The sequence below is a fragment of the Mixophyes fleayi genome, chromosome 1 (genome assembly GCF_038048845.1).
Source record: "Mixophyes fleayi isolate aMixFle1 chromosome 1, aMixFle1.hap1, whole genome shotgun sequence".
In the NCBI taxonomy this organism is placed as follows: Eukaryota; Metazoa; Chordata; class Amphibia; order Anura; family Limnodynastidae; genus Mixophyes; species Mixophyes fleayi.
In genome coordinates this window covers 358,105,434-358,231,271 of record NC_134402.1, presented here as the reverse complement: position 1 = coordinate 358,231,271, position 125,838 = coordinate 358,105,434, and the positions used below count along the sequence as shown (strand labels likewise).

Below are 125,838 nucleotides of genomic sequence, written 5' to 3'. Positions count from 1 at the left end.
AGGCGACAGAATTGTCCAGGAAATCGGGACACATGAACATCCTGACGCAAAAAGTTTTCCCACCTGAACTTGTCTTACTGATTGTTTATTGATGGTTGGTTCTTCAAATTGTGGCTTTGTGCTTTTCTCTTCTTTAGGTCTTCGATGATGCTGAGTTCAAGTCCAGCAATGTACTGTAAGAATGTCTTAAGTGGTCATGTATTACGATATTCCATCTTCTCTTTTGAGTGGGTTTTCCCTACCTATCTTTAGCCTTTTCATTTTGTGGCAATTCTATTCAGTTAAATTTGCAGCTTTCTCTCTCCCACTCCCCTCGTTTTTTGCAGCTTTCGCTCCCCTCTCCCCACTCGTTTTTTGCAACCTTCTCTCTCTCTGCACACCCTCGTTTTTTGTAATTTCTCTCCCCCCTTGTTTTCTGTAGCTTTCTCCCCACCCCCTTGTTTTTTGCAACTTTCTCTCCCCCAGTTTTTTGTAGCTTCCACCCTTGTTTTTTGTAGCTTTCTATCCCCCACTTGTTTTTTTCTGATTTCTCTCTCATCCCTCCTCTGTTTTTTGCAAACTCCCCTCCCCCCTCCAGTATGGGGGGGGGAGAGGAGTTTTCAACTCTCCTCCCCCCCATACTGAACTTCCCTTCTCTTCTTCTTTTCTTGCTTCTCTGCTTCCTGCTTCTTATAGCTGCTTTCACTTCTCTCGACTCCTCTCAGTGACGTCACAACGCTGCCAGTGAGAGGTGCCTGGATCCAACTCGATTCAGCAGCCTATCAGGAACATTTTCAAGAAAAAATAAATGTAGGTGGTCCAGTAACCCAGCTCAAGGTAGCCCAATATGGGACCGGCCTGCCCCTGTTTCATGTGCATCTCTTTCACCTCTGAGAATCTTCCTCTCCTAAGTTAACTGCAGATGAAACCCCCCTCCCCCTCCCTACCCCTTCTACTACTCTCCTAATAATACTGATATTGCTTGATACAGGTCAATTGTTTTTTTTGTATCACTATATATTCTTTGCATAGCAATTCTAACATGTATTCTGATGATATTTGTTTCTTCTTTACCTGTTAAATCCTACATGATTGCTGTTACCCATTTGGATTTAATAAAATTTTTTACTTAAAAGCAGTGATCTCGGTACATTGGCGGTCTCCTTCTCCCCCAACATAAAAGAATGGTTTGCAAGTTTGGAACTTTTCAGGAGTATGGACAGCGTCGGACTGGCCTGCCGGGAAACCGGGTGATCCTCCGGTAGGCCCCGACGCTGGTTAGCCACGCCCCCGCCCGGGTCCGTTCTTCGGTTGACAGGCAGGTCAGGTGACACTGACAGCACTGCACTGTCTTTTCAGTGCATAGAGCACAGACGCGACTGTGGCTCTCTGCACATGCGCCATGCAGACAGTCATTGGTAGATGAGTCACATGACTCATCTTGGAAGAAGACCCGCCCATGTTGGAGACGTCCTGCCGCCCAGAGGAACTACACGAAGAATGCAGGAGCCATTGATGATAAGGTTAGTAAAGCGCGCAGCGTTGCAGCAGCGAGCAGCCTGTCATTTTGGGGGAGAGGGACATGAGAGATGAGGGGCTGTAAGGGCATGAGAGAGGGGCAATAAGGGCATGTAAGATGAGGGTCAATAAGTGCATGTAAGATGAGGGGCAATAAGGGCATGTAAGAATAGGGTCAATAAGGGCATGAGAGAGGTGCAATAAGGGCATGTAAGATGAGGGGCAATAAGGGCATGTAAGATGAGGGTCAATAAGGGCATGAGAGAGAGGTGCAATAAGGCCATGAGAGATGAGGCATAAGAGCATGTGAACTACCATGGCAGAGTGCCAAAGCAGCATGCACAGTGTGAAGAGGGGCAAAAGCAACATGGCAGAGTGTGAAGGGGGGCCAGGTCAGCATGGCACAGGGTGATGAAAGGGGGCCAGGAGATGGGGGGGAGCAAAAGCAGCATGGTGGGCACAGTGTGATCATAAGGAGGCACTGCATGGTGATTAAGGGGAACTAGTGTGTGTCTGATGGCACAGCGGGCTTGTGGCAAAGTAATGTTTGTGTGGTAGGTGGTGGAAAAGTATTAATTGTGGGTCCTATTGATTTAACGCCATTATTTTTTCCAAATAGGGCCGCCAACATTCCTGGATCCAGACAAGCCGCAAATAAAGAAACCAGCAGCCACAGGTGGTAGAAGTGACAAGAACAGGTAGGACAGTCTGTCTAGTGCAGTCTTGGCTAACCTGTGGCACTCCAGGTGTTGTGAAACTACAAGTCCCAGCATACTCTTCCAGCAATAGGCTGCTATATATTGGCATAGCATGCTGGGACTTGTAGTTTCACAACACCTGGAGTGCCACAGGTTAGCCAAGCCTGGTCTAGTGGGACAATCCCGATTTTTGGTGACTGTTCTGCCCAATCTAAGGGGCAGGTCAAGACTGTGTATTTTTTATATACACACTACATTCTTTATATACAACACTATGGGGCTAGCTATCCTTCGTGAGCTGACCACTCCCCCTCTAGTGTCTGGTCTCGCTTCTATGATGGCTGGCCACACCCCCTCTGGTGGGCCCCTAGCGTTGCAGTCCCCCGGTGGGCCCTTCATGCCCCAGTCCGACACTGAGTATGGATGATATTATTTCATCTTCTGCCGATAAGTTTGGAACCTACTGCGCCACTTGGGACAGCTGGTTAGAATTTGGCATATACTTCCATACAATCCTCCACACCTTGATGATAGTTGAAAATAGTCACTACCCCCGACTCTTTACACTATGTTCCTTTGTGGACTTCGAGAGACATTGGAACCTTTCTTCGTCAAAAGGATAATACAACGAGGCTCATGCTAACGTACCTTTGTTTGCTTTATGAGTGGTGAGTGTTGTTTATATTTAGAGATGAGTGCACTCGGATTTTGTGAATCCGAGCCCACCCGAACCTTTCCGATCCGAGTCGGATCCGAGACTGATCCGGGTATTGGCGCCAAATGAAAACTTGAAACCGAGGCTCTGAGTCATAATCCCGCTGTCGGATCTCGCGATACTCGGATCCTATAAATTCCCCGCTAGTCGCCGCCATCTTCACTCGGGCATTGATCAGGGTAGAGGGAGGGTGTGTTAGGTGGTCCTCTGTCCTGGTAGATCTCGTGCTGTGCTGTTTAGTTCTGTGCTGTGCTGTGTTCTGCAGTATCAGTCCAGTGGTGCTGTGCTCTGTCAATTTTGAGTTCAGTGGTGCTGCTGGGTCCTGTGCTGTGTCCTGTTCAGTCCAGTGGTGCTGTGTCCTGTGCTCTGTGCTTCTAAGGGCATAGTTATTTCCCCATTATTCCCAAGAGTTTTAAAAAATAAAAAAAAGTTATAAAAAAAAAATACAAAAAAATAATTTAAAAAAAAATTAATTACAACAAAATTTGCAAAACCAATCCTGCAGTATAAGCCCATTGGTACTGCAATATTACCAAGTTCACACATTCTGCAGTATAAGTCCATTGGTACTGCAATATTACAAAGTTCACTCATTCTGCAGTATAAGTCCAGTGGTACTGCAATATTACAAAGTTCACTCATTCTGCAGTATAAGTCCATTGGTACTGCAATATTACAAAGTTCACTCATTCTGCAGTATAAGACCATTGGTACTGCAATATTACAAAATTCACTCATTCTGCAGTATATCAGTCCAGTCCAGTGGTGCTGTGTCCTGTGCTCTGTCCTTCTGAGTTAAGTGGTGCTGCTGGGTCCTGTGCTGTGTCCTGTTCAGTCCAGTGGTGCTGTGTCCTGTGTCCTGTGCTTCTAAGGGCATAGTTATTTCCCCATTATTCCCAAGTGTTTTAAAAAAAAAAAGTTATAAAAAAAAAATACAAAAAAATAATTAAAAAAAAAATTAATTACAACAAAATTTGCAAAACCAATCCTGCAGTATAAGCCCATTGGTACTGCAATATTACCAAGTTCACACATTCAACAGTAAAAGTCCAGTGGTGCTGTGCTCTGTCAATTTTGAGTTCAGTGGTGCTGCTGGGTCCTGTGCTGTGTCCTGTTCAGTCCAGTGGTCCAGTGGTCCTGTGTCCTGTGCTCTGTGCTTCTAAGGGCATAGTTATTTCCCCATTATTCCCAAGTGTTTAAAAAATAAAAAAAAAGTTATAAAAAAAAAAAAAAAATTAATTACAACAAAATTTGCAAAACCAATCCTGCAGTATAAGCCCATTGGTACTGCAATATTACCAAGTTCACACATTCAGCAGTAAAAGTCCAGTGGTACTGCAATATTACAAAGTTCACTCATTCTGCAGTATAAGTCCATTGGTACTGCAATATTACAAAGTTCACTCATTCTGCAGTATAAGACCATTGGTACTGCAATATTACCAAGTTCACACATTCTGCAGTATATCAGTCCAGTCCAGTGGTGCTGTGTCGTGTGCTCTGTCCTGCTGAGTTCAGTGGTGCTGCTGGGTCCTGTGCTGTGTCCTGTTCAGTCCAGTGGTGCTGTGTCGTGTGCTCTATGCTTCTAAGGGCATAGTTATTTACCCATTATTCCCAAGTTTTTAAAAAATAAAAAAAAAGTTATAAAAACACACTAAAAAAAATAATAAAAAAAAATAAATAATTATAACTAAATTTGCAAAACCAATCCAGTAGTATAAGTCCATTGGTACTGTCTGCAATATTACCAAGTTCACACATTCTGCAGTATCTTGTGCTACATATAATGGAGACCAAAAATTTGGAGGATAAAGTAGGGAAAGATCCAGACCCACTTCCTCCTAATGCTGAAGCTGCTGCCACTAGTCATGACATAAACGATGAAATGCCATCAACGTCGTCTTCCAAGCCCGATGCCCAATCTCCTAGTACAGGGCATGTAAAATCCAAAAAGCCCAAGTTAAGTGAAAGTAGCAAAAAGAGAAACTTAAAATCATCAGCGGAGAAACGTAAAGTTGCCAATATGCCATTTACGACACGGAGTGGCAAGGAGCGGCTTAGGCCCTGGCCCGTGTTCATGACTAGTGGTCCAGCTTCACCCAAGGATCTAAGCCCTCCTCCTCCCCCCCCTACAAAAAATTTAAGAGAGTTATGCTGTCACCAAAGTAACGTGGTCCATTTAATTTCACTTTCTAGCTCCACAGTCTGTGCAGCCTGCTTTTTTTATCTTCAAAGTATTTACAGGCCTTGCAATCTAAATTAACTAGAGGTAGTGACGTGGTAGAACTCCAAAAGGCAGTTTGGAAGCCCCTGTACAAACTGGCTCTATTTTACCTGAGTTGTCCCCCCTCCAGTGTGTACTCGGAAAGAGTTTTTAGTGCAGCGGGGAACCTGGTCAGTGAGCGGAGAAGGAGGTTGCTTCCTCACAACGTTGAAAAAATGATGTTTATAAAAATGAATAATCAATTCCTCAATGAAGTACAGCACTGCCCTCCAGATAGTACAGAGGAACCTGTGGTTGTGGAGTCCAGCGGGGATGAATTGATAATGTGTGAGGAGGAGGAAGTACACACTGTAGGGGGAGAGGAAATAGAGGTTGAGGATGAGGACGACATCTTTGCTCAGTAGAGCCTGTTTAGTTTGTACAGGGAGAGATGAATTGTTTTTTTGGTGTGGGGGCCCAAAAAAACCAATCATTTCAGCCACAGTTGTTTGGTAGGCCCTGTCGCTGAAATGATTGGTTTGTTAAAGTGTGCATGTCCTATTTCAACAACATAAGGGTAGGTGGGAGGGCAGTCGTTTGCCATGTTCAAAAAGTAAAAGAAAATGCCAACAAATTCAATAAATTAAATCAAAAGTTAAATGCCCTGTCATTATTTAAAACAAGAGGTTTTGACGTGCTAGAATTAGTGTAGTGTTAAGATGTTATAAACACTACACTTGGAACTTTGAGGAGGTATTGTGGCCCCGGTATCAAATTGGGTACCGGGGCTACCCCACTACGCAGTCCAGATACTTGTTTGGTGGAATTCTGACCAGTTAAGGGTGTATTTATTTTATTGTGGCCCCGGTATCGAATTGGGTACCGGGGCCACCCCACTACGCAGTCCAGATACTTGTTTGGTGGAATTCTGACCAGTTAAGGGTGTATTTATTTTATTGTGGCCCCGGTATCAAATTGGGTACCGGGGCCACCCCACTACGCAGTCCAGATACTTGTTTGGTGGAATTCTGACCAGTTGAGGGTTTTATTATTATATTGTGGGGACCACTCTATACCACACTACCACTCTATACCACTCTATTTAATACTTTAATTCTATTTAATACTTTAATTCTATTACTAATTCCCATAAAGAGGAACTGCCGCTTCTATTTAATACTTTAATTCTATTAGTAGTTACCATAAAGAGGAACAAATTAAACCAATTTTACCAAAAGTATAATATGACTTACAAACACTACACTTGAAAGATGGTGCCTTTAAATTAAAAAGTCAGTCTTCATTGCACGACTATGTGCAACAGGGACAGTTTTTTGGTTTACAAAGTCAACCAATAACACTTCGACCCTGTCTGTCTTTAACATACTTGATGGGATCTCAATGATGAATGCTCTGTACCATGGTTGGAGTAGGTATTGTGGCCCCGGTACCAAATTGGGTACCGGGGCCACTCCACTATGCAGTCCAGATAGAGGTGTATCAACGTTGACTGTTGCTGCAAAATTTTTAAATAATATTGTGGGGAACACTACACTACGCAGTCCATAAACTTTTTGGGTGGAATTCAGACTCGTGGAGGGTTTTTTAATAATATTGTGGCACCGGTAAAAAATTGTGTACCGGGGCGATCCCACTACGCAGTCCAGAACCTTTTTTTGGGGAATTCAGACCCGTGGAGGGTTTTTTAATTATATTGTAGGGACCACTCCTCTACGCAGTCCAGATAAATTTATTGGTGCGATTCATACAAGTTCAGGGTTTTTAATTTATATTGTGGTGACCACTCCTCTACGCAGTCCAGGTACATTTTTTGGTGCGATTCAGACCAGTTGATGGTTTTCTTATTATATATATTGTGGTGACCACTCCTCTACGCAGTCCAGGTACATTATTCGGTGCAATTCATACCAGTTGATGGTTTTCTTATTATATATATTGTGGTGACCACTCCTCTACGCAGTCCAGGTACATTATTCGGTGCGATTCATACCAGTTGATGGTTTTCTTATTATATATATTGTTGTGACCACTCCTCTACGCAGTCCAGATACATTTATTGGTGCGAATCATACAAGTTCAGGGTTTTTAAATTATATTGTGGTGACCACTCCTCTACGCAGTCCAGATACATTTATTGGTACGAATCATACAAGTTCAGGGTTTTTAAATTATATTGTGGTGACCCACTCCTCTACGCAGTCCAGGTACATTTTTTGGTGCGATTCAGACCAGTTGATGGTTTTCTTATTATATTGTGGGGACCACTCCACTACGCAGTCCAGAAAGATACCTCGTTGCAACATTTTTGACTAATAACTATATTGTGAGGTGTTCAGAATACACTGTAAATTAGTGGAAATGCTTGTTATTGAATGTTATTTTGGTTAATAATAGCGTAGGAGTGAAAATAAGCCCAAAAACTTGATTTTTGAACTTTTTATGCTTTTTTAAAAAAAAAGCCGAATCCAAAACCTTAAATCCGAACCAAAACCTTTCGTCAGGTGTTTTGCGAAACAAATCCGAACCCAAAACATCACGGAAATCCGAATCCAAAACACAAAACACGAGACACCAAAAGTCGCCGGTTCACATCCCTATTTATATTGCCTGGAGCACAAGGTTTATCTGTATTAATGATTTAGTACTCCATTATGACTCCATGTTTTACTTTATTAGGCTATGAGTATTTGGAGTATTATCAGAGTGTATTGCATTTATTAATTTACCTCCTATTGTTCTATGTTGCTTTTTGTAAATGTACGGTATTGGTTTATCTTTCTTTCAATAAAAAGATATTATAAAAAAAAAGATTGCAGATGTCGCCAGCACTCAATGAAAACAAAAATCTGCTTACAGTAGGACCCCACATATTTCTCATACTTTCAATATATTCCATATACCTTCAGCATCATTAGAATGTCTGAGAGAGTTCTCTGCAGAATCCTTCATCCTCATCTTCACTAGCTGTTGCCAAGCTTTTGAATGACTTATCAGATGGTTCTTGCTGCTTTGATGAAATGGCTCCAAAAAACAGGGTATGAAACTAAAAATAAATTGTAAACATTTAAGTTATCGATGCTTTACCATTGTGTCTGTGTATGATATAAATGTGTTGTAACCCCTTTATTGTGGTTATCTTCAAAGAGACCCTTTAACGAGGCACTCAAAAAACTCCATCCATATCTGGATGAAAATGAACACCATATAGATTTGTACCTGGTAACTGCTCCATTTGGGTGTGGGTGTGAGGGACCTGCTATCAACATACAAGTAGACCAGTCTAACCTAAATATTACGCACAATGTGAGTGCAACACCATCATGAGCTTGAAAAATTAGTAATACATTATAAAAACAACACATTTTTTCTTTTAGTCTTTCATTAACTAAATGGTAAAATATTTAAAGACTAATAAACTCCTTAATTTCAAACCTACATACTACCTATCTGACTTTATGATTCTGGCTAGGTTACTGGTGGAAGATGTTATGATTTTTCAGTAATCTCCAGCAGCCTATTTAGACTTTTTAAGACTGTTATGCTGGAAGTGTTTTAGGAGCTTATGTGTAATAATTTATTTTTCCCCCTCATTTAGTTTTAAGTGGATTTTGATGAGAACAAATGGGATAAAAAAAAAAAAAAAAAAGAAACATACCATCCACTTTATATTTACTGAATCAGTTTGGGTTCCCAGGCTAACAGTCCCACGCGACACTTCCCACTACCCTTCCCACAGGGTGTATCTGAAACAAGCCGAGCAAGCCTTGTTACCTCTCCCCTGTTAGCATCTCAATCAAATACATGGAAATTTTGTGTAAGAGGGTTATTGGTGTATTCAGTTTCTTTCAAGCAAGCCATATTGGAAGAGGAGAGTGAAGTGTAGTCTGGGACCATTAAAAGGAGTGGGAACCCCAGTGGATGCGCAACAGGAGAGTGAAAGTTAAAGAACCCAAAAGTAAAATCTTCAGATATGAACAGTTAAGGTAAAGTACATTGTCCAGTGTTAACATGACATTCCACTGCACCTGGTAAAACATGAAGTTACAGCTGAACCCACTACCACATCTTTATCAATGTGTCCTAAATCGACTTCAGGCAAATGAGTTTCTGTGAATAAATCAACCAATCCACACAGTGCATTGCTGCAAACTAAGTTTGCCAAAATGTTAGTCAGTGCCTACTCTGTTAGAGAAACATCTCCCTCCTAACATGCCAACCTGCTAGGGAGGAATGAATAGACCATTGTTGGCATATTCATGTTATTTCATGTGTCTTCTTCAGGTCAGTAATACACAGCTGTATACGTAATAGTGGAGACATAATATCACCAATCACCTAATGAAGTGTAGAGACCTGAAACATCAACCTCTGGCCAGAAGTGATGTCGGATCCAGCAAAATGATTGCCTACCAAATACTGTGCGTTGATCTTACTGAAATCCGGCCAAGCCCCTACATCTTAGTAGTTCTAGTGATAAGATTACCTTATTTGTCTCAATGTAAGAATTGTTTATAATGATATACACTTTTAAATTTAAATAGAATATTTCTTTCATATATCTCCAAGTCATAGTGCTTTTGTGCTTCCATTATCCTCCACTTTTGGATATACAGTATATCTATACATCTTTGGAGCACCAAGTGATCTCGGCTTAAAGCAGTCTTCAGGTAAGCTATATATCTTCCTCCTGTGCACTATTGTGTTACATTACAAACATTGGGGTATAGAATGCAGCCAGGGGTATTTGAAATATTTGAAATGGAAACTGTAGCTCCTCCCCTTCCATAACCTGTGCTTGTTTGTTTTTTTTTAAAAAAGATTGATCAAACATCAATGTTTGAGAGGCATATCTGGTATCAGTAGTTGATGGACAGTGCTGTTTCTCTTTTGCTATTTGAAAGTTCCTGAAGTACCTCTTGCAGTGGCGGAACTACTGGAGGTGTGGGCGGTGCAAGGCATCGGGGCCCATGAAGGTGTGGGCCAGCTGCCGCCGTCCAAACCGCCAGCGTTGAACAGGTTTTTTCCGGACTAAGGTGAGGCTCCCTCCAGCGCTGGTTGGATCACCTGTTAGTTGGTCAGGTAATCCGGCCACAGCCATTCCTCAGCACCACCGCCTGCCGGACTAAGAAAAGGCTCCCCCCGCTGGTCAGATCACCTGTTAGTTGGTCAGGTGATCCGGCCACAGCCTTTCCTCAGCACCGTGCTTCCAGATAGGAGATATGGAGCTGCTGTACATGCGCAGCTGCAGCAGCTCCTCCCATGGGCCATTGCGGATCTCAGCGTGCAGACTACAGAGATGAGTCGCACGCCACTTTGCTTTTATAAGGTTTTAGAATTGTGCAGCTAGTAGGTAATACACTCCACTGGACATGTCCATGGTATATATAATATAACACTACATAGCTACATTAGATTTAGAAAATGGTCAGAGAGTTATTTGAAGCCTGTGCAGTAACAGCTACTATGATAAAACCAAATGTGTCTAAATTGCCAAGTTAAAGAGGAAAATGTTAATTTATAGTTAACCTTTTTATAAAGCACCAGATTATTTTGGGGGTCAGACTGCAACTGAAAAATGTAGCAAACCATCTAGCCTTCAGTCCAGTGGAGTAACTAAACATTTTAGTGCCCTGGGCGAGACAGACACCGGCACCCCCATCTAAGTGAGAGTGACAATCATTGAGTGGGCGTGGTCAACCTACGGTGGGGGCGTGGCTAGTGCTTTACAAGTTCTAGACCGCACTGAAACCCCTCCCTCCCCATTCTTCACGTTTTGAAAGATCTTTATGTAATAAGCTTCAATAGAATCAAAGTACTTTAAATTAAGCTATCACATGATAGCTGTATAAAAATGAATTGGTTATTGAAATAAAACTCACTGAAACAAATTGAAACATAATTGTAATGGTACCATCTGTATCACACTGCTAGTTCATCACACTGTGACCGCCATCACAGTTAACCCTTTATCACACTGTGCCATGGAGCCAGCTTTATCACACTGTGCCCCCTTATCACCATCACACTAAATATATATATATATATATATATATACACACAAACACACGTACACACACGCACACACACATATGCACACAGACACACAATATAAAGAGCATCCTAGTGTCCGCCATATCATACAGAGAGCTTTCCTCTGACCGCCATACTATACAGAAAGCATTCCTATGATCGCCATACAATACAGAGAGCATTCTTGTGACCGCAATACAGATACCATCCTAGTGACCCCATATAATACAAAGAGCATTTTTGTGACTGCCTCATAATACTACCCCCTACTCATGAATGGTCCCCTCTTCAAAATTGTTAGCTCCAGGATCATCATAAAACCTCTAACAACATTAACTCCCCTCACCCAGTTTAATCATTAATCCCCCTCATTATCTTTTTCAGTCTCATCAAAAGACTGTATATTTGTGTGCCCAGAGTGTCTGTCCCCTGTATGTGTGTGTCCAGTGTATGTACCAGTGCATGTATGCCCAGTATCTGTATCTGTGTGTGCGTGATCAGTGTGTGTAACTGTAGTTTCTGACAAATTACCTACCATAAGATGTTTAGGGACAGCACAGTATAGCTTCAATTCATAGGAAGTATCTGGATCCTGGAATGTTGGGGGCCCTATTTTTTTTTAAAAAAAAAAAATTGGTGCATGAAATTTAGAAAACTAATAATTAGCCCCAACATTAAAATAATAGTAATAGTATTCCTATTTAATAAATAAACCTATTTTTCTCCCTCCAAACAGCCCCAGCAATAAATTAGCATTTACGTTTAATAAATATAACCATTTCCCACAACCATCCTTGGAATTAAATAATTCATATTTACATGTAATAAATAGCCCTCCTCACCAAATTCAGCCCCACAGTTAATTAATAGCTCCAAACCACCCCAGCGTTAAATTAAAGGTCCCGTCACTTCACCTTAAATTAATAGACCCCACTATTAAATTAAAAAGCTCCATCAATAAATTAAATTGACCCATCAGTACCCCACAAATAAAATAGTACCCATTAAATCAATAGCCTATCTCCCACCCATGTACTAAGACACCCAACCTCACTACACTCATATCACACATTATGTTAATACACCCCCTTCCCTCACACATTATGGCAGCATACCCCCCTTCCCTCATAAAGCATAGCAGCATGGAGCACACATCCCCCCTCCACAATAGCAGCATGCAGCACACATCTACCCCCTCCATAACAGCAGTATGCAGCACACACCCCTCCATAATAGCAGCACACATCCCCCCTCCAGAATAGTAGCACACACACCCCCCTCCAGAATAGCAGCACACATCCTCCCTTCATAATAGCAGCACACATCCCCCTCCCCTCCATAATAACAGCATACATCCCCCCTCCCCTCCATAATAGCAGCATACATCCCCCCTCCCCTCCATAATAGCAGCATACATCCCCCCCTCCACTCCATAATAGCAGCATACATAATACAATAATAATTGTTTTAATGCATGGTATCAATGTTTTTTTTAATGTGTGGTATCAATATTTGTTTTAATTTGTGGTGTGCCTCTATTTAGAGTGAAACAGTTGACTACAGGTAAAAAGTGCCTGGTGCAGGCTTATTGTGGAACGTTTTTTTTTTTTTTGTTACTTTGTTCGGAAATCAATTTGTAAATCATGATTGGCTTTGATTATGAGGATGAACTTGTTAAAGATCTTAATGGAGTTAATTACAATAAAGAGGTTCTCCTTACGAGACTGAGTAAGGAAATGAGAGGGATAATGAATATGATTGCAATGTATTGTGATGTTGTATTTAATTAATAATGGGGATGTGGAAATTAATGTTTATAAAGGGGGTGATGCTGTTGAAAGGATTGTTGATGGGTTTTTAAAAACAAAAAACAAAACAAGGCGTTTCAACATGTTGCCTATACACCAACTTTTACGGGTGAATGGGACAGATTTAGGTCCCAGGTGAATTTTATTTATCTGCAGCTATGGCTAACAGTATTCATCTTTTTAGGCTCGTTAAAATGTGAAATACTGTATATATTGTCACTATTTTCTGATTTGTATTAATGTATATGTATATTTTTTGGTGTGTTATATTCCTTGTATTATTGATCAATGAAAAAATATATTTACAATTTTATTGCTTCTCTAGGTCAATTTGATTTGCATGAAGAACTAACATAGTTTAGGGTGCTTCTTGTTTCCCACTTCGACATTTGATTTGCACCTTTCTTTGGATTTGCATCTCTTAAAATGTACATTAATATATTTTCAATTATTTCTAGGAGATATAGGCACAAGACGTTAATGGATAAAGTTTTGTTATGGGGAAAGGGGTTTGTTCACAGTTTTTATGTTATATATTTATATTTGTTATACTCGAAATTTGAAGTAAACCAAACAATAAGATAGTAAGTGTTGTTTTATTTTTGTGCGTGTATGTGAGGGAGGGGGGGATTTTTAGCACCTGGGCCCACAACTTGCTCGTTCCGCCACTGACCTCTTGGTAAGTTAGTTCTCAATTTAAAAGCACATAAATGTATGACCCAATATAGGCACTTTCATTGTTTAGAGTTAGGACTACCCTATTAGCAGAAGTGCCTTGACGGGGCGAGTGGCTTATTCAGTGTCGGACTAGGGCATGAAGAGCCCACAGAGGGAATACAATGGTAGAGGCCCACCAGAGAGGGTGTGGCCAGTCACTAGAGAGGCGTAACCAAACCACTAGAGGGGGTGTGGTAAGCCTTCGAAGGACAGCTAGCACCATAGTGTAGTATAGAAAGAATGCAGTGCGTATATAAAGAGTACACAGTCTTGGCCTGCCACTTAGATTGGGCAGAACAGTCACCAAAAATCCGCCCACTAGAATCAGAACACTTGACAGACTGTCCTGCTCTCTCCTACCTGTTCTTGTCACTTTCACCACACTGTGGCTGCTGGTTTCTTTAGTTGCGAAATGTCTGGATCCTGGAATGTTGGGGGCCCTATTTAGGAAAGTAAAATGGGTACATTTAGAAAATTCCAACCAGCCCCAGCTTTAAATCAATAGCACTCACAATTAATAATTAGGCCTTCTTCCAGCCCCAGCATTAAAATAATAGTATTCCCATTTAATAAATAAACCTATTTCCCTCCCTCCACAGAGCCCCAACAATAAATTAATAGTATTTACATTTAATAAATATACCTATTTCCCGCAACCGTCACTGCCATTAAATAATTCATATTCACATTTAATAAGTAGACCTCATGCTCCCCAAACTCACCCCCACATTGAATTAATAACCCTCAAACCACCCCATCTTAAAGTAATAGTCCCCACTGTCAGGGATAAGCCCCCTCTAGCTACTCCCTGATTAGATATCTTTTCATATATTCCAGCAGTCATACAGTATATCACCTCTATATTGTCAGGAAACTGCTCCTGAACCCCTTTATCGGTAACAAACCGCCCTCTGTGCACTTGTGACTTGGAAGCTTACTGTAAGTGAATACACAGGATTCCAGCCCAAATCTCACACTTACCTCTTCCTCTATGGCTACAGATTTCGCTGGTCCCTTTCCAACACAGACGCACGCTTCACACCTCTCAGCAACTGCCATCAGCTACGAATAAGGCCCGTAGCAAGCCTATGAAAGCCTATGACTTAATAACCCAATTGCGCACACTCTGTGCTCTAGTAGCTAAACCGTTAACCCTTCACACACTGGTTTCTAAAGAGTTAATCCAGCCAAGTAATCTGTCTCTTCTAAACAGGCAATGAATTCGTTTTAGTGCAATAAGGACATAACTATTAAATTGTTAGATTTAATATACAAAAAGTGCAATGCTTACAGAGAATAAAAAAAACAGTTAGATAAAGATTTGACATACAAGTAAAAAATTGCAAACAGTTATAAAAACAAATGGGATGAAAGTACAGAGCATAATTTATCATAATCTGTATGCCTGGGGGTAGGTAGAAAAGATGGACAGTACTTCAATCAGATTGATCCCAAAGAAACTGACCACTTGCCCCTTCCCAACACAGGTTTTTTAAGCAAAATGAAATGGGACGTTCTTCACAGGGGCGTGTTAATGCTAATAGGGGGGCAGGGATGTCCCTTGGGTGTCACTATAGTTTTCTCACAAATATTCCCAAAGTTTTGACCTTTAGGTAATTCTTCACAGATATATCCCACTGACATAACTCCCCCTTCAATAAACCGGTCATAATCTCCCGCACATTTAAATACCAAACATGACGGAATTATGACACTATGACATACCTTTTCCAAAGATGTGTGATTATAGCTGTTCCCAGATACCACCAGTACCTGTCATTCACAACCCTGGTGTGATTTCTGCTCCTCAGTATGGAGTGGCACCCAGATTTCCCAAAATATGAACTATGAAGACATTTTCCTTTGAAGACCATATTTCTATATACCTGTATAGGCATTTAAATGTGGCCTTTGTCTCCAAGATTCTCACCTAGGCATATGGCTCTCTGCATATCTTAAGCAGGTCTCCTCACAAAAGGGTTTGTTCAACCTAATTACCTCCTACTAATTGTTTCCTTTTTTAAAAACATTTGGTCAAACATTTATCTGAGTTGAAAATAAGGTTCATTTATGTATCAATGAGACATTTTATTTCGGCCCTGACATTCAATATTCTATTTCATCATATCAGATTTATGCTCTCATCCTGACACCCACTATTAAATTAAATTGCCCCACCATCACCCCACAAACACAATAGCACCCATTAATTAGCCACCACCTTCCTCACACACACATTACATTGACACAAGCCCCCTGCCAGTGCCGTAACTCGACATTTTAGTGCCCTGGGCGAGACAGTGCACCGGCGCCCCCCATCTAAGTGGGAGTGTCAATAGTCGAGTGGGCATGGTCAACCTACTGTGGGGGTGTGGCTAGCGCTTTACAAGTTCTAAACCGCACTGAAACCCCTCCCTCCCCATTCTTCACGGTCTGGCTTTGTAAGGATCTTTATGTAATAAGCCTCCATAGAATCAAAGTACTTTAAATGCAGCTGTCACATGCTAGCTGTATAAAAAAATGAATTGTTTTTTTAAATAAAACTCACTGAAACAAATTAAAACATAATTGTAACGGTACCATCTGTCCTCCATCACAGTTTCTCCTTTATCACACCGTGCCATGGAGCCATCTTTATCACATTGTGCCCCCTTATCACCATCACACGAAATTATTATATATATATATATATATATATATATATATATATATATATATATATATATATATATATATATATATACATATACACACACACACACACACACACACACACACATACACATACAATATAAAGAGCCTCCTAGTGTCCGCCATACAATACAGAGAGCATTCCTGTGACCTCCATACTATACAGAGAGCATTCCTGTAACCGCCATACTATACAGAGAGCATTCCTATGACCACCATACTATACAGAGAGCATTCCTGTGACCTCCATACTATACAGAGAGCATTCCTATGACCACCATACTATACAGAGAGCATTCCTGTGACCTCCATACCATACAGAGAGCATTCCTGTGACCTCCATACCATACAGAGAGCATTCCTGTGACCGCCATACTATACAGAGAGCATTCCTGTGATGGAGAGGGTGCAGAGGTTACAGCTGTATTTCGGGGGTCCAGGAGTCAGAATTGACAGGTGTCAGGGATCAGAAAGAAGGGAAACATATCTGGATAGAAACAGAGGGAACTGATATGCAGGGCAAGGAAAGGTCAATGATGGGGGCTCTGTACTGTACCGAGAGTTGGAAGGGGCACTGGAGTCATAGTTATCAGGAGCAGAGGTGAGAGTGTTGGTGGAACGCAGGGCTGTCAGGAGGAGCTGGGGATGCTGGGAGGAGCAGTCCTGGAAACAGAGAGCTGCTAACACACAGCATGTGATATAACAGACCAGTGCTTAGGGAGAGAACAACTAATGGAGCTGACAGATCCCCCTCCCCCTCACTTACTTAAGGTCTGTTCTCAGCTCCCCGCAGTGTTGGCTCTTCTGCACTGACAGCATGGTGACATCATCAGTGATGCTGCAGTGACAGGGAGCCTGCGTTTTTTTTCATAGTCCTTTCATGGACCAGCCACCACACTAGACCTCCCCCCTCTCGCGTCGGGGGGGGGGGGGGGGGTGCCGCGAGTTGGGGGGTGGGGCCACACATTTTTTTTAGGTTTTTTTTGTTTTTTTTTACTATGTAACACAGAGGGGAAGTTAGCGGGCGGCTGCTGCGCCCCGCGGGCTTGCGGGGTGACGGCACCGCCCGCACCACCCTAGTTACGGCTCTGCCCCCTGCCCTCACACACACTACATTGCCACAAGCTCCCTGTTCCATCACACACACATTACCACAAGCCCCCTGTGCCATCACACACACACTACAATGCCACAAGGCCCCTGTCCCATCACACACACACTACATTGCCACAAGGCCCCTGCCCATCAGACACACACACACACACACACACACACACTACATTGCCACAAGGCCCCTGTGCCATTACACACACACTACATTGTAACAAGGCCCCGTGCCATCACACACACACTGCATTGCCCCAAGGCCCCTGTGTCATCACACACACACACACAAACACTACATTGCCACAACCCTCCTGTGCCATCACACACACACACACACACACACACACACTGCATTGCCACAACTCTCCAGTGCCATCACACACTCATTGTGCCCCATCATGATCACCATGCTGTGCCTCCTTTATGATCACTGTGCCCTTATGATCATTCTGCGCCATTCATGCTGCTTTTCCCCCCTTCACCACATTGTGCCATGCTGCCCTCCCTTCATCACACTGTGCCATGCTGCCCCCCTACATCACACTGTGCCATGCTGCTTCTCCCCCTTCATCACACTGCGCCATGCTACTTCTCCCCCCTTCATCACACTGCGCCATGCTGCTTATCCCCCGTTCATCACACTGTGCCATGCTGCTTCTCCACCCTTCATCACAATGTGCCATGCTGCTTCTCCCCCTTAGGCTTATCATTCATTTGCAAATGTGTGTAACTGAGGGTTCTGCATTTTGTGGACAAATAGAATAGCAGTTATTTTTCTGGTTCACAGACCCCACCCTTTCAAGCACCTACTATTAACCTATAAATTGTTTGAGCAACTTCCATTTCTGTAGTGACCAGTTCCTTTCAGAAATTCCTGCTGCACCTATAATGTTACCATATGCCTCTTGGTAGGCCTGCTGGATTTTCTCCTTGTCCTGTAATGGACTTTAGTTGGACATACTGATTTTGGCAATGTCCCTCTTGTGCCACATTTTCTCCACTTATTGATTCATAGTCTTCTGTAATGTATGCCACCATATATTTAATAAACCTAGACCTAAAGGTCCAGTCTTCACCTATAGCAGCATCTATATCCCATAGCATTATATATGTTCATCGGTACTCCGTTACCCCCAGGTCTTAGTGTAATAGTATAAGTTTATATTTCTACACTGCATACAAACGATATTCATTAGACTAATTAGACCTGAATCAGCACAGAGCAAATACCAGATAACAAATGGTAACTGAATACAATGGGGAAAATTCAAGAGGTATCGAGAGGTATCTCTAGAAGGTCAGCGAGACACCGCACGGTGGAGATTTGACAGAAATCTCCGCTCATTTGGAAAATGAGCTACTGTAATTGCCGGCAATGTCTGAGCGCCACATTGCCAGTAATTAAACCTCCTCCCAATATGTAGAATAGTCAGGTTAAATCCAAAATAATAGCATGCTGTGAACAGAATAGCTGGGATCAATAAGCAGTGTCAAAAGTCCAACAGAAAACAAAACGGATATAGAGCACATATATTATTATTACTAACCTTTATTTACAGGGCGCCACATGAGGTCCGCAACGCCGTACAGAGGGCATACAACAAGACAGTACACGGTATAACAGAACAATACAATAAACAAATAACACTGCAACTCTCAACACAGCTACTGGGCTGCAAGGGGTATATGCAGTGCAGCCCGAAACCTGTACCCATTAGTGTGGGCGCAGCTAACAGAGAATGAGCCCCATAGAGGTTTTAAAAGGCACCTTGTGGACCATGACTATACCAGTAGGGTGCAACTAAGAAAACTGCAAACATTTTTTTTTTACAGGAACAGCTGATCTTTAGGGTTCATCACAATCACTTTCAGTGCTAGCAGGTGTATCTTTAAACATGATTTAGTTAACGCTAAACACAGCTAGAGCCCCATTATGAAATAGCTGTGCACATTTATGCAACCAAGGTTTTGTAGGTTTTTTATTTTAACTTATTTTACCTAAAAAAATGACAATTTTTTTACACTTGAATTGTTTGGTTGCAAGGTCACATTAAAGGTGGAAAAATGTATGGTATGATTAATCTTCATTTCAGGCTTTACATCACAAACACCTGCAATTTAAATAAGGGTGTGTAGACTTTTTATATCCACTGTACATGCTTGTATCTAACTCGGTAGTCCCCTCTCCGTGTATCTGTGTCAGATCTCTACTGCTTGCAACATTTATAGATAGAATATAGCCTGCATCTAGCAGTGTCTGACTTGTCAGCTACTGATATACATTACATTGACAATAGGGGGAGACCTGAGACTAAAATGGCATATACTGTGGGAAGAATCACATCATTTTGTTTTTTGCTTCTCCCCCCAAATGCAATGCAATTAAAACAAGTTACTTTTCACATTGATACAAAAAATATGACGTTTGCCAAGGTATGCAAGGCAATCCAAAACAATATTTTCAGTTTAACCAACACCTAGCGCAGAGGTTGGCAACCCCCAGCATGCAAGCAAGACATGACACGCAGACTACTTCTGTCTGACACGCTGGCGCTCCACAGCTGCTTTACTAAAGCAGTCAATGATGGCCGAAACAGAGCTTCATTTTCGGCCGTCAGTGACTGCTTTAGTGAAGCAGGTTCCAGGTTTCTGGAACGGAAGAAGTGTCTCTAAAGGTAAGTATGAGGAACACTATGAATTGAGGGGCACAACTATGTGGCATATTATGAATTATGGGACACATTTATGTGGCATATTATGAATTGGGGGCACAGCTAATTGGCATAACATGAATTGGGGGCACAGCTATGATGAAAAGTATGAATTGGGGGCAAAACTATGAGGCATCATATGAATTTGGGGCTCAACTATGTGGCATGATACAAAGTGGGGGCACTACTGTGTCATTATATGAATTGGGGGCACTACTATGTGGCATAATTTTAACTGGGGCACTACTGCACTACCATGTGGCATATCATGAGCGTTTATTTCTTGGTCCCACTGCTATTAATATTATGATGTTAACATCATAAAATAAGATATATATATATATATATATATATATATATATATATATAAAATATGCTCGCACACACCCAACTGGCACACCTGGGCTCGACTAGATTTTGTCCAGTGCACTTATAGAAAAAGATTGTCAACCCCTGACCTAGCATAGCTGAAATGTGGTCTGGTCAAGAAGTGTTTCATACTTTACAGAATACCTTGTTATAAGATGCAGGATGAGGTAGTTCCGTTTCTATTATTGTATGCAAGTTTGGGTATTCAGGAGCAGTCTTCGTCAATAACTTGGGACTATAAGTAGGAAGCAGAAGCTGACTCCTGACATTTTCTTTAGAGCTTTTATCCAAAATATTGGATCCTCTACCTTTTTTCACTGAAGGGATAGACCTAAATTGGAAATTTATCGATTGTATGAATAGTTTCATTGTTAAATTAGTTATTGTTATTGGTAAAGCAGAAAGCGACAGAAAAACAACAGACTCCAGATATACGTATAAGTTGTGGAATTCTAAATTGTATAAAACTGAAGTATAATAGTACCTTGACCATGGAACATATGTAAATTGAATTCACTAATTGGATCATGCAGATCTGGACAACAAAAGTCAGTTGGTCATTTTCCCTAAAAATATACTTACCAAGCTTACAGATACTTTTATGGTTTCTATGCATCTAAAAAAATTCAAGCAGACTTCTTCATTTGTCCTCCTGCGTTGGGTGCAGTACACATTATAGCTACAATATCTGTTATGGTCTTCTGAAGGTTTATTAATTTAATTAATTAATGGCATCATTAAGACTTGTACTGTTATTAATTACTTTTCAGTGCAGTGGTTTTGCAATGGACAAATGGACAAAAATCCATAATCCGTAACCCACATTATTTATGGCAAGTCAACCAACTATTTCAGGCTTAACATGGGCAACTGTGCATCACATGTCTACCAGAAAATTTAATGTCAGAATTTAAAAACAGAATTTCAGCAAAATCAGAGAAATTGAGGTTTACTAATTTAAAATGGTATTAACACCTACACTGTCCCAACAATGAGTCAAGAATTGCATATGATTAAGATGTATGAAATGTATTGTTAAAATCAGCAAATAAAATACACAAATAAATAAAAACACAGTAAATATTAGATTGAGATTGATTTGTTATAAGTCCTGAATTTCTTGGACAAGGGTCAGGGATACCTACTTTTTTCTGCAACATTTTTCACAGTTACATATTTTCACAGATTTTGTGGTGACATGGTGTATTGAGCGCTGATTGTGTTGTTTTGTTTATACATTTTGTCTGCAGCTCTATAATAATGCCTTTGTGATCTGTGATCTCCTCAGTAACGGTAAAGAGTCCTATACCAGCACTAAATGAGGACAAATTTTCTTCCAATATTTTAAGATTAGAATCAATTAGATCAAACTTTGGTGAGATGAAGCCACTTAATAAAGGAGAAACAAATTCAGGGAAGCCATAGAGAGGCCAAGAATAAGAAAAGTCCTTACCAACAGTTTGCAAAATGTAGAGTTCAAAAAAGAAAGGGAGCGAAATTTTAGACACACAGGGCCTGATTCATTAAGGCACACATACTGAGCACAATGTGTTTTAAAATGCGCGTAAGTTGGGTATACGTACACTCAAATTCATCAAGGAGCGGATGTGAAGATATGTGAGGTGATGAATATGGGTGTAGGTCTGCTTTGCTAGACAAGACACTATAGTATATTTCCAATACATATGTGGAATATAAAATCACAAAAGAATGCACAGAAAAAAAACTATTCTATTATCGTTACTTGTTAATAATATAGGTATTAATGATAATTGGCATGGCCTTACTGTACATTGACTATGGGCAAACACCCCTTCCCCACCCATTGTAATATATACCATCTTGTACTTCTGAGGTGTCCATTCCTACCACAGAGGCGTGTGTAACAGTTCTTGATAAAACTTTAAGAGCAATAAACACCATTCTGCTTTCAAGATCCGTAAATCGTAGGCTGTAGTAAGTATCCTTTACGCTCAAACTCATGAACTGAACAAGGCTGCCTTCTGTGGTGTATGAGTCTGTTCTGGGCATTCGCAAAGTGACTTTGCGGACTGTACGCACAAAATTGCAATTTACATTCCTTGATATATCAGGCCCATACTCTTTAGAATTAATAACATGATTGGTCTTGAACAGACAACATAAAATAGAAAGGGAAATAGAAATATTACAAGCTGAATTGGAAGATTCTATTAACTTTGTCACGGCTCCGAGTGGTTTTGTAGATCCCTTGCCTCTGTCTATAGGACTTGCCCAGGAGTGCGGAGTCTAACGGATAGGAGGTATTCACCAGCGATCCCCGCAAGGGGATATGGACTCCGCTGCTCCTATTCCGCAGGTCGCGGTCTCCCAGGCAAGGACTGACAGAGGATAATGGAGGCAACACACAATGACACGGTGGATGAGATGACACAGAGTAAAGCGTTCAGGATTCACAGGCTTCAGCAATAGTAGTATAAAACACTGGAGATGGTAGCAATGCTGTAAAATAGTATATTGATAGATGGTACAATAAAATGGAAGAATATATATATATATATATATATATATATATATATATATATATATATATATATATATATAACGGCAGATATTGAATACACGGCAATTAGGACACAGGCAGGATGCAGATCACATTATGCTATTTCATAATTGGTAACTCTTGACAACTACATGGGATGAGTAAACAATAGTTCAAACATAGGGTGACAAATGGAGAATGCGTGGATCCGATAATGTAACACACGGCAGATAGATGTGAATCACTGGTCATCAACAGTTCCGAGAGAATGAGAATGTAAAACTGTTGATCCGAGGATAAAGATGAATCTACGTAGCAGGTGGGTTACAGGTATCACGATAGAACAGCAATAATCGTTGAACTAATGTTCTACTAATAACAGTCCCAAAGATATAGTTGAACAGAAGAAACTTCAAACAGTTCATTAACTAGAAGTAGCAAGAATGAGGAGTATCCTAGCCGAGTATAGGACTGCAGATGACTGATGTCTTCCAATAAACATATGAATGAAGAAAGCAGCACTGTTAGGTCAGCAGGGTAAAAGCAGAAACATGAACCATAGAACTAGCTGCAGACCGTAGTACTTTAGCAGGTAGATTAATCACAATGAAAGTCTCAATAAAACCCAGCATTGGAAATACAACAGCAGGTGTGCAGGTTTAACCACAGGTGCAGCAATCAACTCACAATGAATGTTCAACATGAAGCTTGATAGCAACCGAGGAGTTCAGCAGACCAGCATGGAACTACAGGTACCAGGTACAGTGATGGTAGATTGCAAAAGTCCAGCGAGCAGGTAACAGCAGCGAGAGGTTCAGCGGGACAGTGTGGAACTACAGGTACCAGGCATAATGGTTGTAGATGCAGAAGTCCAGCAAGCAGGTAACAGCAATGAGAAGTTCAGCGGGACAGCGTGGAACTACAAGTACCAGGTAGAATGGTTGTAGATGCAGAAGTCCAGCAGACAGGTAACAGCAATGAGAAGTTCAGCGGGACAGCGTGGAACTACAAGTACCAGGTACAATGGTTGTAGATGCAGAAGTCCAGCAGACAGGTAACAGCAACGAGAGGTTCAGTAGTAGCAGCCAGGACTAAGGCAGACAAAGTAACACAAAGAACAGGCAATGAGCCAAGGTCCATTGGTAGTTTACGTAATACTCTAGAACCAATGAGAATCGAAGGGCGGCCCGAAGAAGTAGTCAGGAACACCTGTGCAAAGGTAGTATCTTAGAAACAGGAATAAGCTCAATCACAGTTCCCAGAGGCAAGTCACAGTGCCGGCACCTATCTCTGGGACCGGCGTGTGACAAACTTACAGTAAATTACCAAAGCTAAGTTAGATAAAATTGAAAATGATGAAATGTCAAGAAATATTTAGAAGAATTTAGCCCAGTCGGCAACTGCAGTACAGCAACAGCCAGCTAGACTTACAATGGCACCTGCTGGATTCAAATAAATTGAGGAGATACAGTGCCCAGTCAGCAAAGGACCACACAAGAGCCCTGAAGGCTCCAGTAGCGACAGCCAAGAGACGGTGGCGTCAGGATCTGGCTACCCACCCTTTGGAGCTGAGTTTAGCTTGAGCAAGTCTCTGGGAAATATTTTGGTTGGGAAATTGAAAAATTAAACCTTCCAGCCCAGACTTTGTGACGCCAAGGGTGGATAGGAAGGTCAGTCCCCTTCACCCTGGCAGTGCATGGATGGGGGAGGAATACACCTCCTTGCTACTCAAAAAAATGTTGCAACATGTGAAATCTGTCAGGCTGATATGCGTGCTAGCTGTGTAAATCAGTCTGGATTGGTTAAAGAGCAGAGTGCTGGATTACCCCTGGTAACATTTGTGTAAAATCTTAAAAAGAGGCAGTAAAGCCCATTGTAATATATACCATCTTGTACTTCTGAGGTGTTGATTCCTACCACAGGTGTGTGTAACAGTCCTTGATAAAACTTTAAAACAGCATTCTATTTTCAAGATCTTTTATGGCGCCTATTACCTGCTGCATTCTTGTGACCTACAGAAAAGAGCTAAACTGTAAGCCGTTCCCCATCTGTCTTGTATTCAACTCAGTGTCCTGAGTCAACTCTCTTCCAGCTACCCAGCAGTCCTGATGCAAAGTAAGTGATCAGGAGGAACCAGCTAGTCACTAGAAAAGAGGTGCTGCAGCAGTTATAAACACCCTAAAGTAAGTGAGAACTAAGTGGTTAGATGTGCCTGTGAAGGATCTTGGTGATGGCAGTGACTACTCTCTTACAACTAGTGCACAGTTGGCACTCAGTCTGTGAGTGTCAGTGTCCAAGAACACTAGTAGCAGTGGTCAATAATGACAGGTTACTGATGGTAACCTGTCAAATAAACTGATGAGAGATAATAGAAAGGTTTACAACGTAAGCCCTTCCTGTCAGAACTAGAACTGGAGTAGAAATGGCTTTCGATAGAGGGGATTCCAGATTTGTTCTATGCCAAAATATTCCTACTGTAAAAATACTACATATAGGAGCCTATTTATCAGCAAATATTAATATCTGAGCTATTTAGCATTACCCTAACTCAGAAAATATCAGAGGACTACCACAGAATACCACAGTACCCATTATTCTCAATGGGGATTGTGGTCTGTACCTATTTACCAAGCTCCGAAAAGCTTAACTTCACTGAGCTTGTTCCTGTAAGTATGTATAGCTCTTGGGAGAGCATCGCCAGGAGGAAACTTCTGATCCCTCCCTGGCACGTTAGATACTCCTATCCCTCCCTCATCTGACTCTGCCTACATATGGTCACACATGTTACATAAAGGCTCAGAACCTGGAGTATTGAGTAGTACAGTGATTGCAGAGACAGCCTCTTATTGGATGGGCTGTCTTGGCGTGACTTTTTCATAAATAGGTCTGAAACTTCATACCTTATTGCTGCGAAAAGTGGCAATAAGGGATGATAATGGGGAAATATTGCAGTGGGATATATATACATACACTTTCCTGCTTAAAAACCATACAATTCACACTACCTGCAAAAGTAGTGTCAGTGCTTGTGCAGGAATATAAATGGCAGTGTTAATTTATGTTTGAATCCTTAATCTGTATACACCCTTTAGTTATTTACCTGTCCTGAATCATGATTCATAGATGTTTGGAGATATGTGTAAGAGATGAGTGGGTGGGGATGCTTAGATATGTGATTCTTACTACATAGCTACTTGATTATTTGGGGAACTGCATATAGGTTTCTACACCCCATAAAAGATGAATATCTCTGTGGTGTGGATGAGGGTAATTGGGCATGCACAGTGTCCCCAGGATGTAGGTCTAAGCAAATATTAATTTATAAAAGAGAAGGGTGTTCATTTGTAGATTGTAAATATCCCAGCACTGGCCTGATCGTAAAATTGACGTTTTATAGTATAAGATGCTCAGGGTACTTGGTAAAATTTTAATTTTAGGCTGATTAAAAGAAAATTAGTAACCCCAGATAAATCCAAATTACAGGGTGTCCCAGATGCAGAGGGAGATTTTAATGTATTATAATTTTATTTAACAATGCAACATGTCTACTGTTATAACAAGACATGGCCAGTGCTTCCTATAAACTGGTGTGATAATCTTAATATTTAAAGAAGAATATCACTGGGCACACCTTGTTGAAAATGTTATTGCCAGTTAATTTGTATTCATCCCAACTATATCTTAGCATTCAGTCTAAGGGGAAACGTATTTGGGGTTTCCTACATTAAGTGGATTTTCTCACAGAGTGTTTTGAAATGCACAGTTGAACAAACAGGGAACATCATCTGAAGAAATCCAGAAATAACCTACATCTGCTGTAGCTTAACTCTGCACTACTCCTCTAACTGCACTGGACGTTGCAGCTAGATAGTTCTTTAAATTCCCTCAAATGTGTTGCCTTTTATTCTTAAATCGCAATTTTTAGCAAATTGCTTTTTGTACTCTTCTTTCATAGCATTATCTTTAGGACTATATCATCCTTCACCATTCCTGCAACACAAACATCTGTCCATATAGCCCATTCATGTGAGTGAGCACACTCTCTTGGCTGAGAAGCAATCCCACACATGAATGGTCTCAGGATGCTTTACTGTTGGCAAGACACAGGACTGATGGTAGCGCTCACCTTTCCTTCTCCGGACAAGCGTTTTTCCAGATGCTCCAAACAATCTGAAAGGGGAATCATCAGAGAAAATTATTTTACCCAAGCAGTCCAATCCCTGTAGCTTTTTCAGAATATCAGTCTGTCCCTGATGTTTTTCCTGGAGAGAAGTGGCTTCTTTGCTGGCCTTCTTAACACCAGGCCATCCTCCAAAATTCTTCACCTCACTGTGCGTGCAGATGCACTGACACCTGCCTGCTGCCATTCCTGAGCAAGCTCTGCACTGGTAGTGCCCCAATCCCACAGCTGAATATACTTTAGGTGACGGTCCTGGCGCTTGCTGGACATTCTTTTACGCCCTGAAGCCTTCTTCACAACTCCTCTCTCCTTGAAAGTTTTGATGATCCGATAAATGGTTGATTTAGGGGCAATCTTACTAGCAGCAATATTTTTACCTGTGAAGCCCTTTTTGTGCAAAGCAATGATGACTGCACGTGTTTCCTTGCAGGTAGCCATGGTTAACAGAGGAAGAACAATGATTTCAAGCACCACCCTCCTTTTAAAGCTTCCAGTCTGTTAATCTAACACAATCAGCATGACAGAGTGATCTCCAGTTTTGTCCTCGTCAATACTCTCACCTGTGTTTACCAGAGAATCACTGACCTAATGTCAGCTGGTCCTTTTGTGACAGGGCTAAAATGCAGTGGAATTGTTGTTTTTGGGATAAAGGTCATTGTCATGGCAAAGAGAGACTTTGAAATTAATTGCAATTCATCTGATCACTCTTCATAACATTCTGGAGTAAATGTAAATTGCCACCATAAAAACTGAGGCAGCAAACTTTGTGACGAATAATATTTATGTCATTTTCAAAACTTTTGGCCATGACTGTACATCAGGCCCATATTAGTCATGTTAATATATCTCTTACATTTTACCTGTGTGCGCACCTGGGTGTAAAAATATCTCAGGAAAGTGTAAAATTAGGCAATGTACAATAAAGTTTAACTGCAAAATTATATTTATAAAATATATAGATTATTTGTACTTGACTTACTCTAAGACTGTACCATGTGAGTTTTGAGATGATGTACTATACTCTGTCTCTGCTAATGTTGCCAAAATAAAGTTTGCTTCAAAGACCATATCATCCATGCTGAAAACAATTGGTCTAAAAGCAGATTAAAATGGAGCAGTTAGTGGTGTTTAAGTAATAACCATATAACTTGACTTGATTAAACAAAAAATACAATAAAAACAAGAGTCATAAACATTTAAATATCTTAAAAGAAGTTTTACACATAATACCTACTGTCCTGACTTGCTGAAATTAATTGTAATAAGAGCACTGGTTGTCTCTGCAAATGACAAGAGCCCCTAGAAATAAGCAACATAACACATTTTTACATGATGATTTTTTTTTATATTTTATTATATAGCATAAACTAATTTTACTCTGTGACAAGAATATTGCAATTTCCAATTTAATATATCAGATTCTACATGCTGTGAGCACTGCCTGTGGAAGGTTAACTCCACCCAGAAGAAAAGCTTTTGATAATATGCAACACAAGGCAGAAAGAGGATTTTTTTTCCTTCCCTGCTTCCACCCTGATAGGATACACAGACACAGCTCCTAGCTGAGCATGCTGGAAACTGTAAGTTGAATGCAATGGAGGTTTGTGTATATGTGATGTGGCCTGGAAGGCAATTTATATTAGAGGCTGGCTAGTGTGAAAAATGGATTATAATGGAAAATATGTAACTTCATGTCTAGTAATAGTGTTGCAATGCTGTGAATAGTTATTAAGACAATGTGATGTTGTAGATTTGATAATGGAGTTTGTGTGATTAATATGTGTATATATCATACTTGCCAACTCTCCCTGACTGTCAGGGAGACTCCCTGAAATAGGGGTGATCTCCCTCACTCCCTGAAGAGACTGGCATTCTCCCTGATGCTGAGCCAGTACAAGACGTGGTTGGCTTCGCCATCTGTGGCATGATGACACTGTTCAGAAATTGTGTCCTATGTCCATGTATTGATGCCTATGGAGGTGGCCATTTTTACGGAGACCAAGATTTAATCAGAGACTGACAGGTAAGACAACATGACTTCAGTAATGGAGACAGAAATGTAAAAGACACTTCAGTCTCTAGAGATTCATTAGCTGCTTTTCTTTAACGCATAGTTGCCTACTCTCCTGGAATGTCCGGGAGACTCCTGCATTTCTGTGAGACCTCCCAGGAGAGCAGGGCAACCTTCCGGTTCTCGCCCCTGCAATAGATAATTTGGAGGCGGGGCTTAATGATGCAAATATCGTGTCATCCGTGCCCCTGCTGTAATTGGCCAAAATTGTGACAATCGTTTAGGGGACGGAGCCAAAAGGATGTGATTCGTCAAGACCAGCCCCTGCACACCCACCTCCCCCGGTATCTCCCTGAAGCCAACGAGGAAAAGTTGGCAAGTATGGTATATATTCGAGATAGTGGAATAATTGAGCAGTATGGCTGGATATACTGTTAAGATGGCTGACAATGTGCCTTGTTGCTGTTAACTCCTTCAATGCTGTAATACAATTGTGGGACTATATATATATATATATATATATATACATTAATTTATGAGACACAGTGAAATAGGATTATGGTGTTTGAATGGAATATATAGAGTTTGTAATCTTTGTCTTTGGTTTAAAGTGTCCTGTATTTCCTAAGATATTTAGAATGGATTGTGAAAAGATGGAAGGTAGTTTGTAATGGGAAATTTTGAAATAATGCGATTCTTTGCTGGAGAAATTGAGTTTATGGAATGATAGCTACTATGGAAGCAAGGTGATATACAAGGCTGAGTTTCAGACAAAAGAGAAAATGGAGGTTGATCTAATCCCTACATACCTCAATATGGCTGCCATTGTAAGATAATAGGATCATCATGACCTGGCAAAATGGCTCCTATGTGAGGTAAACAATTTATTTGCTGTTATGCTTGAAGTTTATATGTGAGATAAATGGTAGAAGTTTATATGTGAATAAATGGTAGAAGTTTATAGTGTGAGATGTTGTGAAATGAATGGAGGAGTGAAATGTGTTTTGAATGCTTTAAATGGAGTCTCTTCGCCCACAGCTTCCCCCTTCCCCCCCCACACACAATACAGTCACACACCTTTTAAACAATAGGTGAAGCTGACTCACACACCATCACACCATACAATAGCTGATAAATAGACACACACAATGACTTGTATATTTATAAAACAGGCAATTAGTGTAATGTATTGTATGAACATCTATGCTATACCACCCATGTTAATAGAGCATACGAGACATTTTGAGTTTGTATAATTTACTCTGTATACTGTTTCATAATATATTTGAGTTTTACAACTAGAATGTTAATTAAGAATACACAACATTTTAAATGAAGCTACATCTTGTGTGCAGTTTTTTTGTGGAGATATAAGAGTAAGTTATTATATAAATATTGGTCCTGTGGATTTAGGGAAAATAAGAATTATATTCTTTGGTTACATCAGAACTATCTTTGCAAGGAGTTAGTTGATGGTTATAGTCATAAATAATGTTATTAAATGGGTTTCAACACATCTGTCAGACTATTAGGAACATAGACAGACACACATTTACACCCTGCAACAATGAAGTTATAAAAAAATAATTGTAAATGGTAAATTACTGTCAAAAAACCTAATCCTGGCCAGTAAATAGGAAAATAGCAATTTTAACAGAGAGCATGTTAGGGATTCTTACAGGCCACAAATGGTATTACTAACTAACATACTTCTGGCATACACAAAAACAAGAACCCACATATTTTTGTACTTTACTCCAGAAAAGATCAGAGGTGTTTTGTACCTCATACCCCTGCTGGACTTCCAAAATGGTCAGTGACACATTGATAACTTTGGAAATCTCCAAGAATTAAATAATTTTAAACTTAAAGAAACAAGCCCTTTGTCACTCACCGGACTGTGAGTGCCATTTCTCCTGTGTTCAGGAACCGTGGCCGTCCGCCATCCTGAGGGTCTGCGCATGTGCAGCCCTTATCAAACCTTCAGTACCTGTTGCTTTTAATTGATTGGATGATCAGGCAACCCTCCCTATTTAAACCACCTGTGATCATTACCTGGTTGCCTGATCTTGGAGTCTCATTCCCCATGAGCCTCTGAAGGTGTTCCTGTGTTTCCTCGTGTATATCACCTCCAGCTGATTCCTGTTGACTGCTATTGTGGTTTCCAGACCACTTCAACTGTCCTATGTTCATCGTGCCTGCACTCAGCTGATTCCTATCTGCTATTACTACCGGACTCCTGTTTGTTTCAACTCTCCTGTGTTCATCGTGCCTGCACTCAGCTGATTCCTATCCGCTGCCTCCGTTACTACTACAGAGTTCCTGATCGTCTCAACGCTCCTGTGTTTATCGTGTCAGCTCTCCGCTGCCTCCGTTACTACTACAGAGTTCCTGATCGTCTCAACGCTCCTGTGTTTATCGTGTCAGCTCTCCGCTGCCTCCGTTACTACTACAGGGTTCCAGACCGCCTCTACTCTCCCGTGTTCAGCGTGCCTTCTCTCCGCTGCCTCCACCACTACTACTGGATACCAGACAGCCTCAACTCTCCCGTGTTCTTCATGTTTCCAGTTCCACTTACTACTGCTTCCTGAGTATTGCTTAGTTGATTCTGGATTACCTGCCGTGCGCTGCACCAACCTGATTACCGCTTCCACCCTCCAGTGGTCTCTCCTCCTGCCGGCCTTCAGCCGTTCAGGTATCCCTGCACGTCTCTCTGACAGCCTGCTCTCCTGAACCGCGGTATGCATACTTTCCATTGACTTTGCTTTTGTATTGCATATCCATCTGGACTGAGTTGTGTTCTCCTCTGGAGCCTCCTATCCACTGAAGCTATTGTTACCATTGACTTTGTTTCCTATTGCCTGGATAGCTATTGTGACTTTGTATACTTCAAGCAGTGCTTGTCAGTTATCGTTGTATTGTGGATATCATCGTGGGATTCAGTTCTGTGTGCCCCGTGTATACTCTGCTTTACATTCATCTCCTCGTGCCCCTCCTCACATATATATAGCAGTGGTACAACTTGCTGACGCAGACCACTGACTCCTGTTCCCTGTGACACCAGTTTCAAGTATCCTCTCACATAAGCAGTGGTACAACTTGCTATACGCAGACCACTGACTTCCCCGTTACCTACTTTCACCTGGAATCCATTCCTTCACTATAGACAGCAGTACAACTTGCTATACGCAGACCGCTGACTCTCACTACCTCCTCGTTACTCCTGGACATTCCTTCTCACTATAGCAGTGGTACAACTTGCTATACGCAGACAACTGACTCTCCTCACGTTTACTTGTCCATCTGGTTCCTCGTGTACATTTATCTACTCATTACCAGTTGCTGCTAGTCATAGACTTTCCTTGAGCATTCTTTCACCATCTGCTGTTTCTCCTGTTCCGTTTTCACCCTGCTACCAGAGAACCATAGTACCAGCTACATTACTCTGGTAAGTCCATCATCTGGTGATATCCTGGGCAAAGACTCCTAGTGCCCGTGACACCCTTTAAACTCAATGATGACAACTGTTGCGGTTAGGTCCCAATGTAGCAATTATATTTATAAATTAATATTCTTAGCATAAAACTACACTACATATAGATTCCAAGGGTTAGCGAGTCAACTGCATTAAATGCATTATTTATACCAGACATTGCCTATTTGGTTCCACATAGCGCATTTAAATTTCTTCCACAGTATACAATACTATTTATATAGACATTTAAACACCCCTGGATAAAGCTTCTTTTTTGCAGAGGCATATACAGGGAGGGAGCTTGGGCATCCCGCACCTTAAGAGATTACTGCTTAGCAGCGCAGCTTGCCCATTATGTGCAATGGAGTGTCTCCCCCTCGCTCAGAGTGTGGACAACCATGGTCCATTTGGATTAATTTAATCTCGTCTTTTCTTTGGCTCCCAAGACTCTGATGTCTCCTTTTGTCTCACCTAGTGGTTTAATTTTTCTTATCCTAATAAGATTACCCCTCAAAGTATTATCTTTTAGCCTACTATTCAAGTTGAGCTCTCTTAGTGACTGAAGCTCATTTTTTTCACTTTTATTGAAGCCCAAGGTGCGGTTCTCCAAATTATCCTGTGCCGTGAAAAAACAGTGCTGGGGGCTTGGGCCGTTGGACCCATCCAACGGAGTCAAAAGGCCACTTAGGGAGATAAGGCTCTTCGGACTCCCGTTTGCCGATGCTAGCGGAGGCCCCTTTACATCCCCGATCTACGGAGCAAAAAGGCCCCGTAGTGGGCAAGCGTCTTCAGGACTACCTCCATCAAAAGGCTCAGGCAGTCCTTTTTACCCCAAGGTTGGCCGAAGCTTTCCTCAGGATTTTGGTTCTTCAGTTCCCCCCCATAAAGAGGGAGCCTATGACAACTTAGGGAGAGGGTTGCCCATAAGGATTGCACCCAAACTCAAACCGTGCAACTAGAATCAAACCAACTGAAATTTGTGCAAATAAGTGCTTAGTGCCATAAGTGCTAGTGTTTGAATAAGTAAAAAATAAAAAGTGCCAGCCTCATGGCCAGAGGGTGTGAAAAAGTTTCTGGTTCAGCTAAAAGACCAGTAACAAAAACTAAAAAGTGATGCAGGGTACTCAAAGGCATTGTGCTTGTGCCTTACTCTGTGTCCAAAGTGATAGTGACTGCCCCTACCATCAATGCATTTTCAGGATACTTCTGGGCCCTGTTCACCCGAGTCACAGGCTCCTCAAGCTCCTAACACCACCGGGCTTCTAACATCAATCCAAGGTTTCCTGCAGCCCTTTCAGGGGGGATTATCACTTCCCCCCCTTACTCAAGCAGGTACATTACTTGATTTTAGCCAAAAGGCAGAGAAGCAAATGAAGCTCATTCCAAACATGCGCCAACAATACATGATTATGGCAATCTGGAAACCAGGTCAGTCCAGCATTTTTATATATGAGACCAGGGGAGGGCTGGCAGACTTTAGCCCGGGGGGCAAGTACACAGCACTGGCCCATAAGTAGCGGCCCATCCTTAAAGGGTGGTTTTTGGTACAATATATATTTATCTATATAAAAAGAGGCTATTTTAGTATTGCTTAATCCATATATATATATATTTTCATACCCAGGCCCAGAGCTGGAATAAGGCTCTGCGGGGCCTGGGCACTTTAGACAGGGTAACCCCCTATGATGTAACATGGTTATCATTTTAGACATAGACACAGGCAATACTGTGTGCACTACTGTTAGGTGCACACAGTTCTGCCTTCACAAGCAGTACACAGTGAAGCGGGACATACCTCCCAACTGTCCTAAGCGAGATAGTCACCCAAATACGGGGCTGCCCCACCAGATTCAGGACAGTTGGCAGACTGTCCTGCTCTCTCCTACCTGTTCTTGTCACTGTCACCACTTGTGGTTGCTAGTTTATTTAGCTCATTTGCCGCTTGTCTGGATCCTGGAATATTGGAGGCCCTATTTAGAGAAAAAAATGGGTACATGAAATTTAGAAAACTCCAACCAATAATAGTATTCACATTTGATAAATAGACCTATTTCCCTCCAACTAACCCTGACATTAAATTAATAGTATTCCCATTTAATAAATAAACCTATTTCCCTCCCTCCAAAAAAGCCCCAGCAATAAATTAAATACCATTTACATTTAATAAATATAACCATTCCCCACAACCATCCCAGGCATGAAGTAATTCAGATCACTTTTAATAAATAGACCTCATTTCCCCAAACAGCACCACATTGAATTAATAGATTGCAAAGCACCCCAGCATTAAATTAAAGGTCCAATCACCCCATCTTAACTTCATAGGCCCCACTATTAAATTAAATTGCCCCATCATCACAACACAAATAAAATAGCAATGCACACACAATACACTTGCCCCTCACACACACACACACACACACACACACACACAATACACTGATCCCTCACTCACACACACACACATAGTATACTGGCCCCTCACTCACATGCAGTATACTGCCCCCTCACTCACACACAGTATACTGCCCCTTCACTCACACACAGTATACTGCTCCCCAACTCACACACAGTATACTGAGAACTTTATGGTGAGGCAGAAGGAAGGCTAAGCCCCCCTGCCATTTAAACTAATGAGGAACAATCAGAAAACTCCATTAGAAGCAAGCCTCTCTAAAGCCTATTTCTGCAATTGTAGTCATGTGACCAACGCTCTCCAGAAGTAGCATCTTGGCTGCCTAGCAACCAGCTGGTAAGGAAGAATCAGTGCAAGCGGTCTTGAGTAACACAGGGCTTATAATACACACCCAAAGACAGGAGAATCTTCAGAAAGTAAGAGGACTAGATAGAATCGATTTTGACGGTAACTGATTGCAAGTGTTCCAGCACCTTTCCTGGCAAACTCTTCAGCAACGTAGACAATTGACACTGTGCACAGAAACACAACAGAAAAAGAAAAAAATACAGATGAGGCTCCCGCTCAGTCTGTCTGTGTTTTACGAGGGTAAATAGGCTATGCTGAAATACCCAAGGGATCTAGCATGCTTCTGCTCCTTGATTCTTGATTTAAACCAGTCCATCTACCAGAATGGTCCTCTTCACATGAAGATTTACTACCACCAGTTTGTCCTGCACACGAAACCGGTAAACATACATTTAAGGAGCTCAATGAATGGTGAAAGATAGAAAGGATATACAAAGACTCCGCTAAGACAAGAGATTCATCTTCTCAACCCAACTTACAACAATATTTACAACTACTCTCCTCTCAATCTTTCACCATGGACCCTGGGGACTCTGTGATCATTTTGATACTTGATCCACATATCCTTTAGGATTTCTTTATATTCAATTTTGGTTAGGTTGGGTCCATTGTTCTACTGGGCATTCTTCTTACTGAATTTGCACTTACTGGCCTTTTCCTGGCCATTTTTTTTATATAAGTGTGCTCCTGGGTATTTACAAATGATTATATAGATCATACTAGTTTAAGATGCATATAATTTAAGAATTAAAATTGCATGCTAATTATAGTTGCAAATGCATGAGGTCTAGTTGGACCCCTCATCATCTTACTTGATAGTTACAAAGAAATGTTTTCTTTCTCCTATATATATCTTAACAGAAAGCTGTTGCCTCATTGAATCCCCTGTGTCCTAAACTCCTCCCAGGGTTACTTTTTTAACCATACAGTCTCTGGAGTAGCTACATTTATATTTTTAATTCTCAAGCTCTTCACTTTGTATTGTAGAAATTACCAAATAAGAGACTCCATACTACAGGGTTCTTAAGCAGTTGCTGTTTTATTTCAACATGAAACAGCATAACACACACACATTATAAATTCCATGGCTTACTGACACAATAACTTCACCCACAATCCCTAGCTATTGTCCAGCTGCTTGTCATTGTTGGAAGCCCCACCCACCAGATCCCACAATCCTTTTATTCACAAGCACACACCACAGCAATCGCACCCATGTCATGCACCTATGTGTAAACTCCTTTCTCAAGGTAATAGCAGGATCATTAATCTTGTCTGTATTTTTTCCTGCTGGACAGGTTATTCTGGTTTTTGGTTACCTTTTCCCAGTATGTTTTGCTGTTTTTGACTTGTTTCTCTAGCCCCCTTTCCTCTTCATTGCTGCCTACCCACATCTTGTCTCGCCCATCTCTAATTTCAATACTTATGGGCCTCCCCTTGGGGATTTCTCACTTATTTTATACCAAAAGGGCCCTGGTTACTATTCCACTTTATCCATATAAATTAGTCTGTTATGACAGACGGCCAAAAAATTCCCGATGCCAAGGGTCTAGAAATCCCAGAAAAGATGTTATGTGCTCTACAGTCCCTACACTGTGAAAGAATTGATTTGGCCTTTACACAAGAGACCCACTTTAAAAAGGATTTTGCTCCCTAAATAATGCGCACTACCCATATTCCTTTGTAGCAACAATTTTATTTTCAGGTGCTAGACTCTTCAAACGGTTCCCCTAGGTACTCCAAAATGGTTTTACCGTAAGGTAAGATGAATTTTACATTGCTACCAGTTGGATGATTCCTCGAGGCTACTCCATCCATATGACTGTGTTTATTCATGTCATTATACACTAGACTAGACTATCTATTTTTAAGTCAAAGTTATCCCCACCTAATCATGTCGCTGGCATTGGTCCAGTCACCTAGTCTGATAATGCACTGATCTCCATGATGATCTTGAACTTTAGGAAAAATTATACTAAATTAGTTGCTCTAAATCTCTCCAGTCTCCTTAACACTTGCTGGCCTTAACCAAGCATTTACGTTTAACATGCACCTAACCCAGCTAAATTATTTGGGAGTTATATTACTCAAAAACTTTTCCAAAATGTTTACAAATTGTTCCATGTTACCATCCAAAATTAAGGGTGAAATGAGTACTTGAAGAACCAAGAGGTTTTCCTGGTAAGTTGCAATCAACATTATGAAAATGAGAAAGTACTGTATGTCAGTCCTGGTAGAAGACTGGAATAGAGGAGAACACTAACCGGTATTAGCACTACTGAACTAGTAGGTGCGGAGTCTAACATACCCCTGATATTCGCCAGGGACCCCCGCAAGGAGGTTTTGGACTTCGCTGCACAGGGCATGCAGGTCGCGGTCCTACTAACCAGTTGCCGGTGTAGTGATAGAAGAGTCCGACGGTCCGGGTCAAGCCAATCTGGGATGCAAGTTACAAAAGGAAAATTCAGAAGGGTAGTCAAACAGGCCAAGGTCGCAGGAACAAAGTGGGGCACGCAGATAGGAGGATGGTCGACAAGCCGGGGCACAACAGGAGAGCGGATACATAGAAGGGTGGTCAGGGAAGCCGGGTCACAACAGGAAACACTCACTATATTAGCTGGAGACATAAACCTGATACTCTGTGTGCCGATAATATCTAGGCAACGGGACGGAAACTGGGCGCATGCCCCCGACGGAAGGCAGCTGGGGGCGCAGCATACCTGTTGCTAGGCTACAGGGCGCCACGAATGAGGCTCCATAGGCGTCCGTCCCCACAAAGCGGAAGAGCGGGGACGGCGCCTGACACTGTACCTGCTACAACCCTCCCAATAGATAACCCACCCAAATTCTTCAAGGTCTTACAATCAATGGTTAGATATTTTATATGGGGAGGAAATAAGCCTAGATACTTTCGAGACATACTGGAAGATGCAGAGTACGCCCCTCAATCTGCCGCAGCCGTACTGTCGTGGACCAGGCCCCACCCCAGACATGGTGTACTGGATCCGGCACCTTACTTAAGGGTGAAAGTAGGTCTGTGTTACGTTTAACCCAAAGGGACAGATCTGCCACTGACAAAGACTCGTTACGGACTATTGTAATCCTAACCTGCTCTTGTCAAGTAACTGCGTAGGCCCTATATCTTTGCCAGGGACTCTGCCCTTTAACAGAACCCCATATATTTCAGAATGCCTGAAGACCCCCATAGGTGGAAAAACTGAATGAATCTGGGACTAGGCCTGGACCAGGCCCGGTAGGCAGGGAACTCTCCTGGAATGCTGCCCCAGGAGGCTCCATCAAGGCTGGGTTAGGCAAAAAACTCTACCCTGCAGGTTTCTTGAAGTCAGAGCTGAAACAAACACCTCCTCTTTTCACAGCTGCTGGAACCAGTCATGATGATAGTAATGCCTCTACGTCATCCGCTAAAGCCTATGTTAAAGTTCATAGTGTTTTTAAGTCAGGGAAACAAAAATGTAAAAAAGCACCTCTTACCTTGGTAAAGGAAAAAAAAGCTGTAATCCAGGCAAAGGTAAGTTCTGAAAAAAAATTAAATTGCCAACATGACATTCTGCACACGCAGTGGCAAGGAAAGAATCAGGCCTTCGCCTTTCTCTATGACTGCTAGTTCTGCAACTGTCACTGAGCCATCTTCTTGTGAGGTCAGTCATGATGATACAAGACCTTGTCATTCTGACTCAAAAAGTGGTGCCCAAAAGTATGTTCAGATTCAGAAATGACACACATCCCTGAGGAGAGTCTATCCACGAGTGCTAGGTGTAAGCCTGACTTTTCTGATCCTATACTCATAAAGAAGCCTCCTTTCAGTATTTCTGCAGATGTGTGGATGAGCAGCCCAAGTGTAACCGATGATCCACAAATTTAGGATGCCACTTTGGAATTGCAACAGGATGAGGAGGATATTTGTGTAGCTGACGATGGTGCTTATGAGGATGTTGATAAGGATGATGTTGTTTGTGTAAGTCTTGCACCAGTGGAAACAGTTCTTGCACGTGATAAGAAGGCCATTTTCATGCCTGGGCATAAGACCAAAAAATTCACCTCTTATGTGTGGAATTATTTTTACCCAAATCCTAACAACAGTTGTCTAGCCATTTGTAGTATTTGTAAAGCCACAGTCAGTAGAGGTAGGGACCTTAACCCTCTAGGAACCTCATCCATGTTACGCCATTTGAAGCGAGTTCATGGCAAGCTGTTGGGAAAATCTCAAACTTATGCTAAAAAATAGCAACAAGCAGTACAGCATCAGCTAGCTCCCTTCTCTCACCTAGATCCCGACACCTGCAATCTACACCCACAACACCGTCCTCATCAATATCCTCTGTAGCGATCAGAGTTAGTCCTGCTTCCAAGTTGCTAAGGCTAGATGACTTCTCCACTATCCATGATTCCTCTGAAGAATTATTAAATCTTTAACCCACAAGCAGACCAGGAACAAGATTACTTACAACAATTGACTGTTAAACAATCCTTTGCAAGAGGAAGCAAGTATAAAAGCTGTCACCCAGTCGCAAAGCAGATCACAGACGCCATGGCAACTATGGTAGTATTAGACCTGCGTCCAATATCCACTATTTAATGCAGCTGGTTTTAGACAGTCAATTGAGGTCTTGTGCCCCCGTTACCAAATGTACCAAATTCCATCACAACACCATTTTACAAGAAAAGCTATTCCTGTACAAGACGGTTCATAAAAATGTAAAATTGGGCTGCAAAATGCCATTCTACCCACTGTACACTTAACCACAGATATGTGGACAAGCGGAACTGGGCAAACTAAAGATTATATGACTGTGACAGCTCACTGGGTTGGTGATTCACCTTCACCAGCGGAAACAGCAGCAGCATGTACCCAACTACATCACATTTTTTAGAGGCATTTAAAGAATTGACTAAAAACAGTGACACCTCTGCCGTAACTCCACCTGATCCTGCTATCAACATCCAAAGGATGGTGGAGGATTGTTTTAACAACAGCATAGAAATAGACACATCAGACATTCCCTTTACATACTGGGAGGAAAAAAAGGAAATTTGGAGCTCCATGTACCAATTCGCTTTGCAAAATCTAAGCTGCCCACCCTTCAATGTGTACTCGGAAAGAGTTTTCACCACAGCCGGGAACTTTGTCAGCGATCGGAGTAGGAGGCTACTTCCTAAATATGTGGAAAAGAAGATGTTCAACAAAATAAACTATAATTTCCACAAGGAAGGCCTTTACCGCCAATTACATCAAAGTACAGAGACTTCTGTAATGGTGGATTCCACTGGGGGTGAATTAATATTGTGTGAGGATGATGTACACACTGATGAGAGTGAAGATGAGGCTGAGGATGATGATAACAACATCTTGCCACTGCAGAGTTCATTAACAGCAGTTAGTTTAGGTGCTTTAAGCCCATTGTTAGCTTGTTTTGTGGGGGCCCAAACAAACCAAGCACTTCAGCCACAAAAGTGGTACTGATTGTCATTGGAGTGCTTGGTTTAAACTGTACATGTCCTTTTCAATATCTTACATAAGGTTGAATGGGAGGGCTCAAGGACAATTATATCTTACACAACTTTTCTTTTTTTTTCTGCCACTGCTGGGTGGCAATGTTTCCTAGATGTGCTATGAACTGCCATGTGTTTGTGTTGTTGCTCTGTCAATTAGCATCCAGCTTGCTTCAGTCTTTGGCCAAAAGTGTATGAAAATAATATTGTGTCCTGTGAGGTGGTCAAAATTGACTGGAAATGACTATAAAATAGTGTTATTGAGGTTAATAATAATGTAGGAACAAAAAAAGAGCAAAATTATGTGATTTTAGCATATTTTAGCAATTTTTCAAAACAAAAATATAGATCCAAAGCCAAAACATGCGAGGGTGGTTTTGCCAAAACCAAAACCAAAACACGAAGCTAATCCAGATCCAAAACCGAAATCAAAACAAAAACACGGGGATCAGTGAGCATCTCTAGTTTGAATACCAGCCTTAAGATTGGTAGTATGTGAAATTGTGTCATGTTATTTGTTACACCGTAAGTGAGGTATTCATGTTAGCCCTATAGCCTGCTATTGTTTACTTATGTCAAAGGAGTAACGTGTATTCTAGATATGCAGGAACAATGCATCAATAAAAATATTATCAGGTAGACCAGACTATTATTTAATTGAGGTCATCTTTGTTTACCTAAACCACAGGAGATATAGCTAGTCCCGCCCTGTTTCAAATCTAGCCAGGCAAGTGTTATGTTTAAAGCACAATGGAGTGTATTCATAAGCCAAACACACCCTTACAGCCTAAGGCTATTCTGGGGGTATAAGGAAGAGGGATTAACAAAGATCAGGCTGGTGTAGGAAAGATCAAGGATTCAAGGGACTAACAAAGATCAGGCTGGTGTAGGAAGTAAATGTTCATGCCAGCTGACAGGGGATGCAAATCAAGAGAATGATTGTGAGGACCCTTGTTCCTCTTCCTTTGGATAAATTACCAGAGGTCTTGTGAATCTGTTCGCTCTCCAAAAGTGAGGTGACAGTGAAGCAGGGCCGATGCTTTGCTGGCAGACACTGAGGCTTTGCAATCCTGCTAAGAAGTGTAGAAGGAGCTGGCAACAAAGTGGAAGCCTATAGTTGGATTTCCCAAGGTGGCCATAATAGGTCTGGTATCATATTGTATGTGCTTCCCTTGTAGTACATTTTATATAACTGTAACTACTCCTCCATGTTGGTTTTGTGACTGTTTTTGTTGTTCCAGTAATAATAAAAGTTACCATTGGTAAAGTTGGATATTTGCCTGGGGGTAAGCATTTACCCATGTACAGGGGAACTTGGTAGGCTGGTCAGCTTTGGTAGACGCAGTTTTCTCACAGAAAGTAATTCCTATCCGCTAGAGGATACCCTCCCCCCCACAACACACACACACCCACACACACCATTAAAGCATAGCTTAACAGTGTCAGAATCACATAGATGTAGTTGGTGATACCTGCCAGCAATTGGCACTACTAAGCATTGAGGCGCGGAGTCTAGCATGCCCCTGGTTTTCACCAGGGACCCCTGCAAGGAGGTATGGACTTCGCTGCAAGGGACGTGCAGGTCGCGACCCTCAGCATCAGCTGGCGAGGTAACAATTGAGGCAGCGGTAACGGCACACCAGGATTGTTTGTTTTTCTATATTTTGCTATTCATCTAACCAGACAATTTTTTAATGTATACCTAATAAAACTTTAAATTTTATTCATAGACCTATCTGGAGTGCCCCTCCTATACACTTCTTTTCTCCCTTTTTGTCCAGTTCAACAAAAAGATTTACAAAATATTTACAGTGCAATTTACCAATCCCACTGGTTTCACTATGTGTGGCCATTTGTATGAAAATTAATATTTAACACATAAACATGACTTCCATCATACTTTGTAAATAATCTTAACGCCTTCAATATGAGCAATTGTTTTTCATCATAAAGTCTTAGTACTTACCCTAACTTCCTTTAAAGAAAATGTTACTTCAGAATCAACTCCAATTTGGAAGTAATCAAATTCATCAGGACTTAAGTGTATTTCAGTATGCATTAACTTTGAATTGCCTGCATAAAATAAAAAAAGGGTGAGAGCACACAATGGAGACCCCCACCCCAATATCATGTGTGGTGTAGGGTAGAAACAGTGTACAATGATTTTGCAGAGGAGTCATTCCTAGTATCTAGCTGTACAATGTAGTAAATGATCAGAATCCACACATAAGTAAAATTTAAATCGCAAGGGTGGACTACATGAGAAACTGTCCCTCCAGCCTGCTTCAGAGAGGGTGCTGTCCCTCCAGCCTGCTCCAGAGAGGGTACTGTCCCTCCATTCTGCTCCAGTGATGCCTCACAGCACTGTCCAGTCAAAAATACCTCATAGTGCTGTCCGGTCAGAGATAAGTGCTCAGTCCAAGCCCCCAGAGATAAGTGCTCACTCTGAGTCAGAGCTATCTGCTCCATTCAAGCTTAATCATTTGGGTCTTATTTCTGAACTGACAGATTCCTATCGTTGCTTTCAGGCATGGGGTTAATTCTGCCCTTGCCTTTGGGCATGATGTCCTTCCTGCTGTCCCAGTGGGGGACTCCTGTCCTGCCGTTCCAGTGGGGGACTCCTCTCAGACTGCTGCCCAGCTTGAGTGTTCAGAGACTGCTGCCCAGGCCGGACTCTTAGAGTCAATTGCCCAGTCATCCGGGCCTGAAGTGCCACTGATGTTTGCTCCACCTGAGGGGCAACTGGTGTCTGCTCCACCTTAGGGGCCCACTGGCTACTGTTGGTCATCCCTGCAAGAACTAGTCAATTGTTTTTGATGGAGACATTACTCAATTTGTGACATTGAAGTATCATTGTGCAAGTCAATTGGCAGATCCTTCTGACACCACTCGGCAGGACTTAATTGTTACCATAATTAGGTCTCTTAGAGGAAAGGCTCTAAGGTAGGCGTGTTCCGTCATAGGCTCCAAAGATCACATTCTGAAGGATCTTACTGCCTTTAAATATGCGGTTATTTATTTATTTTTTTAAACATATTTTGTTAGGAAATGTAATTATTTTTTAACAGTATACAGATTAAGTTGCAAAGAACAATCAATCAATAAATATTACTAAGAAAATTGTTAAGAAAAGAGCGTGCTAGCAAAGGGAAAAGTGGAGGGATGAAGGGAATCTGGCTTGGCTTCTTGGTGAACAGTAGGTACTCAGTATGTGGTTTATAACTGAATCAAAAGCGTCAGTTTCAGCATTAAGAGGCTCTTGGTTAGTCTGCTCCATAAGAGGTAAGCCAGGGGTTCCAGATGTTTAAAAATTTGTTGAGGCATTAATTAATGATGCTTGTGATATGTATACAACGGTATGTCTGCCATATTTTATTAATCACTTCAGAGAGCGCCGTGGGTTCGGCTGCTTCCAGTTCACTGCTATTGCACATTTGGCGGCATTAAGTGTATGGCCCACAAGCGCTATTGTGTACTTGTCAATATCCGGTACCGGTCTCTGTAGGAGAGAATAAGAAGGGCAAGGGGGAAGCTATAATGAGGTGACTCTATAAATTAGATTATGTACCCTCTGCCAGAATCTCATGATCTTGGGTCAGGACCACCAAATATGATGGAATAAGCCCTCTTGTTCACAGGACCTCCCGCATAGACTGGCTGAATCAGAATATATGGCTTTTAGACTGGTGGGGACCAAATACCATCTATACAGTAGTTTATATGAGTTCTCCTTAGTTCTTACACAGATAGAGCTCTTGGCAACCCGTGTCCTGATCTTAGACCACTCAGCATCTCCAGCTCCACAATGAAGTCTTCTTCCTACCTCAGTACATACCGGTCATTGATAGGTTGACGAAATACCACCGAAAGATTGTAAAAGGTGAAGATTAAGCCAGTAAGGAGGGACTTACTACTACAAAAAGATTCTAAAGGCGGAAGATGATAAATAGACTTAAATGCTGGTATTGAATGATAAAGGTGTCTTAGTTGAAGGTATTGGTGGAAGCATCCATGATGAATGTCATAGCATCGTTGGAGGTCCGCAAATTTGGGGAATATATGCATAGGCGCTTTGTCCGTCAGGAATCTAATCCCTCGGCGGGACAAGTGTTGGAAGGAGGATTGCTGTAGTCCAGGAGGTAAAGCTGTGTTGTTCCACAATGGGAATGATGAGGTTATTAAAAAGATTTTCCCATTTCCAGTCCCCACATTTTTTGAAGAAACTGCTTTTTTGTGCCTACCTCAGACCATAATGCTATTTCAAAAAAGAACAAGCATAAAAAGAGAAGAGCCTGAATTTTGAGACTCTGTGGAGCGTCTGGAATCTACTCCTTAAAGGGGGTGGCTGTGTTAGGAATCTTCTTATTTTGTATCAGGCCTGCAGTACCTCTGTGTTACCAGAGGTGCTACCGTTATGACTTTGGACATTTTCACTTCACCTGCAGGAGTTTATCTCATGTCAAATAAATCACCTAAAGGAGTTGGTTTTTGAGGCACTCCAGTCCACTAGAAATGTAATATAACAACAACTTTATTGAATGGTATCTTTAAAAGCAATTATCTGACTAGAGCTCAAATATAGGTGAATATTTTAAAATCCAAACATGTGAAAAGATATGAAAAATAAGTGTAAATAGAAATAAAAACAAAACAGACCCCTCAGGGAAGCCAGTTAGGATGATGTATAAATATTATTTAAGTCACTATGAGTATTAACATAGGGATTGTATTATCCAGATCCCTGCGATAGTAACCATATATGTTAGAATTGCATAATATCCTTTTAAATTCATATTCACATATATATGCAATATATTGTTTATTGTAACGTTGTTGTCAGGGACATGAGAATAAACACCTCTTTCATATGTCTTGTCATATTATGTCTTGTTCTACATTTTCCTTTTAGTGATTGGCTGGTTTACAGAACTAATATTGTTGGGAATGGATATTATATCTCCTTAATTATAATGCGGAGTGGGTAGTGGAAAAGGGTATATCAGTTATGGAGGATGCCTGAGTCTAAACAATATATTAATGTTTTTATCAAAAGGGGGACTAGTAGGGTCAAATGTGTTCATAGAGAAACACTTTTTAATTTAGAAGGGGAATATGCACTCTATTAATGTTGTTGATTCCCATTACAGGATTAATATATCCCTCTTGGTCATCACCTGTTAAATATTGACCAGTATATGGGATAAGAGTCTTTCCATTCTTATTTATAGCCTCCTATGTGAATACAAAGAATCAATATAAGTATGATGGATAGTACATACATCATATTGGATATGGGCAAATATAACTTGCGATCCACAGGTTCCCTATTATATAATATAGGGTCCACTGAATGGTAATTGCATTATGTATAGCTGTGCCTTCCTCCCCTTTGCAATGCGCTATATGTGCCTTCCTCCCCTCCTATGCTCTTTCCCTTAATCCATCTATAGACACAAGATAACAGTGCTGTCTGGTAAAGCCATAGTATTAGTATAGTAAGTTTGTTGCATGATAGCAGACGTAGCTACTCGCCGCTTGCCGGATTTTTCACTTCCAGGTCTGTGACGCCCGACCCGTCGTCTGTTTCGCCGTATAGGCTTAGTCATGGGAATTACTTGTCTACTGTTAGGGTGTAGATTATATACTGGGAGCAACCAATTCATGTGCCTCAAATTGACTGACGTGGATGCCAACTAATCCCATGGTCCTACATATAAATTGGATTTTATAACACTGTCACCTTATATCTTAGAGAGGATAACGGTTATTTATATTTCTATCATGCTGATGACTTGTAAGTATTCTATCTATGTTTAATGTACTAAATGGAGCCTAATTATGCGACAGTAAGATATACCAAGGAATTATTCAAAAATCAGATCCTAAATTCCAAATATATCTGTAGATATTTACATATAAATTCCAATACTGTTATTACTCAGCAAAGTAGTGTGTTAAGATATTGTTACGTCTCACGGGAGACTCCTATTAGTCAGAGTTGACGCAGGCCTTTCTAAGTCACAGAGTCTACAGGACGTCCCAGTATTCACTAAGAACCGCCGCAAGGTGGGGTGGGTTTTGCTGCCGGAGGCCCACAGGTCGCGGCCCCAAGGTTATCCCCCTGAGGTAATAGGTGAGAGGCTGTAGATGAGAGATCCGGAGAGCAGACTCTCCGGTAAAGCAGGGCAGGATAATTAGCTGAAATAGATCAGCACACAGCAAAGATTCCTATCATAACCAAATACTCTAAATGTCCATCATGAGTGTTAAATGCCGTTTTCCATTCTTCTCCATGCATGATACGGACTAAATTATAAGCACCTCTGAGGTCCAACTTGGAAAAAACAGAAGCCCCTCTAATTCTGTCAAACAACTCAGAGACTAGTGGTAGGGGATACATATTCTTTGCAGTGATAGCGTTCAGTCCTCTGCAGTCTGTCACACACCGCTCTCTGGGTATCTCCACCCGAGCCTTAGCACACATACCCTCCTTAGTCTCCTCATTGTGCATGCCGTCAGCAACAGTCTGCACCTGTGCTATGCTTCACCTGTGTTATCTGGCCTATCTAGCCATTGGTCAATGCTCATTTATAAGTCTCCTCCCCTCACCTTTTCACTGCTGGTTCTTCAAGTCTTCACCTGGTCTGAAACAGTTTCCTTCTCTCCAAATCAACAAGAGAGAAAGAAAAGAAATGATAATGTGGGGCACTCAAATGGATGACTATACATATAAAATAATCTTTATTAAGTTAATAAAAAAGCAAACAATTCTGCTGAAAAAAAATTATTTTCATTGGTAGAGAAACTACTTAAATAATTAAGATATTTTTTGAAAAAAATAAAATAACTAATAACAGAGTGCTGTAAGTGATTTAAGAAGAATATTAACATCCTAATAATATTTTAATATATACATATTTGTGATACCAATATATCCCCAAAAAGGGAAAAAGAGAATCATAGAAATAATTATTATCAGTTGTTATGGACCAAACTACCCATACAGGATATCAAGAGGACATGAGGATTGAAAAGGCATGTTTACTAATTCAAAAAAACTGAATAATTATGATGATCATTAAGACCATATGGGACCATACTACCCATTAAGAAAATTTGTTTAGTCTCTCTTCTTAAAAGTTCATTCTGAAAATTTCCTCCTCTCAGTGCTAAATTCACTTGCTCCATGGCAAAAGCTGTCAGAACCCTTGAGTCACTTTGGTGATATTTTAGAAAATGTTTAGCCACTACTGTTAGTTGTTTTAGGTTGGCCTTGTCATTAGCGACTCTTTTAATGTTTCCAATGTGCACTAAGACTCATTTTTTGAGGGGTCTGCTGGTCATTCCCACATACTTGAGATCACATGGACATGAAAGACAATAAATTACATTGGCAGAGTTGCAATTTAAATATTTTTGCATTTTCCATACTCTTGCGAATTTATCTTTGTAGTTCTTAACCTGGATCATATTTTGACAGGCCTTACATGAGCCACATTTGTAAAAAAAACATTTGAAATACTTGAAATCTTTTTCCTTGGAGTTAGGAAACTGTGTACCAATTGATCTTTAAGATTTTTAGATCGTCTCCACGTTATGGAGATCCTATCATCCAATACTTGTTTGAGATCATTGTCCAATAGCAGAACATGCCAATGTTTTTGTAGAATCCAAGTTATTACTCTCCATTCAGAACAAAAAGTTCCCACTAATCTTAATTTGAAGTTTTTAGGATTTTCTGTCTTCTTTTTGGTATTTGGGTGAATCAAGGTGTCTCTATTTAATTTAGACATGCTTTTCTCAGCTCTTTGGATTATACTTGTGCTGTATCCTCTTCCCATTAATCTACATTTCAATTCACCTGATCTCTGTCTGTAGACTTGTTCATCTGAACAGTTCCTCTTGGTTCTCAAAAGTCCAGCTTTTGGAATACCCGTAATGACAGGTGGATAATGGGAACTTGAGAAATGAAGTAGGCTGTTAGTAGCCGTCTTTTTCCTATACATGTCAGTATGTAATCTACCATCTCCATTTTTGGATATTATTAAATCTAAAAAGTTGATTATTGAATCATGTATTTCTGACATTAATTTTAGATTTAACTCATTATCATTAAGGGACGCTGTGAATTCATAAAATAATCCATCATCACCATCCCATAGTAGAATCACGTCATCTATATACCTCAACCATAATAATATATGGTCGGTATATTTCTCACTGCGTGAATTAAAGACTATTTCCTTCGCCCACCATCCCAGATATAAATTGGCATAGGTGGGGGCACAGACAGTCCCCATCACAGTTCCTCTAATCTGAAAAAAATAACTTTTCTTAAAAGACAAAATAGTTCTTTGTTAATACAAACTGAGTCAAAGAGGTGGTGGAACCAGTAGGAATACAAATAATTTGGAGGGTGTACATCTAATAAATCTATGTATCCATAACCTATATTTACAATTAAGAAGATACTAATTTATGAGGTATAATTATAGGGCTGGATAGTTATTACTGTCTATTTTACCAGATTTATTTACTTTGGAATTTTTCATTATGCACATTTTAATATTTGGCTATCAGTAGTTTCTCTACCAATGAAAATAAAGTTTTTTCAGCAGAATTGTTTGCTTTTTTTATTAACTTAATAAAGATCATTTTATATGTATAGTCATCCATTTGAGAACTTGTTGATTACTAGACAAATTATGTGTTTGGGTGCACCCTTCCTTGAGATATTAATATATAACAATCACAGCTATATAACGGAGTTCATTTAAAAGGAAGTACTGTGGATTGCCTGCCGCGGTGTTTTCCCCAAGTATAATTAGCTTCCTTCTCGGTTGCATTGACCTCCGCTGATCCGTTCCACCTCCATGCGGTAATGCGATAATAGCTGTGGTTCACTGTCTGCTGCATAACCTTGATACCGCTGATTTCTGCTCATCTGTTCCACTGGTTAGTGGTAATCGCTGTGATCAACGCCTGCGTGCACCGCTGACCTCCGCTGATCCCTTCCACATCCATGTGGTAATAGCTGTGGTTCACTGTCTGCTGTACAACCTGGATACCGCTGATCTCTCCTCATCTGTTCCAGTCATTAGTGGTAATCGGTGTGATCAACGCCCGCTATCTACTCTGCATGCACCGCTGACCTCCGTTGATCCGTTTCATCCCCATGTGGTAATGGCTGTAGTTCACCGTCTGCTGCACACCTTGTACACCGCTGATCTCTGCCTACCTGTTCCACTCGTTAGTGGTATTCGCTGTGATCAACGCCCGCTATCTATTCTACATGCACCACTGCCCTCTGATGATCCGTTCCACTTCCAAGTGGTAATAGCCATGGTTCATCGTCTGCTGCATACCCTGTACTCTATTGAGCCTTATTTTTATATGATTACTGTTATTATTATTTTTTCTATGTTTTAATAAATTGTATCGATTTTATACATCAGCGCTGCCATTTCTATTTTTGCTCTATTGAGCCTTGCCTACATGTTCCACGCCTTAGTGGTAATCACTGTGATCATCGTCTGCTATCAACTCTACATGTACCATTGACCTAGCTGATCCATCCACCCTCTAAGTGGTAATAGCTGTGGTTCATCGTCTACTGTGGATTACCCTGTTCGGGCTCAGCATCTCCTCCTCTCTGGTGTTCTACTAAGGACTCATGTAGCTGCCCTTCGCTGGGTTTACTCCTCAGTGTCAAATTGCCTCTTAAAGCCACCTCTCTGTTCTGTCTCACTGGGAACTTCCCTAGAGGGCCGCGACTTGCAGGGTGGAAACCGCTGAAGCCCAAATCTCCTTGCGGGGATCCCTGGTGAATACCTTCCACTCTGTTAGACTCCGCGTTTCTGGGGGAGCCTAGCAAATACCAGCTGAGACAGCAGGATCTCACTCATCCTTCGTGAACAAACCTGACATAGTCAATACAAGGACAGAGACCGTCGTCTTTTTGTTTAACAAAGAAGAAGCCGGCCCCAGCAGGAGAGGAAGATTTCCTAATAAAATCCACTTAAGGTTATTCTCTAGTAGGTGGGGTCAGAGCAAACTGTTACGTCTCATGGAAACTCCTATTAATCAGTGTTGACACAGGGCTTCCTAAGGCGTGGAGTCTAACGGACCACCCCGTCTTCACCAAGAACCGCCGCAAGGCGGGATGGGTTTTGCTGCCGGAGGCCCGCAGGTCGTAGGCCTAGGTTAAGGCCCTAGGTTAACCCCCTGACATAATAGGAGAGGCTGTAGATGAGAGATCCGATAGCAGACTCTAAAGCGGTAAAGCAAGACAGGATAATAAGCTGAAATAGGTCAGCACACAAGATTTTAGTGTAGAAAATTGTCGTGAAAAATAATAATATTAATACTGATAATAATGCAGAAAAGCTGAAGATTATGAATAATAAAGGTACTAAATATAATGTGTGGGAAAAAGGGGGAGTGAGATTAAGTTTCCTGTGTGAGAATTCTTATTGGGCTATTCGTAGTCTACTATTTTGTCTTCCTGAAAAAGTATTATTAGTTCACATGATCAAATTCTTATTACTTTTTTTTTTTTTTTAAACTCTTTATTTTCAGCAAAAACATAAGTTCCAAATAATACACAGCAATCGTTGGGAGACCAAAGATTCACAGCAAGTCCAGGGGGTAAATGTATCAAGCTGCAAGTTTGCAACTCCAGCGATTTTCTCAGGAGAGTTGAAACTAGCCGATGTATGAAGCTGAGTTTTCATACAAAATCGCCAGAGTTCTGCTTCTGTCAAAATCGCTACTTGCAAAATCGCCAGAGATCAAACTCACCACTGTTTGCCACTGCAGCTATACAAGTCTACAATGTATGAAGCTGAGAGTTAGCAAACTCAGGAGAGTTTGCTTCTAAACACGCCAGATACAACACGCTGCTTGATAGCAGCGTGTTGTATCAACACATCACTGTTACACTGCCCTGGCAGTGTTAAAAAGTTAAAGAACAGATTAAAGTTTTAAAAAAAAAAAGCGTGAGGTCCCCCCGCTATTTATGCTTAACCCTAGTGCTGCCTGACTAGTGCTGGTCCCGTGAAAATCGGGAATTTTTTTTGCGTGGGGTCCCCCGATTTTCACTTTACCAGCACTAGGCAAACCAGCCAGGGTTGGCGGCACTACAATTAACGTAGCGCATTGCGCATGCGCTACTTGCGTAACCTGTATTTACCGTATTACAGGTTACGCAAGTAGCGTAGCGCATGCGCAATGCGCTACATTAATTGCGTAAGCGCTAAATACTGTAATATGTGATTTCCCCACTAGCGTGGGAAAATACCATAATACAGTACTTAGCTCTTACGCAAACAGCGTAAGAGCATTGCGAAACGGACCTCCTACTAGGTAGGAGGTGTTTGCGGCGGCTCCTGGCTTTTATTTTTTTTTACTTCAATCAAGACTAAAGAGTCGGGAAATTACAAATATGTGCCCCTTCTGGGTGAAGTGTTCCAGTTGGCACAGATTCGTTTATGGAGGTACAAATGGCTGGGACTGGGGCAAGCCGGCAAGATGGATGTACAAATAATAAGGGACATTGGCTCAAGAAAGAAGACATCATCTGTAAGTATTTTTTTTTTTTTATTTTTAATAAATAGTTGTGGTTTAAAAGAGGGTGGTTAGTGTCTTTATTGTGGGTTTTATTATTTTTAATAAATATGTGTGGTTTGTATGAGGGTGTTGTTGTTTTGTTAACTTTTTTCTTTGTGGAACTACAGGGCCCAGCAAGCCAGGAATGTCAGGGCATGTTGGCACTTGTGGTTCTCCAAGTGCCAACATGTCCTGGCTGCCGTGGGTATGCTGGTGCTTGTAGTTATACAAGCACCAGCATGGCCCATGTTTTTGGCAACCTGGCTGGCTGGGACTTGTAGATCCACAAACAAAATTGGTGTCAGTTTGTTTTTTTTAACCATTTAGCGCCATATTACCCTACTACCCACAGCCCAGGGGTAGTAGGAAGAGCCCTAGTGCTATCAGCATTGGGCTGGTTTTTTCCAGGTGGGGGGGGCGCTCGTTTTTTTCAGCGGACCCCACTCCCTAGGGAATCCAGCCCAGCGCTGAACAGTCTAGGGTTGGTGTCACGCTGTAGGCCTATGAAGGCTGAAGAGAAATAGACACTAACCGGTATTAGCGCAACTGGTCAAACAGGCGCGGAGTCTAATGTGCCCCTGGTGTTCACCAGGGACCCCCGCAAGGAGGTTTGGACTTCGCAGCAGAGAGCACGCAGGTCGCGGTCCTATTAGCCAGTTACTAGTGTAGCCTTGCCAATAGGTGGCGGTGAGAGCTTCATCATTCCAGCCTAATTATGAGGCTAAGGTACGAAACTGAACAGCGTATTGGCCTGCAATGAAGGAGGGATCCATCTCTTCGTTCCCACAGTATCGAGGCCCAAGCTAGGGCTTGTGCCGTCAGGAGGGAAATAGTGTAGGCTACCTTAGCTCTCTCAGATGCGAAGTTTTCCGGTGTAAGTTCAAATTGGATGGAACACTGATTCAGGAATCCACGGCATCCTTTGGGATTACCGTCGTATTTCTCTGGGGTTGGAATCCGTAGTGTTCTGGAGGTAGCAAGTACTGTGCTTGGTGGTGCAGCGGCCGGAGCAGGATCAGGAGCTGGAGCTGCTGCCTGAGAAGTGCTCAGGGAATCCAAGCGGGAAATCACTCCTTGTAAACACTGCAAGAGTTGTGCTTGGTTGGCCTCCTGCCGTTCTACCCGTACTCCTAAATGGATGAGGAGGTCTCGGGATGAGGGTTCTCCGGTACCGTCAGTCATGGCCAGAGTAAACTGTCACGCTGTAGGCCTATGAAGGCTGAAGAGAAATAGACACTATCCGGTATTAGCGCAACTGGCCAAACAGGCGCGGAGTCTAACGTGTCCCTGGTGTTCACCAGGGACCCCCGCAAGGAGGTTTGGACTTCGCAGCAGAGAGCACGCAGGTCGCAGTCCTATTAGCCAGTTACCAGTGTAGCGTAGAGAGGTCAGACGGTTCCGGGTCACAGCAATCAGAGATATCAGGTACAAAAGAGAAATCCAGTAGAGTAGTCGCCAAGCCGAAGTCACGATACAGAATGGGTCACACAGAGGAAGAGGATGGTCGCCAAGCCGGGGTCACAACAGTAAACAGGAAGCAGGATACTCAGGGAAAACAAGGGAGTGTGGAAGCCAGGAACACTGGTGGTGAACCTGTTACTCTGGCACCTTAATGGCGCCAGAGACAGGTTTAAATAGAGGGCTGACTGCAGTGATTGGCGGAGAGGAGGAGGCGTAACAGGAAGGAGAAGCGGCGTCCTGTTGCCTAGCAACGGGACTGAGGACAGGGCGCATGCGCCCGAGTACCCGGAAGTGAGTCCCGCGGCAGCCGACAGAGAAGTCAGACGTCCGTTCCCCATCTGACAGGGAATCAGCGGGGACGGTGTCTGACAGTTGGTTAGTCATTATGGCAGGGGGACCCCTGCCGCGCATCCCCCTGCTATAGTGCCGCCAACCCTGGCTGGTTTGCCTAGTGCTGATAAAGTGAAAATCGGGGGGACCCCACACAAATTTTTTCCCCGATTTTCACGGGACCAGCACTAGTCAGGCAGCACTAGGGTTAAGCATAAATAGCGGGGGGACCTCACGCTTTTTTTTTAAAAAACTTTTATCTGTTCTTTAACATTTTAACAGCTGCCGGAGCTCTGGCAGCTGTATGACAGGTCAGTGTAACAGTGATGTGTTTACAACTCACTGTAACAACACAGGAGAGTTTGCCAAACACAGGAGAGTTAGCTAAACTCGGGAGTGTTTACATCGCTCAAAATCGCCAGAGATGACCAGCGATTTTGAACATGAGTGTCAAAATCGCAGCTTGATACATTTCCAGTTTTTTTAAAAAAAATTGCGGGTAAACGCGATTTGCCGCGATTTAAACACGCTGGCAAACTCGTACTTTGATACATTTACCCCCAAGTGTACATACAAAATAGAAATCCAGCGAGAAATGCAAAACAAGATAAAACATACGGATATACTGTAGAACTATTTTTGTAAGAATTTTAAATTCTGATTACTTTTAATTAATTTTACTCCATGATGTTCAACATATTGAAAAAATCCCCATTAATTGATATATATTTTATTATGTAATTTTATGATCCACATAATCACAATATACCTCTAATTATATCTAATTTTGCTGTATGATGTTCAAGATATTCAAAAGTCCTCAATAGTTGATATATCTTATAAGTTGGTACAGAGGGTATATGGTTCCAGTCTTGTTAGTGATATTTTTCACTATCTATTCATAGTGGTACATCAAAGGAAAGGGAGGGAGAGAAACCCACTCTATCTGCGGCAACGCATTAAGAGGGACACAGAACCACCCAAGGGACATACAGGCCTCCATCCACCAGGCAAGTGATCTTCACAAAAAACTAGCAAAACTGATATTTTCATTTAAACCATGTGGTATTAGAGAATCTAGGAGAAAAATCCATTTGCTTTCTTTGCAGAGGAGTTCTTTCATAATATCTCCTCCTTTTATCCCCATTCCTATTCTTTCAATTCCAAAAGCTCTCAATTCTCCAGGGTTGCTTCCATGATGTTGTAAAAAATGTTGCACTACAGAGTAAGTTGTTTGAAATGCTTTTTGTTTGTCTAATTGTGCGTTTTTTTATGGTAGCTGCATGTTCTAATAACCGCTGCTTCAAAGATCTGCTAGTCATTTCCCCGTATATATTGTCACATGGGCATTTTAAACCATATATTACCCCTTTGGTGTTGCAATTAATTAAGTGGTTAATTCTGTGTCTATGTCCATAATTGTCCTCAATATCCAAGATTTTAATAATTAATGGGAATGCTTTGCAAGAGCCACACTTATATGAACCTTTTATAGTTTCAGTTTGTTTATTTGAAACAAAGTGACTCAGAACAATTTTTTCGCCTAAATTGGGTGTGCGTCTCCAGCTGAAATTTGCCTTTTTACCCAAGTGTTTGGCTAATCCCTCAACCAACATGAGTATGGGCCAATGTCGCTTTACAATCGACTGGATGTCCCTCCATTCTTGACAGAAATTCACTACAAACCTAACTTTGTTATCCATTGTAGATTTCTGTTTTTCATATATATTAGTTCATCTCGATTTGTAGATCTTACGTGATTCAATGCTTTCTTGATTGATCTTTTACTATATCCTTGTACTAACCTTATGCTCAATTCTTCCGCCCATTTATTAGAATCCAAAGGATCTGGGCAATTCCACTTCAATCTCAGAAATTCTCCTTTCGGTATGTTTTTGATTAAGGGTCGGAAATGAGAACTATTGCAATGCAATATGCTGTTAGTGGCTGTTCTCTTTTTATACAAATCTGTTTCTACTTTCCCATCCAAGGTCTTTTTGATGGTAATATGCCCAAAAATTAATGTTGTTCTTATCCATCTCATATGTCAGTTTCAGATTATTCTTGTTGTTGTTCAGAATACTAATAAAGTTCTTAAAGGACTCCTGGGGGTAAATGTGTCAAGCTCCGATTTTGAAAATGCAGCGATTTTCTCGCCAGTGTTTCATCTCACAATTGTATTGAAGTGAGATTTGTTGTTAAATCGCTGTTTACAAAATCGATAGAGATCAAAGTCCCAACTTTTTGTCACTCTAGCTATAAAAGTCTCAAATGTATGAAGCTGCAATAAAGCAAACACTCCTGAGTTTGCCTTAAAAATCGCTAAATACAACACGCTGCATCCTAGCAGCGTGATAAGTAAACATATCACTGTTACACTGTCTGCCTATAGAGCTGGAGGTGCGACAGCTGTCAAAAGGGTAAAAATATATAAAAGTTCACAAAAAAAAAAAAGTGTAGGGTCCCCCCACCCCGTCACTATTAACCCTAGTGCTGCCAGCCTAAATTCGGGGAAAAATTTGCATGGGCATCTACTCGATTTTCACTCAACCAGCACTAGGCAAACCAGCTGGGGTGGGTGGCACTATAGCAGAGGGACACATGGCAGGGCTCCCTTCCCTAGGGAGTGGGGTCCGCCGAAAAAAATGAGTGGGCCCTCCCTCTAGGGACACCCAGCCCAGTGCTGAAAGCACTAGGGCTCTTCCTACACCCCTGGGCGGTGGGTGTAGGGTATTAATGGCGATTTTGTAGTTAATAAAACAAACAGACACCATTTTGTTTTGTGGAACTACAACTCCAAGCCAGCCAGGGCGCCATAAACAGTGTGGGCATGCTGATGCTTGTATAACTACAAACACCAGCATACCCTTGGCAGCCAGGGCATGCTGGCACTTGGAGTACCACAAGTGCCAACATGCCCTGACACCCATTGCTGGCTGAGTCCACAAAACAAAAAGTTTACAAAACCACAACACCCTCTTTAATACCACATACATTTAATAAAAATAATAAAATTCCAATAAATACAGTAAACTCCCTCATTCTTACCATATATATATTAAAAATAAGAAAACCCCAAAATTCTTACCAATCAGATTCAGTCTTCTTTGGTTAGCAGCTTTTAATCCAAAAATGCTTTGTAATTCCAAAGTCCCTGCTTGAAAACCATGTCCATAAATAAATTTGTAATTCCAAAGTCCCTGCTTGAAAACCATGTCCATAAATAAATTTGTAATTCCAAAAGTCCATGCTTGTAAAAAGCATCTGTCATGGAGTTAGAGAATAGAGGTTTGTAGCAGCTGATGTCTCTAAGTTGTTTGTACATTTTCATTTTGTACATAGGTATTGGCCAGATGACAATGTTGCCCCCCTTGTCTGAGTGTTTAATGACCACCTCCTCCCATGTTTGTATTTCCCTTAGGGCCTCTCTCTCCTTCCTCATCAAGTTATCCTCATTCTTTTTCATGATTTTAGTTTATAATTTACCAAATTCCTTTGATATCATATCCTCAAATACCTTTATTTGAGGGCATATGGCATCACTAGAAAAAAGGTGGATTGTTTCTTACAGATTGATCTCAATTGGGGACAACGTCGGACTAGCTGATTCTGTGACCTGTGTCGAAGTCGTATAATTGGATGAACGAAAGTTGTTTTGCCGTGCGATTGGGATTCATACGCCACGTAACACAGATCCGTACGCCACCTAACACAGCGCATGGTGCGATCGCACAATAAAATACGCACGTACACACTCGCATTACAACATTTAGTTATTTATGTAATTCATATTCATATTGGTTCCGTTACACAGTCATTTATGAGCAGATAGTATTTAGTTTATTATTAGTTTATATAATATGATTATATGTACACTTCAGTGATATTTAAGGTTCAGCTTATAGAAAAGGTGTCATGTCTAGTATCATATTAAACCCCTATTCATCAGCAGCTGTCTGGTGCATTCAGTGAAGAGATCACACATTGCATACTTTAGTTATTGATGTTAGGGAATAAACCTTTGTATGATGCTGTCTATGAAATGCTAATGGTTTAACTGTAACTGGAGCACATCCCCTGGAGAGACGACCCCCACCTTTGGATTCCTTAGTCTGAACTAGCCTATGACCTGTTTACCCTGGACCCATCTGATGTCTGGACCTATAGAAGCAAGCCACGTCATCTGCATTGTTCTCTGTAACACTGAATGTGTATATATAATCATAGCTGCACCCCCACTAGCCTCAGTCTACTCTGACCACAGTATTCCATAGAGATATACTGTGCACTGGGTCCCGTGGGAGCGCAGCGAGCGCATACGATAGCAGCGGTATGTATTTATCTTTTGGTATTGGCTGTACTGTACTGTATTATATAATAATGTATTGAACTGCTAACTTTTTACATCTGCTAAAATAAATCACTTTGTGCGTTAGAAACACAATACAATCGCTTGGGCAATGCTTATTTGAAAACGATACAATTACTTTAATACCTGACATCACACTGATGTTACCGCCGCCGCTGTAGGAAGGAGAGGAGCAGAGAGGCTGCAGCAATCAACATATGGGTAAGTAGAGTTTAACCACTTATTTATATTTTTGTGCTATATATATATATATATATACACATACACACACACACACATATATATATATATATATATATATATACACACACGTATATATGTGTATGTATGTATGTATGTATGTGTGTGTGAATTGAGAGCACTATTGCGGGCATAATGTGAATTGGGGACACTATTGTGGGCATAATGTGAATTGGGGACACACTACTGCATGGCATTATGTGAATTGAGGGCACTACTGCGTGGCATAATGTGAATTGGGGACATAAATCTGTAGCATAATGCGAATTGGGTGTAATATTACATGGCATAATGCGAATTGGGGGCACTACTGTGGGGCATAACATTGGGGCACTACTGTGTGGCATAACATTGTTTAGGGACACTACTGTTTGGCATAACATTGTTTGGGGGCACTAGTGTGTGGCATAACATTGGGGCATTACTGTGTGACATAACATTGTTTGGGGGCACTACTGTTTGGCATAACATTGTTTGGGGGCATTACTGTTTGGCATAACATTGTTTGGGGGCACTGTGTGGCAAAACATTGGGGCACTACTGTGTGGCATAACATTGTTTGGGGGCACTACTGTTTGGCATAACATTGTTTGGGGGCACTACTGTGTGGCATAACATTGTTTGGGGGCACTACTGTGTGGCATAACATTGTTTGGGGGCACTACTGTGTGGCAGAATATTGTTTTGGGGGCATTACTATGTGACATAGGGGGGCTGCCTATCTACACTAAACTATAGGGGGGCTGCCTATACTAAACTGTAGAGGGGGCTCCCATTCTATACTAAACTATAGGGAGGGGGGACTGCCTATGCTAAACTATAGGGAGGGGGCTGCCTATGTTAAACTATAGGGAGGGGGGCTGCTTATGCTAAACTACATGGAGGGGGGCTGCACAGAGAACGCTGCTATAATATGTGAAGGAATGGGGGGCTGTCTTAGTAGTAAATGGGTGGAAGGTAGGCTATTAATTTAATGGTGGAGTTTAGGTGGGGACTAATTATTTAATGGATGCTATTTTATTTGTGAGGTGATAGTGGGGCAATTTAATTTATTGGTGGGACCTATTAAATTAAGATGGGGTGATGGGACCATTAATTTTATGCTGGGGTGGTTTGAGTCTATAATTAAATGTGGGGCTGAGTGTGGGGAGGAGGGCTATCTATTAAATGTGAATATTAATTATTTAATGCCGGGAATGGTCGTAGGAAATGAATGTATTAAATATAAATGTGAGTAGGGTGAGTAACTCTTGGTATATTCCAACACTGATCTGGGGCCTTGGTGTTGGAGAGCAATTATTGCTTCAGCAGTAGCACATCAGCGAGGGTCATAGAATGCAGCAAAAAGGACCACAGGAATCGAATTTAAGATTAAATTCCCTCTCTACAATAGGGCATGTTCTAGGTCGAAGCTTATCCTTTTGGGAAGAAAGACTCACTCACCAACACCCTTCTCCCATGCTAACATTTTTCACAGCTATTCCTGACTAGTTACTTGAGTGTTCTTGTTTTTGACCCTGGCTTGGCTCTGGATTCTCCTTTCGGTTCTGATTCTGTATTGCTGCTTTAAAAACTTCTTATATGGCCGCTATTTTCAATGATGTCAAAACGCAGTGATGTTATTACTTGTAAACGGGATCTTTCAGAAGACAGTCAGATAGTTCTCTTGTCATTAAAATGGTAAGTCTAGATTTTTTTAACGTCGCTGAAGTCACGTTCGGCTATATTTTGTCTATGAACTCGTTGTCGGTGTTATACGCACCATTTATTAATTAGCACCATCTGAACACATTACAGCACACCTTGGGCAGGCATACTCATTCTCCAGCTCTGTAGTTTTTCTAGCTCCTTTAGTGCCCTTCGCATTCTTAGCACTCATTAATATAATATAGATCACAAGGCCTGTAGAGCATCTCTGAACCAGTGTTCTATTTAGTTTGTACTTCTTTACTGAAAAACACTCTTCTTCACAAATGTACTTCCTTTCTAAACGCCTTTAGGAACATTTCTGATGAACCAGATCGGGTCTTGTCTGCTGCTTCCGGCATCCTGTTTTCGTCTAGGTTCTCAGACTGAGGGTTAGTATGCAGCTCCGAACCTTTGTGTCTGTGCTCCAGTCGAATAACAAGACTCTGTTAGCAACCTTTTGGCAAGGTTTATCTGCTCACATTAAGAATGTGCTGATTTATCATAAGCTTCCATCTTCCTTGGATGCCTTATTTTTCTCTATAACAGGGTGTAAATCTGATTCAGTGAGCACACACAAGAGAAGGAAACATCTCATCACTTAGTGTTTTGCTTCCAAGCACCAGTTCTCCCTCATGAAAAGCCCATGCAGTTGGGACGCTCTATGCTCTCTTCCGAGGATTGCGCGCAAAAGTTTAAGAACAATCTCTGCTTGCATTGTACAGAGCCGGGTCATTGCTTGGGGCTTGCACCAAACACCCACGAAATTGCAAAGCCTAGCTCATTCCAGAGAGGCCATATTAGGCTTTTCCATTTACTCTCCTTCTACCAGCGCCAGCACCAACTTCATTACCAGAATCAAGGATTTGGTTTCCTTATATGCCTTCTTTATCTTGTCTTTAGAGGTTTCCAAGCTTGCTTTCCCCACCATGTCTCTGGGTTTGTACTATATTTTTGTCTGTCATTAATGGTAACAAAATTGATCATGGTACTATTCTACATTGAACTGCGCGTAGAGAGATTTCTTTAACGTTATTACTAAGACGATTGGGAATGGAATTGTGCTATAGACCTTCTTCCAGGTAAGACGGCACCTCACAGACGTGTCTACATACTTTTCTTACCTAAGACACAAGCAGTGTCTGAATATATACAAGAGAATTTGGACAGGGGTTTCATTCGCAAGTCTTCATCACAAGCAGGGGCTTCTTTTTGCCAAGACGAATGGGAGCTTGCACCCCTGTAATGACTATTGTAGTTTGAATGCCATCACTATTAAAAACAGGCATCCTTTATTTCTGAGCTATTCAACCAGATCAAAGGTGCAACCATTTTCTCTAAATTGGATCTTAGATGACCATACAACCTTATCAGCATCACACAGGAGGATGAGTGGAAGACCGCCCTCAACATCCAGGATTGGCATTACAAATACTTAGTGATGACTTTTAGCTTTTGTGATGCCCACTTCATCAATTAATTTTTTGTGACATGCTCTATCAATTTGTAGTCGTATACCTCGATGACATTCTCATCTTCACCCAAGACTAACAGAAAGCATGTAGTGGAGGTTTAAACAGTCTTAGGTCCCACCAACTATAAAGTAAGTTAGAAAAATGTACCTTCAAACAACACCAACCAACTAAACCAATTTCTGGGAAATATTGGGCTTTTGTGTGCCGTTTCTTGCATGAAATTGCTTTGCGCTGGCTCAGAAACAGACCTTACGCCAATGAAAGTAATTGCATACAATTTATGTCCGAACACAAATGACACATGCGCCGTTTTAAATCCTGCGTTTCTTGTATTTATGCCTTGTTTCAGCCATATCACTTGCACCTGCTACAGGCTATACACAATTTGATTTGTTCATTCATTAATTATTGTTTATTTATATAGCTGTATAGAGCTGCAGAACTGGTGCGCTATATAAATAAATGATAATGATAGCACCAACATATTACATAGCACTGTTCAGAGAGAATTTTCTAACATATATGGGCCAATTTCTGTCACAGCCAATTAACCTACCAATATGTTTTTGGACTGGAAACAAATTGAATCCAAGGCCCCAGTACAGTGCAGTGCAGTGCATTGTGCCACAGTGCTGTTCCATTACTGCACACACAGACAAATGCCATTGTCATGGAAATGATTTTTTACTGCCTGGCACAAAAACCCCATTCAATATGTTACCATTTTTTTTTACCAGAGTAGGCAATCAATTTGAACTCATGCTCGCTGTTATTTGTAGCTATTGTGTTCTGAAACAACCAAACTGCCCATTAAAATCATCATGGACACCTTAAGAAACACTTTTGATTAAAGATAAGATAGGACAGGAATATAATCATAAGCTAAACTGTAAATATATTACTCTGTGAAGGGTGTTGTTCAAAATATGAAGACCATTCAATTTTTAATCAACATATTATTTCAGGGACCAGATAGACAGATGCAAATTAAAGCAGAACACACATGCACTAATGTAGCAGTGCATTTTCAAACTAGCTAAACACAGAAAGGAGAAGATTCAAAACATTTGAGCAAGTTATTGTATATGCAAATAGATGTGATAATGAACAACAATTTTGGATCTACTGTTCAGTTCCAATAATGATTTGAAAGGACAACTGTTTGCAACACATATGTAAAAAGCATTTCAAACTTTAATCTTACCAAGATCTTCCTCACTATAGCTCTTAAATATAATTTCCATAGGTGTAAAAGTCACAGTGACTTCCTCTTGGGATGTTGGAAAGTGGATTATTATATCAGATAATACCCTATAAAATAAGTTCTTAAATTACTAAATTACATTTCACAAGATATACAATTATTTTGCAAAGCAAATGAGTAGAAAGCATAACACAAAAATACAAACGAACACAAAGTTTAAAATGTAAAATAGGACTTATAGATAAGGTGTGCGGGAGCAGACCTTGACCTTTTTTTTTCTAGGGGGAGGGGGTGATTTAGCATAGCCACGCCCCTCTTTCACTCTGAGTGATTGGCCCTGCCCTCTCCTCTGCCTTGGTCAGACCTCTTGGCCGCAATTCAAAGGCATGTAGAGTCCTGCTAGAGTGGGTCATTGCCCCGATTGACCACTCTGGAACTGCCACTGAAGGTGTGTGACTTTAGATGAACTCATAAAAACAAGATTGAAGTTCTGCTTTTTAATATACATTAAATGTACTCATTTTTTATCTTTCTTTATCCACTGCATGTTGTCGTGGTCCTAGTTTTCATTATTTATACAATGGGAAACTCATAGCGCACACACACAGGAAATTACAAAGAGATAGGGTGCAATCCTAGAGTTTTGAAGGCGTACATCAAGGAGAGCAAAGGAAAGCTGATGCATGGTAAGGAGTAAGATTACGACAGTGCTTTAGTATTGAACATAAAAGTTTCCCATTTGCATATGTGCAACTTTACATCTGTATACATATGTTTCTACGTTTATATTTTGAGTTACACACATCTGAAGATATATGCAACCTTAAATCTGCCATATACATATGTCCAGAGCAAATACACAGCAATCCTAAATATCAATCAAAAACTGCTGCTGCCTTACGTATGAACAGAAATTGCACACAGTAAGGAATGTTTTTCAAAGATACATGTAAGGCTGGGTACACACTACAGTGTTTTCAGCCAATTATCGGGCCAATCACACAATGAAAGACTGTTCGGCCCGATATCACATTAGTGTGTACAGTACAATGATGAACAATTATTATTCTAAAGCTCATCGTATTGTTCCATTTGATTTATAAACTGAAAAAATCTCGTTCAACGAAGGAACAATGTAATTCCAATCGCGCAGTGTGTACGTACCATCTATCCGACAATCGGCCAATGGTTCCTCCAACAGCGACACCTTTCTGTGCGTGTATATTTCAATTTATGATGCTGTCTCTACGTCTGTTATGTGGTGTGCTGTTAAAATGTCAAGCAAATGGAAATAGTGTTCTTTTAAATGCGAAGCAATAATAGTGTTGTACATGCTCCATATGTGTTCCTGTATGCAAGTGTATATACTAAATGCATTAACACATGTGAAAATACATGTTATCATTAAAGTATCATTTATTTACTGACATGTGTCCATCTCTTCAATTCTGTATGTAACATTAATACATGATTTTTCCTATACCTCTGTGCAGTTGAATTTTATATATATATATATATATAGATATATATATAGATATATATAGATATGTCCTTTTTATAATTGTACCCATTATGTACATTTGTTCCTCTATGATAATGGCTGGCTAGCAATATATTCTGTACACCTGCTTCCATCCTGTGTCTGTATCTCAGAAAATGTTCACTGGTTTTGCCTTTATTTCAGGCCTACCTATCGTGCAAGTCCACCAAATAAACCAGAATGTTGTTTACAATATTTTATGTGTACACATAATCCAATTAACTGGATGTAAAAATAGAAGTAAAAATTTTTTAAATTTCTGACATTGCAGAACATCTTAATCTACTAAACAAAATATTTAAAACTTCTGTATTCATTTTTATTATTTTAACGTTGAATCTGTCTACAGGTATCAAACATAACTTTCTCATACATGTAAAACAAGTCGGGGTAATTTTTCTCCAGTTTGTGGAAATTTTTCTTAACATCATTGCTGTTAGCCCTCAATTTTTTCAAATATTCGTTCAGCTTTTCCAACTTCTCAGCCACCTCTTTCCATCAAGTTATAGAAATATTTGCTTGTGCCCTCCTTCTCTCATTCCAAACTTTCGTCAGAAATGACTATGGTATCTACATGAAGAAAGCTAAATTATTTTAATTATATGTTTAATGATGAAACGGAACACAACATCGTTTTTACAAGTGGAACTACTATCATTTGTTCATCTTGGACACTGCTTGAAATCACTTTATGCTGATGTCCACCTGTGTCCGGCCAGGCATGCTGCCGTGCTGGTCCATATCAACTGAAATATAGAAGCCATTTTTTAATATAACAGTACAGGATACATCTTTCATTTTTTTTACCTTTTTAACAATGTTTAATTACCTTCTTTTGGGTCCTCTTTTATTTCTGCATTTGCTATGTCAGTGATTTCTTCTTTTATAGTCATTACAGCATCTTCCATTTTAATATTCTGTGGTGCTGTGCAGCAGATTTCATTGCACATTTTTCTATCTGTAAATAGATGTCAAAGTTTTACTAAACATACTAATCTTTATTGTTAATTACTAACACCGTTTACTAAATAGGTTTACAAAGCTTTAATAACCGCTTTTAACACTCATTTTTATTTATTTTTCCGTTCTGATTCTCTGCAACTTTCTTTGCGCCTTGATCTTTAGATCGGACCACCTTTTCTGAATCTGAAAGTTTGTTCTATTTAAGTTTAAGTTTTTCATATTGCAGATTTATGAGTTTCTGCATAATTAGTTCCTTTCAGTGATTGACTTTTCGGTATCTCTTCTTTTGACAGTCGTAGTCGTGCTGGTCCAGCACTCTCACCATCATCTCCATCTCCCTTGGATTCATTGGCTTGGCTCTTTTAACCTCCTCCAATTGCATAGCTTCTTCTTCTCTATCCCCCTCCACCCCTCCTTTCACGCACCTGTTCATCCGCCATCTTATCACATACCGCTGGCGACAGACTGGCTCCTGTATAATTTTATAGACGCATACATGGACGTTCACAGTTGGTATGGACCAATCACGGCAGCTGTAGCAACAGGGTGGAGCATCGTGGGTGAATGTTCATTCGACTATAGCCCTCGTGTTTGCAGCTGTGTCGGAAGGATTTTTGCTAAAGTTTCCGTAGTATACAAACGGATACAACAATTTATTTAATTGCTATTATACAAGGTAAATTCTTTATAGCATGAGAGTTTGTGTATTTTTTTGGGTATGTATGTAAATATAACACATTAAAGATGGCATCTGACAGAATTGCGGAGTTTATGAAGGACTTCATTGAGGCCTAAAGGTCCCATACCTGCTTGTGGAAAACAAAATCAAAAGAATACTCCAACAGGCAGAAGAGTAGCTCAGCTTTGGATGAAATGCTGAAAGTGAGCCTTCCCCATTATCAAGGTCAAGGGGAAGATCCAGAACATGAGGACTATCTTTTAAAAGGAGCTTAATAAGTTGGAGGCTTTCAAAATGTGGTATTTTGACCTCTTGCATTTCACCTGTGATGACGAAATTGCAAAACAGTTCACCTGCAATGTTAGAGATGGAGAGCAGTTCCTCACCTGGCATTCAATAATCAGACGACATACCAGCAAGAGGCATAGTAATTAAACATACAACATTTTGAATGTGTAAATTATTTATTGTCCATATCATTGACAATGAAAGTTATTCAATACAACATACAATATGAATGTACATACACTACAAAATGTCAGTCTGCCAGGACACAGCAGTCTCACGATTAAAATATTCTAAATATGCCTCTGTTTAACTTTGCCATGTGGTTGGCATTTCTCATCTGTGATAACTCCAGTGGTGTCTGTCAAACCTACCACTCCCACAACTATAGTATTTTCAATAATACTACGTGCGTTGCAGACGCCGGTGCTTTAACACCTAAGAAAGTTGTGTAGCACACAACAAGCCATCACTGCCTTATCTATTTTATCTAGCCGCAGATTTATGGCGCAAGGAAAAATTCTAAATCTGTTACTCAATATACCAAAAGCATTTGCCACAACTCGCCTTACTTTTGACAATCGATAATTAAAGATCCTCCTTTCTGGTGTGACACTTTTTTGGGGATAAGATTTTAATATGTTGTTGTGTAGCACAAAGGCTTCATCAGCAACAAATACAAAATTGAGTCCAAGTTGTGTTTCGGCGTATGGTGACAAATTTGGTGAATTGTTCTTAAATTTGTCATGGAAGCTAGTCTGCTCCATTGCCCCACAATCTGACACTTTTCCATTTTTACCAATGTCCACGAATATAAATTCATTGCTGGCATCCACTATGGCCATCAGGATAATGCTGAAGAATCCTTTGTAGTAATAGAATCCACTTTTTTAGGGTGGCATGATTCTCACATGTTTGCCATCTGTGGCACAGCCACTTTTTTTTTAAATTAAAAAGCGTTTCAAAATCTTGCGCAATAAGTTGCCAATCCTCAACAGTTGCAGGAAACTGTAAGAGAAAGATTGTTGTAATGTTAAATCAATACCTGATGATGATGATGATGAATACCTGCATGTATTATCATACTAACTAGCTTACATTCTGTTTTTATCACACAGCCGATTTATCTGAAACCGGATTCTGTGATGTGTTAGAGGAATGTGGAACAATGCCTCATGTCACCCAGCTGACAGAAGACAGCCAGAGAGCACAGATATACCCACACAACTTACCACAGACAGACCCACACAGGGCACTGTTAAAGCCACCCAACCACAAAGGGATCAAACTGACAAGCAGGGGAAAAAAAAGGGCACATGATTATGAACAAAGTGACACCCTTGCTAGAAAAATGAGTTTGCGAACCAGTTAAAGACAAAGGAACCAGAAGAATGTGACCTGCTTGGAGCAACACTGGCAAAAAATGAGAAGGTTGCCTGCCAAAATGCGATTGGAGATGGAACATCTGGTAAATGATATGTTTTATAAGGTAGAGAGAGGAAATTTCTCACAAAACAGTATTTTTACACAATCGCCCCACACACAGGAGCATGGGCATTTCGGCCAGTCCAATCTCAAACATTCCACATTCCAAACATACTACTCCACAGGCGACATCCCGTCAAGTACCCTTCCTGCCTACAAGACTTCTACACCAATGGGAAACACAAGTATGGCACAATACACAGAAAGTCTGTCACACGTGGAAAAAAAAGTGAACATTATCATTATGAACAGCTGTGACAACTGTTATGGGTTTTTTTAACTAAAGGTGTTGCTTTTTTTTTTTTAACTGAAATAAAGTTTATTGAATTTCCTAAGATAATTGCAAAGTATACAAAAAAAAAGAAATAGGGAAAGGGTAGGACCTTTTTTTTTATTATTATTATTAAACCTAGTAACACCCATATAATACCCCTACATGGGTCATAATTGTGTGTGTTTTTACTGTTTTTATCTGTTTTATGTATGCCCTATTTTGGGTCTCATACCGCTGCCACCTATAAAACCAAATCAGAGCTTCCACTGCATGTTGCCATACAGTGGAAACACGTTTGCCCTCAATTCTCATAAATATTTGTTTCACTATCCCATCTTCAATGTGCAGATAGGTTCCATATCCCTCCTGCCTATAAGCCCAAAAAAACACTTCTACTGTATGCTGGCAATGTATATATTTTGATTGTGTCATTTTTAATATGTTAATATGATTAGTTTATATTTTAATTTAAAAAAAAGTTTGTTTTAAATCAGACTATTTCTTTCACCAACCTTCATATATTGTCCGTGCAGAAGTTTTATGAGAGCCTCACAGGTCTCAGGCAGGGCTGGACTGGGATAAAAAAAATCAGCCCTGGCATTTAAAGTACACAGGCGCACCTCAGTTACATCAGGAAAGAAATCGTGTGCCGCCGCGCGTGCCCACATAGTGTTGTGGGTGTGGCCAACATGGGGAATTGATACATACATTATAATAAAACATTACATTTATCACACACTCCCAGCCACATCACGCCATCACACCATCCCCCCAGGCACATTACGACACCCCCAGCCCACTGTACTTATCTGTGCTTCTGGTGCTGCTGACATCTATCAGGGTGGGAACTTCCTGTAGAGTGAGCAGGGAAGCTCTTTGTCTCACGAGATTACCAAATCTTGTGATACATAGAGCTCCTCGCCTTGCTCTGCAGTCTGTGTCCTCTCCGGGAACTGGGAGCAGCTATTAGTCCCCTTCCCCAAATCAGAGGGGGATTAAGGCTCAGGGGGCCCAGAGTATTTAAGACAGCAAGGCCCCATGGTTATCATTTTAGACAAATACATAGGCAATACTGTGTGCACTACTGTTAGAAACACACAGCTCTGCCTTCACAAGCAGTATGATATAAAGCAGGACATACCTCCCAACTGTCCTTGCAGTCGGACCAAATCCTGATTAAGTAAGACAGTCACCCAAATTCAGGATTGCCCCACTAGATTCAGGACAGTTGGCAGACTGTCCTGCTCTCTCCTACCTGTCTTGTCACTTTCACCACTTGTGACAGCTGGTTTCTTTAGCTCAGTTGCTGCTTGTCTTTACCCCAAAATATTGCATGCCCTATTTTGAAAAAGAAAATGGGTACATGAGATGTAGAAAACTCCAACCAGCCCCGGTGTTAAAACAATAGCACTCACGTTTTATAATTAGTCCTCCATCCAGTCCCAACAATAATAATATTCACATTTAATAAGTAGACCCAACATTAAAATAACAGTATACCCATTTACTCAAAACCTATTTTCCTCCCTGCAAACAGTCCCAGCAATAAATTAAATAGCATTAATTTTAATAAATATAGCCATTTTCCATAACTATCCCCGGCAATAAATAATTCAGATTCACATTTAATGAATAGCCCTCCTCCCCAAAATCAGCCCCATATTCAATTGATAGCCCCAAACCACCCCAGCATTAAATTAAAGGTTCCTTCACCTCACCTTAAATAATTAGCCCCCACCTACTCTCCACCATTAAATAGCATACCTCCCACACTATATTAAGATCCTCCCTTCCCTCACATATTATATTAAAATACTGCACACACACACACAATATTAAAATACTGCGCACACACACTATATTAAAATACTGCGCGCACACACACACACACTATATTAACACGGTCAAACACACACACACACTGTGCAAATGGCTACAGTAGAGCCAGGTTGCTCTGGGACGGAGTACTAAACAGGAGTGTCCATTGTCTTCTGCATTATTTGCAGTGGCTATAGAGCCGTTTGCATGCTTCATCTGTGCGCATCCAAATATTTGTGGCCCCCCAGTTGGGGGAATTGTGGATACTGTTATATGTGAAAGACATTTTGCTGTTCTTGACGAATGCAAAAGGACTGACTTTCCGATGATACGTTGTGTCATTCTCTGCAGTGGACTGCATTTTAAATGCCTGCAAGTTTGGATTTTTAACCTACACACACACAGAGGTCATTACACTTATCCCACATTGACCCCATTATTGACTTTTTCGGGTGTGATCACGTCTGTGGAATCATTTTAAAATGATTTTCGAACCTAAATAACTTTATATTCTACAACACTCACCTATCTATGTCCCCAATAGAGTGTGTCAGACCATAAATAAATACATGTCTTTATTTGGATGTGGGAGTGCAGGGTGGTGCCAGTGCCGGATTAACGCAATGGCCTTTCTGGACTATAGTCCAGGGGTCTCGGGCAGCTGGGGAGCCCTAACAAAGATATTTATGCGGCAGATTTATATAATTTATTTATTTTTCCTTCGTAATGCCGGCAATCGGATCAGGGGCTGTATGCCACTGCCTCTCATTCTAACAGCAAATCTGAGGCTGTTAGAATGGGAGTAAATGTAAAAGGCAGATCTAAGTGGGAAAAGCAGAATGCACTGAGGACACTGGTAGATAAATGCATTAACAGGACAGGCAACAAACTATAAAAACAGGAGTCAGGGCTGATGTGTAAAAGGAAGAACGGTAACAAGCAGAGGTCAAAACATGCGTAAGACAGGAAGAACAGTAACAAGCATAGATTAGTACAGCCGGCAAACAGGATAACCAGTAACTAGCAGAATTTGAGGCAGGCAGCATACGGAATCAACTGAATTATAAAGAATCAACGGTAACAGGAAGTCATCAGTTTGTGTTGCAGACAGGAAACCAGTAAGCCTCCAGGTTGACGGAAGTAGCAGACAAAACAGAGTGGTCAAACACGAGCAGTGTCAGACAGAGCACAGAAACTTAGGCTAGCTAAATGCCTAAAGAGGTGCTAAACAATTGTGCTTTGAGCCTAATAAACCAACAGTGACCAATCCTGGCTGTGGATCCTAAGTCTCCTACTGCTTCTATCCCACAACCCTGACAAAAGCACTGGGATCACCGTCGGGCCACTTAGCATGAAATCCTGCCACCTCTTAACAGATGAAAAATATTTTAGAAATAAACATAGTTAATGTATTGCCTTGTAAAGAAGAATGTATGTATACTAAACAAGTAAAATTATGTATTTTATGTTAATGCTAAATTCAAGGGTAATTTAATACAAAAATCAACACGAAAATCGATTTAAAATAACTATGACAACTGTTGCATAATGTACTACAATATATTTAGCACTTGCAAGTGTATATTTTTGGGAAAGTGGAAATAGTTTTCCTTTAACATATATCAGGTAATCATATGGGAACTTTTTACCCGAAGGACCATACACAGGACACGTGGTCATCCCCTAAGGTTAGAGGAGAGGAAATTTCACAACCAGCAAAGGAAGGGGTTCTTTACAGTAAGGGCAGTCAAGATATGGAATTCATTGCCAGGGAAGGTTGTGATGGCAGATTCAATAGATATGTTTAAGAAAGGGTTAGACAAATTTTTAGCGGAAAGGTGTATCCAGGGATACGACTGTTAATTAAAATGAAGGATAGTAGTGGATATAAGGTAAAAATAGGACTGCAATATTGAGTCTGGGGGGATTTTTCACAATTGAAACAGATTGGCGGTTGCTTACTCTGGATTAATTTCAAATATAAGTGCAGGATCGCAGGAGATCCAAAATAGGTTGAACTTGATGGACTGGTGTCTTTTTTCAACCTCATCAACTATGTTACTATGTTACTATATCTGCATGTGCATATAATATCTGTATATAGATAGAACATTGATATGTGTTAGACAAAAACAAATTATCTACCCCATTACATAAAAATATAGATTTGCAGACATCTTAAAAATATTACATATTAATTTTAATAAATTTTGTAATCTGTTACAGACCTCTTCTTGATCTCAGTGATGGCGGATAAAAGTCTCCGATTTTACCTGCTCTGTGATCTCTCTCTTATATGCAGAGCTTGGTCACAGCTGTTAGCTGCCTTTTGATGTTGTCCAAATTGAGCACCAGTACCTCAACTTTAGTATAGCTGAAGTTCGACTAGCGCCTCTTTGTGGGGAGATGACTGGGGCCAGGGTACTAATTGCCACTTTGGGACATGATATGATATATTTTTTTTAACTAGTAAAAATTGTGACTAATGAAAATGGCCAGCATTTCAATTTTGACTTGCCTATGGTACCTTATAAATAGCATGATTAGACATGTTTGTTGCAGTGTTTAGGCATTTTTTTGCTCAATGTTTAGGTCTGTACAGCGCTGCGGAATCAGTGGCGCTATATAAATAAATGGTGATGATGATGCTATTTTTCCTAGTAGGGCGTAACAGTGGTTTAGTCTTGCACATGCGCATCGATTCCTGCTATATAATAGAAAGTTGAAGATGTTGATCCTCGATATGTTTAACATTTTTAGGATGTGTTCTTTTATGTCAGTTTAGAAACAGGTGCATATATTAATGAAAAATGTACAATTTCTATTCCATTTGATGACGACATTCTATAATTCACCGTATTACATCATCCTCATTCTTACTTTCAAAGTATTATATTCATCTCTCATATGCTCAATAATCAGATTTTTTTGTTCCTCTCAAAGCCAATTCCTTTCAGCACCATTCTCTACCACTGACAACATGCCATCATGCGTTCTCCTTGCTGCTCTTAACTTCTGGAACTCTATCCATTTACTCCTCGTTTTAAAACTGTCTTTACAAATCAAAGTTGAAATCTTAGCTCTTAAAGTAGTAATACTACTGTGAGCACTTGTGAGCTTTTCATGGTGAATGTCAGCACTTGTTCCCTTGTGTTTTGTTGTTATATGTCTCCCATCATCCACTTAGGTTATAAATTCTTTGGGACAAGGACCCAAATCCTCAGTTTTCTGTTGCACTTGTTCGTGCCATTTTGTAATATTTGTTTCTGGTAATTTGGGGCTGTGTACACTCTATAATGCCATATAAACCTATACATACATACACTTACAACAGTAAGCAACATTTGTAAACATTTTTAATCTGATTTACACAACTATTCAAGATTCAGAAGCAGTCTGTTGTTTATTCCTGCTCATGGAGAAGCAACATTGTACCCCATCTCAAATTAACATAGACATTACAGTTATTAAACAAATGAAACTCCCAAAAGTTCATCTGAAGTTTTGAATGATTAAATTCTATACCTTTGGGAAAGCCACGTGTTATTTTAGGGTGAACTTAATCTTTCAATTTGTTCTCCTTTGCAGGTTTAACTCTGCTTTGTTCTATGGTATAATGTTATCATGTATAATGTTAGATGGGTCCATTAATAGGTCTTGGGTCTTAAAAAGGAAAATTTATAAAACTATATATTCTACCTGGTGATCAAATTTCCGCAGTGAACATGCCAACTTTCAGCAAACTAATACTGTTTAATCTTAAAATCTACAAAAGGAATCTAGTGCTCCCTCTTTATACAACCAGCTTAAAATACAGGACAAAACTGGCATTGTGAGTAAGTGTGGTGTCACATCATGGAAAATATACTGGGTAATAAGTGAGGCTGTATATTCATGATATACATAAGCATACCTGGACTGGATCTTTAGCACATTAGGACACGAGGCTTTTGTAAAAACAGCTTGCAATGGTTTACAGTCTTCATAGGTTAAGTTATGAGTTTTAGTTAGACCTTGAAAAAGACACATAATAAGTAAAAAGTAGTGCACCTGCATCAGCTACTGACGAAGAGTATATAAATAATCTATTATTTTATATTTCATTTTATAATACATGAGTAGAAGTTGGTCTGAACAAAACTCTCCTCCCCCTACTAGAAACAGAAGGTTTGTCAATGCTTGGGCAAATCTGTTTAGTTGGTCAAAATTTGTGGAAAGGTAAACTCCGCCCAGTAGAAAAGTATTATATTATGCAGCAAAGAGCACAAAGGGGTCCTTGGTGCCATGCTCCGAGCTTGATAAGACGTGCAGACACAGCTCCTGTAGAAATAAAAAAACATAAAATAGCGCAAAACTTAAAATCAAGAAAATAAGATTTAATAAATGTGATTAAGATGGTGTATATACACCTAAGCACATACAATTTAAAACATCAAGATGGAGTGACCACAAAGAACTAGGTATGCATATATTCAGACACTATAGACAGTCTTCGTGAGACAATTGAGGAGTCGCCACATTAGAAACCTCCTGTGTTGATGAGACGGAGTGGTGATTACCAGTCAGATCGGAACTGGCTTAGTTGAAATCCGCACAGCTTTCAACTAACAAATTTGTTTTTTCTTATATTTTAAACTGATTGCTTTTTTGTCTGTATATTGTATTTTTATTTGTTTATAGTAATATAAGAGAGCTGAATAATTACGAGATTCATATATACTGACTATTGCTTTTTCTGGACACATTCATTAAATGCAGTCGATTTTATTACATAAAAGCCAACAATTCAGGCTTGGTTTCTCCTCACTACGTAACTGGGCTTTATTTACAATCTATATTTTTATGAATTAATTCATTGCCTTATAGGCTCATTTATATTATGTGTTAGGAGGCTAATGATTGGCCGGTCTCCACCGCGTGACTACGCGTTGTTAGTATTTAACAGTTTTGTCTTGGAGTCAACAATATTTAGAATGCTATGCAGTTGATCTTATTACATAAAAGCCAGCAATTTGCATTTAATATGTGTGCCCGCTCTCTAAGTTGTTAAATCTACAATGTGCTGATTGACTGTAATTTTGCATTTGCTTTCAATTGTATGTATGAACTATATGCATTACTGGTTTCTCTTCACTACATAACCAGGTTTTATTTACAATCCGTATCTTTATGAATGAATCTATTGCCTTATTGGCTCGTTTACATCATGTGACAGGAGGCTAATGATTGGCCGGTCCCCACCGCGTGACTGTGCGCTGTCAGTATTTAACAGCTCTGCCTTGGAATTAACTATATTGCCTCTGATGAAACGGCATCTGAATGCCGAGAAACGCGTCAGGCTGTGATATTTTTGTGTTTTTGGCAAGTGCAGTGACCCTTTTTTTTTTACAAACCCCGGGGACTTATTACAAGCTTGCTGCTGGACCTTAGCAGCTCACTATTCAAATTGGAGTCAAGCACTTAGACATACACTACAGCAGGTAACCCCTTGTTGTTATAGAGTGTTTAAAGGTTAAGTGAACATGCACACGCATCTGTGCGGATTTCAACTAAGCCAGTTCCTATCTGACTGGTAATCACCACTCCGTCTCATCAACACAGGAGGTTTCTAATGTGGCGACTCCTCAATTGTCTCACGAAGACTGTCTATAGTGTCTGAATATATGCATACCTAATTCTTTGTGGTCACTCCATCTTGCTGTTTTAAATTGTATGTGCTTAGGTGTATATACAGCATCTTACTCACATTTATTAAATATTATTTTCTTAATTTTAAGTTTTGCGCTATTTTATGTTTTTTTATTTCTACAGTTTATGATCAGCAGGTCCAGATCCTGCTTAAATAGCTGCAACTTGATCAAGTGTTATAGGTCATTTAGCGCCTGATATTTTGATATATTCTGTATTTTTGCTAGACACAGCTCCTAGCTGGACATGCTGGAAAGTAATTTGCCTAGTGCCTGGGGAGGCCCTGGCTAGCAGGAAAAATGTTATAATAGAGTTTTGAATGGGTCGAATGGAAGGTGAGTTAAACTGGAAATATATAGTTTTGTGATTGTTTGTAAATGGAGTTAATTTGAATGAATGTGTTTTTTGAATGGAAAATGGTTGAATCTGGATATATACATAGTTCTGTGTGGTTCTGTGTTGGTCTAATGTTATTACGGAGTTTTGTTAGGTTATTTAAATGGAATTGTCTGAGTGCACACAAAATGGAGTTAGTGAAGTGTTTGTCATGGTAGCATTTGTGTTGGTTGCAAAAATTATTTTGTGCAATATGCCTTGTTGGCTCTCACTAAATGTCTTTTTGTGTAAAATAGATATTTGTGGTGGACTTACAAGTATATTAAGAAAACGTGTAGATGGTATACCATTTCTGATATTACTGAGATTTTGATTTAGATGGAATATGAAAGCCTGCTATGCTGCTGTTGAAGAGTGTGGCTGAGATGAGGACTTAGATACATAGCAAATGATTAGATTGTTCAGGAAGTGGTCTGATTTTTCAATATAAAGTTTTGTTAGACTGTTGGCTTAAATTGTAGCTTGTAACTCTGAATCTCTGAAATAATATGGTTTATTTCTGGAAATGTTGATGTAGTTAATATGGCAGCAAGGTGTGCATGTGTTTAGAGTAGGCTGAGTTCAGACAATAGAAAAAATGGACATAGAAGCTCCATGCTTGTAAAATGGTTGCCATCTAGAGAATTCCATGTGAAGACCATGTAGATAGTAAATAATAGCTGTTGGACTTTGACTGAGATAAGATAAATGGAATGACAGATGGATAAATGGTAGAAGTTTTGAGATAAATGGGAGAATATTTGGGAGGTTAAAATGTGAGCTTGACTTGTGTCTCTTTCTCCCCCACAGGTCTCCCCCCCCCCTCCCCCCACTGGTCTCCCCTCCTACACACAGGTTCCCCCCCACAGGTCTCTCCTCCTCCCCCCACACACAGGTCTCTCCTCCTCTACCCCCCCCCCCACACACAAAAAGGTCTCCTGCCCCCCCCCCCCCACACACACAGGTCTCCCCCCCTCACACAAACACATTCACACACCTTTAGACAATAGTTAGTCAAAACACACACACACACACACACACACACACACACACAATGACTTATATATTTATAAGACAGGCAATTGCCTGCAATGTATGGTATGAAACAAAATCTGTTGAGTTTGTATAAATACACTGTTTACTGTATTATAATATATACATAAGTTTTACAATTAGAATGTTGACGGTAGTAGTCATAAATTTACGTTAAATTATCATCCATACATTTGCCAGACTATTAAGGAGATTAAAACCCCATAAACACCCTAGAACCCTTTTACAGCTACGCTACCATCTCAGGTAAACTATGTAAGTAACATATCTTAGTCCAAGTATAATAATAATTTTGAAACAAAACATAAAATTAAACCTCATTATATCCAATTGCAAAGCACTGTGAATACTGACACTAAATATATAAATGTTAATAAATTAATATTTGAAAAGCATTTGATTTGATTAATGACAAGTAGGTTTATTTTAAGAAAAACGTTAGTATATGCTTATCTTCAGTGTCTACATATTTTAGCCCCATTATAATAATACATTTTAAAAAGTGCTTAATTTTTAAAAAATTTTATATTTCCCTCTCCAAATTTAAAATTTTAAGTAACTTTTCGGTCTCATTCTGTTGAAAGTATAGCTTGGAATCAAATCTTGGTGGTATGTTTACTAAACTGTGGGTTTGAAAAAGTGGAGATGTTGCCTATAGCAACCAATTAGATTCTAGCTGTCATTTTTTAGAATGTACTAAATAAATGATACCTAGAATCTGATTGGTTGCTATCTCCACTTTTTCAAACCCGCAGTTTAGTAAATATACCCCTGTCGAAGTCAGCAAATTGGATAAAGTCATTTCAATTAAAATCGATCAAACTTGGTTGTCTTTGTCTGAAAAGATGCGTACGGTACACTACAGCGTAAAAGGGCACGCTACGGCGTAAAAGGGCGTACGCAGCTGCAACACGTGGCAGCAACAGTACTTAGCCTTTTACATACATTGGCACAAACACGCATACTTGTAAAATAGTACACATTAATGGTAGTTGCAACACATAGTCATTTATGTCGAAATATAGTAGTATTTATATTATAAGTTATATGCACATTAGTGAAATATATGGAACAGGTTGAAGGAATCATATCATGTGTGGTATCATAATAAACCTCTTAACATTTGCTACTGTTTGGTTCACTCTGCGAAGGAATCGCAAAGTGCATACACAAGTTATGAATGATAGGGGATTATGAACTACTTAAGACTAAGGAATCTTGGCGGGAAGAGCAGAGCATACCCCCTGGAGAGATGACCCCCTCCTTTGGATTCCTTAGGATGAACTAGCCAATGATTGACAACCCCTTGGACCTTCCTGAAACCTGGACCAATAGAAGCAAGCTATACCATCTTCATTGTTTTACTGTATTCCTGTGTGCATATAAGCAGCAGCCTCTCATCTAGTGTTCAGACATCTTGTCCCCAGACTTCAGGATTGAATGACTGTACACTGGATCCAGAGCGCCTGCGATAAGTAATGGCTGTACTTATTATCACTTCGCTTGAATATATTATACTACTTATTGCGAATAAATCTTTGTGCGTTGGAAACACAAATCGAGGTTCGACAATCGTTATTGGTTAGCGACAATACGCACTTAACACCCCTTAAAGTTTTGTATTGTTTTATTAAGCTAAAGACCAAGAGCCTGATTCATCAAGGCATGTATCTGCTGATTTAGAGCATATTGTATGCAAAATCACTGCGCATGCCCAGAACCAGACCATACGCCAGTAAACGCAGCCATGTCTGCTCCGTCTTCGTATGCAAAGGAGACTTACTACAGCCTACGATTTCAGCGAGTGAATGGGGTGGGGAAAGGTCGTTTGTCCATAGTCAATTTATAGTGAGGGCGTGCCAAACACAAGCGCACGCAGTCACGTCCGAATCAAGCTCTGGGCATCGCAAAGGTATTTATTTTTCTGCCGCATCTCTTGCTCCAGGGCTAGTCTAATTCCTGATAACTATTGATGACAGTCGCGTATTCATCCTATTACATGTGAAATCAGAAACAACTGTAAAAATGGATTTTATGTTCAGTAGACAATAATTACATTCTAATAAATGTATTTCATGAAAAAAAAAAAACACCCTTTTTTTTTAACTCTTTTCTCGTTAATACCTATATTATTAACGGATAACATTAATTGAATATTTTTTTGTTCTTTTGCAAATTTATATCCCACATAGGTATTGTACGTATCCTGCACTGTCTTGTGTAGTAGAGCAGAGCAGTCCGACACCCGAATATTTCAGAACACGTATCTTCAGATTTAAGAGTACACAGAGCTGATTTACGTGCATTCAGAATGCGTGCCTTGATTAATCAGGCTCCAAAAGTTCTTTTTTTCCCACAGAGCATTATAAATCCTTTGGAAAACCTTACCAACAGGATAGTGGGCTGGTTACAGTTATGGCAAAAGAGCACTGGCTGTGCTGGTACTGTAATAGAGAGAATTGCAAAAGCACACTTGAATTTGTGAAAATAAAAGAACGAGCATACCCTAGTAACCAGGACCCGCAGAAACATGTAGTTCCACCCTAGTGCTTAATAAAAAAAAAATGCAGACACTCCTTTTAGCATATGCTCTGAAATTGCCCCAAAGCTGCCAATTACCCTGTGCCTGGAATTTGACTATCCTTATTGTCTGCTGTGGTCTCTACATGTGTCTGGAGTCTGACTGGTACTCTCCATCTACTGCTGCTTGGAACTATAGCTCCCCTGTGGCTCACCTTTGGATAACTGTGTGCCTGGACTATTTAAGTACTGACGAGCATATCCAGATCTAAGGGAAAAGGCTAGTAGGCATGAATACAAATGTAAGTCTGGTATAAACTCTTCTGGTCTAGAACCTCCTAGCCTTACGTTATAACTACCACAAAAGTATATTATTAGATCAGTCTGTCCCATGTCCTTGCTATGTAATTACAAGTTTTAACCCAAATGGTGCAGGACCTGTCTACTACAGTAGATGCGCAGGAGGAAGCAGTCAATTTTTATATTCCTCCTCTTGATTCTGTAGAGTCTAAGCTAAACCTTCCAGACTGCATTTTAGGAGATCCATGTTTATTTCAAAATTTTCGATACAGCTGTAAACTTTATTTTCAGTTGAGACCTCAAACTTCTGGAAAGAAGCAACAAAGGTTTGGGATTGTAAAATTCTTACTGCAGGGTGACCTGCAAACCTGGGATTGGGACAAACTCTGCCATTTTGAGTGTTAATGCATTTCTAAAGCATTAGGGGCGTTCTGTGAAGACACTGATGGTGACTTCTGCTGATTCCCAATTACAGTCGCTACATCAGGGGCACAGTTCTGTTGAGGGATATAGTTCATAATTTAGACGCTGGGCAAATGATTCCACCTGGAATAAATAAGCTTTACGTATCGCTTAGGATTGTCCAAACAGATCATGGACCTTAAGGTGCTTAACACATTTATCCATTATGATCAATCACATTACGGAGAGGAAGCAAGAAAAAGAGTCCATTCTTTATTCCTCTGCTGCAATTCCCCAACCCAGATGTGCAGCCAAGCCTGCTCAAATTGGCATGTCCAGATTGTCTGCAGATGAAAAAGGTGACGTGCTACCGGTCTGCGCATTTACTGTGGCACAAGGGCCAGTTTACCTCCACTTGCCCTCAGATATCAGAAAACTACAAGGCCAAATTGATATTAGGGAGGCTCCTCTAGGCCTACAAGTATGCCCCCTAAAAGCATTCCCCTGTATCTAAAATCTTTCAATTCCATATATCTCTTTTCATAGCTACTTACAACTATGACATGCCCATTGGGCACAATTCAGACAAAAACTCTTGCTCTCCACTCCTCCCTTAAAGTTATCCTAAGGAGTGTGGGCTCACATAAAGTGACACTAACTACACATCTCCTCCCACTAGTATTACCGGAGGGTCTCACGACTCAAACTGAAATGGGAAAATGACATTGGACATAAACGAATAAATACTAAAGTAAATCACAATTACAGTTCTGTTTTCAACATAATATATTTGGGCTATAAAAAGATAACTGCATAATAAGAAAAATTATTTTAACAAAACAACATTCATGTAGTCACAACAAATAAAGGTAGCAAACGATGTTTCAATAATTATTAAAAAATAGTGAAACCGACAAAAGCTCAAAAGGTCCATTTCAATCAAACTTTATCAAATGTTTGCTCGTATGGACCTGTCTTTAATACCAGAAGTTAAATCTCCTTGTAGCATAAAGTTTTGAAAGACTTAGGGGCATATTTAATTAATCTCCTTCACTTCTGCTGTCCTCTGTTTCTCTGTTCCTTCTGACCCCAAGCATGTGATCCCACCTCTACCTGTCCCTGACCTTCCCACCCACACCCACAAATTGTTTAGACACGTATGAGTACGGCGACCTGCCAGATTGCTGCCTCCTGGAAGAACCCCTCACCACTGACACTCCACTTGGTCTGCATTCGGGTATGGCACATTTACCAGATGGAACATATCTCCAGCATACTGAAAGGCTCCTCTGTCTCCTTTCACAAAGTCTGGATCCCATGGGCCTCCTATCATAATCAGCCACTGCTCTGTTTCTAGATGGCCCTTTCAACATTCAAACACAACCCAGTTACACTCTTCTAACTTTTTATCCCTCAAGTGAACTTCTCTTTCTATCCTCTTCTACCCCCAACCTCCTTACTGTCCGATCTCCCCTTTATCCTTACCTCCCCCCGTCCCCTTTCTGCTTCTCTTCATCTTACCCTCCCTGACCCTAATAAGTTATACAAAGTTCATCGCTGTGAGCAATCTCCAGAACACTGCTATCATTTTATATATGAGCATCTTTAGGGTAGGCCCATTGAGGACCCTGTATGAAGCACTGCATTCAATAGCTTGCCCTCTATTCAACTGTACATAACCATTTCTGGACTCTTATTGTATTGTTATCTTATTTTGTATGCAGTGTTACTAATAAACAGTATTTTTTTTTTTTTTAAAAGTCCAATGTTAAATACAAACAGCAAATATTCTGTGTGTTTCAGTCAGTGTTTCCTGATGTGTACTGTAATTCCCTTACGAACATTGTTTGCACGGTCACCTATCGAAGATACAATAACTTCTTTGCTGTGAGACGTATAGGTGCATATATTGAAAGAACTACTGAAAGAACTTTGCTACATTTATTTGCTGTGAATATATGGATGTTGTTTCTTTAAAATCATTTTTTTTATTAAGCAATTATGTCTTATAGCCCAAATAAATTATGCTTAAAACAGAACTAAAATTGTGATGTACATCAGTATTTACTCTATAGTGCCAGGGAACGATAACTGAAGAATCTACAGACATACATAAGTGGTGGGGATCACCACTTACCCGTTTGGCTGCTTAGTCAGATATTCAGATAATCAAACCAAAGGAAAACTATATTAGTTCTCTAAAATCTATCTAATTAGAAACTGCTATACCATGCGGAATGGGTCAATTAGGAAAGGACAAGACATTTGATAGGATCACAGCTTGGTCTTGGCCTAGAGCTTATGCCAAGGTAGCAAGGTTTTGTAATGTCTGTCTGAATGTCAGGTGACAGCACACAGCATCAACCTCCAGCCCGGATAATTCCCCTTCAAATAGTCAGATGCTATTTGAAAAAAATAAAGGATATAGAGCCCTCATCAAAAGGTTATAAGATTATCTTAGTGATGGCAGATTATGCCATTAAGAATACTGAGGCAACTATATTACAGTCACACCCTAATAAGGATAGCTAAAAAAAGAAGGGTGGGACCCTTATGGTCCTGAGTACTAGCTTTATATCCCAATTAATGCGGATCTTATAAATCCATTTGGTTAGTACAGTAGTCTACCTACTGCAGACCGATGGCAAGTTCAGCAATTTAACTGCACCCTGAAGTTCATGAGGTTTGTCCCAGCAAAGAAAAACTGGGACAATCTCTTCCCATTCACAATATTTGCATTTCTAGAAGAAACCCAGACCTCAATTGGCTTTCGCCATTTGAAGTTTTATATGGCAGGAAGCCCCAGGGTATTCCTGATCAGCTACGGGAGACCTGGGAACGGCTCTTCAGGTATGAGAATGTATTGCAATATGTGTTAAACATGGATAATCAACTAGACTTAATTGTTCACATTGCTCAAGAAAATTTGAGGAGTTCACAACGACCCCAGGAATGGTTATATAATGTTAAACTCCTAAAGACATGGAAGGAGACAGAGGCTTTATTAGTATACATTGTTGTAAATCTAGGCCCTCAGGTGGCCAGAGACCAAGTGTCAGAAACCCAAGACCCGGTCTGATCATCCAGTAACCATTTACCTCAGGATTTGAGATCTATATCATACTGCCTGACCATTCCGCTCCCTTTGATAAGAGTAATTTGTACATCCATCTTTGCTATCACTGATATGCTTTAAAAGGATTTTTAAATGTGAGTGCAATATCCACTTTTTACATTAAAGTATTTTGTTAAAACTATATTACGCTATATACTTTTCCTTTCTACATTTTATATTTATGAATGTGGACATCTGAATGCTGAGTAAGCTGAATCCATCAGGAAGATTTTGATATCTGATGTAATCAAGCGCCAATTTAAAAAGCTTTACTTCATTATAACTCTGGTGAGTTCATTACCTATTTCTGGAGCAAAAAGTGGTATCACTTCTAAACACTGTCTTTACGTTTTTTGTTGAACATTTTTGTATTAATGGTATTACATTATTATGATGTATTAGAAACATTAACCCACAAGTGCTCTTCAGGACCGAAGCCCCTCCAGTACCCTGACCACACCCTCTGGATGTTTTTGAATCTAGGATTTGTGTAATTTCAAACTCCTCCTGTTGTTGAAATTTGGGTACTAAGGAGGAAGATGTAGTAGTAGAAAATCTATTGATGAGCAACTGCTTGAGAAGAGAGATATGGAAAGAATTGGAAATACGGAGTGTGGGAGGAAGCTGTAATTTATAGGAGACAGGGTTGATAACATGTAAAATCTTAGAAGGTCCAATGAACCGGAGAGAAAACTTCATTGAAGGAACCTTGAGACAGATATTCCAGGTGGAGAGCCACATCTTGTCTCCTACTTTGAGTGCAGGAACTGAACGTTTTCTGTCTGCGAAGAGTTTGTAGCTGTTAGAGGATTTCTTGAGACAGGTAACAACTTAAGACCAAATAGCAGAAAAAACTCAGAAGATCCTAAACAGCATGAACATGGGTGGGTGGGAGGGCAGAGAATTTGGGGAGCGCATGATGTAACCCATTAACGACAAAGAATAGCGTAGAAGAGGAAGATTCATGAAAGACGTGTTGTAAGCAAATTCGGCCCAGGGTAAGATGACAACCCAGTTGTCCTGGTTGGTGGGAGAAAATATTGTGAGAAACGTTTCAAGCTCTTGGTTTATTCTCTCCGTTTGTCCATTAGATTGTGGATGGCATGCAGAGGAGAAATTAAGTTGAATGCAGAAACTCTTGCATAAGGCATCCCAGAACTTGGAAATAAATTGGACCCTTCTATCAGAAACAATCTCTTGAGGACAGCCATGGAGCCGAAACACTTCTTTAATGAAATGTTGTGCTAACACTGAGAAGGAAGGAAGACCCACAAGGGGAATAAAAAGAGCCATTTTTGAAAAGCGATCCACCATGACCCAAATCATGTTAAATCTTCTACTGAGAGGAAGATCAATGACAAAGTTCATGCTGATGTGTGTCCAAGGTTTGGAAGGTACTGGAAGGGGTAATAGTGAACCCAAAGGATTTAGACAGGGAGATTTTTGTTGGGCGCAGATGTTGCAAGCAGCCACAAATTCTTTGACATCTGACAGGAGGGAGGGCCACCAATAGATTCGAGAAATTACCTTATAGGTTTTGAGGAATCCCACGTGTCCGGTAAATCTGGAGGCATGATACCACCGAAGAAGTCTTTTCCAGAGGGAAGCAGGAACGAAGGTCTTCCCAGGAGGAGGAGAAGATATAGAAAGAGCTAGTAAACACTTGGGGACCAAGATGGGACGGCATAAAGGTGGATCAGAATCTTGGCTGGAGTCAAAGGCCCGGGAAAGAGCATCCACTTTCTTGTTCAAATGACCTGGCTTATGTCATGTCACATGGAGGTTGAAGCAGGAGAAGAGTGATCAGCGAGCCTGGCGGGGATTGAGGCATTGAGCCGTTTGAAGATACAAAAGGTTCTTATGATCTCTAAAGATGGTATTCACGTGCTGAGCTCCTTCCAGGAGATAGCGCCATTCAGAGAGGGCCAACTTCATGGTCAGTAGTTCTTTATCGCCTATGGTATAATTCTGTTCGGCTGGTAGAAATTTGCGAGAAAATAAGGCGCAGGGTAGGAGTTTGTTGGTTGGCGAACTTTGGGAGAGCACAGCACCTACACCAACTGTGGAAGCATCCACTTTGAGGAAAAAAAGGTTTAAATAGCTCTGGTTGCCTAAGGATAGGAGCAGGAGAGAAGGCTTGCTTAAGGAATGAAAAGGCTTCTTGAGCGCTTACCGACCAGTTCTTGGTGTCCGCTCCCTTCCTGGTGAGTGCTGTAATGGGAGCAATAATACTAGAATAGTTTGGAATGAACTGTCTGTAATAATTTGAGAAGCCCAGTAAACATTGGATAGCCTTGAGACCGGATGGACGTGGCCAATTCAGAATAGCTTGGACCTTCTCTGGGCCCATACAAAGGCCGGATCCCGAGATAATGTAACCCAGGAAGGGCATAGAAGTGGTCCTGAAGGAGCATTTGTCCAGTTTACAATAAAGTCGATTTTGTTCAGAGCCTGGATAACAATTCTGCGACATGCACACAATGTGAATCAATATCTGGAGAAAAAATAAGGATGTCATCAAGATAGACCACTACACAAGAATAGAGCGGTGGTGAAGGGCGTGGTCTAGCTTCCATGGCGGTCGGACGCGTTTAGGTGAAGCTCTCCCCATACCTGAGCTGTTGTAGGCTACCCTTGGGCTTTCGGTACCCAAATTATACTCTGCTCAAGCAGTAAAAAGGCGTGAGGATACTGCTGCCACTCACCCCAGTAAAACCGATAGCTGCGAGTGCCGGGGGCCGGTGGATGATTAGCCCCGCTGATCACTGGCGATCCGGAGGAGGTGGTGTGCTGACCGCTGTGCTGTGGTAGGACTGTGCGGCTGCCATCGCCGTCTGGACCACATATCCTGAGCTGCTGGCAGGGGTTGCCGAGCTCTGGCCTGTCCCCGGGTACCGCTGCATGTTGAGGCCTACTTCCGGCCCTGAATCCCCGGTGCTCAGCTACTGGAGTCCCCCAAGAAGTGGTACTTCCGGTGGAGGCGGAGCCACGAGGAGCTCGGCGATCGCGGAAGCAGAGCCCAGAAGCTCTCCTTTGACCAGGTGCCTACCTATACCGGCTCTCCATCTGGCTGGAACGCTGGGGGCAGCTGCGATCCGGTAGGAGGCCTACTTCCGGTTCGGAAGCCTCGGCCTCAATTTCTCACCAACGAGGGACATCCGGAGGGGGCGGGGCTACGCAATCCACAGGCACCTCGCTGCCCAACTCTAATACATTGTGCCCCTTGGAGGTAGCAGTGATTCCTGGCAGTTGATGTCAGTATTCCATCCAGGCGTGTGGGCATCTCCTACAGCAAGATTTGCTTAAGGTCAGTGTGTCTCCCCTGTGCCCCCACAGCAGCTGCTGCATCCCAGTGGGCCCCAAATTAACTTCTGGCAAGTGACTTACCAAGTATCATTAACCAGGAACTGCAAAGTACTTCAAAGGTTATACTGATACAGCAGTCCCTGTCATTAAAGGGTTAATCCCTGTTACGCGTTGTCTGTTATCATTGCCTTCTTTGTAGAGCCCACTGTGGCCATCTGGTGGTATCACTGAAAACAACTACTATTTTTCCAGACAAAGCTGTTCACACCTAAGTTCATTTTTTTGCTCCTGGGGATATAGCTCTGCCTGGTGTTTGCCTCCAGCTCTCCACTGTGACATGGTGATTATTCAGCATAACAAGTTGGAGCTTATCGAAACTAGCCTGGTAACCTACCTATGTTGTGCTACCTTCACCACCGGCCTGCATATCTACCTTGCATTATGTAGTAATCTTCAAAGCCCTACCTGGGCCTGATGTGCTCTGTATGACTTTCTAAACTCTACTGTGCAGCACCCTTCTTCTCCCTCTACCCCATCATCCTCCTGCCCTATATACCTTACTATATCCTCAACATAATCAGCATGTCGCAGAAGAACAGAAAACCCTCAGGCAACTCTGCCACGTCTAACTTCTTTGGGACCAAAAATAAAGCTTTGCAAGCCTCTACTGACACCTCAGAAACCTCACTTCCGTCCTCACCATCTGATCTGGATACTCAGATCCAGGCAGTTATGACAAATTTATTGGAGGGGGTTAAAGAAGCCTTCAAGCAGGAACTCTCAAAGGCAGTCAGTGAACTCAAACGGGAACTCTCCTCCTTGGGTACGCGTACTGACACTCTAGAAACAAAAACTGACGACCTCTGTCGCTCCCAAGCGACATTTGACAGAGAATTATCCCGTCTAAATGATGAAGTCGAGTCCTTAAAAGAAAAACAAGAGGACTCTGAAAACCGCTCCAGGCGTAACAATATACGAGTCCGTAACGTGATCGAAGACATTTCACCATCTGAAATTCAGCCGTTTCTCAAAGACCTCTTTTTACATTTACTTCCAGGTCTATCAGATCCTGACTGCATGATGGACCGTGCGCACCACGCCCTCAGAGCCAGACCAGCCTCTGACCAACCCCCGCATGATATAATTGTGCGCTTCCACTACTACATCAAAGAGCGTATTCTAACTCGTACAAGGAACTCCACTTCAATTTCCATTCGAGACATGGATATACAACTCTACCAAGACCTTGCTCCTTCTACTATTCAAAAAAGAAGAGCTCTTCAGCCAGTCACCAAGATCCTACGCCAGCACAATATTCGCTACCGCTGGGGATTTCCCTTTCAACTCCAAATCTTCGCGGAAAATGCCACTCATCACGTTAAAACCCTAGACCAAGGCCAGGAATTACTAGCCAAGCTGAACATTCTTCCAGACTTCAGACCGCTGTCCAGCACTACCCTAAGGCAAGACCGATCTCCACCTCCAGCGTGGTCTAAGGTTCCTAGACGTCGAGCTCGAGATGACTCTCCAACCTGAAATGTCTAGATGTACTAGTATATCTATTTTATTGTTTTCCATACTCATTGGTCCGGAGGTACCTATAGCAGAAGGTTTCACCTCGCAGAACTTACTCTTCTATCTGCAATCTGCCCAATATAGACATTTTTACATTTTATATTGTATTTTCCTTTTGCACCTCAATTCGGACACCGTCTTAAATATACCTCTTTTGCCTATAACTTTAGTTGGATGTCTTTACTCCAAACATCTCATAGTCTTCAGTTTAGAATCTTCTGTTCTCGTTTAGATGTTACAATTGTTGTTGTTATTACGTTCTTATATTTTAGGGTACTCTCCACTTACCTGAAACAATAGTTCTCTCGTTTTGTACCATTGTACTGTATTAATGTATAATATGTCTTTGCTCACATCACCTTCCCCTCCTCTATTTTCTTATTTCCCTTTCCTCCCCTTGTTCCCTCCCCCCCCCCTTCTTATCCCCGCCTCCTCCCCTGCTGCACAACTTATCTATGCATCTGGATAACCTGTGGATGTGAATTCCTTTCCATTGGCCGTATCCAGTATTAGACAGAGCCATCGACTCAAATGGCAAACCTGATTAGATGTATCCACACCACCCCCCACGCTCCCTATACGACTTTTGTTTAGCTATACGATGTTTACTAACAATACGTCTGGATCCCTCCGTTAAAGGGTTTTTGCCCAATTGGGCTACTCTTTTATTTTTCCTCTTCTCTCTCTCCTTTCTCTTCTATTGGCTGTCTCTTCTCTCTCCTCCCCTTTCCCTCTCCCCCTTTCACCCTCCCCCCCATTTAAAGCTCCCTGGTCCTACCCCTCTTACTTTTACAGCTCCCAGATGAGTCATTTAGCGACGAATGCATCACTTTGGCCTCCATGACCCTGAAAATTCTCTCCATTAACGTCAATGGTCTTAACTCCCCCCGCAAACGCACAATAGTCCTTGGAGCCTGCAGAAGAGAAAAAGCAGACATAGTCTTCCTCCAGGAGACTCACCTTACAGGTTCACACACAAGAGTCCAGGGTAAGCAATTTTCCCAGACTTTTTTTGCCTCAGCTAACTGTAAAAAACGGGGGGGTTGCGATTCTCATTTACAATAAGGTTCCATTTCAGCTTTCCTCCACATACTCCGACCCGAAGTGTCGCTTTCTATTAGTAATGAGCATGCGCCGCTCCTACCCAACCACATTAGTCGTTACCTATGCCCCTAACCAGGATCAAGCTTAGTTCTTCCAAATCTTATTTCGACACATTGAGCGATTGGCCCAGGGTCACATTGTACTAGGAGGTGACTTTAATGTTGTTTTGGACCCTCTCCTTGATAGGCCCTCCATCCCCCCTCGCGGACTCCCCACATCCTCTTCCAAGGGCTCCTCCACCTTGTCTGCCTTGCTATTACAACACTCCCTGCATGACACCTGGCGCCTTAAAAATTCCACTGCGAGAGACTATACACATTTCTCAGCTCCCCATCAGATATACTCCCGCATTGACATGATCCATGTCTCCCAATCTCTGATACCCCTAACTACTCAAGCGGGTATTGTCCCATTCTCATGGTCCGACCATGCGGGGGTATACATTCTTCTCGACCTCCTCCACCATTATCCACGCCCCTTTAGATGGCGCCTAGAGGACTCCCTGCTTTTAAACACTTCCTCCTTTATGGACATTAAATCAGCTATATCTGATTACTTTCAAGAGAACACCACTCAGGAATTGGCGCCTGGCGTAATATGGGAAGCTCACAAAGCTACCATTCGCGGGCGACTCATAAGTGTTGCCTCGCAGGTAAAGCGTAAAGCCGCTCTAGAAATCTCATTAGAGCAACGGATCTCCACTCTTCTGACTCAGCATAAGCTGATCCCTGATCCATCTCTATTAACACAAATTAACTTTTTAAAGGGCCAGCTTAATTCCCTTCTGTCTCGACGGGCAGCATCCATATTACAGAAACTTCAGCAACGCTTCTATGATAAGGCAGACAAGGCGGATTCATTGTTAGCTCGGAAGCTCCGCCAGAGGCGTGTCCGAGGAGCTATTGACAAACTCCTTAAGAATTCCACTAATTCAGTAACATATGACCCTCTACAAATTGTTAAGGAATTTAGAGACTTTTACGCTTCCCTTTATAACCTTCCTGGCTCCCCACCCCGGGGGGATCTCCTATCGGATTCTCTGGAGTCGTACCTAGCTAATACCCCTCTTCCACACCTCTCTCAATCCCAGCTCGCTTGCTTAAATGAGGACATCACTGCAGATGAAGTAAAATTAGCTATAAAATCCCTTAAACCCGCCTCTGCTCCCGGTCCCGATGGCTTTTCAGCACAGTATTATAAAAAGTTTGCCGCAGACCTTGTTCCCTATCTAACATCCTTTTACAACCAAATTCTGGAGGGGGCCTCCTTTTGACTCTGCTACCACGCTTGCCAATATTGCAGTAATTCCTAAACCTGGGAAAGACCTTCTCCACTGTGCGGGCTATAGACCGATCTCCCTCCTAAACGTAGATCTCAAGCTTTACGCTAAAATCTTGGCTACCAGGCTTAACCCCCTGCTCCCCAAACTGGTTCACCCAGACCAAACGGGCTTCATCTCAGGGAGACAGGCCCCCGACAACACTAGAAGATCCATCAATTTGATCCACTCTATACATAATGGAAAATTGCCCTCCCTCATGATAGCCTTGGATGCGGAAAAGGCGTTTGACCGTATCTCTTGGACATTTATGAGGGGGGTTCTCGAATCCATCGGCTTTTGTGGTAGGTTTCTAGCTGGTATTTTGGCTCTCTACCGAAACCCTTCTGCTACGGTTTCGGTCAATGGCCTAACCTCCAAACCATTTACAATTTCTAATGGCACTCACCAGGGTTGCCCCCTCTCCCCATTGATCTTCGCCCTTATAATCGAACCATGAGCAGCCAGAATTTGTTGCAACCAATCCATTTCCGGTATAAAGGTCGGTTCTACGGAAAGCAAAATTGCTTTGTATGCAGATGATGTCCTCATTAGCATGTCCAACCCCATTACCTCTCTCCCCCCCCTCCTTTCGGAATTAGATACTTATGGGCACTTCTCAGGCTATAAAATTAACCCTGCCAAAACTGAAACTTTGGATTTCTATATCTCTAAAACAGATAAAGCAATCCTAGATCAAACATTCCCTTTCACTTGGCATCGCCATAAAATAAAATACTTGGGGGTCTTCCTTACCAAAACTCTCTCCCATCTATTCCAAGCCAATTTCCCCCATACCCTTTCCCAAATTAAGAAAGATTTCAACACCTGGTCCCTCCAATTTATCTCCTGGATAGGTTGTATAAACTCTGTTAAAATGAATATTCTCCCCAGACTATTATACCTTTTTCAAACATTACCTATCCGAATTCCCCCCTATGTATTTAAATTCCTCCAATTTGAGTCTTCTAAATTTATTTGGGCAGGTAGACGCCCACGAGTACGACTCGGGGCGCTACAGAGATCCTCGCGGGGTGGTGGTCTAGGCATACCTAATTTTTAAAAATACTACTTATCGGCCCAAATCGCTCAATGTGTCCTATGGAATGGTCCTGTTCTTGCTAGGGTCTGGGTGACACTAGAGGCGGAAAGTCTGGGAATGCTTACTCCTGCCTCCCTTCTGTGGATTCCAAGGGCGCGTCGTCCCAAAAAAGCTTTGTCTCATCCCATAATTTCCCACTCTCTGGCTATATGGGACTCATCCATCAGGCTCTATGGTCTCTCTCCGCATCCATCACCAATTATCCCCCTTTTTAATAACCCTTATTTCCCTCCTGGTCTACACCATTCCGCATTCCTTCCGTGGCATTCCCGAGGGATACGTTTTCTAAATGACATAACCCGCGATACAACATTCCCCCAATTTACGGACATTCAAACTAAAATTGGCCTGCCCACACGGATATTTTATCAATTCCTGCAAATTCGCAACTTTCACTCCCTCTCCAAACTACGCCTTATTTCTCGACATCTCACAACAATTGAAACATTGTGTCTGCGCCAGGCATCAACGTCGGGTCTTATTTCGAATATCTATTCTGAACTAATTGCTCCCTCTACTCCTCCTCGAGACCCTCATGAGATGTCATGGGAACATGACCTGGGCTCTTCTCTTGATGATGAGGAGTGGTCGGAAATTCGGGACAATGTGGCCTCCAGCTCAATCTGCGTCCGAATAAAGGAAAATGTTTACAAACTTCTCTACCGGTGGTACTATGTCCCTACTCGACTACAAAAGATACTGCCTGATTCCTCTGACAGATGTTGGCGTCTATGCTCTGGCGCTGGCTCTTTCTTACATATATGGTGGGACTGCCCGAAACTGATTCCCTTCTGGCGCGAAATTAAAGCTCTGATAGAAATGTTAATTCAAACCCCCTTACCCTTCGACCCTAAATTTTTCATTCTACCCCTCGGGTTCCCCACGGCCACTAGACACCAAAATAAACTTGTCCGTCACATTATTTCAGCGGCAACATGTCAAATCGCCATAGATTGGAGGCAGGCTGCCCGCCCTTCATTCTTCGCTGTAACTAATAGGATTTGGCATACGTATAAAATGGAATACATGACTAGCATTATACGAAACACAGCCAAATCTTTTAACAAGGTCTGGGACCCCTGGATGTCTCACTTCCAATACCGCTCCCCCTTTACCTAATTATACCCCCTGCCCTTACATAACCCTTTCCCCTCCCAACTTATTGCCTCTGACTCAAGAGGGTTTTCCCATGCACCTCCCCTTCTACTCCTCCACCTCTCATCTTTTCTTTTATCTTCCTCTTTCTCTTCCTTCTCCTTTTCTTTTCTTTCTTCTCTTTTAAATATAAAAATGACGGTCTTTATTTCATTGAATCTGTGCTGTTTTATCTCTGAAGCACAGAGACTTCTACTTCACTATCCAATGTACTGAATATATTTTGTTTGATATAGCATGTATCCTTTTGCACTGTTAATTCTTTTTTTTTGACCGTTAATAAACACTTGTTTAAAAAAAAAAAAGAATAGAGCGGTGGTCATCGCTTACCCGATGATGATAACACCAACACACATGAGACCTACAAGAAAAACACGATTGAATGAAAAAACGACAGGTATATTAACCTACTGTCACGGGCACTAGGAGTCTTTACCCAGGGATCACCAGATGGTAGGCTTACCAGAGCAATGTAGATGGTAATAGGGTACTCTGGTAGCTGGGTGATCACGGAACATGAAATGATGGCCGATGAGATGCTCAGGAAAGTCTATGACTAGCAACACTGGTAATAATGAGGTAATGATACACAAGGAACTGTATGGACAAGGACACGTGAAGGTAGTCAGTGGTCTGCGATAGCAAGTTGTACCACTGCTATAGTGAGGAGGAATGTCCAACAGAAACAAGGAGGTGATGAGAGTCAGCGGTCTGCGGGTAGCAAGTTGTACCGCTGTCTGAGTGAAGGAATGGAATCCAAGTGGAGGTATCCAGGTAGTCAGTGGTCTGCGGTAGCAAATTGTACCACTGCTATGTGAGAGGATAATGGAACAGGTGATACCGGAAACAGGGATCAGTGGTCTGACATCAGCAAGTTGTACCACTGAATATATATGTGAGGAGGTGCACGGGGGAAGACTGCAACACAGGATATACACAGGCACCTTATACACGATCCACAGTAATATGCACAATATAGATATATATATATGTAAAAGACTGATCAGGTCTGCAATCTAGAAAGTCTCTTGAAGTAGTCCAGCACAATGATAACACAGTCAATGATGGCAATAGACTCAGCGGATAGCAGACTCCAGAGAGAACCAAACACAGTCCAGCAAGATATGCAATACACAGCACAGTCAATGAGAAGTATGCATACCGTGGTTCAGCAGTAGCAGTCAGATGGGATTGCAGCGGTACCTGAGCGGTTGGAGACCGACTGGATAGGAAGTCCCTGGATAGGTGAAGCAGCGGTCTAGCAGGTGCAGCGCACAGGTGAGTAGACCGACAGGGACACGAATCCACAGGAGTCAGCAACACGTGGAACTGGACTCATAGGAAACCCAGGAGAATGGAGATGATCCAGCAGAGGGTAGTAGAAGAGATACAAATCCAATGCTGACAGGAGGGTAGAGACCAGTGGAACACGTGAAGGCGTGGAGAGTGGATCAGCAGGAGATGGACGATAGCGCTGACCACAGCGGCAGGACTCAGCGGCACACGGAGGTAACCAGTAGCAACCACAGGAACCAACAGCGATGGGAAACAGGAGTGCAGCGCAGGGCAGGAGCTGTAGATCACGAAGTGTAGCAGATGGTAATGAAAAGCGGCAGTCTCGAGGAAGGCACAGCAAAGATGAGATGAGAGTGTAGTGCACGGAGGCAGCGGATAGTAATCAGCTGGCAGTCACGATGTTGAACACAGGCGAGTTGCAAGCAGGAGACTGTAGTGCACAGAGGCAGCGGATAGTAGTCAGCTGGCAGTCACGATGTTGAACACAGGCGAGTTGCAATCAGGAGACTGTAGTGCACAGAGGCAGCGGATAGTAGTCAGCTGGCAGTCACGATGTTGAACACAGGCGAGTTGCAAGCAGGAGACTGTAGTGCACAGAGGCAGCGGATAGTAGTCAGCTGGCAGTCACGATGTTGAACACAGGCGAGTTGCAAGCAGGAGACTGTAGTGCACAGAGGCAGCGGATAGTAGTCAGCTGGCAGTCACGATGTTGAACACAGGCGAGTTGCAAGCAGGAGACTGTAGTGCACGGCGGCAGCGGATAGAAATCAGCAAACAGACTTGATGAGAAGCAGGTGAGTGAGGTAAAAGCTGGAGTGCACGGAGGCAGCGGATAGCAATGAGCAAACAGTCACATAGATATAAAATAACGTTGAAGTGGTGTAGAAGACTGTAGTGCACGGAGGCAGCGGATAGGAATCAGCAAACAGTCATGATGATACAGTTGATGGTAGAAGTGGTACGGAACCACAGTAGTAGAAGTGGTTTGGAAACCACAGGAATCAGCAGCGCTGAATACACGAGTAATACAGGAACACCTTCAGAGACTCATGAGGAATGAGACTCCAAGATCAGGCAACGTGGTGGTGACCACAGGTGCTTAATATAGGGAGGTTGCCTGATCTGCCAATTAAGTTAAAGGAGTATACACTGAAGTATAGAAAAGGGCTGCGCATGCGCAGACCCTCAGGATGGCGGACGGCCACGGTTCCTAAATGTCCGGGAAGAGGCACTCACGGTCCGGTGAGTGACAGTACCCCCCCTTTTAAAGGTGGGCACAGAACGCCTGGAACCGGGCTTGTCCGGATTTTTGGAGTAAAACTTCTTCAAAAGGGCAGGAGCATTAAGATCTTCAGCTTTGATCCAAGAGCGCTCCTCAGGACCAAAGCCCTTCCAATGAACGAGGAAGTGGAGGACTCCTCGCGAAATTTTTGCATCTAGTACCTCGGTAATCTCAAAATCCTCCTCCTGATGAACTTGAACTGGCTGCGGAGCTGAGGGAGGAGTTGAAAAACGGTTGATAATAAGAGGTTTGAGCAAAGATACATGGAAGGCATTAGAAATCCGAAGACTCTTAGGAAGAAGGAGTTTCACACATACTGGATTGATAACTTGAATGATCCTATATGGACCAATAAAACGAGGGGCGAATTTCATGGATGGAACCTTCAAACGAATATTTTTTGTGGATAACCAGACACGATCTCCAATTTTTAGTGGTGGAATAGCCCGCCTCTTCTTATCTGCGAAAGATTTATATTTGACAGATGTCTTCTTTAAACAGGTTCTGACCTGAGACCAGATATTTTTAAAGGTCTGACAAACCGTTTCCACCGCAGGAACTTGGGTGGGCGGGAGGGCAGGAAATTCCGGAAAAGACGGATGGTGACCGTAGACCACAAAGAATGGAGTTTTGGATGATGACTCATGGTACATGTTGTTATGGGCGAACTCAGCCCAAGGGAGTAACTCTACCCAGTTGTCTTGATTGGCTGATGAAAATATCCTTATAAAAGTCTCAAGATCTTGATTGACACGTTCGGTTTGTCCATTGGATTGTGGATGGTAAGAAGATGAGAGTGCTAATCGTATGCCCAAGGTTTTACAAAGGGCTCGCCAGAATCTGGACACGAATTGTACTCCTCTATCAGACACAATCTCAGATGGACATCCATGGATACGGAAGATCTCTTTAATGAAATGTTCAGCCAGGATAGACGAGGAAGGCAAACCAGACAGAGGGATGAAATGAGCCATCTTCGAAAATCTGTCCACTACCACCCAAATAGTGTTATGGTTCTTACTAGGTGGTAAGTCAGTAACGAAATCCATACTAATATGGGTCCATGGTTTGGACGGAATGGGTAGTGGTCGCAGCAACCCTGCTGGGGTTCTGCGGGAGGATTTGAATTGCGAACATAATTCACAGGAAGCAATGAACTCTTTGACGTCTCTCCTCATTGAAGGCCACCAGTAACTTCGAGAGAGGATCTCAAAAGTCTTGTGTTCACCGGCGTGTCCAGAAAAACGAGAGGCATGGAACCACGAAAGGATTTTCCTCCTTAGAGTAGGAGGCACGAGGGTCTTCCCAAATGGTAGCGTTTTGGTGGATGAAGCAGCCAGTGAGATACATTTGGGGTCTAGAATGGTATGGTTGGAAACCTCTTCTATATCAGAGGACGTAACAAAGGCTCTAGATAAGGCATCAGCTTTTTTGTTCTTGGCAGCTGGTTTGAAGGTAATTATTAATTCAAAACGGGAAAAGAAAAGAGACCATCTTGCTTGACGAGGGTTCAAGCATTGGGCAGACTGGAGATATGACAAGTTCTTATGATCCGTGAAGATCGTCACCGGATGGCGAGCTCCCTCCAACAAGTATCTCCATTCCTCTAATGCGGCTTTGATAGCCAGTAATTCCTTGTCTCCGATGGTATAATTCTTCTCTGCGGGTAGGAGACCCCGAGAATAGAAGGCACAAGGGTGGAATTTTTGCTGTTCCGAGCGTTGGGAGAGAATAGCTCCTAAGCCCACATTAGAGGCATCTACTTCTAGAAAAAAGGGGAGTGTCACATCAGGCTGACGAAGGATTGGAGCCGAAGAGAAGGACTCTTTTAATGTTTGAAAGGCTTGAATAGCCTCAGTAGACCATTGCTTAGGATTAGCCCCTTTTCGAGTCAGGGCCACAATAGGAGATGCAATGGAAGAAAAGTCTTGAATGAAGCGTCTATAGTAATTGGCAAAACCTAAAAAACGCTGGATGGCACGAAGAGTAGTTGGCTGGGGCCAATGTAGTACAGCATTTACTTTGTCAGGATCCATCTTCAGACCAACTCCGGAAACAATATACCCCAAGAATGGAATCTGGGGTAATTCGAATGAACATTTTTCTAATTTACAGAACAATGAATTTTTCCGTAGCCTGGAGAGGACTTCTGCCACATGTTGGTGGTGAGAAGGCAGGTCCTGTGAAAAAATCAATATGTCGTCCAGGTAGACGACGACACATACATATAATAAGTCCCGAAAAATCTCATTGATGAAGCCCTGAAAAACAGCGGGGGCATTACATAGCCCGAAAGGCATTACCAGATATTCGTAATGCCCGTCTCTGGTGTTAAACGCCGTCTTCCATTCGTCACCGGAACGGATTCTGATTAAATTGTAGGCACCACGAAGATCCAACTTAGTAAAAATACGGGCTCCCTTGATGCGGTCAAATAGCTCAGTGATCAACGGAATGGGATACCGATTCTTGATAGTAATGGCATTGAGTCCACGAAAATCTATACAAGGGCGTAATGATCCATCCTTCTTTTTGACAAAGAAGAACCCAGCTCCAGCGGGCGAGGTGGAAGGTCGAATGAACCCACGCTGGAGGTTCTCCCGTATATATTCAGATGTAGCTTGAGTTTCAGGTAACGAGAGTGGATAGACCCGGCCCCTGGGAGGAGTCTTGCCAGGAAGAAGATCAATCGGACAATCCCAAGAACGATGAGGAGGAAGACGTTCAGACTGAGCTTTATCAAAAACATCGGTAAATGAAGCATATTGAGGAGGGAGTCCCGGTGAAATAGCTGAGATGGAAGCTTGCTGTACCTTGAGAGGGATGACTTGGGAAAGGCAATGATGGTGACATTCAGGCCCCCAAGACGTGACTTGAGGGGTGCGCCAGTCAATCTGGGGAGAGTGACACTGAAGCCATGGAAGGCCTAGGACAATCGGACTTGTCGTAACAGGAAGAATTAAAAACGATATCTCTTCATGATGCAGAGCACCAATCTGAAGGGTTACTGGAGACGTACTCTGGGTGATGAGACCGTTGATGAGACGTGATCCATCGATAGCCGTCACAGTAATGGGAGTTTTTAAGGTAATCATTGGTAGAGACCATTGATTAACTAACGATTTGGAAATAAAATTTCCTGCTGCTCCGGAATCAATCAATGCCTGTGACTCAAAGGTCTTGGTAGCAAAGGAAATAGTCACATCAAAAGCGCAGACTTTAGATTTCATAGACGATGGAGAGGACTCCAGGGACCCTAACTTCACCTCTCCAGAACTAGTTAGGGCCTGGCATTTCCCGATCTCTTAGGGCAGGAGCTGAGGACATGAGTGGAATCAGCACAATAGATACAGAGTCTATTCTTGACTCTTCGTTTCCTCTCCTCAGAAGATAACTTGGAACGTCCAATCTCCATGGGAATCACAGCGGGTGACACTGGACGAAATTGAGGGTTAGAGCGAAAAGGTGCTTTAGCAGAAGTCGTTTTCTCAGCCTCTCTTTCACGAAATCTCATATCAACACGATGGCATAGAGAGATCAAATCTTCAAGTGACGAAGGAAGCTCTTGGGTAGTCAGTGCATCTTTAATTTTATCGGAAAGCCCCTGCCAGAAGGCGGCAACTAGGGCTTCAGTGTTCCACTGAAGTTCAGAGGCTAAGATCCTAAATTGAATGACGTACTGGCCTACAGTATGAGATCCTTGTCGCAGACGGAGGATGCTGGAAGCAGCGGAGGTCACACGACCTGGTTCATCGAACACACTTCGGAATGTAGAAATGAATTTGGCACTATCTTGTAATATTGGATCGTTCCTCTCCCACAGAGGGGAGGCCCAAGCCAGGGCTTGTCCTGAAAACAAAGAGATAAGATAGGCCACTCTGGAACGATGGGTAGAAAAATTTTGAGGTTGGAGCTCAAAATGGACTGAACATTGGTTAAGGAAACCCCTACAAGTTTCGGGGTCTCCATCGTACTTTGACGGAGTAGGCAGGTGAAGCGTGGAAGCTATAGACACCTGGGATGGCAATGGGGAAACGGAGGAAAGCACAGGAGCTTCAGTAGTAGCTGTCACAGTCTGTCCAGATGTTCCTTGGGAGGTTAATGACTGATAACACTGAAGTAACAGCTGTTGGCGGGCATCCTGTTGCTCCACACGGCTAACCAGATGTTGCAGCATCTCTTTGGCGGTAGGTTCCACATCTGGGTCTGTCATGGCCTGATCTTACTGTCACGGGCACTAGGAGTCTTTACCCAGGGATCACCAGATGGTAGGCTTACCAGAGCAATGTAGATGGTAATAGGGTACTCTGGTAGCTGGGTGATCACGGAACATGAAATGATGGCCGATGAGATGCTCAGGAAAGTCTATGACTAGCAACACTGGTAATAATGAGGTAATGATACACAAGGAACTGTATGGACAAGGACACGTGAAGGTAGTCAGTGGTCTGCGATAGCAAGTTGTACCACTGCTATAGTGAGGAGGAATGTCCAACAGAAACAAGGAGGTGATGAGAGTCAGCGGTCTGCGGGTAGCAAGTTGTACCGCTGTCTGAGTGAAGGAATGGAATCCAAGTGGAGGTATCCAGGTAGTCAGTGGTCTGCGGTAGCAAATTGTACCACTGCTATGTGAGAGGATAATGGAACAGGTGATACCGGAAACAGGGATCAGTGGTCTGACATCAGCAAGTTGTACCACTGAATATATATGTGAGGAGGTGCACGGGGGAAGACTGCAACACAGGATATACACAGGCACCTTATACACGATCCACAGTAATATGCACAATATAGATATATATATATGTAAAAGACTGATCAGGTCTGCAATCTAGAAAGTCTCTTGAAGTAGTCCAGCACAATGATAACACAGTCAATGATGGCAATAGACTCAGCGGATAGCAGACTCCAGAGAGAACCAAACACAGTCCAGCAAGATATGCAATACACAGCACAGTCAATGAGAAGTATGCATACCGTGGTTCAGCAGTAGCAGTCAGATGGGATTGCAGCGGTACCTGAGCGGTTGGAGACCGACTGGATAGGAAGTCCCTGGATAGGTGAAGCAGCGGTCTAGCAGGTGCAGCGCACAGGTGAGTAGACCGACAGGGACACGAATCCACAGGAGTCAGCAACACGTGGAACTGGACTCATAGGAAACCCAGGAGAATGGAGATGATCCAGCAGAGGGTAGTAGAAGAGATACAAATCCAATGCTGACAGGAGGGTAGAGACCAGTGGAACACGTGAAGGCGTGGAGAGTGGATCAGCAGGAGATGGACGATAGCGCTGACCACAGCGGCAGGACTCAGCGGCACACGGAGGTAACCAGTAGCAACCACAGGAACCAACAGCGATGGGAAACAGGAGTGCAGCGCAGGGCAGGAGCTGTAGATCACGAAGTGTAGCAGATGGTAATGAAAAGCGGCAGTCTCGAGGAAGGCACAGCAAAGATGAGATGAGAGTGTAGTGCACGGAGGCAGCGGATAGTAATCAGCTGGCAGTCACGATGTTGAACACAGGCGAGTTGCAAGCAGGAGACTGTAGTGCACAGAGGCAGCGGATAGTAGTCAGCTGGCAGTCACGATGTTGAACACAGGCGAGTTGCAATCAGGAGACTGTAGTGCACAGAGGCAGCGGATAGTAGTCAGCTGGCAGTCACGATGTTGAACACAGGCGAGTTGCAAGCAGGAGACTGTAGTGCACAGAGGCAGCGGATAGTAGTCAGCTGGCAGTCACGATGTTGAACACAGGCGAGTTGCAAGCAGGAGACTGTAGTGCACAGAGGCAGCGGATAGTAGTCAGCTGGCAGTCACGATGTTGAACACAGGCGAGTTGCAAGCAGGAGACTGTAGTGCACGGCGGCAGCGGATAGAAATCAGCAAACAGACTTGATGAGAAGCAGGTGAGTGAGGTAAAAGCTGGAGTGCACGGAGGCAGCGGATAGCAATGAGCAAACAGTCACATAGATATAAAATAACGTTGAAGTGGTGTAGAAGACTGTAGTGCACGGAGGCAGCGGATAGGAATCAGCAAACAGTCATGATGATACAGTTGATGGTAGAAGTGGTACGGAACCACAGTAGTAGAAGTGGTTTGGAAACCCTAGGAATCAGCAGCGCTGAATACACGAGTAATACAGGAACACCTTCAGAGACTCATGAGGAATGAGACTCCAAGATCAGGCAACGTGGTGGTGACCACAGGTGCTTAATATAGGGAGGTTGCCTGATCTGCCAATTAAGTTAAAGGAGTATACACTGAAGTATAGAAAAGGGCTGCGCATGCGCAGACCCTCAGGATGGCGGACGGCCACGGTTCCTAAATGTCCGGGAAGAGGCACTCACGGTCCGGTGAGTGACACCTACTTAACTTGAAAACGACTGTGCACATCTCCGATTGCAGCAGAAGCCTGACAGGACCTTCTTCCGGCTGCCCAGCTTTCCGGCAGTACTGTGTGACGTCAGTGCGCCCTTGATGCCTTTAAAGTTAAAATAGGCAATGACGGGACCCTGCAGGGTCACTGTTTAAACGTGGTCCCAACATTGGCGCTGAGCTCGTCTGATTTGCATAGGCTCCTCGGGAGGGCCACTAGAAACGAGGGGCTAGCCTGAAGTAAGATCGACGAGACTGAACTTTCTTGGCGGACCTCTCCTGGATGCGTAGGTCCACCCCGATACACAGGGAAATGATCGCGTCCAGGGTAGAGGGAAGTTTGTGTGAAGCCAGTACATCCTTCACCTGATCAGACAGACCTTGCCAAAAGGCGGCGACAAGTGCATCGTTATTCCAAACTAGCTCAGAAGGAAATGAAATTCAATAACATACTGCGCTTCTGAAAGATTCAATTGGCGGAGCCTGAGGACAGTGGCCGAGGCAGAAGAGACACGTTTGGGCTCATCAAAGATAAGGCGGAATGCCGTTAGGAAGGCAGCATAGTTACTAAGTAAAGGGTCATCTCTCCCACAAGGGAGAGGCCCAAGGCTTGTCCGGTCAACAAGGTAACAATGTAAGCGACCTTTGTCCTCTCAGTAGGAAAGTTCTGTGACTGCAGCTCGAACTGAATAGAACATTGGCTCAAGAAACAGTAACAGAGTTTAGGGTTCCCATTGAATTTTGCAGGCGTGGGTAACCTTAGTGTGGAGGTAGTTGCAGCAGCTGCCTGAGGAGCAACTGGTTTATCCGAAGGAGAAAAAGAGGCAGATGACTGTGCAGCTTGTAGGTTATCCAGACGAGCGGCTAAAGCTTGGAGGCACTGTAACAACTGGTGTTGTATAGCGTCTTGTTGCATCACTCGTACAACTAAATGTTGAAGCATATCTTTAGCTGAAGGTTCTCCCGTGGGATCCAACATTTTGGCCTGTTCTTACTGTCACAGAGTTCTCGGGTGATCTAGGAATCCACCGGATCGACCCAGTGTGGCCCAACTCTACCCAAAGGAGCGGAGTCTAACGGAACAGTTGGTCTTCACCAGGAACCCGCGCAAGGAGGTATGGTCTTTGTAGCCCCTGCCCCACAGGTTGCGGCCCCTTGGGTAAGTACCAGAGAGACTCGCTTAGAAGAGCAGAGAACAAAAAGATGATAGCTAATGGCAGAGGGAACCTCTGAAGAGACTGGAACAGCGTGAAGTCCAATACAAATAGTCTGCGGGTAGGTAGCACTGAACTGTAAGCTGTACACGATGAGGTGACACAGAATAGTGAAATAATGGAGTCACTGGAACAGCATGGAATCCAATACAGATCGTTTACAGATTCAGTGTAGAGTCCAATATAGATATAGATCTAGGAGGAATCCAGGAGCAAAGGGAGCCAGGTCCTAACACTTCAGAGAAGTGAGCACAAAGAACAGACACCTGACGGCTCTGTGAGGTGCTTTAAATATCCCACCAACAAAGTGGAACCAATGGGAGGCAAGTGGGGAGGTATTAAATAAATAATCGGGTCTGCGCATGGGCAAGAGGGCGCCCGCCATCGGGAGGACGAACATTCTGCCTGCCTGGAGCAGGTAAGTCGTCCGGCACCCGCTTGCGGGTCTGGCATGTGACAGTATCTTTGCATTTTCTTGCACATGTTCAGAAACTGAATGTACGCAACTAGGGCTATCCAGATGAACAAATTTTTGCTACTTACGGGAGGGAAGGGGTGTTCTAACATAAGCAATGTACAGTAAGAGCAAGTTTGAGCAATTGCTTATGGGTTCATGTAAAAGGACCTGTATTAACGCCATAATTGCGCACGCTATCTTATTATTCTATTTCTTGATACGCTCATTACAATACCATACGCATTTACAATTTCCCTCTTATGACATGCTGTCACGGTTTGGTATTCTGGACTCTGGATCCGTTCAATGATGTTGTGAGAACGGATCCTCAGGGAGAGTCTAACTATACACTGGTAAGTGGTAATGGTACCCCAAGGTTCAAACAGATGACAGATGCAGGATAAAAGTACAATCAGCGGTTAATTATGACTGAATGAATATACAGGAAAATCTTGGTAGATGCATATACACTGGAAACGTGGTACAAGGTGGGCGGAGCCTCCGACAATGTCATAGACAATATGAATAATCAATGAGTAAATGGATATGGCTTTGAATGAACAGTCCAGCAATAGGGTGGAAAGAATGAGGCACAAGTGTATGGTATCACAATAGCACAGCACACATCAAAGGAGAGTTTAACAGTCCAGGTAGCCGTAGATACACAGTAGATGCGGCAGAGGCCCGATACCAAATAGTGCCTTAATGCTTTCAATGATACTTGAACAGTTCAGCCAGGAAAAAGGACAACAAGCAGCTTGGTTATACGACCTGTAATGCCACTGAGCCAGAGTGACCAATGCGGGACAGATGAAGCTGGATAGAACGGCTCTGAGAGATGACTTGAAGGAGCAAGCCGACAGGGTCAGGTGTGGTTTAAACAGTCCCGTTCCAGGGTCAACGATACAGCGAGGGCAGATGTGGCTGGAGCAGTATAGCCCGAGGCGTGACACACAGTAGAGATGGTTTACAGCTTGAGCGGTATAGCCTGTGAAGTTGCACACAGCGGAGGTGGTTGTAGCTTGAGCGGTATAGCCCGTGATGTAGCACACAGCGACAGTGGTTGCAGCTTGAGCGGTATAACTCACAGAGTAGCACACAGCGGAGGTAGTTGCAGCTTGAGCGGTATAGCCCGTAGAGTAGCAACACAGTGGAAACAGGTGCAACTGGAGCAGTATAGTCCGAGATGTAGCAACACAGCAGAGGTAGATGCGGCTTGAGTGGTACAACCTGTAGAGTAGTAACACAGCAGAGACGGGTGCAGCTGAAGCGAGTTAGTCCATGGTGTAGCACACAGCAAAGGTGGTTGCAGCTTGAGCAGTATAGCCCGTGGAATGGCAACACAGCAGAGACAGGTGTAGCTGAGCGGTATAACCCGTGGAGTAGCAACACAGTGGAAACAGGTGCAGCTTGAGCGGTACAGACCGCGGAGTAACGATACAGCAGAGGCACTGACGATCCAGATGAGAGCTCATAGAATAGGTAGAGACCTAACCAGACAGGTAATTTGATCAACAGGCCCAAAGTAAAGGGAGGAAGTGCCTTTTCAAGTCTGGAACCAACACAGGAACCAATAGGAATCCAATTAGAAATGAACAGGTAATCAGTCTGCACTTGCGCAGATCAGCACTAGATGTTTGAAGTCTGTTAATGAGACACATGTGAGTGTCTCAGTCTTGGTCTATGGAAGCCGAATGAGCAGCGTGTGACACATGCCTACTTCAGTCCTTTAAACCTAATTTACTGTATCACAGATTTCTATATATAATATCTCCTGTATCAAGACATTATAAGTTCATAACCACAACGCAGATATATATGTATGAAATAGAATCTTTACTTGTACAATAATGTAATAATATAATTTCAATAACAATCTTACACACGGAACATATAATAGATGGCATTCTGTGTGTAGGTACAATATCTTATTAATTTGTTGCTAATTATGCATGTGTGTGTATGTGCATGTAACTGTGTGTATGTATCTTACACCATAATGAAACTTCTTCTTACAATCCATCCAAAATGGCTGACTTACAATGCTTTGTTACAAGCACATGTTGGCTCAGCATTTATCACACAATGTCCACTAATATTTCTTTAGTCTAACAGGGGAAGGGATATCTACAAACTTCCCAGCAACATTCAGTCATTTCAATTCAAACTATGTACATCCAAAGAAGTCTTTCCATCTCATCATACATCTGTTTAACTAGTATCCATTACACACATAGGGGGGGAGGGGAGTTAGCTGAGGCAGATTACACAATACAATGTGTATTCTTATTTAGCAGATAGTTACAAGCTATACAGTGTCACACAGTGTAGTCAAATACAATGCAACTATATTTCCCAAGTAAGTATTCCCAAACATATATCTTCCTAAATAACAATATCTCTTACTATTCACTTACATACACTTCTTAAAAGCTATACCATATGGTCTGTGATTTTATAGCAAAGCTTACAACACAGATATTTTCTACCACAGTAACATCTTCACTAACTCTCACAATAATCACAAACATTGTAAAGACATCTACAGTATTTCAAATCTTTTTCACTTAAACTACTAACAATATACAGTGTACATTTTACTCATATTTAAGTCTATATCCTCATGTTCAAAACATTACCTACACCCAAAGGCAGGGGCAGGCTGGGCTGGGTGGCAGGGGGGCATCTGCCGGTCCCATAGAGAGCTACCTTGGGCTGCGTCATTGGGCCACCTGCATTTTTTCCATTTAAAATGTTCCTAATAGGCTGCTATAGTCAGGTCTTGCCCCCGAGCTAAAATTTGCCAGCTCTCCCCTGCTCGAAGGGCACGTGTAGCAAAATCCTTGTGTCTGCCTGTTTCCAAATTGGGAGAGAAAACCTGTATGTGTGTCTATTTCCAAGTCCCGTTTTCAAGAGACTACCAGCAGCAACAGCAGCAGCGGCAGTAGTAGGCGTAGCGCTGCAGGATCCTCCGGAAGAATCCTGGATTGAAGAGGACTCAGTCATGCCGGTGACAAGGCCTGCAGGACTATCTCCAATAGAGATCGAGGAGGAAATTGACGAGGAGGGTGTTGCTGGTGTGGATACAACAGGACCAAGGGATTTAGGTGTCCCTGAACTGCTGACGGTCCTAGCCAGAGTTCCTGAACTAAACACTGAATTATGAAGGTTCTTCAGGTGACGTATAAGGGAGGATGTCCCTAGGTGGCCAAAATCCTTACCCCTGGTAGTCGGTCCTCTTCCCAGAGGGAAAGTCGTAAGACCGCTACGTCTTTCACTAAACAATTGACCGTACAACAGTAGTTTGCCATGAACACGAAGTACGGCAGTAGTCATCCTATGGCAAAGCGGATAACTGCGGCCTTTACAGCTATGTTGGTGTTAGACGTGCGTCCGGTGTCCGCCATCAGTGGTGTGGGATTTAGACGGTTGATGGAGGTAGTGTGTCCCCGGTACCAAATCCCGTCGAGATTCCACTTCACTAGGCAGGCGATACCCGGGATGTACAGAGAAGTACGAAAAAGTGTCCTCGGTGCTCTGAAAAATTCAGTTGTACCAACTGTCCACTTAACCATGGACATGTGGACAAGTGGTTCAGGGCAAACTAAGGACTATATGACTGTGACAGCCCACTGGGTAGATGCATCGCCTTCCGGAACAACAGCAGCAGCTGCATCAGTAGCAGCATCTCCGAAACGCCTGCTCGTTCCAAGGCAGGCAACGTTGTGTATCACCGGTTTCAGTAAGAGGCACAACGCTGACAACCTCTTAGAGAAACTGAGGGAAATCATTTCGCAGTGGCTTACCCCACTTACACTCTCCTGGGGATTTGTGGTGTCGGACAATGCCAGTAACATTGTGCGGGCATTGCATATGGGCAATTTCCAGCACGTGCCATGTTTTGCCCACACAATAAATTTGGTGGTGCAGCATTACCTGAAAAGTGACAGGGGTGTGCAGGATATGCTTGCGGTGGCCCGCAAAATTGATGGACACTTTCGGCATTCTGCCACTGCCTACCGCAGACTCAAGCAACATCAGAAAAGCCTGAACCTGCCCTGCCATCACCTCAAACAAGAGGTTGTGACGTGCTGGAACTCCACCCTCTATATGCTGCAGAGGATGGAGGAGCAGCAAAAGGCCATTCAAGCCTACACAGCCACCTACGACATAGGCAAAGGAGTGGGGATGCGCCTGAGTCAAGCGCAGTGGAGACTGATTTCCGTGTTGTGCAAGGTTCTCCAGCCGTTTGAACTTGCCACACGAGAAGTCAGTTCCAACACTGCCAGTTTGAGTCAGGCGATTCCCCTGATCAGGCTGTTGCAGAAGCAGCTGGAGAAAGTGAGGGAGGAGCTGGTAAACCATTGCGATTCCACAAAGCTTGTAGCTCTTGTGGATGAAGCCCTTCGTATGCTTTGCCAGGATCCGAGGGTGGTCGCTCTTTTAAAGTCAGAGGAATACATTCTGGCCACCGTGCTCGATCCTCGGTTTAAAGCGTATGTTGTGTCTGTTTCCGGCGGACACAAGTCTACAGCTGTGCAAAGACCTGCTGGTCAGGAGATGGTCATCTGAAGAGGACCGTGACATGCCAACAGTTCCTCCTTCATTTTCTTCCACACCTGTGGCTGCGAGGAAACAGCTGAGATTTCATAAACGACCCGCTGGCGGGGATGCAGAGAACAACTGGTCCGGACTGAAGGACCTGCCAACCATTGCAGACATGTCTACTGTCGCTGCATTGGATGCTGTCACCATTGAAAAAAATGGTGGAGGATTACTTTGCTGACACCATCCAAGTAGACATGTCAGACAGTCCTTACTTTTACTGGCAGGAAAAAAAGGCATTTTGGAAGCCCCTGTACAAACTGGCTCTATTTTACCTGAGTTTTCCCCCCTCCAGTGTGTACTCCGAAAGAGTTTTTAGTGCAGCGGGGAACCTGGTCAGTGAGCGGCGAAGGAGGTTGCTTCCGCAAAATGTTGAGAAGATGATGTTCATAAAAATTAATTATCAATTCTTCAATCAAGACCAGCAATGGCCTCCAGAGACTACAGAGGGACCGGTGATTGTGGAGTCCAGCGGGGACGAATTGATAATGTGTGAGGATGAGGAAGTACACACTGAAGGGGGCGAGGAATCAGAGGATGAGGATGAGGACGACATCTTGCCTCAGTAGAGAAAGTTTACTTTGTACAGGGAGAGATGAATAGCTTTTTTTGTGTGGGGGCCCAAACAAACCAATCATTTCAGCCACAGTAGTTTGGTAGGCCCTGTCACTGAAATGATTGGTTTGTTAAAGTGTGCATGTCCTTTTTCCACAACATAAGGGTGGGTGGGAGGGCCCAAGGACAATTCCATCTTGCACCTTTTTTTTTGGCATTATGTGCTCTTTGGGGTCTAGTTTTTCAAACTGTCATCCTGTCTGCCACTGCAGTGCCACTCCTAGATGGGCCACGTGTTTGTGCCGCCCACTTGTGTCGCTTAGCTTAGTCATCCAGCTACCTCGGTGCAACCTTCTGGCCTAAAAACAATATTGTGAGGTGTGAGGTGTTCAGAATATACTGGAAATTAGAGGAAATAAATGTTATTGAGGTTAATAATAGCGTAGGAGTGAAAAAAATCCAGAAATCTGGATTTTAGCACTTTTTATGCTTTTTTAAAAAAAAATCAGAACCCAAAACCCAAAATCAGAACCAAAACCTTGAGTGGGGTGTTTTGGCAAAACCCATTCAAACCCAAAACCTCAAGGTAATCAGAACCCAAAACACGAAAAGTGACCAGTGCACACCCTGTTATACCGCTACTACGGTATTTAACCACATTAAATTATCTACAGCCTTCACTGACGTACCTATTATTTAGTTACTGTTCTACATCAGTATTTTACAAATTACAAATATATATGCCTGCTATATTTAGCCCAACACCATAACATATATGCATATGCACTATTATTAATGCTGATAATGAGTGCAGCTTATAAGCAATGACTTCAATGCTGCTAATGATATATTTTAAAGGAGTCTAACTGCGTAATAAATTAACCTGTGCAGCATAAATATATTTGCATTCAACTTGTAATGAAAATGCATTTGGTTGAGGAACGTTGAATACATTTAATAGTCTTACAGTATAATAATAAATAATATATGTATGCAGACCTGCACCTAATGTCTGTAATATAATAAGTATCAGTAAGGTAGTATCATATATATATATATATATATATATATATATATATATATATATATATATATATATATATATATCACACTGTAGTAATAATAGTAATTTAAGGTAGAGTATCTATAAAACTACATCAGCACAGGACAGACATGTGACCGGGAAGTGGACGGAATAGATAAAGGAAAAGAACCCACAGCATGTATATATTCTGAGTGACTAAAAATCTTACTATTAAGAAATAAATGTATATAATAACATATATTCCTTATTGTAATTGTAACCACAGCCTGGATTTAACCTTGTCCCCTGCTGGTACTCAGCCCGATCTACATACAATTTCACTTCCTGTCTCCTAACTAATCACATCAAACAAAAGAATGTCTGAGAAAGGGGGAGGCTAATTGTTAGCATCAACAGCATGGTCTATGCCTGAAGTATATCAACAAAAATAAAACAGAAAAACAAAAAACAAAAACAGAGTCCAAATTATGCCCCTGAACTAAGCAATTGTGCCTCTGCCTTGTCCCACCTTAGATAGTATTATTTTGTTACACACATTAACTTGCAAGTCTCCTAACCCGGCCTCTCTGCTTAACAATTGCTATCTGAGTGCAATACAATTCCTCTAACATTTATACTTTAGTTCAAACTACATAGCTTCCTTATTTTAATGTATTTACTTTGTAGTATTAAAAGGACACACAATGCTAAATTAATCAAAATAAAATGAATGATTTTTTTTTTTCTTTTTTAAAGTTCATCGTTTAAAATTTCCTTATCTTTCATTTGAATTTAGGAATTCATATTTACCAGCCCCAGGGCTGATGCCCTAGAGCGTCCAGTTCTTCCTCAGTTAAATTAAAACTGAAAAACTATGTATAATAAGCTTCCTTCCCCCTCTCCTTTAACTACTCTCACCTTGTCCTGCTTCTTGTCTTGCCCCCTGCCCCCTCCTTTCCCTGAGTGGCTACCTGCACTGCTCAGCTGTAACAAAATAGGACGGACTTCGTTGTCTGCACTTTCTTCATGTCACTTGCATTGGGCTGCCTAGCGACCATCCTCCCTTATTCCTCTTCGGCGCTATTGCTGCGCCTGCGATTCCTTAAAGCAGTTTTATTTTCAGGTGGTCAGAGGCAGGTGTAAGTAGTGGATGATAAAGAAAAACGAACTAGGAAACCGCTTATAAATAGAGGTTTGCAAATGATTCGCAAACACGGAGTCTTTAATAGTCGCTTGACAATAGGTTATCATTTGACAAGCATGTTAAAGCAAAGATAAATAAAATTATTGTTTTTTTGTACTAATATCAGGTAGTTGTTCCTGCTGTGTTAGCTAGGTTAATCAAGTTTAAATGATGCTTAATGGCAAATAAAAGATTTGTGTACATATTCAGAAGTTGGATGTAAGTATCTGAGGAGTGTGTCTGTTGTCTAGTGGATGCAACTGCTACTCATTCAGATATGGATGCATTTTCAATTCCGATCATAGCGTACATGCGCATACACTTGTGTGCAACATTTTCAATTGCCAGCTACACTTGCACGTGCATTCCACATTATCTGTAAATTCTGCCTGCCATATTTCTGCATTGTGAATACGATAACTTTGGGATACCCTTTAATAATACATGTCTGTTGAGGTAGACAGATAGTAGGGACCATAGAGATTGTATTATTTTAGTACTATTTAATATGACTACTTTGTCTTCAAAAAAACCTAAATATCTGTAACTAATTAAATTTCAATGTAAAACAGATCAGGAACAATGTGCTGCTATATTCTTTTAGGAAATATGAAACTAAGCATTTTATTAATTAATGATTATATATAATAATATATTACTTAAATATTTTTACTTACCATGCTTACAGAGAAAATGAAAAACCATGTGGCATGAATTGAAATTTATGTAAATGTGGCATTTTTCCACATTTCTCTCCAATGTGCTCAAACATCTAAATACCGGTAGAAGAGACTGCAACACAAAAATGCAAGTTTGGCAATTGCAACGGCAAAATGATACATCACCACAGTTTTAACGATTATAATAAGTGTTGCACATTGATTCAGCATAAGTCAAATTACAGGAAACAAGCACAATAACAAGCTCTTTTAAAGCAATTCAGACTTGTAGCAGCTAAAGCTGGAGACTGCTATACTACACAAATGTAACAACCTACAAAGTAGAAAAGCAGAAACAGCCCTGAAAATATACAAAATTTCTGTAAGTTTACACCATATACAATGAATGGAGAAGTTTAAAACATATTGAGATACACACTTTTCTTGGCCTAACTGATTTATTGAAAATCCAGAAAGGGGCTTTTATTATAATAACAGCTTAATGCAGAGTTTGTAAAAATCAAGTCACCATGTGTACCAGGTTCCGTGTACAGCACATCGTACCTCCAGAAAGTGGAGCATATTAAAAATGTTACTAAACACTCGGTACCTCTGTACTTTTCCTCATTTTTTAATTGCATTCAATCCTCCCCTTATATTATTTAGACCACACAAACTCAAGTTCTTCTCGAGTTCTTTTCTCAATTGTCACTGTACCAAACCTGTATATTTACTAGAAAGCCCAGTGCAGAGGCCACTTTATTAGATAAACCTTTCTAGTATTGGTTAGGACCCCTCTTTGCCCCAGAATAGCCTAAATCCTTCCTGGCATTATTCAACAAGGTGCTGGAAACATTCCTTAGAGATTCTGGTCCTTGATGACATGATAGCATCCCACATTTGTTGCAGATTTGTAGGCTGTTCCACCACATCAGAAAAGTGCTCTACCTGACTGAAATCTGTTGACTGTGAAAGCCATTGATGTACACTGAACTCAAAGTCATGTTGTCAGGATTCGAAACCAGGGCTTCTGCCTCTGTGGACTGCTGCTTTGCTGACTGAGCTATTCTAGCTGCTGGACAGTTCTTTGCATTTATTCAGTGTTCTAGATCAGTTCCAGTGATCTCCTGATCTACCAGCATGCCTTGGCTCCACCTCTTGACTTCCTATAAAAGCCTGGCCAGTTCCTGTCTCCAGTGCCCGATTATTGTGCTCTGTGCCTGTGATCTAGCTCCTGCTCCTGTTGCTGTTCCTGTCTACCAGCATCTACTACACGTGTACCGACCTCGGCTTGCCATCCACTTCGCTTCTGCCTCAACCTTTTGGACCTCTACGCCTCTGTGTACCGAATCCGGCTTGTTTGACCTTTATTCCATCTCATCTCCTGTTAGCCAGCCTTCCTCCCTGCCACTGGGCACCTATCCAGTCTACGGACCGTGACACGTTTGTGGAACCAGCTTGAGATGACGTGTTAGTGTGTAAGGTGGTGAGAATGTAAGTGTAAGGAGGAAGACTAGATGCTAGAAGTATATAATGCTAGAATGTTTTAAGGAATTTGAGTAAAACACAGGTTTGACAAAGTATCTAAACAAAGCAATAAACAATATACACATAAAAAAACTGTGTACACTTTTTTCAGATTCATAAAACTGCAACTGATAAGAGTAATTGTGTAAATAAGGTAAGTTAGTAACAGAATGACCCTCGCATAAGTAAATATTAAGTGACAAGAGTTCAATAATGCAAAAGAAGCAAAACTTCTTACAACTTACATACTAACACTAAAGAGTGTTTTGGCTATTATTATCTTTTTTTGTCAGAGCAGCACAGATACCTTAACATTACAATGCAGCGCTAAGAGGAACCTGTTTTCTGTAGAGGTGATGTGTGCATTGTCAAATGGCACTTTATGCTGTTGAAAGTAGATATTAGAAGATGAATAGACTGTGGCCATAAAGGGATGCACATGGTCAGCAACAATACTTAGGTTGTATGTGGCATGTAAATGAAGCTCAGTTGTTATAAAGGGGCCTAATGTGTGCCAAGAAAACATTCCCCACACCATTACCCCACCACCACCACCAGGCTGCACCGTTGACAAAGGGCAGGATGGATCCATGGATTCATGTTGACTATGTCAAATTCTGAACCTAACATCTGCATGTTGCAGCAGAAATCAAGTTTCGTCAGACCAGGCTATGTTTTCCCACTCTCCAACTGTCCGATATTGGCAAGCCTGTGTTCACTGTAGTTTTGTTTCCTGTTCTTAGCTGACAGGAGTGAAACCCGGTGTGTTTTCTGCTGCTGTAACCCATCCACTTCAAGGTTCAGTGTGTGGTGCATTCAGAGATGCTCTACTACATACCACTGCTGTAAATCATTATTTGGTTTACAGTAGCCTATTGCCAATTTGAACCAGTCTGGCCATTCTCCTTTGACCTCTCTCATTAACAAGGCATTCTCACCAACAGAACTGCAGCTCACTGGAAGTGTTCTGTTTTGCGCACCATTCTCTGTAAACTCTAGAGACTGTTGTGCGTGAAAATCCTAGGAATTCAGCAGTTTCTGAGATACTCAAACCACCATGTCTGGCAGCAATACCATGTTCAAAAGTACTTAGATCACATTTCTTACCCATTCTGGGGTTTGGTCTGAACAACTACTGAACCTCTAGACCATATGTGCATGCTTTTATGTATTGAATTGCTGGTACATGATTGGCTGATTAGATATTTGTAGTAATGTACAGATGTAACCTAAGAAAGTAGCCATGAGTGTATATAAATATATATAAATATAAATTTTACGTATACAACAATGTTAAAACCTATATCTGCAAAACCATAATCTTACACACAAAACATACGCAGTTCAACATAGATGATACAATATCTGTATGCAGATCACATAAATTTCCATTGCTGATCTCTTTCTTCATCTCCCATATGTTCACTATCTCTATGTGTATGTATAATTCCCATGTTTTCTCGTAATCCTTGTCAAACTGTAATAATAATAATCTTGGTTCCATCGTAATCCTGGTCCTTTAAACAATAATGCTTTTCCCATAAACATTAATCATTTTCCCATAAACAATAATCAGAGTGGAGAATAAGGAAAAAATGGAGGAGGTAAAAAGATGTTTTCTAATTTTAAAGGAAATTCTGCAGTCCAAGAAGTGAGAAGCCCAGACCTACATTCCCAGGCTCTTTTTAGCCATATGTGCGTGATGATGTCATTGGCCAAACGTGGGCGCCTGAGTCATAGCAACTGGTCTTCCTGTCCAATGTGTGTGGGCCAATCCAGGGCATGTGCACTAATGCGAATGCACTGGAGCTGTGTATATATGCAGGGTATTGCGGCCATTAACTACGATTATCCTCGAGGGCTTCTCATGTGTCCAGACCCCCACCCCATATGATAATGTAATCGCGTAAGCGGGTGTAGGAGAAGCGGTCACTCCTTGAAACCGTGGTAACTAAGAAATGTACCCGGATAACTGGAGCATGTCCCACTTTTCTGCGTCTTGCTCCTCTTATGCAGCGCAAGCTGGCCATGATTCTTAACTTTTGGAAAAACACATATTTTATGTTGCATGGACTTTTATCATTTGATTGTCTCTAATGACTGTTTAATTAAAAAATTATATTTACAATCACAGTACTACACATTTTACAAATTGTATTTAATGTACTGTCTCTTAATATAAGTGAAAATTATTAACACTTTACTTGCCTTCATTGAAAATTTGCAATTTAGTTGCAAAAGAACATCACCATGACCTTGTTCATGAATAGATGCTTTATGGTAGCTATGAAAAAAGAAGGATGAAAAGACGACACAGGCATATGCTGATCTGGAAGAGCTAACCGCTCTCAAGGCAAGCTAGACATATAGAAAGTATATTATGTTAAAGCAAGCAACGATTATAATCTGTTAAGTAAGAACAAAGAGTGAACAAATATGCAATAACAGTGTTCTTCCTAAAACAAATTGCCAGCCGGGTGGCATCTGCAACTATTTAGCTTAATCAGGTGAGCTACAATTGCAATTTAAAAAAACGTTAAAAGCAAGTTTTTCATTAAAAATTGCAACTTTAAAGGCATATAACTTCAAAATCATTGCACATATCAGCTTTAGATTTGTGGGCTTAGATATGTGTGGTAATGCAGAATGCTAAGGAAAACCTGCCAACATTTCCAATTACAAAATCAGGACAATTTAGGCCATAACCCAAAACCATCCAGTTCATGCCCACTGGAATTGGTATTGTCCAGCAAAAAAACAGGATTGTTGGCAGGTATGCTAAAGATTGACACAGATGGGGACAAGGCATCATAGCATCCTGAAAAGTAGTCCTCTTTAATGCCTACTCACCCTGGTAAATGCCCTATTAAATGTAGACTGTGTAAGATCTAGTCTACTGCTGAGTGGTTCCTACACAGCAGCTATTCAGCCATGTGCATTTAAAAGCAGCTCATGGAACAAACCACTGTATGTAGTATTTGTGAAATGTGGTAGCAAACGGCATGCCATAGCAGTATAGAATAACAAAGTAAAACATAACATTAAGGAACAATAAGCAGTCAAATTCCCTCCAACTCAAGTTTCATCGCCTTGAACATACATTTATTGAAAGAAAGCATTAACATTACCTACATTAAAAATTAACATGAATACAATTAAATGACAGATGTATAATTTTCAACTAATGTTACATTTCTTCATCAATTTTCAGTTGCACTGTTTATCTTTAACATTATGCATGAGTAACAAATAACAACAGTGGTAATTTATGACATGCAATAAGAAAAACTTACACCTTTATCTAATGGGTCAAACCACAGCTCATCACCAATTCTCGAAAGGGAATGGAGTGCTTTTCCAAACACTAACAAAAGAGAAGCAAGCATACAGGTTGGTAATGTTATAATAAATTCTAGCACATAATGCAAAAAAAATACATCAATGAACAAACCACCTTCAAAATGTATTATTATCATACATAATCATGTATTAGCAACACTGTAATATTAGGCAAAGGAATAAGAAATCAATTTGTAGATGAGATCCATCATAGATCTCAAGCACCTTGACAGGTGTTCATAGAGGTCCCGAAATGGAAGCATGTAAAACTCTAGGCTTTGCATCCGCCACACCTAGAGATATTCTGTTTCACACTGACCCGCATACTGTATATTGACTTGACCAAATCTGGAGTGTATTAAATCACTGTATGAATTATACCAATCCCATGTTTCATCATGCAAACAGTATAATTTTAGTTCTATATTTGCAATATAGAATAATTAGAAACTGGTGTAAGTTGGCTACAGGAGGCTAGAACGAAAGCATATCACACTCTAGATCTGCACAGTCTCCTTTTTGCCATTTTTTTACATTTAGATATGAAAGATTCATTCTTTGATTATATTTTATACATGGAGATGCAGTCCTTTATAAGTGCTGTGAAAAACAGTGTTGAGAATTTGCAATTTGTGAACTGGAGTCATACAAATTTAAAAAAAACTTTATCGGTGTGTATTAAATCACTTTAATGATGCCAAAAAAACTAGTCTATTTAACAAGAGCAAAATGGGAAAATAACAATTTAAAAGTTTTTTTATTCCATTAAAACTTTTATTAAAGTGTTGCAAGATTAGGGGTGGGGGGGGGGGGGTAGGGGTACAGAAAAAGGGAAATAAGTGGAGGCTGAATACGTAATAAGGTGTGTACAGCGTAACAAATCAAATTTGCCAAACAATCGCCAGCAGCAGAAAGATAGACACCTAGGGGAAGAGAGTATAGACACAGGAGATGCTGGAGACAGAATGCAATGTTCTGTGAAGCATTACCACTAGACAGTGGAGATGACACACAGGATGCAATAGCATGCAGACCAATACAAATTAGTCCATAGTAACCGGATTTGGCTGTCTGTCTGACAGGTTACTATGGACTAATTTTATGAGGAACCATCTAACACTACTCTTTGTCTCTGCCCGGGCAGATTTTTTTGGCACACAGCACACATCGCTACATGCTGACAGCGGTGAGTCACGGGAGAGCTGCGGACCAAGACCGCTAGGATGATTTAAGTTTATAATGCACTGTGGATACAACAGCGGATAGCTGTATAAAAATTTACTTTGGAGAGACGTGAAACAAGCAGGAAGTAAGGGGACCGTGAGTACCGATGGCTTTCACTGGACTTGAAATAGGTTTACTAATCCAGATACTACTAATCTAGTGCATACATTATCTCCATTATAGGCCCCCAGACATTTATGTGATTGTGGATTTTGTAAAAAAGACTAGTGTTTTATGTTGCTGTGCTTGCGCATATGATTGGTTCTACTCTTAATAGGAGTTCCTTTTTATATTATATATAGGAGTATTATCTCCTTGTTTTATATTGGATCCATATTATAATTATATGTATGTACAATAAATATAGGGATTTTACTTCTGCCTTGGTCCTTGAACTTTTTTTTGTACTACTGACCCTGGATTGTAATTTAGCGCTGTTGTTCTTGTTTTTTAGTCTAAATTCCCTAACATACACACAGAGAGAGTGAGACTAGGATCAATTTTTGATAGCAGCCAATTAACCTACCAGTATGTTCTGTGGAGTGTGGGAGGAAAGCGGAGCACCCGGAGGAAACCCACCCAAACACGAGGGAGAATATACAAACTCCACACAGATAAGGCCATGGTCGGGAATAAAACTCATGCACCCAGTGCTGTGAGGCAGAAGTGCTAACCACTAAGCCACCACATCACAAAGATACAGTTACAGTATTAAGGCCCACATTCATAGGGCGATGGGTCATGTCCTCCCAAGAACTCAACGTGTCATTGGTTAATTCCTCTGATCATTGTTCCTTGAGGTGGCCAGGTGTCCTTCTTCAGGCTCCAGCCTCTAGACCTGTATAAACTGGTTCTTTTATCACATCTCTGGACTTGCTTATTAATTACCACCGTTGTCCAATTATTAAATTTCAACACTGTACTAGAACTAAAAAACAGAATTTAGACAGGAATTTTAACCATTACAGGAATTTTTATAATAAATTGTATGGGGGGAAAAAAAGCAAAAAACAGCTTACACTTTGTACTATAAAAATCTGTGAACAATGAAACTGATATTTGTAGTAAAAAGTAAGATATTATTTTTATTTATATATCTACTGTTTGCTAAAAGTTGATTATATATCTAACTATATACAGTACTGTGTTAAGTTGTAGGCAGGTGTGGAAAAAATGCTGCAAAGTATGAACTTGGTGCTATATAAATACATTTTGCTGTGATATCTATAGTTATCGGATATTTATCAGATGCACCTCATTTTACCTCTTGCTTTAGCTTTCTGATAAATCTTTCCCAAGTCTCATTGTAAAAAATATTCCTCAGTTTACAAGGCTGCTAGCCGTATTACATTTTTTAATACCTTTCAAGTGTCCCCCTGGAATCACACACTTCATTTTTCGCACAGAAATGGCACAGGGCCTGACTATGGCTGATTACTACTGATACACAGCACTGCGCACTGGCACTGATACTGATACTGATACTGATACTGATACTGATGGCAGTAACTAGGTCCTGGGCACCAACACGTGACGACCGTACTTCAAAACCGCGGGAGACCCACACAGCCGCGTGACGCAGCGTGCACTCGAGGAAAGTCGCGCGCACACCAGGAACAAGTACGCGCTGCTATATCTGTCTAATGTTGTGTAAGTTTGGCACTTCCCGTCTTCCGTATTTATTACATCCACGGCTCCTTCTCCGATTGGTCGATGTTAGAGACTTTTGTATTCGCTCTGACGCCATATTGTGACTGGCAGAGGTTGTTGCTTTCCTATTGGTCAAAGTGCTTGCTCACTACCTCCAGTCTGACTGACGGCTCCGGGGTGCAGGATGGTAAGACCTTGCTATGAAGCGTTCAGTAATCCGAAACCTCGGTTATTATTTTACGCAGCTTCTTTACCATATGCAGGCAGTGGTTGCCGGTTGGGTATGAACTGGAACAGGAAGAAAGAATTGCCGCATTACGGGCATGGAGTGACTAGGGGCCTGTGCCTCTAAGTGATTGCAGAAGGGTGTTGGTGTAGTCATATGATCACAGACAAGCCGAGCAATACACACTCTTTGCAACATCTCTGTGCACAATTGCCCTTACAGGCCACTTATTTTCCAATTGAATAAAGCTGAACTTACATTTAATAAAGTATTTGCACGAATAATATGTAGTTATTATAACATCCTATAATGTAATTGTGTCTAGTTTTTCCAGCCTGTAATCCGTCTCAAATATGTGCGGTTTTATTTACATGTAATGTATATACTATGTTATGTAATGATATTTTAATGTATTCTTGATCATAACACCTACGATTTCCTTGATCTGAAAATGTCATTATTTATGGACGTTTATGCCCTGCAGCTAACATAAAATTATACGTATTTACTATACTAGTAACAATGTAAAATTCTTTATTTAATATGCCTCCATCAGAACATCTTTTATTTTCAGCATTTAAAGGAATCTCAAATCATTTTCTCTCTTAACATCCCAAGTCGATGATTATTTTTGTATTCATTTTCCTAATTTGTCACCCATTTTCTTTTGCTTTCTTTTATTTAACATCGCTCATGTTTCACCCTTTCATACTCCCCTGTCTGCAATCAACTCCTCCATAAGCCTGGGCACAGAGTAAGTTTCCTCTAATTGTGCACTAACACTGGTGAGGTAATGATTTGGATCCTTCCTATCCCTCTCTAATATAAATACTTATCTTATTAAAAACTATTGATTTAATACTGCTCACATCCAACTACCAACTCCTTTCCAGCTAAAACTTTTTTTTTCTGTAGGTAACACATACAAACCCTTATTTTTTTAAAAAAACAAAAATCAATTGTTGATATAATCTGCATAGTATTATTGATCAGCAGTTACATATAAACTTTGATAGGAAATATAATTAGAAACCTTACATCAGGGATAGCTGCATTCACAGTGTCCTGTATTACTTTAATACTCTCGCTGTCTTTTGTGTTTGTCATGTGCTGTTTTGCATGGCTAGAGCAAAACCAATCTGTTATTTTGTTAAAGATAAATTTGTCTTGCATTGCTTAGATTCATATATTCGTCAGACTTTCAATTGATGTAGACCCTAGATTGGCTTACTTTATTTTATTGGAACTTGGAAAGTCGACCATTTGGAGTTCTGATCAAACTGGCTCAAATCACATCAGCCATGTCAGATTTAGCTCTAAAATTTGTCCAGCTATGCACATAATTATTATTTAGAATGCATTTATTGATTAACAATTTATCATAGTTAGTATTTTGACAAATTAATTATGTTTAAAGATGCATCCACTCTATAAGAGGGAACCAGTAATAATATGCTTTGTCTAGATTGCATTATAAATATTAACAATCACATAAACCTGCATATCTCTGTGACCTCATTTTGTGCTGGTGATGCCAATGTCCAGGTATTTGCTGCTCACAACTCAACATTTTTTTTCCATGATTGTAGGTTTGAGCAGTCCCATAGTTTGTTCAAATCATACTTTTCATATCATGTTTATTTATTAATACACTTCCTCTTATTAGTGATTTAATCCATTTGTTTTAAATAGGTTTTTTTTGCAATCTGTTTTGTTCATTTTTTTATTTTTTTCGTTATTCCTGAGAGCCAAGATATTCCAACAAATCCTCACTATGAATGGATGCACCTTTTCTCTGTGTACTAATTTCATATTTTGATTGGTATTACATCCTTGTATAATTCATATGTATTGCTCTTAACTTTTTTTTCCCCAAACTCTGTAGTTGGTCTTGGTATTAGGAGATCTACACATCCCTCATCGCTGTAACAGTTTACCTGCGAAATTCAAAAAATTGCTTGTTCCTGGTAAGATACAACATATTTTGTGCTCCGGGAATCTCTGCACCAAGGAGAGCTATGACTACCTCAAGACACTGGCTGGGGATGTTCACATTGTCAGAGGAGATTTTGACGAGGTTCTCATTTATTATCTCTTATTGCTTATATATATTTAAAGGATAGTTACACAAAATTATGTTTTTAAATTCCTACAAGCAGTGCATTTGCTGTTACTGGCTATATGGTGCTGTGATATGTTTAGTGTGTGTGTGTGTGTGTGTGTGTGTGTGTGTGTATATATATATATATATATGTATGTGTGTGTGTGTATATATATATATTATATTTCCGTACGAATACACATGTGATCAGGCTAATTACACTCATTTCACAAGATCTCTGAACTCAAACTCATTTACAAGATATAATTTATAGCTTCCAGTTGTTACAGTTGCTTATAGACTGTTTCCTCACCACTATGGACAGTGTTTAATGCCATTAAAGATACATGTAGCTGGAATTGCTTGGATCTTGGTATGTATATGATTTCCACTTTTATTTAGAGAAGTTTCGTACAAACTACAAAGCTGCAGTGGATTGTAACTAAACAAAATACATAATGGGTCTCCGCACTTCCTGTTGCGCGCGCACACACACACACACACACACAACGCAGTTCTATAGCTCACGTGAGACTACACTTTTCAAAGGGTTCAGTTTATGTTGCACTCACATGATTGGATGTACATTTCCAAGAAATTCTCTTTTCATAAATAGCCATGAAAGTATAATGTTACATCTAATCCATATATTTATGTTGCTGTGTATACAGATCTTATATCTGTCAGATATTTCTAGGGTGAATTTTAATAAGTAATTTTTGTGGATCTGTGGAATCATACTGTTCAATATAAAATAGCTATGACTATGTAAATAAGGAAGAGTTATAGTGCATTATTTATTGTTGAGGGTTCCAACGCTGACAACACCTGCTCTGAAAAGGGGCAACTAGATTGATTTATTGCAGAGTATGTGGCCTGAAAACGACCACCATGTTTGATTATAATCTAATTGAAATTAATCTGCTCATTATTGGGTATTCTGATAAATGTGTCTGGAAAATGACCTCTATTGGCTGGTGTGTGCAGTCATCATCCAACCACATCAAAGGAGCCTAGTGATGTAACTGATCCAGCTGCTCAGCCTGAGGGTCCAGATAGGCACATCTCATCCTGTTTGGGCACCTATGTGTTTTGCCTGCTTTACACTTCTAACAATCCTCTCTATGGTTTATGTAAAGACAAATGAATGTCCTTTTTATTTGTTTTCTAAAAAAAATTAAAGGGGTTATCCACTTTTGGAAAAGATCCTTTAATATTTGGTTGTCTCCTTACCTGCAGCTTGGACACCAACTACACTGGGGCTCGCTCTGCTAGAGGACACAATTCATTTAGCCCTCTTCAACAGAGCTAGATTGAACTTTAGATTGATATAGTAATGAATTGTGGCCAGTTGATGCAGCATTTCCTGTATGCAATACTTATGATTTAAGTTCTTGCTATATTTTTTAAATTTTTCCTATTTGAATGCAGGTAATTGCACTCATGTGTTATCTCGTGCATTAAATACAATCCTAAAAATATAATAGTGCTCATTTACAAACCTTGCATCTAAGTGCAAAATTTACACTACACCATAGCACACACAATTGGACACTTACCCTTACATGGTTTAACATGCATTAGAGAGATAACATATTTTTTCTTATTAGTTACTGTGGGTCTAAAGTTTCTTCTATATGCAGTGTTGGTTAACTAGCCCTAGTGTGTCGGTTATTTCAATTAGTTATTCTTTGTCGGCAACATAGCTTCTATAGCAGGCCTGACCAACCTGTGGCTCTCCAGATGTTGTGAAACTACAAGTTCCAGCACACCTTGCCAGCTATCGGTTGGCTATCTTCTGGCAAAGCATGCTGGGGCTTGTAGTGTCACAACAGCTGGAGAGACACGGGTTGGCCAGGCCCACTCTATTGTAAAATCCATCGAGATTACAATGGAACAGTGTTTGACTTTGATGAAATTAGACAATTATAGCCATCATCATCTATATGAATCTACAGCAAAAAGATCATGGTTTTTATTTGCCTTATTAACGTTTTAATTTCCATTAGGGGCAAGCAGATTTAGAATAACCATAATCCTTTATAGTTGTTCTTTTGTTTTTTTGTTTTTTTTAATGCAATGTCTCTATTTCTATTTTTTTTTTACCAGAATTTAAACTACCCAGAACAAAAGGTTGTGACTGTTGGTCAGTTTAAGATTGGGCTAATCCATGGTCATCAGGTCATTCCATGGGGTGACATGGCTAGCTTGGCACTGTTGCAAAGGCAGCTTGATGTAGATATTATGATTTCAGGACATACACATAAATTTGAGGCATTTGAGCATGAAAACAAGTTTTATATCAACCCAGGATCTGCCACAGGAGCCTACAATGCACTAGAAAAGTAAGTCATTAGCATGTTACCTATTGGTCATTCATTGTTTCTAATATGGAAGTATACCTTGGGTCATGTACTGGATGATTGCATTTTATTATGGTGAACATCCGCTTCAAGGAAAAATATACCCTAAAAATGTAATAACCACTTACTTTGCAAATAAATTCCATATGAACTGTCTGTTTTAAATTAAGGTTAATACAAACCTAATATTGGTTTAATGCTGTATATATTTTCCATAATCTGTGGATACTTAAGTACACAGCACTGTGATGTTTGAAAATACTATAATGCTTAAATATTATAACATGCTTACAACTTGCATTAGAACATATTGCAGATAGGAATATCCTCGTATAGTAAGCACAAAGAATTATTTTCTTCAGTCATTGATTACATGTTATGTTTTGTTTGTTTTGTTTTTTTCTTCTGTTTTCAGCAACATCATACCTTCCTTTGTGCTGATGGATATCCAAGCTTCAACGGTTGTTACATATGTGTACCAGTTAATTGGGGATGATGTCAAAGTAGAAAGAATTGAGTACAAGAAGTCCTAAAACAAATCTCTTGAACTTTCATTGGCCTTTAACATGCATTCCCATTTATTATTTAATCAGTTAATAGCTCTAAGCAGCTTATTGTAAGCTTTTGTACTCCTGTTTGCAATATAAGAACTCTTCTATTACTGCTGCTGTTATAGTGATGATTTATTAGCTTACATGTGTTATAAAACAAGTGTGCCACATTGAATTAATACATATGTATAAATAATAGACTGTAAATAAAACATTTAATGTTTAACATTCACCTTTACCAAACTCACAATACAAATTAAAATGGCAGATGCTGCCTTTTATGTCTCATTTGCTATGTTGGTTTTATTTTTTTATTTTTGTGATCTCTGTCTCGTGCATATGGCTATACTTGGTAAAAAGATCTGGCCTCTCCATATAATGATGCCACTTGAGGCATAGCATATATAATGCGTCCAGAAATCACTTCATGTAAAAGGCTTTGTTTGCTCACAAATAAGTAATGGCTAAAAATATGCAACCTATTTAAGTACTGTTTATTGTCCCTTAAATTAGTAATTTACAGCTAAATATGTCTACATGATGCAATTTCTGCATACTTTCGTTTATTTACAGTACTTCTCTTTCTGTCTTAAAGCATTGTCAGTACACGGATTGCTTATAGAATGTCCCTCTTTTGTGGATTATTATTTTTTTTTTACACAAGTCTACAATACATTAGGGTCTCCTTATTTTCTTGCCTATTTACAGTCAAAGATGGAGGCACACTGTACAACTCAAATCCACATCCA

At 41.3% G+C, this 125,838-nt stretch overlaps 2 protein-coding genes across 2 annotated transcripts; one reads left to right on the top strand and one right to left on the bottom strand.

Moving 5' to 3' along the window:
- Positions 1-7,949: 7,949 nt before the first annotated feature.
- RAD9B (RAD9 checkpoint clamp component B) lies at positions 7,950-119,897 on the bottom strand. The gene is made up of 11 exons (XM_075211516.1): positions 119,560-119,897; positions 116,929-116,999; positions 115,844-115,993; positions 112,127-112,241; positions 74,359-74,458; positions 63,402-63,508; positions 42,996-43,102; positions 28,503-28,567; positions 28,248-28,361; positions 20,712-20,898; positions 7,950-8,177 (listed from the first exon to the last, which is right to left on the bottom strand). Exons 1-11 carry the CDS (start codon positions 119,591-119,593, stop codon positions 8,046-8,048), a joined length of 1,182 nt encoding a protein of 393 aa, XP_075067617.1. The 5' UTR covers positions 119,594-119,897; the 3' UTR covers positions 7,950-8,045.
- A 32-nt stretch (positions 119,898-119,929) lies between these two features.
- On the top strand, positions 119,930-125,377 carry VPS29 (VPS29 retromer complex component). Its single transcript, XM_075178417.1, has 4 exons — positions 119,930-120,035; positions 121,960-122,151; positions 124,285-124,520; positions 124,954-125,377. The coding sequence occupies exons 1-4, from the start codon at positions 120,033-120,035 to the stop codon at positions 125,069-125,071; spliced, it is 549 nt and encodes a 182-aa protein (XP_075034518.1). The 5' UTR covers positions 119,930-120,032; the 3' UTR covers positions 125,072-125,377.
- The last annotated feature ends 461 nt before the right edge of the window (positions 125,378-125,838 follow it).

Excerpts from the sequence above, each read along its gene's own strand:
- RAD9B (XM_075211516.1), bottom strand. The coding sequence starts at position 119,593 with ATGAAGTGTGTGATTCCAGGGGGACACTTGAAAG. Across the intron at positions 28,568-42,995 it reads TTTCTTTAAAGGAAGTTAGG|GGGCTCTTGTCATTTGCAGA; the intron begins GTAAGTACTAAG and ends GCTTATTTCTAG. Across the intron at positions 20,899-28,247 it reads TCACATGGTACAGTCTTAGA|GTCTATCCCTTCAGTGAAAA; the intron begins GTAAGTCAAGTA and ends TTTCCAATTTAG.
- VPS29 (XM_075178417.1), top strand. Across the intron at positions 122,152-124,284 it reads TCAGAGGAGATTTTGACGAG|AATTTAAACTACCCAGAACA; the intron begins GTTCTCATTTAT and ends TTTTTTTACCAG. Across the intron at positions 124,521-124,953 it reads GCCTACAATGCACTAGAAAA|CAACATCATACCTTCCTTTG; the intron begins GTAAGTCATTAG and ends TTCTGTTTTCAG.